The 144,179-nt window shown below is 49.5% G+C and overlaps 1 protein-coding gene and 1 long non-coding RNA gene across 3 annotated transcripts; both read right to left on the reverse strand.

Annotated features, from left to right (window-relative positions):
• On the reverse strand, positions 16,695-108,833 carry COL6A3 (collagen type VI alpha 3 chain). The gene is given in 44 exon segments (XM_021075741.1): positions 16,695-17,379; positions 18,129-18,293; positions 27,842-27,940; positions 29,255-29,518; positions 30,902-31,368; positions 33,802-33,904; positions 35,491-36,189; positions 36,995-37,091; positions 38,664-39,157; positions 39,267-39,278; positions 39,382-39,418; positions 39,502-39,534; positions 40,744-40,806; positions 42,106-42,168; positions 42,608-42,643; positions 42,844-42,894; positions 44,289-44,351; positions 45,178-45,240; positions 46,452-46,516; positions 46,978-47,044; positions 47,660-47,695; positions 49,794-49,847; positions 50,268-50,333; positions 50,911-50,973; positions 51,401-51,454; positions 51,574-51,618; positions 51,710-51,736; positions 52,429-52,500; positions 53,699-53,752; positions 54,705-54,797; positions 56,081-56,226; positions 57,964-58,042; positions 59,098-59,435; positions 60,065-60,664; positions 61,903-62,517; positions 65,377-65,982; positions 68,224-68,832; positions 71,166-71,738; positions 73,306-73,905; positions 75,567-76,151; positions 80,509-81,111; positions 89,210-89,327; positions 108,261-108,467; positions 108,736-108,833. Coding segments are annotated over 44 exon segments (9,318 nt in total). The 5' UTR covers positions 108,829-108,833; the 3' UTR covers positions 16,695-17,338.
• Positions 117,936-140,666, reverse strand: LOC106506428. 2 transcript variants are annotated; one of them, XR_002339295.1, is made up of 4 exons: positions 139,970-140,666; positions 128,471-128,559; positions 121,290-121,498; positions 117,936-119,145 (listed from the first exon to the last, which is right to left on the reverse strand). It is a non-coding gene; the product is annotated as an uncharacterized LOC106506428 (long non-coding RNA). The 2 variants fall into 2 exon arrangements; XR_002339294.1 differs by lacking the exon at positions 139,970-140,666 and adding an exon at positions 133,858-134,053.

Below are 144,179 nucleotides of genomic sequence, written 5' to 3' on the forward strand. Positions count from 1 at the left end.
GGCACCTGCACTGATGGGCTTTGAAGAAAACCACCAAAGGACAGAGGCAGATAGCAGTCCCCAGAGAGGAAGGCCAGTTTTCAAGTAAGGAAAATAGAAGGAAAAAAAAATCACTCTGGGGGTTCCCACTGGGGCTCAGCAGGTTAAGAACCCAACATAGTGTCCATGAGGATGCAGTTTTAAGGACTTGCTCCGTGGGTTAAGGATCTGGTGTTGCCATGAGCTGTGGTGTAGGTCACAGACCTGGCTCGGATCTGGCATTGCTGTGGCTGTGGTGTACGCCGGCGGCTACAGCTCTGATTCGGCCCCTAGCCTGGGAACCTCCACACGCCACAGGTGCGGCTTAAAATGAAAAGAAAAGTTCTATGAATGCTTTAAAAAAAAATCACTCTGAAAACTTTATGGAAGCTACCAGGGGAGTTTTCGGATGAAAGCAGTGATCCAGAAGGCTTGGGTTTGGGGAGAGATTTGGACGGAGAGAAGAGGGGAGGACAAAGCCCGGGTGGGAGGGGGGTGGCTAGGACCGCGCACGGAGCTGGAGGTCAGACAGCCTCACAGCAGCCCGTCCAGAGCTTCTACAGCGGGGCTTCTGGGCTGCTTGCGAAACTTACAAGGAACCCAGTTCAATACTCCTAGCCCTGCATGTTTCAACCAAATAAGGGCCTCTTCCAGACCCTACAAAGAAGAAAAGAAACTGAAACCCTGGGGTGTCAGAATCAAGAAAGAGATGCTAGAAGGGGCACCCACGGCCGCTTCTCTCGGGCCCCAAATTAAGGACCTGCTCCTGGTCCAGGCAGGAGGGAACTGGCTGGGCAGGAGGGGGCTGCGGCTGCAACAGACGCCGCGTGACGCCATGTGCTACTCCTGCTGGGCCCCTATTTGCAGAGGCCTCTCTTCTTCCACCTGCAGGCCACTTAGAGCTGGGGTCTGCCACTTAGTTCTTGGGTCCAAGGAGGACCTGAGATGCTGAGAAACCTGAGGTCTCCCTTCAAGACCCTGGGGTTTCCCTGGCAGCAGAACCTTGGAGAGCTGCCTCTGCATTTCAGTTTCTGGTACCCAAGGTGTTCACGCCATGGCCTGTCTGTCTTCTCTGAGCCAGATATGCCTAAGCCCCCACTGCCCAAGGTGACCATCAAAACCCACTTTGCTCCTAGTGATAAATAGCTGACCCAGGGACCTGGGGATTTTGCTCTTTGCTATGACCCCTTGAGGAAGACATGGCTTCTGACATTTGGGGTTGGGGGTAGGGTCAGGTCACCTTCTGACACTGTGCAGGGAAGGGGGCGTCAGATCACAGGGAAGTTGTCAGAGAAGGGGCCCAGGGCCTGGGCAGGTGCCCAAGCGTTATCTGCCTCACCGTTTTCTCACCAGGAAAGAGAGGTCGCCTTTATAAGCACAGTAGCAGAGATGAAGTTTATAAGGGGAAACGGAAAACAATAGATATGAGCTCAGAAACATGGAAAACCTCACCAATAAAGGGAAAATGGTAAGGACTCTAAAAATGTCCATGAGTTCCCTTGGCAGCTCAGCAGTAATGAACCCGACTAGAATCCATGAGGACATGGGTTCGATCCCTGGCCTCGCTCAGTGGGTTAAGGATCCAGTGCTGCTGTGAGCTCTGGTGTAGGTTGCAGATGTGGCTTGGATCTAGCGATGCTGTGGCTGTGGTGTAGGGCAGCAGCTGCAGCTCCGACTTGACCCTTAGCCTGGGAACCTCCATGTGCCTCTGGTGCAGCCCTTAACAGTAACGAACCCGACAAGTATCCATGAGGATTCGGGTTCAATCCCTGGCCTCGCTCAGTGGGTTAAGGATCTAGTATCGCCATGAGCTGAGGTGTAGGTTGTAGACACAGCCTGGATCCCTTGTTGCTGTGGCTGTGGTGTAGGCCGGCAGCTGAAGTTCCAATTCGGCCCTTGGCCTGGGAAGGCCCATATGCCATAAGTGCAGCCCTAAAAATTAGAAAATAATGTACAATATTTGTGAAAGTCATTCAATAAATGAAGAAATCTTTAAAATGGAATAAATAGGCTGAAAGCAAAATAGACAAAGAGGCCCAGCAGTTAAGACGTCCAGGCATGTTGAATTCAAAATCCAATGTGTCCACCAGCAGCTGTGGGGCTCAGGGTGATCACAAAACCTCTCTGAGCCGCCATCCCCCTGCCTACGAAATGAAGAGCTGTGAACAGGCTCCTTTCCTACCTCCCTGCTACCCTTGACGTGAACCTAACAGTTCATGACAGCAGAGAGTGGGGGGAGACGGCCCAGCTACACCGAAACCCGGGGGTGTCTTCTGCCCGCTGACAGTTTGCGTCCAAGTCCCTCTGCCTTCACCGCATTAAACACACGCTCCTTTGCATGACAAGCAGGGCCCCTGAAGACCACCTCCTCTCTGGCTCTCAGTCCAGCCTCATGGCCACCATCTCAGGAAGGTCCAGCAATGACAAGGGTCACGTCTCCCCAGCACCTGCCTCTCTCCAAAGCCATTGAGTGTTTGCACCTGCTTGGGGACTCATTTCCTTCTCACCTCCACTGGAACAAATGTCATCACCTGTTTCCTCAGCCACTGAGAACAGGGCCAGGATTGCTCATTTTTGCACCCCCACTGCCCTTCAGGGGCCTGGCTGGCAGCGGCCTCTCCATCGGGAGCACGACGTCATCAAACTCTTGCACACTGCCCCGCAAATCCCGTGCGCCTCTCTGTCTCCCCTTGCAGACCAGACCCAGAGAGCCTCCGCCGTTTCTCTCCCCAGCAACCCAGAGTCCAGCTGAGGGAGGCGCACGTACACTCAGCCCCAAGGATCCGGTACCACACCCACCAAGAGCGTGGCTAGACTTTACAGCTCGCGCTTACCAACCCTCTCCACGCCAGCCAGACTCTTCCTAAAGCTGCCTGGACTGTGTAATTACCAGATGCGATGAGACCAGAGGGGCTCAATCCCCAAGGCCCAAGCGGGGAGGAGCTGGTCTGAGCGTTCCTTCCAGAAGCTTCTTCTTCCGGACACTTCGCGCACGATACTGTCTTGAGCATTTGGTTCGTGTTACACGTCAGTGTCCTCTTTCCTGTGACCCCGACGGCCCAGCACCCAGGACACTCATGGCATTGCGTCAGGCACCCTGTTTATCCTTTGGGAAAACACCCTTGCTGCATGAACACAGGGAATCTTCAGACGGCTCCGGCAGCGCTCACAGTCAGACAGGTGCTTACCACTAGACCTGCAGACCTTGTCACCTGTCCTGTCCTCCTGGGCGGGTCCCGCCCAAGGATTCTGGGCTCAAGCTGGGATTTATTTCCAGGCCACAGCTCAGAGTTTTGCGGAGTTGCATACAGCAGGCAGGACAGAGCAACACGGAATTTTAACTCTAAAGCGGACATTGCAACCTGGCGGCCAAGGGCCAGCTTTGTCCAGAGGATGTGGATTGGACAGCAGCATTTTAAACCTTTAAACCTGAATGCCTGTAAAATGGATATCTCCCCCCTCTATGCCTCAAGCCCCAGCAGATCCTCCCTGGCCTTGCCCATCTGTGACACTTCCAGGGAGTTCTCTTCTGGCACAGCAGGTTAAGGATCCAGTGCTGTCACTGCTGCAGCTGGCGTTACTTGCAGTGCCTTGGGTTCGATTCCTGGCCCAGGAACTTCCACATCCTTCAGGCGCAGCCAAAAAGGAAAGAAAGAAGGAAAACAAATGCACATGCCAGGCTCTTGGCATTTGCAAACATGAGGGCCCCCACTACCCCCTCACCACATATTACATGAACTCCAAACAGACACTGGCTGAGACTGGGGGCCGATCTCTGAAGCAGGCACAGGGGCCACCCTGGCTGCTAACGCATTTCCTCCACACTGTCCCATTCTGTCCGCTTTGAAAGTCCATTGTGAGAAGGGCGGGTCCCAGGGCCCAGAGGCTGAGGAAGGCAAAGCCTCAAGGTCAAGGGGATTACAAGAAGGTGTGGCCTGGGAGCCTTGGGCCAGTCAGCTCCTCTCTGGAAACCAAAAAATTAATTCTGGGCGGGGTTTGGGTAACAACTTCTGCCGAACGAGGGAATCACAGAGTCCCAGGGGAACAGGGCAGGCAGATCCTGTATTTTCACAGCAGACGAGAAGGGCCGCTAAGGCAAAGCCCACGGCACCCCGCCCGCTATTTTTAGCCTCTGCTCTGCCACGCTGGCGAGGCTCTGCTGCTGAAGGGCAGGCAGGCAATGGGATCCATGTGTGCCGACTGGAACGCGGAGGCTGAACCGTTTCCAGAAGCCCAGTGTTTCCTTAAAAGGCATGAGAATGTCAAATCAGACGGAGCAGGAGCAGGGACCCCAAGCACGCGGCCAGTCTCCATGCTATGGAGCTCTCCGGGGACAAGTGGCCTGACAAGCAGCCTTTAGGGGAAAACAGGGTTTTATCCTGAAATGCAGGTAGGGACCAGGGTCTGAGCCCATAGACGGGGCAATCTGGTCGTCTGAGGAGAGACTGTCCTTGCGTGTGTGATTCGCCCGTGGCAGTGACTTGAGAGTCACTCCTGTAAATCCCTCAGACGTGTACTTTACAAACCCAAGCTGTTGGGCCATTGGGTTAGAGCTTGATGCTCAACAGGCCCTGTCTCAGCTCAAGCCTTTCCCGGGGCGATCCCGCAGAAGGAAACAGTCTTCTGAATATATCCTAAGACAGAATAAAATGAATGGAACAGAATGGAATGGAACGGAACGAAACGGAACGGAACGGAACAGAACAGAACAGAACAGAACAGAACAGAACAGAACAGAATAGAACAGAACAGAATAGAATAGAATAGAATTAGAGTATATTCTAATTTGGGACTTTATTCTGAAAAGTATAAAACATGCATAAGTTTTTGCTTCTGGAGATGGTTAATTCTCATCTTTGTTGTCCTGAAGTTGTGTCTTATAAGCAGCATCATTTCCCTTGATGATGTGGAAAATTCAACAAACTATTTATTGTATGTCAATAAGGACCAAGCCCTCTAATATCAGAGCCCTCGTTTGCCCACTGAAGTGCAGAAAAACAAACATGGAGAAATTTTTGGAGTATTTTTTCACACATGTTTTCCAAGCATTGCCATGAGTCACATTAGGTCTGGCCCAGGAATGAGTGAAAGCCACCAGAAAAAATCAAGAACTTGGGGAATTCGATATGGGCAGAGTGTCAGGCATGGACCAGGACCACTGATGTCCAGGCCGAGAGATGCAGCAAAGGAGTCGTGTCTCACTGAGGCGGGTAGGTTGACAGTCATAACTTCTCCTGGACCATAGTAGACAGGCAATGTCAGCAAGTCCTACTGGTTCCAAAACTTCATAGCTCTTCAGCTTTAACAGAAACTATGTAGTTTTCTTTCTGCTGTTCTATTGTTTTTCCCCCTTTGGAAAATATCGAGGGTCCATTTAGAATTAAGCTTACACCTCTGGTGAAGTGTACAAGGTTTGCTAAACGGCCCATATCACTATGTTATGGACACGCGCACAAACCCATGCACACACAGCAATGGGTACAGTCAGCCCACGTTCCCCAGACCAGACTGCCACTGACCTTTGAGTCCTGCGCCTGAAGGGATCAGCTCGTCGGTCTAAGAGTCACCTCTGTCTTCTTGCCAACAATTGGCTTAGGAAAGGCCACCCAGGCCAGTTCTACCACTGGAATCCCAGGAGGTCTGCTGGGACATGCGCTCTCTCCCAGGAAAGCCATGGAAGGAGAGGGTCTTCCTTTCCCTTGAAATGTTACCGTGTCCAGATGAGGCCGTCTCTTTGCCAGCCTGGTGGTGGAGCCCACACTGAAGACAGTGGAGAAAAGATGCGAAGAACCTGGGTCCTTGGTGGCATCATTCAACCACCTAATTGGCCAACCCCGCAGCCCAGGCTCTGGATTCCCTGGGGGATGGGGATGAAACCTGTCTTTACCGGCAAAGCCCACGTGAGATGGGATTTCAGTTCCTGGCTGCCGAGGGCATCTAATACACACGTCAACATCCGCACAAATCTCCTCGAAATTTCCCTGCCCTCATTTCAGCAACACAGCTGAACACGCTCTTTTCTTGAAACGGCTTCTTTTCATGCTTTCCAAGACACTGTTCCCTCCTGGTGGTCTTCTAATTTCCCTAGATGATCCGTCTCAGACTCTTCAGCTGGGCCTGGCCCCTCTGGTCAACTTCTCGCCGTCAGTGTGCTGAGGCCTCTATGCTGTCCTCCTTGGCCCTCTTTATCTACACTCGCAGACTGGGTTATCTCATGGCTTAAAATACCATGTGTTCCCCACACTGTCAGATCTATGATCCTAGTCCTAGACACTTCAGCTGCCTTCCTGACATTGCCATGTGAAAATTCAACAGGCATCCCAAATTAAAATGCACATGAGGGAATTCCTTTTGCCTTTTTTTTTTTTTTTTTTTTTGGTTTTTTAGGGCCACACTCACTGGCATATGGAGGTTCCCAGGCTAGGGTCTAATCGGAGCTACAGGTGCCAGCCTACACCACAGCCACAGCAACGCAGGATCTGAGCCCCATCTGCCACCTACACCACAGCTTGAGGCAACACTGGATCCTTAACACACTGAAAGGGGCCAGGGATCGAACCCACCTCCTCATGGATCCTAGTCGGGTTTGTTAACTGCTGAGCCATGAAGACAGCTCTGCACATGAGGGAATTCTTAATGTGACCACCCATTTCTAAAAAGAACCAAGTGATGCACAGAAAAACACCATTTCTCCCTCATTTTTCTTCATCTCAGTAAAGGGCAACTCATCAACCACTCAGCTCCTTTTCCTTACCCGTATGTCTGAGGCATAAGCAAGTCTCCTTAACTCTGTTCCTAAAATAAGTCCAGATCCATCCTCTCTTCTCCACCCTCTCCGTCATCTCCAACCAGGGCTGCACTTCCTAAAACGCCTCACCGCAGCTTGCTCGGGACACACTAGCCACCTTGCTGTTGCTCCAACTTGCCAGACTCAACATGCCAGACGCAGAAAGCCTCTGACCCAGATCTCTACCCGCCTGGGATCCTCTGCCTCAGGTATCCCCTCGGCAGGCTCCCTCTTGCCTTTGGGATTTTATCTTAGAAGTCAACTCCTGAGAAAGGCCCTTTTTAATTACCCCATGCTCATTAGAGCCTCGCCCTGCTGACGCATCCTCATTTATTGTGAGGTCTGCCCATCCCCCAGCCACATAAGGTCCCTACAGGTGGGAAATGTGTATTATTCACCCCAGTATCCCAGGCTCCCCTTTAATTCCTGGCACGTTAGGTGCTCAACAAACCTTTGCTGAATAAGTGATTGAATATTTAATGTCTATTAGTCCAGGCTCTGGGTTGCAAGCAACAGAAAATGTACCCTGGTTAACATAACACAGGAAAGTATTTAATTGGGAGGATGCTGAGTAGCTTAGAGTAATGACGGGAACACTGGGAAACTAGGGTCGGTTCCAAAAAATGGACAGGAACCACAGAACTGAGCAGCCAGAGCCACAGTCAAAATTCACATGCCAGTCAGGTCACAGGCACCGGGCCTCTCTCTGGAGTCCCTGGACACTGGGTGGTCCTTTACAGAAAGAGTTTGCTGTCCCCATCTGCTGGGCATACAACAGGTTCATGGTAACAACTCAGAACACCTGCTCAGGCAATGAATCTCTTCGCTTCTCCCCAGGAGCGGAACCAGGAATGCAGGTTCTATGGCAGCCCCCTCTGGACCTCCCTCCCTCGTAACCTTGGTTTTATGTCTCCACTTCAGCTCCTAGGGGTTTGCTTCCAAATGGGCAGGTGGTCAGTGCCATTTGCACCATACTCCACGGCCATCTCTGCGTTCATCTTCGGCCATGTGGTTGGCTGCAGATGTGCTGACAGCTCCCTGTCTCAAGGACCCATGTCTCCCAGACTCTTGGATTAAGGATTTTCTCTGGCAAAGCAGTGCACAGGTAGGTTAGATGGGCTGGGACCCAACACCCTCAGAGTGGTCCCAACTAACAGGGATGAGAACCAAGAGATAAGCACCCAGCCTCCCTTCTCCATCACATTCTCCCTGGTTCTTGCCCAGGTGCCAGCAGGACACCACCCCGCCATTCACCAGCACCACAACTAAAGCAGTGACCTTCTGGGAATGAACACACCTTTGGTTGACTTTTTTCTTAGGGCTGACGTGGAAGTTCCCAGGCCAGGGATTGACTCCAAGAGCAGCTGCAACCTGCACTTCATCTGAGGCAACATCAGGTACTTAACCCACTGGCTGGGGCTCGAACACTCACCTCCACGGCTACCTGAGCCACAACAGTTGGGTTCTTGTGCCCCATGCCACAGCGGGAACTCCAGCTTTTGTTGACTTTTCTCTGCCTTGCTTCTCCAGTCCCTCATCTGCGTTTTCCACATACCTTCCCAATGAACTACCTGCAATCCAAACTTTGTCAGTATCTCCTTTGAGAAGGACCCAAACCAGGACTGGTTCACCATGACCCAGCAAGTCCTTGAACCAGAACTCTGATCAAACACAATTGCTCTAATGTGAGTGTATAAAAACAGAAGTATTCTTTCTTGACTATATAGAGGCTCCACCACTTTTTTGGTACTGTCTAACCATTTCTGTTTCTAACATCTCCTGGAAAATTCGTGCAAATACCGGAATGTCAGAATTCCTCTTGAATTGAAACATGCTTGGCTAGTTCCCTCTGCATATGCCCCAATCTCTTCCACTGTGTGACCTTTAGCACCAGTGTCCTGAAGGTTTTCGCAGACACCTCTGACTTAGGCAGGAAAGTGGTATCTATTTTCCAGGCTGAGTATGCCTTGGAAGGTGTCGCATTATACACACTGCCAGCCTACACCACAGCCACAGCAACACCAGATCTCAGCCATGTCTGAAACCTACACCACAGCTCACGGCAACACTGGATCCTTAACCTCCTGAGTGAGGCCAGGGATCGAACCTGCGACCTTATGGATGCTAGGCGGGTTCGAGCCACAACAGGAACACCAAGACTGGACTTTTAAATATTCCTTCTTTAGTGTTTCACTCTGGCAATTTTATGCCCTCCACATGGGTCTCAGTGTCAGGAATATCATAGAAAGGGATTTCTGAACTGGTTCCGTGCTGGGCTTCAGGACCTCTGAAGGACAATCCAACGCTGAAGTCGTGACTCCAAACAAACAGGAAGATCCCCTGGGAATCCGATGGTGTGAAGAACAGCTCACACCAGGACCTCAGCCCTGGGAAGATGCGGGAGGCGCACGGAGCATCAAACTCAGACCTGGGCTTAAATTGAAGAAGGGGCAGAGACCCCACTGGGCAGCCCCTGGACCGTGGCCCAGCAACCCAGCACCTCTGCAGCCCCTAACTTCTCTGGAAGCCGCGCCCAGATGGCTGGACTCAGAACCTGGCTCCTGACCGACAGCCAGGTCCAGCTGGAAATCTGACAATGAAGGAAATTTGGCAGTGAAATCTGAACCGTTCCCTAAAAATGAATCACCATGGGGGGAGAAATTTAAGATTGATCTTGAGAGTTCAGGGTAATCAGCTTCCTACAGAAAGTCTGGCTCCCATTCACACTCATCGTGATTTTTTTTAAATTATGTATAAAGTTGTAAAGGAGGGTGGTGGCTGGGGGGAATAGAAAGCTTTATATTCACAAATCTGGCAACGTTGATGAAAGGGCCACAATGTGCTAATAATACAGTCCAAACAGATGTCCCAGTGACCCAGCCACAGAGACCAAGCCCACGCTCAGAACATCCAGCTTCTCTGAGTCCTCCCCTGAGCCAGACCAGCTCCGGATAATGAAAAATAATGGAAAAGTGTCTTTAAAAAAAAAAAAAAGAAAGAAAGAATAGAGACACTTTCTGTCCAGCCAAGAGTTTCAGAAAGTCTTGGAAAGGGTGCTGGGTAGGGTGTGCTCTGTGATGGAAGATGGGGAGCCAGAGCTTAGCTCTGACCTCCAGGGAAACAGCCCCTGGAGAATGCTGGTGAGGGTCCTGCAGGAAGCCGTACATCTTTGGGAGCTCTGGGAGAGCCTCCGGGTCACAATGACATTCTCAGATACAGCCTCTGTCAAGTGGTAGCTGGGTGAAGTGGACCACTCTGACTCTCTCTTTCATCATCTAGAAAGCTGGTTTAGTGACCACTACCAGGTGGCACTGCCTGAGATAATGGGTGTGAAGCACCTACTACTGTGCCTGACACACAGCTGCTGCTGCCTAGAGGTAAGTGGTTTCACTAAGGTTATACCATCTTCTAGAATAGCCCCAAACCCTGGTGCACTACCCCAATGGAAGTTTAGCTCTTGCTCACAAAATTCAAAACAGGTGTTCTTTCCTGGCAAGCCACTTCCATTCTCACAGCCAGGCTGGAAGTTCTCCGAGGCCACCCCAGAAAGGACTGGGTGGATGCTGGGGTCAGGGGCACGCCGCAGTTCAGGCAAGGATGCAGAGTCTGTGACTTGGTCTTACAAAGAATGGACCTCAGAATGAGGTCCACCAGTGTCAGGATCAGAAGTCCTACAGCTCAGGCCACACTTTGCTGGATTCAAAGTCAGGACAGATGATCTAACACAGGGTTTGGTTTTAGTTCCTCTGTGGAAATAAATGTGTGAAAAATGAAAACATAAAATGTACATCCATTTTTGCATATTTTGGATATTAAATGTACCTGGAATCCACACTTCATTCCCCCAGAGCTGTTGCTCTGGTCATGGTCACTGTCACCTCTCACCTGAATTTTTGCCATGGCCTCATCACAGATGTCACCACGCCATCAAGGGTGTATTTGCCTCATGACTGTCGTGACTCATCTGCACACAGCAGCCCATGGATCCTGTTGAGTTCATGGATGCACATGTCGGTCCCTTGATGGAGCTGCTGAACAGTGGCTCTGGGTCACTGAGTAGAAGCCAGTAGGTTTATCTGGGCCGCCACAGGCCCCCAGACCCCTTCTCCTCCCTTGATGCAGCCCAGCCCACAGCTTTCCTCCTGCATCTGATGAACACCGCTTGCTCTATGGGGTGCTGCCTGTCCCCAGCTCTCTCCGGTCTCTCCCCTTGGCTGCCTCCCTCAACAGCATCAGGTGTTTTTCAAAGTCACCTTCTCAAGGAGGCCCAAGGTGGTCGCCCTATGAAACATGGCCATCCCAGCACATGGCTCTGCCTGCCCCTGCTCCACCCTCCCAGCCCCGCAGCCCGGCACCTCCCGCAGAAGCGCGTCCATCTCCTGCTTCTTCATCCCGGTCCTTGCATTCTGTCTGTGAGAATGTAAGCTCCTCGAGACGGGGGTTCCTATGGCTTACTCACTAATTTATCCTGAAAGCCCAGAGGAATGCATACGACGTTCGCAGCTGTCTAGTGAGTTGGTATAACACATCGTCTCCAATGAAAAACCAGAATTACATGGAAATGGGATCATCCTGTGTGACTGAAAATCTAGGGTGGCTGGAGATCCCGTCACGGCTCAGCAGTTAACAACCCAACTAGGATCCATGAGGTTGCAGTTTCGATCCCTGGCCTCGATCGAGCGTTAAGGATCCGGTGTTGCCATGAGCTGTGGGGTAGGTTGCAGATGTGGCTCGGATCTGGCATTGCTGTGGCTGTGGTGTAGGCCGGCAGCTATAGCTCTGATTCATCCCCTAGCCTGGGAACCTCCATATGCCATGGGTGTGGCCCTAAAAAGCCAATATAAAAAGAAGAGAAAAAGAAAAAGAAAGAAAGAAAATCTAGAGTGGTTGAACCCATTCATGACTTGTCCACCCCATTTTTAACCAAGGTTGGGATAAAATGCAACTTCAAGATTAGGGTCTAGGAGCTCTCTTGTGGTGCAGTGGGCTAAGGATCCAGCAGATCCAGCATTGTCACTGCAGTGGCTCAGGTCCCTGGCCAGGAAATGCGTCTTGTGGCCAAATGGGGTTCCCAGCACATCTGAGCCTCCCTGGGTATGGATGTAAGTTGGGCCCCAGGTGATGTGTATGCTTCAAGCTCTCCTCAGGTCCAGGATTTCTCTTCCTTGGAACCACCTCATGCAAATTTCCTAAAGGTAGGATAAGAAACTGAGGAATCAGAAAGGCAGCCATGGTTATTTTTCTCCTTAGCACTTCCCACTTCCTCACGCTTCTTCTTCTTCTTCTTCTTCTTCTTCTTCTTCTTCTTCTTTTTTTTTTTTTTTTGGTCTTTTTGTCTTTTTAGGGTCTGACCCTCGGCATATGGAGGTTCCAGGCTAGGGGTTAAATCAGAGCTGTAGCCTCTGGCCTCCACCAGAGCCACAGCAACGCAGGATCTGAGCCAAATCTGTGACCTACACCACAGCTCATGGCAACACCAGATCCTTAACCCACTGAGCGAGGCCAGGGATAGAACCCAAGTCCTCGTAGATGCTAGTTGGGTTCACCACTGAGCCATGACGGGAATTCCCCACCTCCTTGTGCTTTATAGAGGCATTTGTGTGGGCTGGTTCTCCCAGCAGAACTGCATTTCCCATGCCTAGACCTGCTCTAGTGCATAGTAGATACTCAATAAACGTTTATGGAATGAAAGAATGAATGAATGAATGATGAGGGGTTAAGTACCTCCACGCAACAGAATATAAAACAATTAAAATTAAAAGTATTGCCATTCATTTAAAAAATACCTTCAAGTTTAAAATAACCATATGATAAATGTAATGTATGTTTATATTAGAAAAAAATTTGTGTAGAAACATTGAATTTTAAATCACCACGCCAGAAGTCACCACGTCTTAAGTGTTGTTGTATTTGCTTGTATTATTTTTCCTTTGCAAAAAAGAAAAATGTGTGTGCATGCACTAACGTATATATGAAATATACAGATTGGTATCTTTTTCATCTTTTAATAAATATAGATGAAATATACGTATTTGTATCTTTTTCATCTTTTAATAAATATATGTGAAATATACATATTTGTATCTTTTTCATCTTTTATCCTATACATCAACTGGTTGAGTGGACCATTTCTCAGCATCAGGCATATTTAATAGCTACTTTTTCTTTTGTTGGTGAAACAGGGTATATTTAAGCATCCTTCTTCTTTGTTGGCCATTCTGATAATCTCTAATTCATTTTTGTCATTGCAAATAAGGCCATATCCCTGAACGTACATTTTTTGTGCATCCCTGGTCATTTCCTTAGAATAAATTTCTACGTGTGACTTTACTGGAGAAAAGCTATGGAAACTGTAATTGCTGTTGATTTACACGCCCTGCCGCCAGATGGGATCTTGGGAGTCATGGCCATCGTGAGTGTGGTGAGGGTTACAGGTGTGCATTCATTTGCCAAAACTCATCAAGCAGCACGCAGAAGTGAATGCATTCTATTGTCTGTAAAGTTGACTCTCTGGAACACGATTGGGCGTGAGCCAACCTCACGTGACCAGTGCAGGAAGCAGGATGTCCGGCATTCCTCGAGCTCAAGGGCTTTGGGTTTCCCACTCGAAGCCACACCCCCACCCCAAGTGGACGGGAAAGACCTGAAGACTCTGAGGATGGAGGGGATTCTAAGCAGCTGGGGGAGGGAGGAGGAGGGAAATACGCAATAGCCACTGGGGGAAGGAAACTTTGGGGCTGAGATGCTTGTTAAAGAGTATGTGTATAGGGTCAACTGGCATGTGGCAAACCTCTCCCATCCCTCAAGGAGCCTTGCATCACTAACGTGTGATGGGGCGGACTTACACACAGCTGGGGCGCCTTGGGGCACCAAGGCTTAGTTCTGGGAAAGTGTTCAGCCTGTTACTAGAAGGCTGGGCCCAGACCTCTCTGCTCATCCCTTTCCTACAAGAGGCCGGAGATGGGTGCCTGGTGATGGGTGCCTGGTGAGTCCCACTAACCTAGCCAATAGCCTAGGGTCCCGACCCAGAGCACACTGCCGCTCCACCCCAGTCACTGGTGGAGTTGAAGAGGGCCTGGGAGACATGAAGAGGCCCTTCTCTTGTCGCCCTTGGTGGGGCTGGAGAGGGGGTGGGGAGGAAGGGACTCACTTCCTGTGGTGACAGGAAGGAGGGTTGACCTGACCCCATCCTGAAGACAAGCCCTAAGACCAACACTCCAGGTTAGGGTAATGGTCTGAATCATCTCTTCCCACCACCAACAAGTCAGGGCTGGAGACTAGCTCTCAGTGGACCATGCACCTGGCCCCTGGACTCACAGGACCAATGAGCCCTGTTTGGGTGGGAAGATGGACGTGGCAAGGTGATGCAAGTTCCCTATGGCTTAAATGACCCAAGAAGATGGCCGGACTTGACCGACTGGTGTACACAGCTCCCAGGAGGATGCTCTTCTGGACAAAGACACAGCAGTAAGGGCCTGTGAGGAAGACGACCCCCAATGGGGGGCTGCAAGGGGAAGAAGGGGTTCGCAGAAGCCAGACTGCCGGGCCAGGCCCCTCCAGGGAACCGACCTATGTCCCAAGAGTCAGCATGGGAACCTGCCGCAGGAGGGGGCCCAGGACAGGACAGGTGGGGGAGAGCAGAGGCCAACAGAAAGGCAGCCTCTGGAGCCTGGTGAGGAGCTCCAGACAGAACTGCGCAGGCCTGGGAGGTAAACAGGGCAGGAAGCAGCCCTGGGATTCTCCACTTTCATCCAGCCAGTGCCCTGAGTCCAGTCTGCACGGAGTCCACAGGGGAGAGGCTCTGGACAGTACCCGGGATTTAAATTTTGAAATGAAGGAGACCCAGAGTGAAGATCCAGTAGTGACAATTTCAATAAACAAAGGTGACAGGTAACGGAGGAGTGGTAGGATTCAAGTGAAATCTCTTCACGACAGCTGGTACCTTGCTGTTAGCCATGGATCGACAAAGAGTTGGGAGCAGGTATTAGAAACCCAAAAACTGGGAGTTCCCATTGCGGCTCAGCAGGTTAAGAACTTGACATTGTCTCTGCCAGGATGTGGATTCAATCTCTGTGCTCGCTCATTGGGCGAAGGATCCGGCGTTGCCACAAGCTGCAGCATAGGTCACAGATGTAACTCAGATCTGCGTTGCTGTTGACTGTGGTGTAGGCTGGCAGCTGCAGCTCTGATTTGACCCCTAGCCTGGAAACTTCCATATGCTGAAGGTGAGCCCATTAACAGGAAAAGAAAGAAAGAAAAACATAAAGAGGGAGAGAAAGAGAAAAAGAAAGAAAGGAACTCTAAAACTGTGTTACGAGTCTCATTGGGTCCCCTCATAAAGCTATACTGAAGCCCTAACCTCCAGGACCTCAGGACGTGACCTTATTTGGAAATAGGGTCATTGCAGATATAATCCGTTAAGATGAGGTAACACAGATAGGGTGGGCCCTGAGACAATGTGACAGGTGTCCTTATAAGAAGACGGCCACATGAAGACAGAGACCAAGCTTGGACTCATGCCCACAAGCCAAGGAAGCAGCAGCCGGAAGTGTCCCTCATGGGTTTCAGCGCCCTGCCCACACCTTGAGTTTGGACTTTCGGCTTCCAGAACATGAGAGAATACATTCCCAGGGTTTTAAACCAGCCGGCTGCAGTGGAGTAATGGATCCAGTGTCCCTGTAGTTGCAGCTCAGATTCAATCCCTGGCCTGGAACTTCCATATGCCACAGGTAGAGCCATAAAAAAAAAAAAAAGATGAGGTGAGCGGTCAGCATGACCCAGAGGGCGGAGGTGATCCAGGGGCCCCTGACTCTGAGCTCCTCAAAGCTTGGTAGTTCCCCAAAGCTGCCCTGGTGTGCAACCGGGCTCTCCCCATCACAACACGGCACAGGTGCGTCACTGACAGTTCTCCTCCCACAGTCGAGAGCTCTGTCCACGCCCCGGGTTGGGTCCCGGGAGCTTCAGAAGCACTCGTCAGAGTAGATGTGTTTTGTCACACAAATGCAGTTTCCGTCCTAAGTGGAATTCAGGCACCACCTAAATCTGTATTTACCTACGTCTCGTGTCATTTCTGAAGATAGGAGAAAAGGGGTCTTTAAAAGGAGAATAAACTTGATGCTTCATCTTTGAGACTCCAGAAAGGGAGAAAGGGGATGGGGTGTCCTGGGCCAGTTATATCACTTCCTTCTACCACCATGGTGGCAGCGAAAGGAGCCCCCGGGAAACCACTATTTTAAAGACGTAGGGAAGGAGACCACGTCTCTGGGGTCCAACCAAAAGTTAGAAGACGGCATGAAAGCCAGCCTGGTTCCTTTTTTTTTCTTTAATTGAAGTATAGTTGATTTACAATATCAGGCATTCTCTTTATATTCTTTTCCACGATGGTTCATCACAGGATATCGAATATAGTTCCCTGTGCTCTACAGTAGGACCTCGTTGTTTATCCATCTTATGTGTCCTAGTTTGCATCTGCTGATCCCTAACTCCCACTCCATCCCTCCCTCTCTCCCAGCCTGGTTCTTAGGACCCAGGAAGATTCCAGGGCCCTGAGCAAGGATCATGATGCACCTGGCCACAGAGCGCGGGAGCCCGAGTGGGCTGGATCAACCTCATCTCCCGCTCACTGCCTGATGGAGGTCTCTCGCCCCCTTCTCTGGAAGTCAAAGGTGGTTACCCATGACCATGGGCTGGCACGGGGCCCAATCCCTGGCCTAGGGCTGATCTGCCAATAGGTGCTAGGGAAACAACACAGCCAAGGACTCCAAACCCACAACACTTTCAATATACTTTATTAAAAAGTTTCCTTTGTATAAATTTCCTAAAAATTTTAAAATTAAAATTAAACCCCCCTGCACAAAAAAAAATTAAAAAATGAAACACACGCACAACATTAGAGGAATGCCAAAAATATTCTCTATTATGACTTTCTTTTCATCCTTTAATGAAGGCATTGGTCCCGCAATGGCGCACAAAGATTAAGGGAGTTGGCTTCTGCCTCCCTAGATTGTTCCTTAGAAGCTTTAGAAAAAAGAAAATGAGCTCGCAATCGAATCCAGGAAATTGGTGGTACATGAACACGTGGACTCTTGCTTATTCTCCATACAACAGGCTTTCCATCTAAAATCATGCTTAATGAAAGGCGGGGCAGGAATGAACCAAGCGGAAGGATACAGAGTAGCTGTGAAGTTGGGGGTTATTTTCTAGACCTTACACCTGCCTGAGACAGGCATAAGGTGAAACTCCAGAGGGAATCTGACTTTATGGGGATATTCACAGAAACACCAGCAGTGGGTAACTGTTGCGCAACGTTCAAAGTATACGATGTAACTGCCTAGAGACAGAGAGCGCTGGGTCCACAGACACAGTTAGCACCATATGGATAGTCATGCGGCAGACGTTTCCTCCCAAGTCCGAGTGTAACTCAAAGCATGAAACGGCACAGTGCAAGGCGGTCTACACCGAGGGCTTCTACAGAGACGACTTGCAGTGGCTGCCTCCTTCTTCCTCAAGAGGTATGTGTCACGGGGGCCACGCTTAGGTCCCAATTGCAGCTATGACTTTGGGTTTGACGAGCACTGGGTGTGGATGGAAAGGCGAGGGTGAGGGTGGGAGGAAGAGGAAAGGGAGGGAAAGCCACATTACTGACCCAAAAGGACGCTGTATTTCTCATGTAAATGATCTCATGGTTTCTGGCTTTCATGGCTGGTCTCGTGTTTGGGTTCAGTTCCTTCAAGGACTCCCCTGAAGCTTCTCGGCCTGGGGTTCTGTGCCACTTGAGCCCTTCCTCCTGGCATCACCTGCCTGACCTTCATGCAAAGTACACTCCCATCTGGCATGAGCCCCAGGCTCTCTGTGTGGCTGTTCTGATCTTACTACCAATCTGATCTTATTGCCCAACAGGATGGAGATAACATATGGCCCCGGTGTCAACGTTATAATTTACAAGGGGCAAAATTATTTAAAGAGGAAAGGCATTTATAGGGGCTCTTCCTGATTGTTCATTATATGATTTTCCTAATAATCAGGTCTGCTACAATAGTTCATGAATAACAGAAACTTAGTAATATTTCTGAAGAGTGCGGCGTGGATGGCCATATGTTTCCTCACTGGCACAAATACAAGCCCACGAGCATGTTTTTACGAAACAATAATAACTCAGAAAATTAATTTCCTGTGTTTTACTTGTATACCTCATCATGTGAAAATCCAATTTGTCTTCTTTTCCAAACCTATCATGATTATGGTCATATCTTTCAAATGGGGGAATCTTTGGCCTGGATCTCTTCTTTGCAAAAACCACAGACACAAAAGAAAAGTCACTTACCAGGAGAGCAAACCTTTTCACATTCTTCCTGCGAATCAAATCTGTTTTCATTTCCACCACAACCTCCATACCAGAATCTTGCACAGTTTCCAGTCACCGCGTCATGGTACCATTTTATGATAAATTTCCTGCAAGTTCCTCCATCTTTGGGCAACTTACATACATCTTGAAAAACGAGATGAAAGAAAGAGCATTAATTGGGGTGCGAGGGGCTGAAGGTCTAGCCATAGCACTGTCAGAGGGAGAAAAGAGAAGACGTTTGAAGAGGAAAACTTCTTTCACTGCCCCCCCCCCGCCCCCTGCCTCAGGTTCCTGATGGTGGAATGGACTTAATAATCGCAGCTTTGAGAGCAATCAACGCAATCATATCAATGAAAGGACTTCACAAAGCACACTGGAGAACCCGAAGGTCAGCCATTGTTATTGGACAGTTTAAGACGAAATGAGCTGTGTTTTCCCCTTTCCAACCATGGGGTCAGTTCGTCTCCAATAACTTCAACGCGATGATCCCCCAGAGAAGAAACCGAATTTTAAAAACTTGGCATTTTCTACTCCTTGGCAAAGTAATGATGAAGCTCTGTCACAATGTGGTTCAAAAACAAGACTGTCCACTTCACTACAAGCCAAGTAGATTAAAAGTTAAAGTGGAAGAAGAAAACCCTTTATGAGTGTGGGTGTATGCACACGTGTGTGTGTGTGTGTGTGTGTGTGTGTGTGTGTTTAGCTTCTACCTTCATGACCAGCCAAACGTAACAAGCAAAGAAAAGGGCTAACACAGATGTAAAATTCACAAAGGCAAAAATGTCACATAGCAAAGCGCTTCTGAAGACAGAGAAGCATTCTTTTTCCACTTAAGGAAGTTTATGTTTTAAACGCATGCTCCTGATGTCCCCCAGCTGCACAGTAAAAAGCTCCATTCTCCACAATGCCTGGAAAGAAAAGTTTATAGTTCGCACACAGTAAAACTTCTGTTTACAGAATTTTCTGGGCAAACTCCAGATTGTGCTGGGGAAGACATGCTAACATCAACCGTTATCTGAAAGTCTGAAAAACACAAAACAAAACCCCTGGAGTGGACGACGCTTCGTGTTTACCTGAGTCACTAATACGGGTGAATCACCAGCCCTCCCTGAGATGGGCTGACATCTCTGGGGGCCTGTCCCCCAGCTACAAGGGGGCAGGCGTGGTTAGCATCTTCAGTGCAGGCTGGCACTGGGAGGTGAAAGGAACATCTGGGTCTTCAGGTGGAAACCCAAAGCTCAGGGCAACTGTAAGGACCAGACTCCCAGGCACAGGAGGAGGCTCAGAATTGGTCTGAAACACTGGCTGGAGACACTGGGGAGGCTGTCACCCACTTAGGAGGAAAGTGGTCCCACAGCCTAGACAGCCCGTGGTTACGGACCCGCTCAGAGGCCCAGAAAGCCAGCAGGACTTTGAAGATTCCATGAGGCCAGATAAAAGGACGATAATTTACAAAAACACTTTCTTCCTCAAAGAGGCACCAACACCAGAGGAAAATGCCTGCCTTTAGGCATGAGGGGGCTGAGAAAGGCAAGACCATACCCCCGTGCATGGGTGGGCCCCTGGGAGTGAGGGCTTCATCCCCTCCCTTTCTTCCCTGGGGCATCCTCCATCTTATTTGTTCCAAGGACACTTGGTCCTGCCATCTGTGTTTGGCTCTCTGGGTCCTCTTCCCCCTGCTTTTCTAAAGTAGACAAGACTCTTCCCAGAGCCAGCACCACAGCCTGGAGGCAGCCCTGCAGCAGGACGCTGCTCCCTGACCGGACTGGCTTTTCCAATTTCCCTTGATTCTCACCTTCACGCTCCAAGGCCAAACGCTCTTGTGTTTTACATCCTTTGCTCCAGTGGGAGTCCCTGCCAAGCCCTGTGAGGCTTACTCACGGAATATAAGCTCACAGTTACCATGGACACAGAGGCACTCTGGAGAGTCAGGAGAATATACTAATGTGGGCCTCACAAAAGTGAACGTCAAAACCCTGGGAGTCTCCACCTTCACAGCATCAGAATGGGAGGCCGTATGGTCTTAAGACGATGTATAGAAACAGACTCGAAGACTTTAAAACCAAACCTATGGTGACCGAAGGGGAAACCCTGAGGGTGGGGGATAAATTAGGAAGCTGGGATTAACACATACACACTACTGTATATAAAATAGGCCAGTAACAAGGACATGGGGCATAGCACGGGGGCATGCACTCGACACTCTGTAATTACCCAGATGGCAAAAGAACCTGAAGAGGAACGGATATGTGTATATGTACAACAGATTCGCTCTGCTGTATACCTGAAACTAACACAATACTGCACGTCAACTGTACCCCAATAAAACATTTAGAAAAGAAGAAGACTTCGAGTTTTGAACTCCCATCATTTTGATTTCTAAGACACCTGTGGGCTAGACGCCTCTACGCTGTGACTACATGCACCAAAACAACTGTTTCAAAGTGCAAAAAATTAAAATGTCCAGTATCCAAAGAGGCAGGGTGAGACCTTGAGTTTTTCCCTAGTACAAGTCTTTGGGTATGACAGCTATTCCAGGAGTTTACTCTTGGGGTGACCCTGGGGAACCTGGGGTCCTTGATCCAAGGGGAGAGTCTGGCTGCACTTTTTGTTTGTTTGTTTTTTGTTTTTTTGCCGCACCTGCGACAGTTTCCAGGCTAGGGATAGAATCTGAGCTGCAGCTGCAACCTACCCCTAAGCTGTAGCAGCACTGGAGTCTCAACCTGCTGCGCCACAGTGGGTGCTCCTGGCTACATATTCACTGATTTTCTCCTCCTGAGACTGAGAACCACCCAGAGCCTAAGAGAGTACTGAGGAGAGAAAATCATCAACAAGCTTCCCCAGTTCACTTTTGCCTAGAATAACAATGTAACTTTCATTTTCAGATAAAGACTCTGCAGGGATGCTTGATTCCCATCCCCATCTGGTGAAACTTCCTGGTGAAACAGCCACTGGGCTCCATGAGTGTCCAAATAACAAAGGAAACTGATGTCAGCGTGGTGTCTGGAAAAATCCTCTCTAGGGATCCCATGTTCACAGAAGCCAAAGGAGCCACACTAGGTCATCATAGAACAACGGGGTGGAAGGCACCCAAAGAAACAGCCCATTTTTGTAATAAAGAGTGTGTGTGTGTGTGTGTCTAAGTGTGTGCCTACATGTAATGTTCATGGGAAAAAACAGGAGGCAGTGTATTGGGTCATTAATGGTGTGACTCTGGAAGTCCTGTTTTTCTTAGATTTTTCTATAAGTTCTGAAATCTTCACAATGGATATCTATTATTTTGTTACTGGAAAAAGGTATTTGAACCCCCAAAACATGTTGCATTGGAAACTCCTGCCTTGTTTATCCTTTGAGGTTTCCATAGTGTCTAAAAGCAGCATTTTCCAAGGCATCCACTTGGGCATTTCCCACAGCAGCAAGTTGTCAGTCTCCAAGTGCTTTCTTAAAGCACAACTGGGGGAGCTGAGAGGAGTGGCTAGTGTTTACGCGGCAGCAGTAAATATGGGTAACTATGTTCCTCCTCAGTTTAATGGTTTCAAGACAAAAAGAAGGTTTAGTTGCTCTCAGACCAGACATTGTTGACCTGATAGCAAATGTTTCCAAACCTCAGCAAGTAGGACTGGCCTGAAGGAATAAAACTTGCCCATGTCCACATTTTGAGTACTGATTGGCTCAAAAGCTACCAAGGAAATTTTTGTATTTTTAACTTTATTGTAAATGTAGTTGTGGTTGAATGCGGGACCCTTGGCTCTTTCAGTTCTTGACCAATAATAGCCTTTTATTTCATAAGACTTTATACTTCACAATAAAAAGATGCCAAATACCCCTGGAGGCTGTGGAACCCAAACACAGTAGCTGTGACTTAACTACCTTCTCACGTAGCCATAAACACCAAGTAGAGGAAATATGTGCAGCCACTTAATTTATGTAAACTCAACATGTGGGGTTAAGTTAGTTCTTTAAATTATTACCAACATAAAGTCATATATTTTCCATCACATCACTGTATACCAGCCAATGCTACATACATACTCATGGTGAACACAGCCAAACAAATACTGTATTTCATCGAATCTAAGATACCTTAATTTTATGATACGCTATTGTCCTATATTCCACCAAGGAAGAGAAAATGAAGCCAATAAGCCGTGACATGTCCCCAACTTCCAGTCACATTTCAATGTCAGAAGTACTACAATGGGGGAAAGTGTACATCTTAGAATCGATAAGATAAGCAAAACAATGGTGCACTTATGTCCTTCAGGGCTGTGTCATTGATGAATGAATGCCTGCTCAGACAAAATACGGTCATTTCTACAGATCGCTAATTTCTAGACTAAGTAAAAAAGAATGTTACACATTTTGTTAGTTATTTTGGCTCTCTTCCACACCAAAACATTTCTTCACAAACGGGTAGGCCAATAACTTGGGATGCAGATTTTCAGAGTTAGATTTTATTGTTCAAAACTAAGGAGAGTCTTCGTATTGCTAATCATGTGCATAGAAAATATCTAGCCAAGGCCCCTCTTCAGCCAAAATAGGAAGGAAAGAGATGGGGACAAACCACGGCCAGCATTAACGATTGCACGGCGTCCTCCAGACTGCCAGGGACGTCGTAAATCAACCATACGCCAATAAAATTAAACAACAAACTAGCGGTAACAAAGCATGATGCAAAAATGCCCAGCACAGTCGATGCTTTTGTAATCACTGGAAGATTCATTTAATTGCAGTAATTTTCAGGCAACAAGTGTATCCTAGAGAAGTGTGTGTGATTCTTTTAGATGCCAAGGTATAGCAAAAAGCAGGGTGGGATTTTGGGTGGGGGCGGGGGCGCAGGGCTTCTTTTGTTTTCTTGAGAAAGCTCCACATAGCAACCGTTCAAAATGGAATCATGTGATATTGCAAAGTCTGGAATCCTGAATGGTTAGCAACGATGCTATCAGCCTACTGTCGTAATCCTCGTTCTTCTCAAACCAAGACCTTCCTGCCACACCTCGCACTCTGGGCCAGCCAAGGCCAGGCCTCATCTGGGGGCAAAGAATCCCCTCATTAGGCTGTCCTCCTCATGCGGCCTGCATCAAATTTCTGATAAAGAAGTATATATTACATGAGAATTTCAAAAATGGGTGGTGAACATTAACATAAGCCAATGAAAACTCAGGTGTTAGGACTTCTCACTCTTCTCACCCTTCATAGGATCCCCCGGGCCAGAGACCTTTTCATTGCACAGGGGTTTTGCCTACAAATTTCTGTATAGATTCAAACATCAACCACGTTTCCTAAATCCAAAGTGGTAAACTACGACAAAATTCCATTCCTTAAGACAGAACCAAAGCCCAGTAAATCTTTTATTCATGGAGGAAAAAGGAAAGTATGTAACATGAATACTAAGAAGGAGCACATCTCCCAAACACAATCTGTGTTTCCAATGAGCGCTGCTGCAGAAAATAAACGGAATTAAGCTGCGATCTCACCTGCAGCTAAAAGCCTGTTTTCAAACTGATTTTTGCCTGAATTGTCTAGCAAATACCTCTTTGGAGAAATAATGCATATCGTGGCAATTGGTATTGAGATGTGAAACAGACCTACAACTACTGAGGAAGAATACAGTTACGATGTATATGTATACACATATTTTAGGTTTGCCGAGGAAGTTTTTGGTGGTGTTTTTGTTATAGTTGCGTTACAATGCTGTGCCGATTTCTGCTGTACAGCAAAGTGTGCTACCATGTGTTTAAAGTTACTTATAAACAATGATTCACTGTTATTCCTTTGTCCATCTGCAAATATGTGACCATCATTAAAATGCTTTACCCCCTGGAAAAATTCCCATTTTGAATTTATACATTTTAAAGTAAATATCCAGGAGCTCCCATTGCGGCTCAGTGGGTTAAGAACCTGGCTAGTATCCATGAGGATGTGGGTTCAATCGCTTGCCTTGATCAGTGGGTTAAAGATCTGGCATTGCTGTGTCTGTGGTGTAGGCTGGCAGCTACAGCTCTAATTCAACCCCTAGTCTGGGAATTTCCATATGCCGCAGATGCAGCCCTAATAGGCAAAAATAAAATAAAATAAAATAAATATCCAATTAATTTAATTCAAGAAGAACTTTCCAAACATTGTCTGTGCACGTATGTCCGCACATACATTCATTGAGCAACTGTTTATGAAGTGACTTCTCCAGGCAAAGCACCGTTTAGTTACTCGCAGGCTAGAGATGAATTATGCAGAAAGATATTCTTAAGAAAAACAATTTATATTTTCATACTGACTTGAATCACTAAGTAGGAAATACACACACGAGTATGCGCACACACACACACACACACACACACACACGTGAAAAAGTGAAAGAACATCCAAGCCCTGGATTTGAGGGTTATGCCCTGATCAGAGGGAAGGAGAAAGGTTTTGGATTTATCTGTAACTAGTACACCTTGCCTTGGAAGCCACAGATGCCCCGATCTTGAAATCTCTTGTCTCTCTGTCACATCAAGAGAGAAGACCCAAGAGTTGGAGGTCTGGATTGAAAGTACCTTCCTGCTTCTGAATCTGTGACTCGGTCAGAAAAGACAGGACAGCCCAGCCAGATTCTTGTTTAAAGATTGTGTTGTTTTTATTAACTCAACACTGTTTATATATTCTGATCCCTTCTGGACCACACATAAGAAGACCAAAAACATCCCAAGTCTCACCATGTAATTTACTCCTAATAATTTTATCTCAGTGAAGCACTGGATTTGCTGGAAGTTTTACATTTTCCACACTCCACGAGGGGTGAAATTACCAACAAGCAGCAAACAATATACACAGATTTCAGGGACTCTGAAGTTAGAATATCATCTCTCCTGACCCATATCTTTGGTGAAATCCTAGCGGGTCCATTGTGGCTTCTCTGAGCTCAAGCACTGTGTTGGGAAGCCTAATGGACGTAACTCAGGAAGGGAGCCGGGGTGGGCGAGGGCCTGCAGGGTACTCCAGTATGGGAGATGAAGGTGTATCCATGGCTGCTTGATCATGAGCAAAAATCAAAGGGGTTGGGAAAACTCTAATTCAAAAAGACACATGCACCCCCATGTTCACAGAGCATTATTTACAATAGCCAAAGACAAGCATCCTAATGTCCTTTGACAGAGGAATGGATAAAAAAGATGTGGTACGTATTTACAATGGAGTAAAAAAAGAATGACACAATGCCATTCATGGCAACATGTACCAAGAGACTCATACTCAATAAGTCAGAAAGAAAAAAATATCATATGATATCAATTAGAGGTAGAATCCAAAATACAGAAAAAATGAACCTCTTTATTAAAAAGGAACAGCCTCACAAACATAGAAAACAAACTTATGGTTACCAAAGGAAAGAGGGGGTACGGGAGAGATACATTGGGAGTTTGGGATTAGCAGATACAAACTACTATATACAGAATATATAAACAACAAGATCCTACTGTACAACACAGGAAACTGTATTCAATAGCCTATAACAAGCCATAATGGAAACAAATATGAAAAAGAATATAAATAGGTAATACTGAATCATTTTGCTGTACACCAGAAACTAACACATTATTGTAAATCAACTATGCTTCAATAAGAAAGAAAAAGAAAAAAAAAATCCAAGAGGTTGAGACTTAAGTTTTCTCCATCCCAAACTATCATGCCACAGCCTTACTTTCATTTTTTGTTTGTTTGAGTTAAAAAATTATAACATTAAAAGTTTTTATAGGAGTTCCCGTTGTGGCGCAGTGGAAATGAACCCAACTAGGAACCCTGAGGTTGTGGGTTCAATCCCTGGCCTTGCTCAGTGGGTTAAGGCATTGCCATGAGCTGTGAGGTAGGTCGCAGATGAGGCTCAGATCTGAGGTTGCTGGGGCTGTGGTGTAGGCCGGCAGCTACAGCTCCAATTAGACCCCTAGCCTGGGAACCCCCATAAGCCGAGGGTGTGGCCTTGAAAAGCCAAAAGACAAAAAAAAAAGTTTTTATAAAATCTTTTCATGCAACCCCTAAGAAGTTAAAACTTAACTACCCAACCGACCATGAATTCCTGATTCGTTCCCATAAATTCATATCAGGGGGAGAGCATTTCTTGTTTCTCTGTCAACCTTTCCATTGGAAAGGCCAAAGGAGTCTGAAAAACACACGGCTGTGTCTAACCCTGACCAATTCCTCAACTTGCTTCCAAAAGTCAAGTCTTTGAAAACATTTTGCAGCTCTTTAAGTAGCTAGTTCAGTGACCCTTATTACACATCTGTGTCTGTAATAGTTTCATAATTCCTGCACTGATTTCATCATGTCCTTTCCAATAGCCCGCGACGCCCCGAGTCAGTATGGCTTCTGGCTGGATTAAGGGATGATGAATAGAGAGAGAGAGGATGTAGATGTACGGACGCAGATGGAGCTGTACACACACACATGCTTGGATACAGGGAAAGTCCATCGATGGCATACGACACTATTCTAGTAACAGAGAAAATTCCCTCCAGAAACAACTAAAAGGATCAAGAGGCCTCTATTTCCATGGGGCCCCAAAGAGATGGGTGTGCAGAGTCGGAAACCATATTTTCTCTTAAACGTGGACGATAGGCTTCAGACTCTACCGAAAGGGTGAAATGGAGAAATGAGTATCATTTCAAGACTTGCAATGGAAAAGCTGACATGGGGAATCCTCCCCCACAGCTCAAAAAATAACGTGTCGCCGCTTCAGACAATGCATGGCATGCAGAGAAAGCACAGCTGCTTTTGCAGCTAGCACAGCACGAAGCCACTCGGCCCTCACAAATGCCTTTTACCACAGCCCCTTACAGAAACAAACATTCCGTAATGAGAGATAGGCCTTCCTCCTCCTGACCCTGGCCAGAATGTCAAAAAGTAATGAACTGTCTTCCGATTCCGGGGAAACCTTTTGCTTTGGGGTCTGGACACCAAGAAGATGCCTACACAGCCATGGCACTTTGACTTTGGCTATTAGTACCAACATCTTTTGCTGAACACTCCTAAGCAAAAGCACATTGACTGTTTCCAGAACAGTTTCTCGTGGGTAAACAGTCTGCTGGGCGAGAGGGCACAGGCCTCCCAGAGTCCCCGGGAACGAGAGCAAGTAACAGCTGTCAGTGCCAGAAACACGTCTAACTCATTCCTGACTTAACACAAAATGTGCACGTACTCGGGCTCGACGCACAGAGCGGCGGGTTGGACCAAGCCAGGGTGTGTGTTTAGGGAATTGGGACCAGCAGATTTGTCCCATGTATGTCACGGATTCTAATCTGAGTCGTCTTGGGTCTCTCTAAGCCGTTTTTTATTGGGTTGAATCACTAAATGGATGAAACCCTCCTCTTTGCTGCATCACAGACCACAAATCAACGCGAGTTCCAGGATGAGGCACAGGGGAAATGACTAACAGACACATGAGTCCCTGGCTACAGCCCCAAAGCGGCCCTCATCCAACTGCTTCTAAGAGCCTGGTGACAGGCAAGGTAGGTCGCCATTTCCAACTGGAAACTTGCAGAAAAAGACCATGAGGGGCCACACAGAGCTAGTCTGGAACTTTCTCCATATACCGCAGGCCTGGCCTGAGAACCAGACCCCCAGCCGACGATCTAGAATCAAGACTTTAAGCCTAAGGCCACTGGAAGAATGTTTTCTTCCCTTGTGCTGCCAACGGGCCCAAGGTTTCCACCACTCACCTGCTTCACTCCCGGCCAAGGGCTCCGTGTTCACCATGAGATTGATGGTTGAACTGGAAGCTGACCTCGCTGTTTGTGGAGGTGGAGGCTGAGTTCTCTCTACAAAAGCAAAAGATGGGTGACTCGCCCAGGTGCGTGACTCGGAAAGGAAGGGCTTAGGAGCCCTAAGGACTGAGGCAGGCTTGCCTTTCAGGATCGTACCTTGTATAAGGCTGGGCCATTGAAACAGAGTGACCCCAGAACCCTCGATACACACCACTTGTGTCTGTTGAGACTGCAGGTTCAGTCCATGTCAATAAACAAGCAGGAAATCTTTGAACTTGGGGCAAATCTTCCGATTTTCTGTGGGACTTTTTTGGCTTCCTTCCAAGGAAACAGAGCCTTGGCTTGAAGGGGCTTTGCACTCACCTCTTCAAGAGAACTCCCTTTCCTCAACCATAGTTCCTTTTCTTTTTTCTTTTATTTTTGGCCACACCCATGGCACATGGAAGATCCAGGGCCAGGGAAAGAACCCGAGCTGCAGGTGCACCACAGCTGTAGCAACGCTGAATCCTTGACCCACTGCCACAGTGGGAAACCCTCAAGCACAGTTCCTTGAACTGAATACACCAGCCCAAAGAGGAAGGAAGGTGAACCTTTCCCTTGACGTCTCAGGAGCAGCAGGGGCCAAGAAGAATTGGGGGTGTCCAGAGCTTGGAAAGGGGGGCATGAGTCAGTAAGACAGACTGGAAAAGCAGGCTTCAGTGCACTGGCAGAGGCACCGGGCCAGCACGGCAGAGGGAAGAAGCTGAGCACAGGGGGCCCAGGGGAGGAGGTGCTGTGGCCCCCTCTATGGTGGCTGTGGACACTCTCAGCCCCTGTGATGGGGAGACTCCATGGCTCCTCCATTACTCCCCGAGGAGCCAGAGACTCCGTGGTATTTTCTGTTCAAGGAACACAGAAACCTGCTTCTGAAACAGACATGGATGATGGTCAGGACTCAGCCAGGGGACACGGCCACATTTCTTCCTCAGGCCAAAAGGATCTGGTTCCTCTGTAAAGCGGCCCAGGACCCCAAGGGCAGGGCAACCATTTGCAAGGAATCCCATTTTCCATCTTGTTAATTTATCCATTGGGTGAAACCAGAACACCCAGGATTTTGTTTGAACCTTGTTGCTTTTTCAGAAAGAGGTCAATGAATAAGAATTGTTCAAGGAGCTCCCTGATGTCTCAGCGGGTTAAGGAGGCGGCGTTTTCACTGCTGTGGCTCAGGTCACTGCTGTGGCATGGGTTCGATCCCTGGCCCAGGAACTTCCACATGCCTTGGGTGCAGCCAAAACAAAACAAAAAATAGGAATTGTTCTCTTTATGCCCCCGTCTGACAGCCCAAGCAGAGCGAGGTACCAACTTTCCATAAACCGACCGTGGACTTACTTGTACTGAAGCTGCCGTGGTAGGTGGCTCTGACCTGGGACTTCAGGTAGCAGACCACGGAGACATGGTACGTCTGCCCCGCGAGCAGGCCGCCGATGACGCGGTCGGGGACCGTGAGGTTCTGCTTCAGAACCAGGGACTGATCCTGGGCCGAGGTGACGGTGAGGTCATAGAAGTAAGGGCTGGGGGGCTCGGGCCGCTCCCAGTGGAGCTTGGCACTGTTCTCCGTGATCTCAGACACATGGACCTCCCGGGGGGCCTTCGCTGGATGGCAGATCAGAACAGAGTGGACAGCGTGAGAGAGAAAAAACAACGAAACCCTAAACGACCGCAACACGCGGGCCAGAGACGACATCTGGAATTCATGTGTCAGCAGACAGGTGACCCGAAATTTAGGGAGGCCAGAAACTAACGCCTCGTTCGAACTCCAGAGAAATACTGATGGAGTGACCGACCAGTTTATACAGGGACACGGGACATTCCCAGCAACCAAAAATCTCATTGTTCATCGGCAAGGTCTAGAACTACGTCTTTTTCCTACTGAAAATCTCTCTTATTTAAAGGGATAACTTTGAAAATACACAGACCGGTGCGCTGAGCTGAAATGTTCAAGACAGACTGAGCCCCATCATTTAAAATGTGTTAAATAGACATCACAGAACTTTAGGGCATGATAGGAACTTCTTCTAAGGAATCCCTGCTCTCTCTGTGTTCATAAAATAAAGACAAGTTCCACTTTTTCATGAGAACATAATCCTGCCTTCACTTCTCTGTACAGTTTGTGACTCTATAGGAACTTCTATTCTAGCATCTTCTTGGAGGGAAAAATAAAATCACACACTCTGGGTGCCCTTAAGCCCACCTACCCCCTGTACCAAATGGAGTCTGGAACGTTCTCTTCCCGGGGCCGGTACCAGCACGTAGTTCAGTCAGTGGGGACAGGCTGCCCATCCAGGCTCTGACTTTTCAGTTTGCTCAGCTAAAGGCCAAATGTTGCCCCAGCACAAAGCTCAGGCCACTCTGCTTTGGACACCTGCTTCATGGCGGGGACAGGGTTTGCAATTACAGAGCTCCAACCAGATCTTCGGGAGTCAAATTCTAAGACACTTGGGTCTGGCCCTGGAATGCGGGCATAGAAACACCCGCTTCACCGCCTAGGAGCCCACAGCAGGCTTTTTCTTTTTCTCTCTCGCTTGCTCGGTAGGGTCTAAAACCCTAGTCTACTTCCAACTTATCCCCTCAGCCTAAGACAAGTGCACTTTCGGGAGAGGTGGGTGGTGGCCACCAGCTCACTCCCAGGAGGGAATGAGCCACTCCCACGCTCACCCCTGACACAGGTTCGGGGCTGGGGTGGGGAGGGAGAAAAACAGGTGGCAGAGGTTGGGGATTTATTGCCCCTGCTCTTTGCATGGAACTCACCAACCACGGGGGGTTTGTGGGGAGTGGTGGTGCAGGGAGCATGGCTTTTCCAGCACAGAAAAAAGGCAATGTTTTGGCAATTCCAGGCTCAAAGCAGCACCTTTCAAAACACACCACAGCGATGCCAGATCCCAGACCAAGGGGATCTGCCTCTGGACAGCTTTGCAAATAGGCTCCAGTGGGTGAGCCCTAGATACGGTGAGGGCATCAGTCAGGGGCTTTTCTTACCCACGGGCTTGGGGGTAGCTGGCTTGGCAGGGGCCAGTTTGGCTGCCTGGGGCCTGGGGGCCTCGGGCTTTGCAGCCACGGGTTTGGCAGCAGCTGGGGGTCTGGCAGAGGCTGGCTTTGCTGCTGAGGGCTTCGCGGCCACCTTCGCAGCCTCAGGCCTGGCAGCCACAGGCTTGGCGGCCTCGGGTTTGGCGGCCACAGGCTTGGCGGTCTCAGGCTTGGCGGCCACAGGCTTGGTGGTCTCAGGCTTGGCGGCCTCAGTCTTGGTGACCTCGGGCTTGGTGGCCTCTGTCTTGGTGGCCACCGGTCTCCCAGCCACAGGTTTCGGGGCAGCCAGCTTTGAGGCTGGTAGGTTCACCATAGTTACTGGCTTGGTGGTAGCAGTCACGGGTTCTGTGGTGGTCACCGGCTTTGTCGTGGTCACCGGTTTGGATGCAGGACTTGAAGTAATGTTATTTGGGACATTTCTGTTAAAACATATTAAATATTATTTCAATTTAGATGTTTCTCCTGCTATCTAAAATAGACATCACTCCACGCACTATGTGAAATTTGCTGTCTCACCAAAAGCTTTAATGTATTACGTATATGTACATAATGTAGTACATATGCATATTTATACCATACGTACATATAGTATTACATATATCAAATTCCTTCTTTTTTAGGATCTGTTTTGCAGAAAAGACACGGAACAGCATATAAAACAGAATTATTAAAAATGAAGTTTCTATGGTATTATAAATACTCCTGACATCTTATTCTCAATTTATAAAATAAAAGCAGGGAGAGAATAAAGAAACAACGATAAACATTGTAATAATAATGATATTATTAATAGCAAAAATAAAATATTTGAATAATGTTCAAATTTAAACATGACCAACTGAAATGTATACTCTAAAAACTAAATAAAATCAATTCAAAGCTACCCTCATTATAAGAAAATATCCATTCAGAGAGTTCCTGCTGTGGCTCAGAGGTAAGGAACCTGACTCGTATCCATGAGGATGCAGGTTCGATTCCTGGTCCCACTCAATGGGTTAAGGATCCGGCACTGCTGTGAGCTGTGGTGTAGGTCACAGATGTGGCTCGGATCCCACATTGCTGTGGCTGTGGCACAGGCCGGCAGCTGCAGCTCCGATTGGACCACTAGCCTGGAAACTTCCATATGCTATGGTTGTGGCCCTAAAAAAAGAAAAAAAAGAGAGAGAAAAAAATAAAGAAAATATCCACTCAAAAAAATGCTGTGTTGAGCTAGAAAATTATAAAGTCAGCAGGGCTTATTGTTTTTTTGTTTGTATTAATTTTCGTAATGTGGCTGTTTTTCTCACAATTTCTTGATTGACTGTGAGTCCCTGAAGAGAACCACAACAGAACCAGCAGAAACGGCCACACAGACCCCCATGTGTTCTTGCCCTGAGATGAACATTCACTGTATTATTTCATATTTATGTCACACTATACGTCTTGTGCCGTCTATTTTCAAGTTGATATCATAAAACCTTGAATACTGGGTTGCTTTGTTCATTCTGTTTTCCTAAAGACAAAATGGAGCCAACTGTAAAGCATGTCCAAGAGAAATTACACAGATAACAAAAGGCCGGAAAACAGAACCTATGAACCCAGATCAAGCAGGATGAGCATCACAGCCCCAGAGAAGGGTCACAGCTGGCGTGGGGCTGATTTCCAACTTACGAGGCTGAGATGTGAAGCTTTCTCTCTGTGGACAAAGGCAAGCGCTGAAGGATTGAAGGGGTGTAGAGAGAAGTATACGCAGTAGGCAGAGATCAGCCAGGAGGTCAGCCAGGAGGAGTCATGATTCAAGGATAATTCAAATCTGAATCTCATGCGGATGCCACAGTCAGAACCCCCGCTTCCTCCAAAGCAGGACACTCAGTAGCCTTCTCTTGAGGGGCACACATGGCTGGCACATCGCCTGAGCTCAGTTCCTGCCACCACGTCCCCCTCGCCCAGCCCTCTGTCACACGACCAGGCTGCCCTTCCCTCCACTCATGGGGTTGGCACCAAGGATGGCATTGGACATAAGGCCAATGAGCACGTGCCCAGCGACCAGCATCACCAATGGCACTGCAGCCCCACCCACTCCCAGCCGTCTCCTGGGGCTTCCCTGGAGAACAAGCACGTTGCTTCCTCTGTTACCCCTGTCACCTGCGTTGTTGCAGTATCAATCATTTTAAGACGATTCAGAGTCCCTCTACAGGAAGTCACTGCACACCAGTTAGAGCAGCCTGTTTGGACATATGCCCCAGTCGCACACCTGCTCTGTGCCCTTTACAACAGGACATGGCAGGTACCCCCAAAAGCCTAGCTCCCCACTCCTAAATCCAGCGAGGCTGGCTTTGAACATGCTCTGGCCAACACAACGGGGCACAGGTAACAGGGTGCAGGTCTAGCCTAGACCTCAGGAGGCCTTGCACGCTTCCGCCTTCTCTCAGGGAGCCCTGCCCAGTCTCCTCGTGGGCAAACCCAGGCTTGGCTATGGAGAAGGAGACCACGTGAAACAGAGAGGACCCATCCCCAGGTGGTCCCTGGACCATCGGTCCACAGTGGACAGGCAGCAGACCACAAATCTGTAAGTGGGCCTCACAGAGGCCAGAACTGCCCAGCTGAGCCCAAGCAACCGTGGCTAGCCCACACAATTGCAAATTGAGTAAGTGGTCATTGTTTCCAGCCACTCAGCTGCAGGTAGTTTGTTTCGCAGCCAAAGCTAATGGATACAAGAGAGTCTTCTAAAACGATGCTCCACGTGACATCCTTTGGGAAGTCACATTTTCTGAATTTCAACACCCCTGCCCCATACACTGAGGTGCTGGTTGAGGGACCTCTGCCTCCCCTCGAGCCCTGTAACTTCCGAGACAATTATTATAATCACTTACACTTGTTTGTGACCAAACTTGACAAGATTCTTTGCCGGCTGGTCCCCTTGGAACCAATCACACTGTTTCCGGACATCTGGGGACAGGTAAAAAGCATTCTCACCTAGGGAAAAACAGAAGAAAAAATACATATGTGCAAGTGCATGCGAACCCCATGCAAATTAAAATTAACCTGCTAATGAATTAAATGGATCACACAGTAGGTAGTCCATAAATGTTTCTTGAACTAACTCATTCTTCCAGACAATCTAAGCCCAGTGATTTTTTTTGGGGGGCGGGGGGGCATGCCTGCGGCACATGGAAGTTCCTAGGCCAGGGATCGAACCTGCACCACAACAGCAACCCGGGCCACTGCAGTGAAAACAGCGGATCCTTAACCCACTGCACCCCAAGAGAACTCCCAAAGTCCAGTGAGTTTAAACGTTAAGGATCGGAGTTCCCGTCGTGGCGCAGTGGTTGGCGAATCCGACTAGGAACCATGAGGTGGCGGGTTCAATCCCTGGCCTTGCTCAGTGGGTTGAGGATCCGGCGTTGCCGTGAGCTGTGGTGTAGGTTGCAGACGCAGCTTGGATCCAGCGTTGCTGTGGCTCTGGCGTAGGCCGGTGGCTACAGCTCGGATTGGACCTCTAGCCTGGGAACCTCCACGTGCCGCGGAAGTGGCCCCAGGGGGAAAAAAAAGTTAAGGATCATGATACTTGATCCATAAAAAAACTTAAGCCAATACTACCTGCTATTTGACAATATCTAGGTGTTTAGGTTAAAGATAACATTTATTCAATGTGAGGGGGAAAATGAGATTTGAAGAAAAATCAGATGCAGAGTTTAACAAGTTCCAAGCTCCTGAACATAAATTATAATCCAGTCACTTTGAACATTTTCTCAACGCTGCTTAACAAAACTTCTGTTCTTAGCCTTCTAGAGACAGTGACAGTGGCCGCTGGGTGAACTTGCTGGCCTACCTTTGCTTCACACTTTTCTCCCTAAAACTTTTGGGGGACAGTTCATACCTTTACAGTATATAATCCCCCTTATTTGCTAGATACTCTCCTGGCTGAGTCTGGAGAACACAGGGGTGAATGAAACAGGACCTGCAGTCTCCTGGGACCACAGACCCACACATAAACAACCAAGAAGCCATGTAACAGATGCGCCAAGTATGGCATCCAGATGAGTGACGGGCAAGCCTCGAGCGTGGGTATCACCTGCAGAGATAACTTCTGAAGATGCACGAGGGTTTGTTGCTAAAGCAGGGATGGATCGCATTTGGGGGAGGGAGAGCCACGTGAGCAAAAGCCCAGAGGTCTCCAAGTTCGGGGTTGGTGGCTAAGCCCAAATCAATGCTGTTCCTTCTAGAAGCCTCCCTGACGCCCCATCAAGACCCACGTCGATTTGATATATCAGCAGATTACGTCACGCATGAGAAATGTGCCCTGGACCCCTTGTCCACCTGGACAGTAAACTCGCAGGGACACGGGCATGGCTGGGAGCTGCCAGGTCAGGTTTGGTTGAATAAATGAGCGACAACGGAGGGACTCCCGTCTGTGTCCACACCAACCCTGGTCGGAGCAGTGTGTCCGGGGACACTACAGGGTCAAAGCGCATTTGTTGAAAGAAGAGGCCCCATCCTCACACGCGTGACCGCTCCACGCCCACCCCCCGTCCCTGACGGCACGCGCACGCAGGGCTTACTGCTGACAAAGGATGGTAACAGCCTCCCAAAGCGCATCAGGGGCTCCTCGTTGAGCTCGGAGGACTTGTCCACCAGTTTGAAGAAGACGTCGTTGGGCTCGCTGGCGAAGCTGTACAGCTCCTTGACGTTCACCTTCCGGCCAATGCCCAGGATCACGAAGAAGTAACCCTTGCACTTGGCCTGCAGGATGGCTCTCTGGGCCTCCTCCAGCTGCTCCTTCTGCACCTCGCCCGTCAGCATCAGGACCACGATCTTCAGGTCCCGGGGGTTCGGTGCGCTCTCAAAGACGTTCTCAACGGTGTAGTAGATGGCGCTGCCCAAGGCCCTGGTCCCCTGCAGCTGTGTCATCCGGCTGCTGAGGAAGGCCACCAGCTTCTCCTTGGAGCCGTAGTCAGTCAGGGAGAAGTCCACCTTCACGGGCGGCACGCTGGCGTTGCCCACAGACTCCCAGGGCGCGTGCTGCACAACCGCCACTCTGGCAAAGTGCTGGGAGGCCTTGGGGTCTGGGCTGAGGTCCAGCTGTCGGACCACGTACCCGATGTACTTCCTCATCTCGTTGAACTGGAACGGAGTGGTGGTCTCGGAGCTGTCCACGATGAAAGCCATGTCGATGTCCACGTCGCTGCCCGCGGCTCTCCGGTCCCTGAAGGAAGGCCTCCAGCTGCCCAAGCTGCAGGACGGGTCGATGTTGCAGATGTCTGCAAAGAAGCAGGGGAGCCCGTTTCTTCTGTGACTCCCGCAGCAAGATACGGCACGTCCGTCTGCTGGGTGTCTGGTGTCATCAGAATTGTCACAGAATATCGAAACCTAGGTCTACCTGGATGACAATAGCATACCCCAATCTCAGCTTCCATCACCCAGTGCATGAAACAAGTCAGTCAGCTGAAATCCTTGCTAGTATATTACGGCGCCGGCATCATTAGACGGTGATGCCACTGATAAGTTTTAAGTTGTCAGAAATCAATTGTAAGCATCAGTTCGGCACTTGGTTTCGGGCAAAGGTAACCATCTTAAGATAAATGGCTCCTTTGGGTGCAGTGTTTGATGTTCAAAAAAAAAAATGTGACAACAATAATCAAACATAAACTGAAAAGGAAAGGGAGGGAGAGGACAGGAGAGGGGAGGAGAGAGAAGAGAGAAAGAAAGGAAAAGAAAAATAGGCTTGCTTCTTGGCCACTCCTTAAAGAAATGTGTGTAAAGTCACAAAGCCAGATCCTTAAATTCTGGACTCCAAGGTCAAAAATGTAAGCAGAGCCCGCTTTCTTGGTATTACCTATACAACTAATTATTCCTCTCTCAGAGAGAAGCTCTGCTTGGGAGAATCCACTCTAAGCATGGGAACTACTCATGCAGTATTTGCGGTGGTAAATACAAGGCTTTCCGAAGCTTCATTTAACTCGAGCTCATTATTATATAGATGATTATTCATGCAAATGTGCCTGTCTGGATGGTATGCTTTGAGACTGCAGCTGGACAGACTGTCCCCTCTCGGAAGCACCTTACCCAAGCACACGTGGCAAGTCAGAACGTTCTTCAGGAAGTCTGGGAGGTCTCTCCTAGCAGGCAGGACCAGGGCGTGACCCACCGCTGTGTTATTGATCTGGTTTAAACAAAAAGCAATGCTTAGCAGGCATGTACAATAAGTTATGATTTGAAGACACAGCTGCAGAAGAGAGTCACAGAAGCTAAATAACCCCCTAGAGATCAACACCTTCTCTTTCTTGGGAAGGGAGGTTAGGAAGGAAGGCACTGATCATGATGGGAAAACACAGGTTTTCTTCCAATGCGATGAGCTGGAGTTCAAGTTCCATCCCCGCTTCCGCCAGAAGCAAATTATTTTGCCGGACCTGAAGCAAAAGTATTTAACTTCTCTGGAATTCAGTGTCCTCAGTTGCAAGATAGAGATAATGGTAAATTCCCAGTGAAGCTATTTGGAGGACTGAATTAGACAGTGTAGGCGGCATGCCTGGTAGAGCCTATAACAGGGCACGTAACAGGGACCTCAATGTTATCATTATTTCTAGCAGTAATGGCAACTAGCAAACGTTAGCTCTTCTCTCTCTCACCCGCCTAAGTCTAGGAAGGGATTTCAAGACAAAGCATGTCATGAAATCACTTCCAGAAGATTCAAAAAGTCCTGCCCATCACAGCCCCTGGCACACGATCATTAATCATTCATTTAGTGAAGAATTAAATTGAATGAATGAATGAATAATTGACATTCTGAACTTGCTGAAACTATGCCATTACATGGGTTGAGGGTCACTCGGCCCTCACAAGGGATGACATATGTAAATGAGGCCCTTACAGGAGCCTACGACTAGCAGCACAAACCAGAGGCCAAGGCCCAGTACTCTGTGCTCCAGCTGGCCTGCAGTTTGGTAGAAGAAACCCTGACAGATGGTGCAGGGACCCAACTGTCTCCTGCTGACCTGGCAGTGTTATAACCTGGAATATCCGGCTTGGAAGGGAAGGTGTTAGAGGCCCTCTCACGCACCGCCCCCCCAACTGCCCACCTGTTACAGGTGAGAAATCTAAGACACAGAGAGGGGAAGTGACATGGCCATGGCACTTTCAGTGACTGAAAGCTAGAAGGTCACTGGACTAGACCTAGAGCCACAACCCCTCACTCCTGGTCCTGTTCCTGCTGTTTCCCTCCCTGCCTCTCATCCCCCATCTGGGACAGCATGCCCGGAATTGGCCTTGAGTCAATTAATTGATCCATTAGTTGATCATTCTATACATTATGATAACAAGTGCACACCTCACGTAAGCAGAGAACAAGCTGCTCCACAGCCTGACGCTAAGGCTTCCTCGTCCTTTGCTTACATGATTTGTTTGTTTGTATAGCAGCCTGGCTGGGAAAGGCCTGAACAGGGATTCGGCTGGGGTGCTGGGGTTGCTGACGTTTAGATAACCCCCTGGGAGACTGTCAGCCCCCAAGGTCAGCCTGGGAGCCTCTCCTCCAAGATGCAAAGTGGGGACCAGGCGGGAATAAGTCAGGGGCATGTGGATGTCCATCCTGCGCCAGCACCATCAGGCTGTTCTGGAAATCTCACAGGTGAGCCCAGCCTCATGGAGAAGTTTGGAGACGCTCCACGGCACGGACCCACCAGGGGGAGAGGGTTGCAGGGGGTGCCGTCTGAGAGCCCGAGATGCCCAGAACACAGACCTGCAAGGCATTGATCAGCACCCGGTCCTCCTGGCTCGTGAGGAACAAGGGCGTGATGCCGGCATCCGAGAGCTTGAGCACGGCCTCCCGGAGCTGCGGGGACGCCCTCGTGGGTTTGTTGCTGAAGAAGACGGCCACCTTCCTCATCAGAAACCCGTTCCGCACGCGCTTAAATGTGTTTCTGGCCACGAAGGACATGGCGGTTTCCAGACTCTGCTGCTTGGACGTCAGAACCACCTGGAGGTTCTTGATCTTGTCCAGGAGGACGGACTTCTTCCTGGAGTCGGCGAAGCGGATCTCCGTGATGACCTCGTTGTTGTAGGTGACCACAGCCACGCGGGCGCCCCGCGGGCAGTTGCTCTCGGCGATGGTCAGCTCATCCACAATCCTCAGGACCACGTCCCGCATCAGGCTGAAGGTGTCCTGGGTGACCCCCTCGGAGGTGTCCAGGGCAAAGGCCAGCTCCGTCGGGAAGACCGGACACTCCAGGGGCCCTGTGGGGCGGGGCGGGGGGGGGAGGTGGGGTGGCACAGACACGCTACTTACTGGAAAAGGCATCTTCCACCTTCCTCAGGAGGGGACCCGACCCCCGCGACGACTTACCGTAGCAGCAAGCTGGAAAAGAACAAAGAGGAGCGTGAGGGCCAGGTCGGCCATGACAGCCTGCCACGCCGAAGAGGAAAAACGCAGCACAGATGTCAGGAAACCGTGTACTTACGACATTTGTCTTTGATGCTCTGGACCAGGGCGCATTGCTGCAAAGGAAAGGAGGGGAGGTGACATAGAGCCGACAGGAGGCTTACGGGGCAGGGGCTCATGCGTCACACAGGAAACTTACATCTACGGAGTCGCCTCGGCTGCCTTTGTAACCCTGCAAAACAAGGATAGGACAAGAGGCTGAGACCCTGCCGATGTGGGCATGGAGTTTCCTGCCAAGAAACAGCCCAGGGCCTGGGGACGCACGACGGAAGAAGCCAGCTGGGCCTCAGCTGGCCTTGATCATTCACAGGCTCTCCCTATAAATTTGGCTTCACTGCTCAAAGCAAAAGAGTGAAGACTTTGATGACAGAAGTGTGTCCCCTGCCAGGTAAACAGCTCCACGCCCTGGAAACCTTCACACAGGATGCTCAGCACAAATCCACGTAAATCCCACCTTTGAGCTTGAGGAAAGCCCTTCCCCTGCTGGGCTCCCACAGCCTGCTGCAGGAAGAACACCCAGGAGTCACTGAGCTACCCTGTGGGCTCCAGGTCTATGCATCCTGGCCAGATTCCACTCCAGGGATAGACCCACAGCTGCCCTGGGCATCTCATCCCAAGGAGTGGCCGCCGGAGGGGCAAGCCAGCATCTTTCCCTCCACTGCTCCGCCCATCTCCCACAGACACTGGATGAACCCTCCCCGTTAAAGGCCCCCTCATTTTAACAGCTGGCTCTGCCTTCTGTTCCACCAGCCCAACCCCATAACCTTTCCTTCCGGGGGCGACTTTCCATTTCCTGAGTTATCTTGTCCATTCTTCTTTGAACCCCCTCGAGGTCCATGTAGGGAGATAATACAGGGAGACATGCAAGCGAGGGACAAAGACAGTCGTAACGAAGATCACGAGGGGCTGGGGAGGGGCACCCCCTGAGCTCCAGATGGCAGGGCCCCTGGTGGGGTTCAAACTATGACGCGGCAGCTCCCTTGGGGACATTACAGAACAGAGGGAGTTTCCCCCAGAGCGAGGTCTATACCATTCTCCTTCCAGAAGATGCAATCAAGAGGCGTTAAAATGTGTTCCCTTTCGTTTGTCCTCAAACAAACCTACACCAGGACACTGGCGAGACAAAGTACAATCCACCCTAGATGACAAAGTTCCATGTGAAACTTGTCTTGCAAGTGTCTTGGCACCCTAAAAACACAAAAGCTCTTTCTCCCTTGCAGTATCAGAGGGAAGTGGTTTAAAAAAAAAAAAGAAAACAAGCATAAAAACAAAAATGCAGACACTTCTTCAGTGAAGAAAGGAGAGAGCGGGACGTTTTGAGGACCAGACGTAAGGCACCCAGCCCCCTGGGGAGCTTGGCTGGAAGTGAGGAGGTACTTACAGATGGCCCTGGGTAACCGGGGTCGCCCTTCTGGCCAGCTATCCCCGGAGGTCCTGAATTTCCCTGCAAGGAAAGAACAAACATGGCCCAATTGTGGCAGAAGATGGAAAATTCTCAACTCCCGCTGCTGGAAGGGGTGGTGGAGGTGAGAGCACTCAACACCCCCTTCAGAGGACAAATCTCTCACTTCAGAGAACATCAGTGTCTCCACCGTCCAGCTACAGGGACAAGTGGCCCTAACAAAACTGATGAACTGACACGCATCCCCCAGACTCTGTTCTCTGGCAGCTTAAACTGAGACACACGCCTGCCTAGAACTTTTAATAAGACTGCTACAGGAGTTCCCATCATGGCTCGGCAGAAACGCGTCCGACTGGTATGCATGAGGATGCGGGTTCGATCCCTGGCCTCGCTCAGTGGGTCGGGGATCCAGCGTTGCCATGAACTGTGGTGTAAGTCACAGACAAGGTCGGATCCCACATTGCTGTGACTGTGGTGTAGGCCGGCAGCTGCAGCTCCAGTTGGACCCCTAGCCTGGGAACCTCCATATGCTGTGGGTGCGGCCCTAGAAAGAAAAAAAAAAAAGATATATAAGAAATCAGTAACTGACTAGGAGTTCACTCTTCCATGTCAATAGCCAGCCCAATGTTGAGCATTAAATGATGCAGTTGCATTGTCTCACTGAGCAAATGAACGGGGTAACTACGGTGATTTTCACGGCAGCCTAAGCTAACAGCGACTGTTAACTGCCTTTACCCACTTCTTTCCCACACGCTGCGCATCCAAGACTCAGTGCAATCTTAAGAGGATGAGTCAATGTCCAATAAGGAGAATACTCCAGAACAAAACGTAGCTTAAGAAAGAGGAGTCATTTCGTGGTAGGAGGGAGGCAGGGTCTCGGCACAGGGTCTCAGCCCAACCCGCCTCTGAGCCTGGAGCCTTGGCAGGCACTTCATGTATCTCATGAAATCCTATCTCCACACCATCTGGAGGGCTGACCCAACGTGTCTGCACCGACGTCCTGCCGTCATCCCTTCTGTGGCTCGGTCCCCCTGGCGCCACGCTGGGAGTGGACGGGAGTAGACCATGGGCTCTAATACGTCCTCGGGATGTGTTAGAAGAGGGGCCCCTCCAGCTTCCTTGTAAGGGGAGAACAGCAGAGGAGGGCGGCACAGACACAACTGCAGGGGAGGGGGTCCTGAAGACATAAAGTTGGGGCTCAGGACCCCTGTACTCCCACCTCCACCCCCTCCGTCCAGGCTGCAGGGTAATCATCAAAGAAGCAAAGGAATCTCCAGTGTTCAGTCCCGCTGCCAGGAAGGTTCTGCTCTCCACATGCAGTCGAGGTACAGGCAAACTTACCCTTCGGCCTCTGACACCTTTGGGCCCCGGGCCTCCGTCCGTCCCCGGCTCACCAGGGTTGCCCTGGGAAAAGAGCCAGGAAGCAGTGCGTTAGGCTCTGGAGGCTCTGGACCACACTTCCCGGGGCAGCCAAATGGCTAACTTGGATTGACTTTTCCACGGAGTGACCAGAGCCACGGTGGCACTTGCAGATCGGTCTAAGCTTATTGAACCGATGTGGATGAGGTTCAATATGCTACAGGTGGTAGCATCTCAGGGTTTATCAAGTGTTTTACAGCACTGCCATTTCCTGCAATGCTCACAAGCACCATGACAAGGACACGCTGCCATCTCCATCTGACTGGTGAGGAGTGTCTTGGAGAGGGTGGGCCTTTGCCAGGGTCACTCGGTTAGTAAGTGTCTGACCCCAGACTAGAACCAAGACACGGCGACCTTCAGTCCATGGTCACATCAGACGCATCCTAAAACAAGGACGATGTTTTATCACTGGGGAAATATTTACCTTTGGACCTGGGTATCCAGGAAATCCTCTTTCTCCCTATAAAAGACAAACCAGAGAGTCAATATTTGGTCCCAACTTAAATCCTCTCACATAAATTATTCTCAAGAAGAAAAAAATATTCCAGTAGTGTCACCCACAGGAAAAAAAAAATCTGCTCTATTACAGTTAAATTTTGAGAGCCCGTTCTTTAAAAACACAACACGTCGGAGGTTCAAGAATCCTCCACAGACACGTACTTTTTTGCCTCTGCGTCCTTCACTGCCGACTCCATCTCGCCCGTCATCGCCCTGTGAGGGGAAAGACAGCATTAACAGGTGCCCATGGCAGGCACACCACAGGCTTCTCTGTCTAACGCCCTGAGCAGTGGGCCCTTGAGTCCCTGAAATGTTCCCAAATCTAGGTACAGATCAAAGACCGGTTCCTCCTCCTGCCCCATCCCAGGACCTCGTGTGTAGGTGGGGGAGCTTGTAAAGAACGGCTAAGATCTGTCGGTGAAGATGCTGTCTGGATGCAGAATCCAAGACTCGTGGTACCAGGGAGCCTCAGAGGTGAGAGGACTCTTGAAGGTCACCTTGAGAGACGCATCTCTGAGTCTCTGACGCTCCTTCCGAGCAACGCGGCACTCAGTCTCTCGCCCTCAAGTCTCCCGGTTCAGCCCTTGCTTCCTCCCGCTCTGTCCACTCCCTACATCACCCCCTTCCCAAACCCTGGACATCTACCCCAGAGCTCCCCCCGCGGGCTTTCAGAACCAGGCACTGTTGGTGATTTCAAACGAATCAGAGCCATGTCTGTGAAACACACGAACATCTCTAAGACAGGCACAGAACATGCTCCTTAGTTAATGCACAGTTTTAAACAGCTGAAGAGCTGTATGCCCCAAGCTCATGGAAACAGAAGCAGGAAGAGATGCCCTTCAAGGGTTTGAGTCGATTTTAAAGTCTGATTTTTGTTCCCCTCTGTTTCTGAGACTGAGTAATAGCAGTGGCTTTTTAAACTTCAGGCAGCTGTAGAGAAATTACAAACCCATGAAAAGTATTGTCAAGCTTTGCGATGCCAACCATCAGAACTACCTGATCCAGGTAGTGTTAGTTATGGCTCACTTTAGAAAAATTCCCAATGTACCATAGATTTATTTTTTCTGGATAGAAATGTCTATTACAACATTGCTGTTAGTAAGTGGTTAGGGTATTTAATTAACTCTTTAAAATGAACTCTCGAAGTAAGAATGTCTCTCACTGGGGTGTCGGATTCAGAATAAACTGTTTTGATCTGGATTGAGATCTCATCACGGCCAGTTCTGTTTTAAACCAAGGACTCGTGTCTTTGCCAAAAAGCTCCACCTATTCGTGCTCGCAAAGCGTTTGCAAGACCCAAAATGAAGGTGGTCCAAAGGTCAGCACACCACTGCATTCACTTAAAAAATGTATACACAAGAAAAAAAAGCCTTTACTCACCCCCGCTCCAGTGAAATAAAACTTACTTTGAAACTTATCTGGTGAAGATAAGCAGCGGTTTTCACTATTTTGCATCATATCCCCACTAACGTAAGAAGCAACTATCCAGCTATCGCTCTGTGGAACCAATCCAAGGTGCCATGACCATGACCGAGGCCAGCCCAGCCCAAGGCCCTTCCCCCTGCCTCCTGAGCATCTCCAAAGGGCCGGCGCAGCCTGGATCTTACCGTCTCCCCACGAGGGCCCCGGCTCCCGAGTCCTCCTTTAGGTCCTGGCTCTCCGGGATCACCCTGGAGGTGAGAGAGAAACAGGGCAAAGACACCTGTGGGTCTGGGGTGATTTAAACTCTGATTCTAAGCCCTGCCCTTGTCCCGGGTCATGCCACTGGTAGGGCTGCCACCAGCTGCTGACTTCCCCTTTCAGATGAATGATTTTTGAAACTGCAGTGGTCATGGGTGCAGTCCTGGAAGAGAATCCAGGAAGGCTTGTGTTTGTTCTCTTCATCATCGTGGCACGCGGAGGTCAGAGAGATGGGAAAGGGGGAGGCGTGCGGTCAGCCGGGAAACCCAGCGGCCCCGCGAGGGGCAGCGGAAGGCTGGAATCACATGGACACGTGAGAAAACACTGCCTCTCAGACTGGTTATGATGCACAGTAGTTGCTCTCAAGGCTTATAGAAAGCAGGGTCTCAGGCAGCTCAAGAACGAGCTGCTGTCATCCGAAGCAGCCAGGTGCTGGGGCTCTTGAGTGGGCTGCATGCAGCCAGAATCAGCATGCAGCTTCTGCACGCACTGCCAACATCTGGAGAATTTTCAGTGCGATATGGAAGCTGCCCCGGGCCACTGATGTGCTCTAAGAACCCTGAGGATGCTGAACCTTTGTCAGAAGCCCAGACTTAAAAATATGGGGCGATCCTGCAGCAGTTGGCAGTTCTGAGTATGAGAACACACGCCAACCCACTGCGCAGAGCCTGGCTGTTAACAGGGGAGGCAGGGAGGGAAAGGGGAAGAGAAGGGCTGTGCAAACCAGCAGGACAGACTGACAAACAAGGACGTGGTGACACGGGGTCTGGCGGGGCCCTGGCCTCAGGAGACAAGTGCTACCCTCATCCAGACAACCTTTCTCCCCAGGGGCCCGGTTCTGCCACGTTCTCCAGGCGCACCTGCGGTCCCGCCGCTTCCCTGGAGCAGGAGACAGGACAGTCTTGGTGAAACAGTCGCCCTCCAAGACAGGGGGTCCAAACCCCACCTCCTGCAGCCCCCGCCCTGCCCCGCACCGAGGTCAGAGTCCACAGAGGCCAGGTGCTGGAGACCCCGGAGCAACTGTGCACAGGGACAGCTTGTGCACACCTTAAACGTGAGTGTGACCAGCTCTCACAGCTGCACACACATCTCAGGAATTAACACACTCCTCCTACATTAGCAACTAAGGCACGGACGCCAGATTTATGTGGCTTTGCCGGCTCCTTCTTCCACACCGAGCACCTGCCTTCACAGGCGTGGAAACCTATACACGTACTCACTGAGTGAATAAACCAACAAAGGAACAAAGCTCTCAAAGTGCAGCGTGTGCCCCCGGAGCCCAAAAGTGCCCCTGACGGAGGCAGCCCATGCAGATAGCAGCGGCTCTTGTGCTGTGAACTATTCAAAGAGCTGCATTTTACCCCTGCACCACTGTAAATTCTTGGCTCATCAGAGTTGAAATACATGTTTAAAGTAACACAAAAGTTTTAAAAATTGGTATTTGTCAGATTTCAAACTTGGGAAGCACTTTTCCAAGCAAATGGTGGCTCTCACCAAGTTCCCGCTTCCACCGTAAACGATTTTTATGCACTTGTGTAGCCTCAGGTCAGTTCCCTGGCTCCCTCAATGACACGGCAGACACAGGGCACCAGAGCACGGAGCGCCATGGCCCTGGTCCCAGCTCAACGGCACCCCGTGTTTCTGGCCATCGTCGCTAACAACCAAGACGGGGGCTGATGGGTGCACAGACAGCAAGTCTAAGGAAGCTCCAGGTCACACCTGAGGATGGGGAACTCCTACTCAAGACACCAAGGCACAGGGGCAATTTCCAGGAACCAGATATGAAACGGTGCAGCATAATCTGAGAATCTGGCGGGGTCCTCTGATTTCCTGCAGATCCACCCTAAGACTCGTGAGACGATGCTCGTCCTTCCTTTGCTCACCACCCAGCTGGCCTGTGTATGGACAGAGCAGCCCTAGGACTCCGTCCCCAGAGCACAAGAAAACAGGTCTTCAACTTCCTCGGGGGGACGAGCCAGCTACAGTGCGAACTGAGGCTGGACCCAGGCCTGTCCCACCATCCATGAAACATGAAACTCTCAGCCCACGGGCACCATGTGCTAGAGAGCGGGGAGGGGAAAGAAACGCACTCACCCGAGTCCAGGAATGCCTTGCTCACCAATCAGGCCTGGAGGACCAGTGGGACCAGGTGGCCCTGGAAAAGTAAAACGCCAACGTAAGCGCCGTGTTGAGGTGATGCACCACCAGCCCCATGCTATCCACACAGGGGGATGCTGCTCCATCATGGAAAGGAATGAAGCACCAACACAGATAGCACGTGGGTTAACCTCCAAAACATGATGCCAGGTGAAAGAAGCCAGACAGAAAAGGCCACCTGGTAAAGGATTCCATGTACATCAGAGCTCCAGGGTACAGCTGCACAAAGACAGAAGGAAGTGAATGGCTGACAGGGGACAGGACTGCTCAATCGGCACAGGGGCTCCTTTGGGGACGATGAAAATGTTTTGAAAGTAGATGGAGATGACAGTTGTGCTGCACTGGGAATGCACCAGAAGCCACTTTGAAAGATTCGTTTTGTCAAGCGGACCACCACTTCGTTTTTTAAGAGGCCAGGCCGTCTGGGAAAACATCACCAGGCAACCACAGCAGGGCTACTGACCTGTGCACCTCTGGTCCCCTGCTCTCCCACGGAGCCCTGCTGGCCGGGACCGCCCTTGTTGCCCTTAGAAACAAGAGAAGACGCAGGGAGGGTCAGACACGGGCTCCACAAGCACATCTGGACGAGGGTGCAGGGAAGCAATCCCGGCTGTGCCAGGCTTCAGACGCGACGGCCCCCTAAGTGCAGGGCGAGACACTTCACACGGGGAGGTAGCTGTCCCTTGGTACTCTGAGCATCGCGTCGCACCCCTGCCTCCCTTCCCCTCAAGAGCACGTCATGAAATGAAGCCATTTGGGACCCAACCCAATCTTGCGCAGGTGAGAACACGGAGCCACCAAGACGTTGCTGACGACCAGGTAAGCAGGCACATCACAGGTGAGAAGTGCCCAGGATGCTGGCTCCTCCGTCTTTTTCCTTCGCGCCCCCACCCCACCCCCATGTCCCCACTATCACTGTCACTTTCATTTTGATAATCATTTTCACTATCAGTATGATTTTCACAGATCTTTGGAGGAGAGGCTAAAATTTAAGGAGACGGTGGGAAAGGTGGTGGCTGCTGTTTGAGCCACAAGCCTTGCTGGCAAAGGGGAGGGTAATTTTTAACTCGTGGCAGGCTGGAGGACCACCTCCTGGGAGCATGCGGCGAGGGACACGATGAGGGCAGAGGTAGAGGCTTACCTTCAGTCCTGCTGGTCCCCTTCGGCCAAAGCCGCCCTGAGGAAGAAGTTACACAAACAGTGAGAGGAGGCAGGGAGGCCAGGGGAGGCCGGGCTCTGTGGGCCTCAACCCGCACCTTCAGGACACCCACTGGTGCGGACGCTGTGCCTCCTCGGCCCTGAGGAAACGCTCCTGAGGAGGCACCTCCCTCCTGCCCTCACCTCGGGCCAGTTTTGCTTCCACGCTGCCCTTGGGAAACATCCAAATGGAAGGCCTGAGAAGGACTTCCGACCTGCCAACCACAATAAGGGCTCCTGGAGCTCAGCCCCAGCCCTCTCCAAGTAAGGAATGTGAATCAGTCTTGCCGGCTGGCCTCTTTTTCTCCCGTTTCCCCAACCAGAGGGAGAAGTAGTGAATTACGCTAATTATGATGGAAGCACATCCCAAATGCTCCACACCCTTCTGGCCAAATATAACACCCTCTCGGTTAAGCAGAGAGTCCAAAGCATGCAGGCATGAACCGGAAAGCCCGCTGTACTTGGTTTGGGCTCATGACTTGGCAACATCTTCCCAATGCTCCACGAGTGACCCTTAGTTCAAATAAATGCAGGCTCGCTGCATAAGCAATCCATTGAAGCCACTTCTCTTCAGGGAAAGGTTTGGGGTGGGAATCTATGAACATCCTGCATGTATCTTTGCAAGCTTAGGGCTGGGATCCCGGAGCCTGCAGCAAACCAGCCTGGACAGGCTTGGGCCGCCTGCTACGTCAGCCCGAGAACCTTCTCGGCTGCCACGGACCAGCCCAGGGGTCCGCTGGGGTGACCCTTCTGCCATGACTGACTGCAGTGGCTGCTCCTTTAGTGGAAGACCTTGGCCTCCTTGCAAGGGTGACAGGTGGACAAGAGGGGAGGGCCATGGCCCACACCTGACTGCACGGAATTCAAACCCTCGTTCCCACCCTGTGCACAGAACTACAACGAATTGTATTTTAAGTCTTTTCATGAAAACGGTTTTTGGATCTGCTCACAAACTGAGTTGTACTGCCCATTATAACTTATTATTTCCTCATTTTCTGGCCACTGTACACCTCAGCAGCATTAATCAAGACTGGTACTCCAAGAGTTCCCTGGTGGCCCAGCAGGTTAAGGATCCTGCACTGTCACTGCTGTGGCTCAGGTCACTACTGTAGCCGAGGATTCAATCCCTGCCCCGGGAAATTCTGCATACCATGTGTGTAGCCAAAAAAAATAGTACTCAAAACTTTAAAAGTAGCATTGTTAAAATTTCAGCTTGCTCCTGAATTTTAAAAGCAAGGCTTTGCCCATCGCAGATTCTCCACTTACAGGGAAGCATCAGGCCCTCCTCAGCCCAGGCCCTCTGCTCACCCAGCTGCTGATCTATAACCACGTGGCTGCCACAGGGAAAAAGGCCCAGGGGGCCCCGTTCTCGCCCTGTTCCCAGTTGGATGCTGAGCCGACACCTGTCTCAGGCACCCACCAGCACCCTGAGCTGGTCCTGAGGATTTATAAACTCCAGACCGCCTTCCCCCAGCTAGGAGGTCTGAGCTCTGCACATCCCCGGGGCCCTGGAAGCATTCAAATGGCTTCACAGAGATGGTTCATCTCCTTTGGGTTTTAGCACTTCTTCAACAAGATTCAAAGGGGAGGCATGCAGTCAGGGACCTGCAGCGGGCATTTCTGAGATGTCTTGAAAAAGCAAACTAGAAAACTGCCTCTGGTTTCGCTGCTTGAGTTACAGCCGCACAAGAAAAACAAACAATTATAAAATAAAACAAACCTACAGCTCATCAGCCTCCCGCCCCCTGCTCCCTCACCCCCTCTGTACTTGTGTTTCTGTTCGGATTTTTTAAACAGTCAGTGGGATCAAATGTGGCCAAATATTCGAAAGCAGCAAAGATATGACTTTAAAAGTGTCTCTTCAGCCTGTTTTGGGGGCTACAGGGAACCAGAATGCGGGGACCCCAGAGTCAATGATAAGGAAGTTTTCTATAAGCAGCAGGCTGTGAGGGATGAGGGTTTCTGAAATCTCCTTAAATCCCCTGAAGGAGAAGGTGCTGAGTGATTCTGCCCCAGGAGTGTCCAGCAGAGTCGGGTCAATGTCACTGCAGCGCCCCCAAGCCCCGAGAGGCACTCACGCTTTTTCCGGGCTCTCCAGGACTTCCAGACACCCCGTCTCTCCCAGGGAGACCCTGGCATGGGAAAGAAACCTGATGTCAGGTTCTCGTCTGCCGAGAACTGCTGACTCAAATGCGGCACAGAACCCTGGGGAGACGGATGGGTACACACAGGGATGGTCACACCCTTTGCCGAGGCCTAGACGCAGGTGCACGCTGACCCCCACCTGGCTCCGGCTTGACAAGCACTTTCCGGACCTTCTAAGGGGCTCCAACTGCTGAGAGGAAGCCCCTCTCGGTACAGGTTGTTTCTGATCCCCTTGGAGCCCCCTTCGCGGGCACACACCGTGGCTTCCTAGGCCTCCCTGCCCCCACCCCAACCTGGTGCAACCACAGCCTTAAGGGCCACGCCCACGGCCTGCGGGGCTGGCAGTGAACCAGCGTGAGTTGTGTTTCTGGGGCCCCGGGCACAGGGGGTGCGCGGAGGTCCTGTACCATGGGCCCGAGGTCTCCAGATTCTCCTTTGGGTCCTCTCTGCTGGCTGTCCCGTCCTGTGTCACCCTGAAAAGAGAAGAGGTCAGGGCATAAGCCACACGCACGGGAAGCCACTGCCGCCCGTGGACGTGGCCAGGAAAATGCGAGTATGGTCTGAGTGCCAGGCCCTTCAGCCACAGCCCATCCAGGTAACGCCTACCCCACCCTGGCAGAGCCGGCGGGGGTCCGTCGTCACTCTCAGCCCAGCCCCCGGGCCATGGCTCTTTCTCCTCCAGGGAGGACAGCGGCCAGGCTCATTCCTGCCTCGTCCTGGCCTGGACAAGAGGCTGGCCCCGAGAGGATCAAGCCCTGAAACAAGAAAAGCTGTAAACGCTTCTCTTTTCCTAAAGCAAACCTAAAAGTGCCCGGAGGCCACATGTGGGGGAAACTTTTGAGGGTCCGTTCAACAGCGCTATTTATCTCTGCCGCTAGAGAGCAAAGCCGCCTCCAGCCACCCCCAAACTTGAGAAAAAGGACAAACCACCTATGTTACCAACACGTACTTTACCAGCGTATTTTAAAGCAATTTCAAAAGTAGGGTCCTTCCTTTCACCGCCCCCTTCCCCAGGCTCAGGTCTCACGGGCGACGGAAAGTTCCCCTTACCGGGTCACCTCTGATGCCCACGTCCCCTCTTTCTCCTTTGTCTCCTTTGGGTCCTTTGTCACCCTAAAGAAGAAACACAAGCAGAGACAGAGGATTAGCTAGCATTTCAGATTGTTATCGCACCCCTGAAACTGCATTCCTCAAACCATGACTCCTAAAGACTGCAGCGTTTGTCAGGAAGGTAAAATCATCCCCATGTGTTTCGGGGTAACCCACATGGATTTACTGGGGGCCCACTCTGCGTTGGGCGCTGGGGATTTATTTCAACAAAACACAGCAGTCCCTGCCCAACAAGAGATACGTTCCAAACCAGAAAATATAACGTCAATGTGTCACAGCTGTCTGGGGACATAGAAGAAGCCACAGGTACCCCCCAGAGGAAGTCAGGGAAGGCTGCCTGGAAGAAGCAATTTTTCCACATGCAAGTAAAAGAATCCTGAAGTGAAATGTTCCTGGTTTTCCATAACACGGACACTGGAAACAGCCTCACCCTTCTTCCTGGACTCCCTTTATCTCCAGAAGTTCCCGGCAATCCTTTGTCTCCCTGCCAATGACAATGATAAAACGTCACGTCCAGCACAATCTCTACCATAGACGGAAGCGTTTAGGCACTGGAATCTTCAGGGCAAAAAGCAGTCTGCACTCAGCGTGGGAAGCACTTACATCTTCACCGTCAAGACCATCCAGTCCGATTTCTCCTAATTCACCCTGTGAGGGACAGAGACGCACAGGTGAGTGTTGAAAGCCCTTCTGCCAAATACTGGGAACGTTTTCAACATAAAAAAACAAGCTTAAGTACCTTCTCTCCTGGGAATCCACGAGAGCCCTAGAAGGGAAGGGAAGGGGGAAACATTAGCCCTTTCTTGGAGACTGAATAGAACAGACAAGAATAGGCTAAGGGCTGACCCCTCACCAGCTCCAGCTTGAGAGCCAGTGTCTAAAAATTCAGGGTTAGAGATTCATCTGTTTGGCTAGCTCTCTCTCCATCACTCGGGGATCATAAAGCTAACTTGCCTGGACCTGAGCCCTTGGGTTGCTCTTGGCTCCCTGGGTAAGTGGCAGGGGCTCCAAGGCCCCTTTATAACATTGCAGTGTGGTGGCCTCCCTTTAATACCTGCTCTGAAACTTCAGCAAGTGGAAAAGTTCATGAGCCCTTGACTCCAAGCATTTCACACACAGAACCTTCCAGCATGCACAGTTTCTCCCTCCCCGCCGCCACCTCCCTCCCTCCTCCTGGGGTCCAGCGGCAGAAGCCGCCAGGTGCCGGCCTTCTCTCTGCCCTGGCCCTTGTCCCCTCCATCCTCATCAATGTGCCCTGCCCCCCTCACGTTGCCATAGGCAACAATCTCTCCAATTTAGGCTCCCTTCCCAGCGCAGCCTCTGCTCCTGAAGCCACCAGACTCCGGGCTGCTTTCCCAGGAGAGGCTGCTTAGAGCAGAGAAGCCCGAGTGGCATGTCTCACTGGGGCTGGGTGCTGTGGTCCCCTCCCCACATGTGGGGTCACCCCATACACTGTACCTTTATGCCCCTCTGCCCGGGGCAGCCCTGGAAACCTTGAGTGCCGTTCATGCCGGGCGGACCGCGCTCGCCCTATCAGGAGAAACAAAAGCAATGAGCAAGTTGGAGCTTCTCGTGGGTCTCCAGGGAGTAGACATCTCTGGGAAAGGAGTGCCCTAGAAATCAGTGTGTGGGCTGGCACGCTGCTGTACCAGGCGGGGCCTCCAGCATCCCTGACCCCTCAGGCCGACCTCTGCGCAGGACCTTGAACCTGCAGTTCCTCCTGGAGGGAGTGGGGTCTGGGAAGGGGGCTGAGGATGAGCGGAAGGAACTCTGGGTGCTGGGTCTGGGTGAGCCGGGCCCCGTGGAGAAGCCTCAGGCTGGCTGCTCCTCTGCATGGTCCCTGGATCTGAGCTCTCCAAAGGTCCCTTGTTACTAGTCTCCCATGGTCCCTGGTTCCCAGCTCTCCATGGGTCCCTGGTTTCTAGTCTCCATGGGTCCCTGGTAATTAGGTCTCCCATGGTCCCTGGTTCCCAGTTCTTCATGGTCCCTGGTTCTGAGCCCTCCATGGGTCCCTGCTTCCTAGTCTCCATGGGTCCCTGCTTCCCATCTCTCCATAGGTCCCTGGTCATAGCTCTCCCATGGTTCCCTGGTTCCTAGTTCTCCCATTGGGTCTGGGTCCAGCCCTGACACCCAGCACCTCTGGATGGGACCTTGGTGGTGTCAGTATTCCCCTGGGGGCCCTTCATCCCCATCCCAGGGCTGGACCTTGCTCTCATGCCTCAAACCTCTCAAACCTCTTCTGTGCCAGGTTCCGCCTCCCAAAGGCCCTGCTGCAGGCTCTACCGGCCCCAACCAGACATCTCGGCTACTGGGAACCAGATCAGCAACTCATCTGGGAGACTCCCCTCAAAGGTGGTGATCTCTGCAATCCTGACCGGGTGCCCCTGGCCCTGCTCCAGCTTATTCCCATCGCTGCCTGGCCCCCTCAGCTGGACAGACCCTGGGCTTGTTTGCCATACCCAGTGGTCCTCTGCCTCCGAAGCCATTCAGTCCCTCCCCCGAGATGGAATGAGACAACACGTGACGCCACACGCCCTCATGCCCGGCTCAGAGGGTCATCCTCGTTTCCGCAGGGTCAAAATCCGAGTCGGGTTGTTGAGAAAATGAGAGATGCGTTTTTCCCCCAGTGGAAAAGGCACTGGAGCCTGAGCGGATTAGGAACCCCACAGTTCAGTCCCACCACGTGAGGGGCAAGGAGGGGCTATTTAAGGAAACATCTGGTACTCACCGGTCCTCCCTCGTCACCGGGGTAACCTCGGTAGCCATCTTCTCCAGGAATTCCCTAAAACCAAGCAGTTCCTCGGTTAAGACCTGTGGATTTCTTGGTTCTATACGTAAGCATCCCGAGCCCCCTTCATTTGGCAGAGAGGTGCTTGGGGCTTTAGAAGTCCCTTGAAGGGAACAGTTGTTTGTTGTTGTTGTTTGTGTTTTCAGGGCCGCACCCACGGCATATGGAAATTCCCAGGCTAGGGACTGAATCAGAGCTACAGCTGCCAGCCTACCCCACAGCCACAGCCACACAGAATCCAAGCCACATCTGCAACCTACCCCACAGCTCACAGCAACGCCAGATCCCCAACCCACTGAGCAAAGCTGGGGCTCAAACCCACATCCTCATGGACACCAGTCGGATTCATTTCTGCTGAGCCACGGTGGGAACTTCCTCCCACTCAGTATTTCCCTAGGGATCTTTAAGGCTCTTGATCCACCAGGAAATCCTGTACGTTTCCCACAACTTAGAAGCAAATGGGAGGAATCCCTGCCGACCACAGACTGCCGTCAATGAGGCCCGCGGATCTTTCTTTTTTTTTTTTTTTTTTTTTTATGGTCGCACCCTCAGTGTATGGAAGTTCCTGGGCCAGGGACTGAATCTGAGCTGAAGCTACAACCTATGCCACAGCCACAGCAACGTCGGATGCTTAATCCATTGTGCCAGGCCAGGAATCCAACCCCCACCTCAGGAGGATACTTAACCCACTGCACCGCAGTGGGAACTCTGATGCCCATGGTCTTCACATGATTTTATGAGATGAAGAACAGACTCGCCCACCCAGTGGGAGGGGAGGAGAGGAAGGAGCAGACACTGAGGCAGAATCTGCATCTCAGGGCTGTCCCACAGCACCGGCCAATTCCTTCCCATCTCCACCGCGTGACGGCAGAGACATTCCCCAGCCAAAGTAACGGCGACTCTGAAGTCCCATCTCAGGCGTAAGAAGAAGGCTAAACCACCATACCTTTGGTCCGATGCTGCCAATGGGCCCTCGGTCACCCCTCTGCCCGGAGCATTTGCAGGGGACCCCACAGCAGGCTTTCTCAGCAATGTTGTCCTACCAAAGAGTAAAAAAAAAAAAAGAGATCAAATCTCAATAAATGCCTAGAAAAACATAAACAGGCCATAAAGGTCAAAATCTGAGGAATGTGGAATTCACGGCAGGAGATGAAGCCACCCCACGACAGCCCTCCCGCAAAGGCATAGCCATCGGGGGCAGGGGGTGACAGATGGACACGGAAGACAGTCCATCTTGCTCACAACGTCACCTCAGTCTGCGCCCTATTTCTAGAGGTTTCTCACATAGATAGTCAAGCTTCAAATGTTAGGTGTGACTTATATATGTTTAAGCTCCAAAAAGCAAAACCTAAGAAACCAAGCACAGAAGGCCAAGATGGAAGGGGGTCTCAGAAGGGGGACCTTACTCAGAACCCCAGTCAGAGTCACGCCACAGGGTGCCAGCCTGGAGGCAGCCTCGGGAACAGCCGTGGGGCGGGGGTCCCTGCCTCTCAGCCACAAGTGCCCCACCTGCGGTCATCAGTGCCTCTCACACCCATCAGAAACCCAAACGTCCACTCCCATCACAAGCCCGGACCTTATCCAGGAAAGCACACACTCAAGACACATTTCCACCTGCTAAACACATGGTGATCAAGAGCATCTCTTGCAGTGAATTTCCTAGAGTTTCCACTCTCTCCCATGTCCCAGCTTTGTCAGTGACCTCAACTTCCTTCCACTTAATTACAAAACGCCTGATTCCAGCCCTGAGAAGAAGGGAGGGAAGGAACAGGCAGAGTCCATCCATCACGTAGCCCTCTGCTGCCTCCACCAAAGGATGTCTGAGTTGAACCCTCAGCCCCACGGCTCCGAGAGCCCCAGCCCCGCCCCCACACCCGGGCGCCAACCCCACCAGCTGAGAGGCTGAACTCTGAGGAAGAAGAGAAGGCAGGAGAGGCCCTCTTCTACCCAGAAATGCTCTTCTTTTCCTGCATGTTCTCCTTTTCCTTGCTCCCTGTCTGCGGAAGGGAGGGTCAATGTCAAGGTCATGGCTTCTCAGCAATCTCACAAATGAAAAGAGGTCTCATTACAGGTAGCGGAGGCAACTCTCCAGTGACAGCCTCCGGTCCCTAGAGACGCATGTCCCAGATCCGGGCTTTCCAGCTCTCAGCTCCGTTTCTGGGACTCACACTTTTTATGGCAGCAGAGTAGGTCCCAAGTGAGTTAAATTCCCCACCCAGGGGCCCCGCCTCCATTTGCAGGGTGATAACTGACTTCATTATCTTGAGATGCCTGAACCTGTGGGGTCTAAACCGGGTGGTGTATAGTCACACAAAAACTCACAAGTTGCTCTGCTAGTTCGTAATCCAGGTCCAGCAAGTTCAGCCTCAGGGGCCGGTTGTACGTGAACCCTCGCCCAAACTCCAGCTGCATCAGCTGCTCCAAGTTGGGTACACGTTCCAGGCCCACGAGGATCAGAGCTTGGACACCTGGAGGAACAGGCACACTTAAGACAGCTCCCCTAGGCAATCAACAGCACACCTTTTTTCCTCCTGACGCTTGTTTTATTTTTTAAAGAAAACTTAAGCATAAAAGTTGGCCTTTAAATCTAAAATACGACACAAGTGAAAAAAAAAACCATTTAAATGACATAAATGAACTCGTCTATGAAACAGACTCACAGACATAGAGAATAAACTCATGATGGCCACGGGGGATGCAATGGGAAATGGGATGGACTGGGGGTCTGAGATGAGCGGAGGCAAATTATTCTACATAGAATGGATAAGCACCAGAGTCCTGCTGTGGAGCACAGGGAACTATATGCAATATCCTGTGATAAACCACAGTGGAAAAGGATAGGAAAAAGAATATATATATACACATATATATGAATCATCTTTCTGTACAGCAGGCATTTACACAACATGGTAAATAAGCTATACTTCAATAAAATTAAATTAAAAATTTGGCCTTTAACTGAAACATGTTTCATCACTGTAGTTAGCCAATACTTGAACATTGAGCCACTGTTTCAGATATGTCAATAAGTGACACATGTAACTACTGGAAGTGATAGTATGAATTTTATTTATACATAAATTCTCAAACTCTTGTCCTATGTAACACAGGGATGCTGTGGGTGGAATTGAAATCTCACATCTCCAAATTCAAATAGGAGCAGTCCCACCTCCATGGCTCTGGAAAAGCAAGCTAATACATAGAATATTCTTGTGATAAATTATGCTTCCCTAAATTTCTACTTACACTTTTGATAGAGCTACCAATTTCCAAAGCAAATGAACAGTAAAATAGTACATCTTGTTTGTTTGTTTTTAATGGCCACACCACAGCATACAGACGTTCCCAAGCCAGATATTGAATCTGAGCACAGCTGTGACCTACGCAATAGTTGCAAGCCACACCAGACCCTTTAACCCACCACATCTGGCCAAGGATCGAACCCTCATCTGCGCAGTGACCAGAGCCACTGCAGTTGGGTTCTTTTTTTTTTTTTTTTTTTTTTTTTTTGTCTTTTTGCCATTTCTTGGGCCGCTCCCGCGGCACATGGAGGCCCCCAGGCTAGGGGTCCAATCGGAGCTGCAGCCACCAGCCCATACCAGAGCCACAGCAACGCAGGATCCAAGCTGCATCTGCAACCCACACCACAGCTCATGGCAACGCCAGATCCCCAACCCACTAAGCAAGGCCAAGTATCGAACCCGAAACCCCATGGCTCCCAGTTGGTTCGCCAACCACTGAGCTATGACAGGAACTCCTGCAGTTGGATTCTTAACCCATGGCACCACATCAGGAACCCCAAGTGTATCTTTTCTTAATGCTGCAGTATTTTTGAGCTGTGATACAAAAATACAGTGAGATTTTTTTGCTAGAAACTTAATTCTGAGTTTATACGATGCAGCCAAATAAATCAAAACTTCATGTTCTTCTGCAAAAGACTCATGCTTTCTGGATGTTCTACCGCATGAGTGAGCCTGAGACCTCAAGTGATCTGTGCCAGGACCTGGTCATAGCGCCGTCTGTGTAAGTAAGGTTTCCTAACTGGCCCATCCTCAGGCAGGCAACCATGTCAAGATGCCATCCTACCAGAGGACAGAAGCCAGCCCCCAGAGGGTCACTTGGCAGAGTCGTTTCTCCCCAACCCAGCACTGTGCCTGCCTCACCCAGGTCTGCTTCTCCCGCTTAGAAAGCCCCCGAGAACCCACCTTCCTGTCGGAGGGCCTCAGACGCTCTTTGTAAGTCTGCCAGGTCTCCGTCCGCCCCGTCAGTAAAATGAATGACCACCTGAAGAAGAAGAGGCGTCAGCGCCCGGCCAGAATGAAGGAGACACATCACACACCCTTGCGAGGAAGACCAGCCCGTTCAATCCCTTCACCTTCCAGCAGAGGAAACAGGGTCAAGGCTGAGAAACAGTCACTCTGTGTTCACAGTCCTTGACACTGTGCAACAAACGAGGAATAAAATAAACGGGTTACTGCAGTGCGTGATGTGTTAAAAACACAAGCAACCATGGAAATAAAAACTTCATCCCATTCTTATTTATGGATGTAGTTAGAAATCGTGTGTGCACGTGCATGCTGTGTGTGTGGTGTGTGTGTGTGTTACCGTCTGACTTGCATTCCTCCAAAATTCCTCTGTTTCAGTCCGACCCTGAGCACCTCACAGTGTGACTGTGTTTGGCTTTTAAAGAGGTACTTCAGTTAGAGGTCATTAGCGGGGCCCCATCAATGAGACGCATGGTCCTCTAAGAGGAGGTGATGGGACACAGACACGGCAGAGGGAAAACCACATGCAGACGGAAGGAGAAGACGCCATCTCTGAGCTGGGCTGAGAGGCCTCAACAAAACCGCCCTGAGCTGCCCACGCTCTGATCTCACACTCTCCAGGACTCAGAACACACGTCTGTGGTTTAAACCACCCAGCCTGCGGTCCTTGGTTATGGCAGCCGTGGTGAACAGATTGTGTGTGTGTGTGTGTGTGTGTGTGTGTGTACAAATACAGAGGAAGAGAGAGGGGGAAAAATATCAAGAGAGAGCGAACAGAATGTATTTAATGGGCAGGACTATAATTAAATGTGAATTAACCACAAATGCAACTCCTTCGAGCTTACTTACTGATTTCCGAGATTTTTTTTTTTTAGAGCTTTGGGGAAGATGAAGGATATACTCCATTCCACGCCCTCATGATCCGTTGGTAATAAAGGGCTCCTACGCACAGGCACTACCAACCCCATCGCTCGTGAAGCGCGTCTACAGAAGGGCGCTTGGGGCAGGGAGTTCCCCGGCTCCACGATCAGCCTCCCGAGCCCAGGAAGCCGAGGCGAGGGCAGCGGCGCTCACCTTCACGCTGCCGGGCGAGCCCTGCCGGAACTTGTTCTGGTAGAGCTTCAGCGTGTCGGCGGTGAGGACGTAGGGGTGCTGGGTGCGCATGCCCAGGATCTTCTCGAACATCTCCGGCTGGTACTCGGCAAAGTCAAAGGCCTCCACGGGGCCCGCGGGCGTGGTGGCCACCACGGACACCCGCACCGTGGGCATCTGGGTGCCGCTGCAGCTGATTCTTTGCATCTGGCTGATTCTGTTCAGGATGGTGTCCACTTTGGACTCGAAGCCCTTCTGAGCCACGAATATGTTCTGATCCCTGGATCCGTCAAAGCCCAGAATCACTTCCAGGTTACAGGCTGCAAAAGGAAGGGCGGGTGATGAGCTCGGAGCTCAGCTGCCAAGATGCATTCACCCTACAGGCGCGGCCTGGGCGGTGGACCAGGACTCGCGCTCAAGGCGAGATGAGATCTCCCCATGTGTGAGCTGCAGCAGCAAGTAGATGAGCCTTTCTCAACGGGAAAATTCATGATGACTCTTAGGAGTCCAAGGTGATGGCCGTTTTAATATGTTTGCCTTGATGGTGTTAAGTGACTTTGGGGTGGTATACAGTCAGTGTTTAAATGCATCTTAAGTCTGCTTTAGATGAAACATACTTGAGGACTCAAATACTATGATATCAAATAATTGATCTAATAAATCTACAAACAGAAACAGGGGTCAATAACTCCGAATGTTTTAGGGGATTAAAGCATGGGGGTGGGGGATAAATGCCTGAGAGCAAGAAAATACAGATGTTCACTCTCATCCTGGAATTGCATCTGGACGCAGTGGTGGGTGAAAACCAGGACCCAACCACATGGACGTAAGTAAATGCCTGAACCACGCGGTGACAGGAGCCCGAGGCCCGCACTGGGGAGCCCAGGGACCAGGCAACTTGTCCACGTCTACTGGGCAGGATGGAAAATATGCATCTAGAGGGCATTACCTTTGGAAATATCAGTCACGCCCGGACACAAGGTTTCGTGCATCGCATCGTGCAGAGTTTCCAAAACCTGCTCGCTCAGTTCCGACAGCTCCTGGACGTTCCCCACCCGGAAGGCCGTGGCGCTGTTGGAAGCTATCTTCCCCACCTCCTCCGAGTCAATGTTTCTCACGCCCACCGCAAACACCTTGACGCCCCTCTGGGTGAGCGCCAGGCTCGCCTCCTGCGCGTCCTCCACCGACTTTCCTCCCGTGATCACGAAGGCAATCTGCGGGACCCTCTGCTCCAGGCGGCTGCCCGCTTCCGGTACGAACTGGTTCAGCCGCAAGTGCTCCAAGCCCACCTTGGTGTTGGCGTGCCTGCCCCCCTTGTAGACCACCTTGTTGATGGCGTCGATAATCTGCTGCTTGGTGGAAAAGTCCTTCAGGAAGAATTCGTCCGTGGGGTCGGAGTTGTACTGGACCAGCCCCACCTGGATGGAGTCGCCCCCTTCGTAAACCGTGTCCACAATTTCAGACACGAACCGCAGCACTTCCTGGAAACTGTCTCTCCGGAAATTGATGGACCCGTCCAACAGGAACACAATGTCGGCTTTCTTTTTCTCTAAAAAGGATTGTGGTGAAAAAAAAAAAAAGAAGAAGAAGTTTGGTTTCCACATCCAGAACACAAACATGAGAAATAAAATGCTTGAAAGGAGGCATTCTTGCTAACTCGTTCAAAAGGAAGACCTTGGCTCTCTTCCAGGCCTCTATAGTTCCCAAATTCACAATCCTCAGAACATCATGCCAAAAACAGGAATGTAAATGATAAATCATCTAAACAAACAGGAAAGGAAATGTAAGAACTCAGCAGAACCGAGTCCAAGTTGTCCCATGCAAAATGGTACTATGCCCTGGATTCAGCAGTCCATGACAGCAGGTGTTTGAGGACATGCCACCGACCGCTGTCCTCTGGTTCAACAAAAAAATGATGGTGTCCACTGGGAGTCGGGGGTGGGGGGCATGTGCTGGGAGCAGGCCAAGGGAAGCCGAGAGAAAAAGACTGGAACATGGGAAGCAGACTCCATGCACCTCGGGAGGGCTGAAGGCCAGCCTGCAGAGAGCTTTGTTGGAACCTGTGAAAATCAATGGCATTTGGAGCGAATTTCCCAATTCTAACCAAGGGATCAAGACTAGCAGAGAGAAGGGGAATTGGAGCAGTGAGATATTCCACAACCTGTACAGCAGGACGTGAAAGAGCTCAATGGAGGCGGATGCCCCATGGAAAACCAGCCCTAACCCTTTGCTCCAGGTGTCTGAGTGGCCATCACCCGGGGGAGGAGCTGAGAAAGACATGGGTTGGAGGAACATTGAGTTTGCTCTTGGCAGCCCCAAAGGTCAGAGCTGGGTGGTCAAAGCTCTATGTGGACGGATCTAATTCCCCCTTGGAGGTGCTTCCTGACTACACCAGTCCGAGGGAGGGAGAGTTAGCTGAACCCTGGGGGCACCCCACCTCTGGACGCAGGCTGACTTCCAATCGTGTTTCGGGGAGCACAGATCGAACAACCTCAATGCTGCCATTTTGTCCTGAGAGCCAAGGAGTCTGTGGTTGACCATCCATGCACTTTTATAGAACCGTTGAATGGGGCTACAATCTGCCTCATGGAAGTCATGGAGGAATCAACGAGAGTGTGATTTCTAAGTTGTGTTTCCCAATTTCAACCAAATTACTTTTCCCATATGTCATTATTGCTAGTGGTATCTGCAGTCACAACCCCGAGAAAAAATTATCAAGCTGAACGCTAATTGCTTTTTTTCAATTAAAACAAATGGTATCATGCTCTGTGGTGCCAGAGCTCATACCTGGCCGTGAGGGGGGGAGAATGTCCACTCCTGGGGGTGCAGGGGTGACCCCGGAAGGTCCAAAGGAGTTCATGACCCTCTCTTCTATGTTGGGGAGCTCTCTGAACTCCCGCACGGTGAAGACCAGCCTGGGGTCATTGGTGATGGTCTGCAGCTCGGTTCTGTCGATGTTTCGGTCTCCGACCCCCAATCTCACAATCCCCGAGGACCCCATCACCTGGGAATACCTGGACACATCGTCCTGGGATTTTCCACCCAGAAACAGAACCAGGTGTTGGGGGACCCCGTCCTCGATGCGGCTCCCAGCAGACTTGACGAAGAAATTCCTAGCCACGAATTCCAGGGCTTTGCCGGTGTTCAGCGGGGACCCCCCTTTGAACCTCAGGCGACGTATGGCGTCAAGCACGCTGGCCTGGGACCTATAGGTCTTCAGGTAGAATTCGGGGAAGACGTCATTGCTGAACTGCACGACTCCAACTCTCACTTTATTGGGGCCGATGTTGAGTCTACGCACAATCCGGATCACAAAGTCCCGGATGTGCGCGATGCCGTCGGGCTTCACGCCGTCAGAGCTGTCGATCAGGAAGACGATGTCTGCGGCGTCACTCTCCACAGCTGCGGGCGGAAGGGGCAAAAGAGCAACTCAGTGCAAGACTGGCGCACGCCTGGTTTCTTTCTTTCCTTCTTCTTTCTCTCTTTCGCCTATTTAGGGCCTCACCCAAGGCATATAGAGGTTCCCCGGATAGGGGTTGAATTGGAGCTGCAGCCACTGGCCTACACCACAGCCAATCCGAGCCTCATCTGCAAACTACACCACAGCTCAGGGCAACCCTGGATCCTTAGCCCACTGAGTGAGGCCAGGGACGGAACCTGCATCCTCATGGAAGCTAGTCCGATCCGTTTCCGCTGAGCCACAATGGGGACTCCCCCAGTTTCTTTCTGATGGTTGTGTTATGTTGTGCCATGATATTAATTAATGTGGAAAGTATACACCAATGGGCATGTCTTTAACACTTGGGCTTTTTCAATCAATCATCACCAGTTGGGCCTTTTTGTACCAAGACAATTTCTGCCTCTTGAAATAGTTCCCCAAGACTTTCCCTTTGTGAGTTTAGTTTTGGCTTTGTGGTCTGGGTTACAACTAATTTCAAAAGTGTAAGCAGTACTTAGAAATGAACCCTGGATTAGCGTGATCAGTGAAGCACGGACTGTTACTACCAGGAGGGACTGAGATCACCCAGCCCGGCATCTTCGTTGTGCAAGGAAAGAAAGACAGCTTGGGACAAAGGTCCTCTCCTCGTCCAAGGCCACTACCAAGCTGGTGGCCGCCGGGAAACCCCCAGCCTCCTCCCAAGATGCCAGGACATCGCCCTGGGTGTCCGACTCACAGTCCTTTCCCCCACGTTTCCCTAGCATTTATACAGAGTTTTATTTTCACTGTTATTCCCCTCTTTTCTTTGCAGGAATCCATTTCTAACTACAAAATTCATCAAGAGTCCTGGGAACGATAACCGTGGCTTCCTGTTAATTAGAATTCTAGGGACTTCTTGGGTGCTCCTTATTGAAACAGCTCATGTGTGGCTGCTCAACAGATGCACCCCTTTGCCTCATAAATCCCTGGCTACAAAAGCTGAGCAAGTCATGGGACTAAAGCACTTACGCTGAGAAAGAGAAAAGCTGGCCCAGCTGATGCAGCCAGGCCTTGGGCTCTCCAGCAGAACACAAAAGATGGACCAGAACACCCACATCAGAGAGAACCACGCTGTAATCACACCTGAACACTGACGAAAAGAAGGCAAACAAAATCAACACCCCCTACCCTGGATCATGGGAGCGACCACTGCTTCCTTACCAATCACAGCTTTAGGGGTGCGATGCCCTAAGACACTCAATCACAGAACCTCGCCCACTTCCTGACAACCTCCGACCCGGGCAAAGTCCATTTCCTCAAGCCTGCCACAGGGTCACCTGTGATGAGTTCAAATCCTACCACCAGCCGTTCCCGACCCCTCTCACTCAGATGCCCTGAGGTTCATGGTCTTGTGTCTCCATCCGCCCTGCGTGCTGCAGACCGACAGGTTCATTCACAGGCCTCCCTTTCTTTTCTTTCTTTTTTTCCAATTTAACGTCATTTTTATTCGGTAGTAGGGTGAGGTTGATTTACAGTGCTGGGTTAGTCTCAGGTGTCCAGCAGTGTCATTCAGCTACACATGTACATACATAGCTCCTCTTTGTCAGATTCTGTCCCATATCCGTTATTACTCCGTTAATACTGAGTACAGTTCCCTGTGCCACACAGCGGGGCCTTGTTGATACTCTGTTTTAGAGTACACATACCCATAGTGTGTACGTTAATCCCAAACTCCGCATTTATTCCTCCCCCCTCACCTTTCCCCTTTGATAACCATAGTTTGTTTTCGATTTCAGTGAGTCTGTTTCTGCTTTGCAATTAAGTTCTTTTGTATCATTTTCTTAGATTCCACATATTAGTGATCTCATATGATATTTGTCTTTCTCTGACTTACTTCACTTAGTGTAATAATCTCTAGGTCTATCCATGTAATTGCAAATGGTACTATTTCTTTTTCTTTCTTTTTCTTTTTGCTTTTTAGGGCCACACCCACAGCATATGGAAGTTCCCAGGCTAGGAGTGGGAATGGAGCTGCAGCTGCTGGCCTACTCCACAGCCACAGCAATGTAGGATCCAAGCCACAGCTGTGACCTATACCACAGCTCATGGCAATGCCAGATCCTTAACCCACTGAGCAAGGCCAGGGATCGAACCCGCAACCTCATAGTTCCTAGTGGGATTCGTTTCTGCTGCACCACAGCGGGAACTCTGGTATTATTTCTTTTTGTTGTTGCTGTTCTTTTTACGTCTACCTCTGTGGCATCTAGAAGTTCCTGGACTAGGGGTCGAATTGGAACTGTAGCTGCCAGGCTACACCACAGCCACAGCAACGCCAGATCCAAGCTGCACCTTTGGCCAACACCACAACTTGCAGCAATGCCAGATCCTTGCCCCACCGAGTACAGCCAGCGATTGAACCCACATCCTCATGGACACTATGTCAGGTCCTTAACCCACTGAGCTGCAATGGGAACTCTGCAAGTGGTATAATTTCATTCTTTTCTATGACCGAGTTAATACACTATTCCATTGTATATATATGGACCACATCTTCTATGGAGGTTCCTTAAAATACTAAAAATAGAACTACCATGTGACCCAGCAACCCCTCTCCTGAGCATATATCCAGAGAAAACCATAATTTAGGAAAATACGTGCACCCTATATTCATGCACAGCACTATTTACAACAGCCAAGACATGGGAGCAGCCTACATGTCCATGGGCAGAGGACTGGATAAAGCAGATGGGGTACATTTAGTTTCATTTTGCTGTTGAGTACCAGAGCCTTCGGATCTATTGTTTTTTGTATTTTTGAGAACAACAGGCAACATCCCATCTCACCTGGAGGCGGATAGCTGGTGCTGGCCAGCAGCTGCTGTATCTGCTCTGCGGTCAGGGTGGTGATGGGTGTCAGCAGTTTCTGCTCCAGGCTGGGCAGCTCCCGGAAGGTGCTCACCGAGAACACGTACTCGGGGCTCAGGGAGATTTTAACCAGCTCCTCCGGGTCCGCGTTCCTGGCGATCGTCAGCGGCGCCACCCCGAACTGCTTGAGCTCTGCCGCCGAGTCGTCTACCTCGTCGTCCGACTTCCCCGAAGAAATGAGGATCAGGAACTGGGGGACGCCCTCTTCAATCCGGCTCCCCAGCGGCCTCTTGAAGATGTTCTTGGACACGTACTCCAGGGCGCCCCCGATGTTGATCCGCCTCCCGCCTTTGGGCCGCAGCCGCCTCACCGCGTTCTGCACCTCGTCCTTGCTGGAGTGGGCGTTCAGCAGGAACTCCACCCGGGGGTCCTCGCTGAACTGGATGACCGCCACCCGGCTCGTGTCGAAGCCCACATCCAGGGAGTCCACCAGCCTCTCGATGAGGGTGCGGATGTACTGGAACTCAGGGCCAGCCGTCTGGGACCCATCGATGAGAAAGACCACATCCCGCTTGCCGCTGACACCTGTGAATCAGACGTGCTCGTGAGCCTCACTGTCACTGGCCCCCAGTTCTTCACATTGAAGAACCGCCTCCGGATCTGTCACAGAATCAGCACCTGACACGTGACTGGGACGAGTGGAATTAAAACATCAGTCCCAGGAGAGGGTCCTGGGGGGTCAGGGATTCCAGGTCAGAGAGAAGAGGAACCAGCAAAGGGTAAGGGGGAGTAACCGTGGGAACAAGAAACTGGACACTTCCAGTGGAGCCAGGAGAGGGAACAGCGGGTTAGGGTGGGTTCCGGGAGGATGTAGACGGTAAAGACCATGCTTTTAAAAGAGATGGAGATGCCCCGGGAGGGGGGAGCTAGGCTTCACAGGGGCGTTTTCAAGAGAGAAGAAAAGGTACTGTGTTTGTTCCAGCAGAGGAATCATCTGGTACACTGGGTGATGTGGGAGAGAGAAGAGTTTCAGCCGACACCCTTGAGTAGGGAGGAAGAGAGAAAAGCAGTCAGTTCATCCCAGTACCAGGAGGGAAATGAGAGATGGGCCCTGATCCTGGGACAGACGGGGCCAGGCTTCCGGAAGTTCTTTTCCAATTTACTTAAATTTTCTCAGGGAAACAGGAACCAAGGTCATCAGCTAAAGGGGGAGGCGGGGTGGCGGAGGGAAAGACTGGGAGTCAGGGATTAGCAGGTGCAAACTTGTATAGATAGAATGGACAAACACAAGGTCCTACTGTACTGCACAGGGAACTCTCCTCGGTATCCCATGATAAACCATCATGGAAAAGAATATGAAAAATAGTATATCTATGTGTGTATCACTGAGTCCCTTTGCTGCACAGCGGAAGTTAAACACACTGTAAATACACTTCAGTAAAATTTAAAATCAAAAGATCACTGGCTCAGGGTACGCAGAGGAAGGAGAGATGTGGAAGAAGCAGGCTAAAGAGAAGGCAGAAAACAGCCCTTCTGAGGAGCAGGACAGTCGACGCACAGGGAGTCACGCTGTTGTAGAAACATGGGCTTGTGTATAAAATAAAGACGCTGCAGACACACGAGGACAGCGTTTCCAAATACTGGGAGGGCCAGGCCTTCGGCACGCATCATAAAAATGATGCCTGCAGCCAAGCAAGTTTTGGAACTGCTGTGTCCCCTGATTGTAGTGGGAATACAGAAACACGTCAATTAGCCCACAACAAAACCAAAATGAAAAAACAAAACAAAACAAAAGCCCTGCCCTTCCTTTGCCCCACTGTGTTCTCAATTTATTGATCGTGAGCCCTTTGGAACATTCCAGGGAAGGCTCACGGGGGTGCCACATGCACTCTGCCTGGACACCAGGGAGGGGAAGCTGAACCCACCCCAATGCACAATGCCAGTGCCCTTCCTTCCCTGACTCATGTCAAGGGCCTGTGTCTGCATCTGACTTTCCTCTCACCTGCTTTTACGCTTCCCTCCCCAGCCCCTGCCTCCTCCATCTTCCCTGTTTTCTCCTCCCCATGTCTTGATGCAGAGGCAGATGTTCTGCAGAAGGTGGATCACCTGGGAAAGAAGATGCCTGTGCCTGTGCCTGTTCTCCACTGTCGCCCTTCCCACCCAAGTACCCAGGCAGGGCAGGCCCTCGGTGGGCATTTTCGGAGGAGTGGAAATATCTGGCCTCCCTTCCTTCTGAGCAACAAAAGTTCTCCTGTTTCTTAGACCATCATATCAGGCCTAGGAAAGGAGAACAGGAAGAAGGAAATAGAATAAGTCAAGGTCATGAGAGGCAGACAGCCATCCTGCCAGCTAAGAAGCTTCTCTGCATCCAGCAAATTCAAAAGCAGTCTTCGCACGTTGGCTCTGGAAATATCGATAGTTCAAAGGCTATGCCTGTGGTCAAACTCCCTCTCTGATCACAGGAGGCTGCCTGCTGGACCAGCCAGGGGTGGCCTGGAACTGGCATTGAACTGGACTTGTCAGTTAGATGGCCCCTCTCTTCCATTATCTACGCAGAAGCCTTTATGCAGAGCAACGGGTCCAAACCACAAGCCAAGCATACACCCCTCTCTGAGACTTTCATTTGGCCCAAAACATGAATCTTAGCATCTCCCCAAGCCATTTCTGGCCACCACCAAAGCCACGTGGTTCCTAATTCTTCATGTAACTCCGGTTTACACCCCATATGGCTAAGGAAACAAAACTGGGAACGCTTTGTAACCCACATTCCAAACAAGGAGCCCCAGATCACTCAAGGAACAAAGAGCCAGAGAATCCGCTCCTTACCTGGGCTTGTCAGAGGGACCACAGATGCCTGCAGCCGGCGCAGCTCCTCGCGGTCGAGCCGGGTCACTCTCTCAGAGATGACCTGCTGGACAGTCCCTAGCTGCCGGAAGGTGGGAATGGCCACGGCGAAGTCTGGGATGAAGGAGATGGTTTGCATCTCGGTGATGTCGGCATTCCCAATGCCAATGCCAATGGGCACGGCCCCTCCCCTCTTCAGGACCACCGAGGGGCCCCTCACGTCATCCCCAGACCTGTCGGCCGTGAGGACGATCAGGAGCTGGGGGATGCCCTCTGCTATCCGGCTTCCAGCAGACTCAGTCAGGATGTCCCTCAGGACAAAATCCAGGGCGGCCCCGGTGTTGGGGATCGGCCCCCCCAGAAGGGTCAGCTGGCGTACGGCATTGACAACGCTCTGCTGGTCCATGTACGAATTCAGGTAGAACTCAGGCCTGGTCCTGTCGCTGTACTGCACCACGGCCACCCGCACCCGGTCCGGGCCCACGTCCAGGCTCTCCACCACTCTCTGGACAAACTCTTTCAACAGAGGGAAGCCACTCCTGACGCCCTCGGAACCGTCAATCAGAAACACCACGTCCTTTTCACCTGAAACTAGAAGGAAGACAGCATCTGTGACTCACACGGGGCCGAAGAGGGACAATTCCACACCAATTGTGGTGGCTCAGTAACAGCCCCAAAGACACCCAGCTCATCATCTCTGGAATTTATGTGGAAGAGGATTTGCAGGTGTGATTAAAGGAAGGACTAGGGGCTGGGAAGATCATCCTGAATTTCCTGGTGCATCTGGTAATGTCAATCACGGCTCCCTATAAAAGGGAGACAAGAGGACTGGAATCAGAGGGAGAAGCTGTAAGGACGGAACAGAGGCCAGAGAGCAGGACAGATGCTGGAGGACGGGGCCACAAGCCAAGGAAACTGGGAAAGACCAGGAGTTGGGTTATCTGCTAGGACGTGCAGAAGGAAGGCAAGCCTGTCGATGCCCTGATTTTAGCCCAGAAAAACCGATTTGGGGTCTGATTTCTGACCTCTAAAACATAAGATATCCATTTCTTATCCCTCTCTGTCTTTATTTATTTATTTATTTATTTATTTATTTATTTTTGTCTTTTTAGGGCCACATCCGAGGCATATGGAGGTTCCCAGGCTAGGGGTGGAATCAGAGCTGTAGCCGCCAGCCTACACCACAGCCGAAGCAACACAGGATCTGAGTCGTGTCCGGGACCTACACCAGAGCTCACGGCAATGCCAGATCCTTAACCCACTGAGCGAGGCAGGAGATCAAACCTATGTCCTCATGGATGCTAATCAGATTCGTTTTCTGCCAAGCCACAATGGGAACTCCTCCATTTCATTTTAAACCATTTCATTTGTCGTCATTTGTTGAGGCAGCAATAGGAAATTTATGCCCCGATACACAGAGGTAGTCCTTTTATCTTAGGACATCTCAGCATTTGAAGTATTGCTAACTTTCGAAGTTGTACTCGAAAAGACACATTGGCAGCGGGGGAAAAATATAGGCTAGTGGAGTCTGCGTGACCATCCTTATTCTATTTTTTATTTCTGTCTTTTTGTCTTTTTAGGGCCTCACCCGTGGCATATGGAGGTTCACAGGCTAGGGGCTGAATCAGAGCTACAGCTGCCGGCCTACACCACAGCTCACAGCAATGCCGGATCCTTAACCCACTGAGCAAGGCCAGGGATCGAACCTGCAACCTCATGGTTCTTAGTCAGATTGGTTTCCACTGCGCCACAATAGGCACTCCCACCATCCTTGTTTTAAACACAGAAGGTTTTAAATGGTTTTCTGCAGGCCACAGGGCATCAGTGGGAGGGATGTAATGCAGACACATCCAGTTCACAACCCCAAACCAACAGCCAGTGAGCCCGACAGTCAATGGAGAAACTCCATGTTTTAATCAAAGGGATTATATGTGAAATTAATTACTCTTTTACACTGCATTTTTATCACCAAATGGAAAGTGGTTAGACCCGAAGTCGTGGTAATGAAGATTAGCACCTGAAAATTTTCATGCGTTGTTTATAATGGCAATGTGCCTGCCTCAATTTATGCTTTGTGTTTTTAACGAATGTAGCAAATGAAATATAACACATCGAGACCCATTTAAAATAAGATATTGGGGAAATATGAAGAGGAAGAGCATTGTATCTCTCAGGTAACCATGTTATATGGTTTTGATTAGGTGTATAGTAAAAATAGTTGTTTTTCTTTAAAAAAGGATTTTTCACCACTGATATGTCTAAATCTTTATAATGTACCTTTTTTTCTTTTTAAACAAATTGCATTAGAGTTGATTTACAATGTTCTGTCTATTTCTGCTGTACAGCAAAGTGGCCCAGTCATACATATGTATACACTCTTTTTCCCATATTGTCTTCTGTAATAAGTGATGAGACATAGCTCCCTGTGCTGTGCAGCAGGACCCCATTGCTTATCCATTCTAAATGCAATAGTTTGCATCTACTAACCCCAAATCCCCGTCCATCCCCTTGGCAACCACAAGTCTGTTCTCCATGTCTGTGAGTCTTTTTCTGTTCTGAAGATAGATTCATCTGTGCTGTATTTTAGATTCCACATATACATTGTATCATATGGTACTTGTCTTTCTCTTTCTGACTTACTTCCCTTAGTAGGAGACTCTCCAGTGGCATATAATGTATCTTACTATGAAACATTCTAATGTCCTTAAAAATAATCACCACAATTCTCCTGTTTCACCCTAGAGAAAAGATAGAGAGTCAACCTGGGGAAAGAAAAATCATATTCCATTGTTCCTAAAGAAACCACTTGTCTTTCTTGGAAACCAAGGAGGGATTCTGTCTCAGGACCTGGACCCAGCGGCCTATCCTCAACGCATGCATTCAAGAACTGGGCTACAGAAGCAACCAGAAGTTCTGTGCCTTACCTGGTGTAGGTGCCCCATTTTGCACTGATTTTAAGAGGTTCACGATGTGTGGCTGAAGGTCGCCGATCTTGGGAAGTGACTCTGCAGCCAGAATAAAGGCGGGGGATGGCACGATCAGCTCCAACTCCCCAGGGTCGGCGTTCTTGGCCTGGAGGATGAAAGGCACCACCCCGCTCTGTTTCAGGTTGAGGGCTGGCCGGTCCACACTGTCTGACGACCTTCCCGCCACCAGCAGCACCAGGATCTGAAGCACGCCGTCCTCGATGCGGCTTCCATTGGACTTCACAAAGATGTACCTCTGCGCAAAGTCCAGGGCGTAGCCCAGGTTGAGGGCTTTGCCTGTCTTGAGCTTCATCCTCTTCACAAGATTCAGGATCTCGGGCTTAGTCTGATGCTCAGCAAAACTGGACTCAATCCTAACATTGTCGCTGTACTGAGCCACTGCAATCCGGGTACCATCGGGCTTCACGTCCAGCTCATCAATGACCTTGTAGAGAAAGTCTCGGACAGCGGAGAACTGGCCCAGGAGATTGCCTGAGCCATCAAAGAGGAACAGAATGTCCCGCTTGCTCTCTACAACGAAAGTGGGTTAGGACACAGTGAGGGGAGGGAACACAGCAGGCACCAGACTGACCTCAGCCCAGCGCCACCAGCTTTTGGTAACAGGAGTTCGTAAAATTCATCTGATGATCACAATACCAGCGAGGGAGGAGGAAACCCGCACTGCTGTCACTCAAATGCCCCCTTTCAAAGCAGTGTGTCTTTGCACGGGACCAGAGCAACCAGACTGGCCTGCCCAACCAAGCATCAAACATCTGCAACAAAGCCAGCCAAAAAAAGCCCAGAGGGCTCTGTTCCTGCATCTGGTCGCAATCATGCTAGACAAACAGTGTTTTCAATTTGTTAAAAAACAGAACTATTGCAAATATGGACCTATTGTCCTTTTGCTTAAAAACTGATCTCTCTAGTGACAAAGGCTGACATGGATTATCCACCCAAGTCTAACTAAGCTGACATGTGGGTATGTGTCACAGATGCTTTAATTGGATTCTCTGTACGTTAAATTTGAGGTTATAGATTAGAACCAAAAATAGCATCCATTATCACTCTGGGGGCCAGGTTTTCTGTCCGTGATTTCCAACTTGCTGTGATCAGACGACAGAAAACTGGAGAAGAGCCCATAGGGGGCTACGACATGTTACCTGAACACTATTTTCAGTTCAAACAGTTCTTAGAACTGTTTTGATTAGCTTTCGATTGGGTGAGTCTTGCTACCCATCTGTGTGAGGTCAGCAAGCTGGCAGATCTAATGGGCCCACAGCTCACAGCCTTGCTCATTTATAATCACCGTCATCCTCACCCAGATTTCCTTTGGAAACCATTTTACCGTGACCTAAAGATACAGCCTTTGTTGGTTTGAGACAAGCAGCTTTCTGGATACAGCAGATTTGGAACATAAAAAACTCTTATCAAGAAAATCACCTCCAGGAGTTCCCACTGTGGCTTAGTGGGTTAAGAACTTGACATAGTCTCTGTGAGGATGCGGATTCAATCCCTGGCCTCCCTCAGTGGGTTGAGGATCTGGCATTGCTGCAAGCTGCGGCATAGGTCACAGATTCAGCTTGGATCTGGGGCGGCTACAGCTGTGGTACAGGCCGGCAGCTGCAGCTCCGATTCAAGCCCTAGCCTGGGAATTTCCATATGTTGAAGGTGTGGCTGTAGAAAGACAAAAGAAAGAAAGCCATTTGCATGTTTAGTGATCCCAGGGCAGACTCATGTCTGAAAGGGAATCCATCTTGCTCCCTCTCTCTTTCTCCCATTTCCATCTGGATTGGCACTCCAGAATCTTCACAAGCAGGAAGGCAAAAATGTAAACAAGTGAAACTCCTGAAGCGAGGGTGGAGTACCATGAGAAGAACAGAAGATGGATTTTCTAGACTTTCTTTCACTCACGAAGACCCTTCAGACAGAGAGTCTAAGCTTGCGGCACTGCGTCCCAAGCCCCCATTCAAAATACTTCAACCAAAGGGAGCCCATCGTCTTTCTCCCACTGTCATCCCGCTCTGGAGTTGAGATGGGGCCACCTGCTCACCAGAGAGGTGTGGGGGAGAGGGGGCCCCAAGCAGGGGGAGAGCTTTACCTGGCTGGGCGAGTGGCACTTCCTCCACTCCGCCACTAACATATGTGGTTAGGGGCTGAATCAGCTGCTGAGGCAGAGCGGGCAGGGAGCTGAAATCGTCCATGAGATACACCAGGCTCGGGTTAAAAGCAATCTGCTCAAGCTCTGCTTTATTGGCCTGGCTAGCTCCCACACAAAAAGTCAGGATGCCCGAGCGTGCCAGGGCGTTGGCCGCTTGCAAATAGGAGTCCTCGGACGGCCCGGCCGTGAGCAGGAGCAGAAGCTGCGGCACTTGTTCCTGGATCCTGCTGCCGCCAGCTTCGGTGAAGTGGTTGGCGTGGACATAGCTTAGGGCCGCACCCGTGTTCAGGCCCGAGCCCCCCTTCAGCTGCAGCTGCCTCACGTGAGCCAGCAGGTCTGACTTGGTCTGGTATGTGTTTAGGGAGAACTCCGTGACCGGAGTATCACTAAATTGCACTAAACCGACACGGATATTGTCACCTCCAACATCAAGGCTGTTAACTAAGTTCATTACAAAGTCCCGCACGTAAGGGAAACGGGTCCTTCCAACGTTGACAGATCCATCCAAAAGAAAGATGATATCCCTCTTGTTTGCGTGAACTGCAGTGGAGCACAGGAGACAAAGTGAGACGTACACAGCCCCGGAGGGTCTTATCATGTGTGCCTACAGCCCGGGCACACATGCCAACATGGAGAACACAGAGAAAATCAGGGGGCAAAGCACATCCATCTTGCAAAATATGGCCAAAGGCTGCATATTTTCCTCCCTTGGGGGCCGGTGTGTGTGAGGCATATTCGTAGCCGAGTTTATGAAACCTAGGTGGCTCACAGAGAAGTACAGTGCCAAAGCTAGAAGGCTTGCAACCGACACAAATGATCAGAATCCTCGACACAGAGCATCTCTCCCTGGAAATGCATTTTACAAGGGTGCTGTGCCCTTCTGCATTGTGACCAGGGTCACAGCCGGGTCTACATGGGCCAGACTGGGTTCGGAGATGCCCTCTACGCATTGACAGAGAGATTCCACTTACAGATAGATGAGAAATTAACTGAGAACATGAGTTTCCTGAGGCTAAGAAATAGCACCCAAGTCAGGCTGTTCTCATCCTGAAACATTCCTAGGGCGGCCCATTTGTCATTCCCTACGAAGACTCTTCTATCAGGGGGCATGGCATTGCCAGGCAGTGACCCGCACAGTGCCCATGGGGACGCATGCTGAGTGAGCTCACATGATCCTGGAAACACCTTAAAATGCAAAGAGACCCTTTGGTCTGCTTGGTTGAGGTCAGACTCAGGAAGGAGCAAAAGCATCATTCTCAGATCAGAGGGTTTTCTCCAACACATGCCTCTAAACAAACCCACATTCTTTCCCAGCTCTGATGTTTCACTGAAATTTAAACCCAACGGCTAATTTTATCAACTTGAAGTTGGTTATGCAAGTGTGGATTGGAAGTTTTAGGGAAATCAGTGAGAGAGAGAGGCTTTGAGGAGATCAGAGAACCTGAGGAGAAGGCATGCATCCATGCACCACAGGTCATGCATCGAACATTCTGCCAGTGGTCAAGTGCGTGAGGCAGAAAAGCTTGTGTCTGTGATATTCATCTTCGTTAAGGACGGTGAATGGCCCTCATTCAGTCGTAAGCTCAGAGCCATCATGTTTTTTAAAATAACTGTTCACCGAGAACCATAACCAATGAAGGGCTTGGACCACCACGGGGTCTTTTTATCTGCACACACTCCTCCCGTAACTACACTTTCCCGTGGAAGGAAACCCCTTAGCGAGAGAGGAGAGGGTTAATGTCCTATGCTGGTCAGGTCTGGGCCATTTAGAAGCGGACTGTCTGCTCAGGAAAGGAAGGCTTTCTGGAGGCCAGGAAGGATGCTAGGCTACGTCCCGGGGATGGGAAGGGGAGGCTGAACAGGAGTCCCCCGTAGAGACAGAACACTGGGAGCCCATGAGGGATCGGAACTGCCAAGGAGCCTTCTGGGCCACAAGCTTCAAAGACAGGCAGCCCCAGGTCCTGAAGGTAGCCACACTGTCCTTAGCTGACGGCATTTTAAGACATCTGGCTGTATCACGTGACATCTCAAGTCATACATTTCCCACCTTGGGGTAAAAAGAAACCCAGATAAATCTTGTTTGTTGCTACTGTTTCCAGCATTTAAGAGATCTCTTAGCAGAACACAAAAACTGAGATTTTAGCCTCAAAGGCTCTGCCTGGAGGCCACCCTGTTAGGAGTTGGTCCCCTCCCCACCTTACCTTCAGTGGTTCCAGAGAGGGTCCTAAGAGGCGCCAGCAGGCTGGACAGCACGCCCTGCAGAGGACTGGCTCGGAACTCGGTGGGAATGAACACGAGGGAGGGGTCAAAGGCGATCTCTTCCAGCTCAGCCTGGTCGGCCGCCTTGTTCCCAACGGCAAAGGCCATGATGCTGCTTCTCTTCAGCTCTTGGGCCGGCTGGCTCACGTCATCTAGGGACTTACCGCCTGTGATCAGCACCAGCAGCCTAGGGACCCCCTCGGCCGCCCGGTAGCCGGCCTCACTGGTGAACATGTTGTTCCGAACGAACTCCAGGGCGGAGCCCGTGTACAGGGCAGCGCCGTCCAGGGGCTTCATTCTCCGCACGGCAGCCATGACCTCCCTCTTGTTGGGGTGAGTGTTGAAATAAAACTCTGGCCTCACTGTGTCTGCATACTGAGCCACGGCCACCTGGATGAGGTCCTGTCCGATATCCAGCCTCTGGATGACCTTGGCAATGAAGTCACGGATTGCTTGGAAGTTGGCCGGCCCCAGGGCAGACGAGCCATCCACCAGGAAAACTATGTCTCTCTTGTTGACTTCGATGACTGTAGGTAGCAACGTGAGAAGGTCAGGAGGGTGGCCTCACCAATGGCATGATGCTCACTACGCCTTGCCTCACAGTTAACGCCACCTGACGGGCGCTCCCACTCGCCTGGCCAATGTCACGTCTACGGGAGCCCCGGGGAAACGCGTCACAACACACACCTGTGGGCCCCCCGACCCCCGTCCACTCTTAGCACTTTTTACGAAAGAGGGGCACAAGGCAATGTCGTTTGCTTAGCCTATAGCTCGACACCGGTGTAGTACACTGTCACTGGAAACGTCAGAAAGCTCTTTTCTGCCCTCCATCTCGAGCTTGGGTTTTTGAGGCCAGAATGAAGCCATAGCTCAAGCAATTAAACAAGGAACCGCGTCTGCTCGGAGGGGCTTGTGTTTCACCATCTCTATTGCATTAACACCTGTCACTGAGCAAAACCAAAAAGAAGATAAATACTCCAATTCCCTTGAGGTCTACTGTCCACACCTTGAATTGTTTCAGGCAAGGCTGAAAGAAGACCAATGCACTGGCCTCGTAAACTTAGAAAGAGGAAATCACTCACAACAGCAAGTGGCACAGAAGCATTTTCTTCAAGAGACCTGTGTGGCGAAGGCCCCAAGTTACCGCTAAGGTTACGCTAATCCGGGGACAAATTGCAAGGCATAAACGCTCGCTAAGAGCTCTGTCTCCAAGGGACCATGAGCTCATGTCCACCTGCTGGATCAACAAGCAGGCGGCCCTCCTGAGTCGGGACCCACGGCTCGCGTCAGACCACAGCACAGACCCAGACGCCTGGGAAGGCTTCCAAGACCCTCGGGGCATAAATGGTTCCGGGGAGGTAGGACAGTTTCTAGAGTGAGTATCTGCGCAGGAGGAGGTGTCAGTGCCGCATGTGTCTGAGGATGGTGGGTAACCCTGTCTCACTTGACGTCTAACTGTATTGGCAGCTAGGGTCCAAACTCTCCTCTTCAGGAGAAAACGCATTAACGCACCATAGATACAAACCATCCAAGGACCGTTGCTTTGGCCTCAAGTTGTGGTGCAAAGAGTGAACTCCACAGAGGCCTGCGGACACACGGGTTCTCCCATGAGGCCCTGAGAGCAAGACCCTGCCTTCACCCTCCCCTCCCCTCCACGTGTACGTGAAAGACACGTACCCAGACCACACGTGTGATTTGTGGACACACACAGGGACAGTGAGCACGCCCGGATACCCTCACACACCCACGCCCCTTCTGTACCAGAGACGATGGTGTTGAGACCATACGTGCAGAGGCTCCCGCGTTCATCGTGGTGCAAAGAGCACAGGGATACAGGAGGAGAAAGGCAGGTCCGCTTTCGTGCCTGGTCCCCAGGCTCGCCCTCCCCTCCCCCTCTCGTAAGAGACTGCCTCTTCCTGCTGAGATGCCACCCCCCCCAGCCTCTCCCCTCTCTTCTGGGCTCTGCTGGGCCTGGGTGGGAAGCCCCCTGCTGGGGTGAGCCCGAGGCTTCCGCCCTCACCTCCCTGTCGACCATCATCCGCGGACCCCCCATCCCCTGCAGCCCTCTCCAGCCTGGGCCGGGTGACGGGGACTTCCTCGCCCTCCGACGGTCCCCAGCTAGCCCTCCTCCATCGTCCAGCCCCATGGCCTTTCCTCCGCGCTGTCCTCCTCTGCAGCCCACTCTCGGGTGACTCCCCTCAGTAACTCAGGGACTCTGACCACCTGTCCCTCCAGCATCTGCCTCTAGGGCTGTACCTGGCCTTCCTGTCTCCAGGGGCTGCCCCACACCCCTCAGCCTGGCCTCCTCCCCCCAGCTCACGTGCATCCCACCCCGTCAGCCACATGGAGACCTGGTCTCTGTACCCTCACTCTGGCCGCCCCTTCCCACCCTCACTCCCCTGGCCTGCAGCCCAGCTCCCCGGCCTCACCCTCAGCCCCCTGGACCCTAATCCACGTCAGGAGCCCCGGAGGAGGCTCCATCCTGCCCCTTTCTGCTCCTCACATGGCCCAGGCAGCTGCCATTCCTGAGAAGGCCATCCCGCCAGGTGCCCCGCAACCTGCCTGGGGGCTTCGCCTTCCCGTCACCCTCTGCTCTCTGCTCTAACCTCTCACCACCACGCCTCGTGTGAGCGTCCCTGAGAAAACAGAAGCCACCAGAGGACCTCAGCCCCTCTGTGTACACCACACACCCCCAGGGAGGCTGACCCATCAGGGCCACTGATGGGCCCTGGGGACACAGCCGGGGTGGGGGGTGGTCTTCAAGCTACTCAGCTTCTCCGAAGCTGGGGCCCAGGCGACCCCTCCCCCTCCAGACACTGCCCTCCCCCCGGCTCCTGACACTTCACGCTCCTGTGTCCTCATGTCCCTGTTCTCCTCAGGCTCCTTTCTGGGCCACTCTTTCCTACCCAGCGGTGCCAGTACACCCCTGCACAGTCCCCAGGGCCTGTCTCTCTGCCCACACTCCCACCCACCCCCTTACCCCTGCCCATCTCCCCAAACCTGGCGAGCTCACACGAAACCAGTGATGCTCGCCCCCAAACCGGTGGCACCTCCAAGCTTCCAGGCGCCAGGGTGCTCCAGCCCCACCTCTTCCTGCCAGTTCTGGGCGGCACCAGACTCTCCGGTCTTGGATCCTGGAGGCTTGTGCCCTCGGCTTTACACCAGCTGCTGTCCCGCGGCTTCTCAGACCCGCCTCCCCAGTCACTGTACCTTCAGCTCCCATCCCCCCAACTTCTTTCCATGACAGGCCCCTCTGGTGTCCTCAACGGTTACGCTCTGGGAGTAGTTTTTCAGTGGTTGGTTGTTTTTATGCTCTCTCTCCCTATTATGCTGTCACGAGCCAGCGGCCACATCAGTCTAGCCGACAAGCCCAGGGTCTCAGGTGCCTGGCGTGCTGTCTAGCCAGGAATAGTTGGGGACTCTATTTACAAAGGATCACAAAGATTACAGATGGTGTGTAACTGGGGAGTGAGCGCTCTCGTGCACTAGGAAACGCTGAAATGAGGCCTGTGCTGCCAGAGATAAAAAGGCGCTTGACACTTTTCCTGGGACAGAAATATCTTTTCACCCCTTGTCATAAATTCAAAACCCTGGAGCCCAGAGAGGGTGCGCGGCCTGGCCAGGATCACACAGCTGGTTAACATAAGACCCAGGACCTAAGGCTCCTGACTGCAGCCGTGGTGCTTCCTCAGTGTTTACACAACCTGGGGAAGTTGTCCATGTGTTTCCAAATGCACGCAAGCCCAGGGAAAGCGTCACAGATCACATTTCAATCAGAGGGGCGTCTGGGACTATCCAGAGAATTTGCCAGGTGTAAATTTTGCACGAGTTCTTACCCCACCCAGCACTGGGCCTGATACCATCAGTCATAATATCTCTGACAGAAAATTTACGACATCACCAGCGATGAACGTAGTAAACTGGATGTGCCAGGTGTTCACCTGCCACAGCATCAAGCACCACTGGGATCGTAGGTATATTTTGAACAATTCTTCTCACCTCCCACATTTGTTCACTGTATTTTGTTTTGTGACTTGGTTCATCGTAGCACAGTGGAAATGAAACCAACTAGGAACCATGAGGCGGTGGGTTTGATCCCTGGCCTTGCTTAGTGGGTCAAGGATCCAGCGTTTCCATGAGCTGTGGTTTAGGTCACAGACGCGGCTTGGATCTGGTGTTGCTGTGGCTGTGGTATAGGCCAGTGACTACCCTCCAATTGGACCCCTAGCCTGGGAACCTCCATATGCTGTGAGTACAGCCCTAAAAAAAAAGACAAAAAGACAAAAACAAAAAAACAAAAAAAAAAAACAAAAAAAACAAAAAAACTACTCCTCAATTCAATAAGCACAGGGGGCGAAAAAGGTTTTTATAACTAGTCCACAAGTGAGAGCCTGGTTACGTCTTACCTCCAGCAGCGCCACTCCTGAGACCAGTACAGCAATGACTTTGGGAGGCAGCTCCCCCTGACCCTGAGCCTCCACCCACATGCTGACCTTCCGAGGCCCATGCCGTTACCCTAATTTTCTCAGAACTGTAGTGAGCCCCTGAGATCCATTTTTAGGATGACTGCCGCCTAAGTCGGTCATTTGATGATGTTGGTGACCTCAGAGTAGCAGGCTAGTCGAGTCCGCCTTAGAAGCACACTTCCGTGACAGCTGACGCTCTAACGAGAATGCTCCACACACTCACAGCTCTCAGCTCTCCTGGAACGCTGCAGCGTCACAGACGCCATGCCCACGGGCTAGCTCACCTCGGAAGGACTGGACTGTGGGTACTTACAGGTTCTCCTGAGGCGAGTCACGCTGCAAGGTGCCCACCTGCCTCCTACAGAACCACCCCCAGAACACCCCACTACCACCCAGAGGGTGAGAAAAGCATACGTACCTTGAGTGACAATGGTTGGCGGTTGCAAGACAATGTGCCTGTGGGCTATGCCCACAATGTAGGGCAGTAATTGATCCTGGAGGTCCCCAAAGCTACGGAATTCCGGGACAGTGAACACAAAGTTGTCATTGGTGGCTATGTGCTGCAGCTCTGCCTTGGAGGCGGCCTGGGCTCCCAGGCCAAACGAGAACACGCTCGCCTGCTTCAGGGCTAAGACCGCGTCTCGGATCTTATCGCTAGAAGGCGCGGCGCTGATGAGGACCAGCACCTGGGGAACCCCTTCCTCCACTCGGCTGCCCCCTGCCCTGGTGAAGTGGTGGTCCACCACGAAGTCAAGGGCAAGGCCGACATTGGCCAGCTCCCCACCAAGGAACCCCAGGGCTTTCACGGCATCCAGAACCTGAGCCTTGGTGGCGAAGCTGTTCAGGGAGAACATGGTTCTGGGCTCATCACTATACTGGACCACCCCCACTCGGATCTGCTGAGCTCCAACTGAGAGTCTCTCAAGGAGATTTACAAGGAAGTCGAGAATGACTGCGAAATGGACACTTCCGGTCTCGTTTGATCCATCAATAAGGAAAATTATGTCAGCAGATTCTTGTGCTTTAAAAGAAAGAAATGCAAAAAATGTGAAAGCGTTAGAACAGGTGACCACATGCATCCTTCAGTGTTCTGACATGTTTCTTTAGAAACTAATAAGAAACACGAACTATGGACAAACAAAACACGTGGTGACGAAGGAACGTGAAATTCTCTTTCAGTTCTGCATTCTGCATGGACAAGAGGCAACTTCTTAACAGAAACTGTGGGGTCCCAGAGGGACATTTAATATCCGGTTTTCTTCCGGACCATCTTTGGAGTTAAATTTTAATACAACATGTTCACTTTTCTGGGAGAAATCTTGCGCATATTCTGGAAACTTCTACCAAATTTGGGGGGAACGGTAGTGGCAAGGAAGTGTGCCTCGCCCTACCTACAGGAGAAAATAAAGGAATATATTATCAATGGTCCAAAGATGATTTCTAACTTGGGGACATTTCTCTTGTAATCCTCAAGGGATTGTGAGAATTTGCTTTGTCCAAATCCACAGCACGAAGCAGAACCTCAGATTTCGGGTTTGGTGACTCGGCCTCTTGGTACGGAAAACACACGATTCCTTGAGCAATGGTTGTTTCTGCATTTTTCTTTAAAACCCCAAATGGCTGAGCCCTGACACCTGTGGGGGCAAGTAAAGGAGAACTGAAGCGACACTGAGAGCCTTGATCTAAAAGCACCCTGATATGTTTGGAGTTGATTTTCTGGTCTCCGTTGACATCGGGTTGTGGGACTCTCGCGTGCAGGTCTGGGGCTGGGCTGTATGTTTTGCTTGTCGATTTGTGCTATTGCCTCTGTATCCAATCCCACAATGCAGAACAATGTTAAGCAGAGTGATATGAAACCAGCCATGACATAATTATCCAACCTTATTCTTATGACAGCCTGGACCGCGTGCCTGGCAGGACCATGAGGAGCCCGTAGGCCCTGAATCAGAATGAGCTCTGAGGGTTGTATAGATGGAATAAAAACGGCTGACCAAAGACCTCTTGTCTCCCAAAAATGGCAAACATGAAACTTCCATTCCGTTACAGAGAATGGGAGTTTCATAGAAGCTCTGAGCGAGGAATAGCGACCCATAAACTACCAACCTGGGCGGAATATTTCAAAGGCTCAGCTGAATCGTTTAAATCGGGCTGATTTAAACAATAGGAAAAGCGAAATTTTTCTAGAAAAAAAAATTTTTAAATAACTTAAGTGTGTGTTAGGAACAGGAAGAGAGATTTTATGAGAGCCTATGTGGTATTCATAGTCTGGATTTTAGGAAGCTGTATTTGGAGTCTAGTTATAATATTACATGGCAGATTGTTCATTCTGATATTTTGAATGACAGCGGATGTCTTAAATGGAAAATTAAAGTATCCTTGGACCCACAAAATTGCTTTTATTTCCATGATGGAAATGGGATACAAATCTTGTCTCACGAAATTGAAGAAGTTTGCTAGAGTGAAATGATCTTTTACCTAAGCCCTCTCCTTGGGTAAGCCAAGCCAGGGATGGCTGGAATTGGAATTCCTAGAATCAGGACTGCTCACGCTCTGTCCCCTTACACACAAGAAATCCCTGACAACAATTTTTTTTTTCTTTTTTCATTTTAGGGAGGGTATATGGAAGTTCCCAGGCTGAGTCAAATCGGAGCTGCAGCTGAGACCTACGCCACAGCCACAGCAACACCAGATCCTAAACCCACTGTAAGAGGCCAGGGTTTGAACCCAGATCCTCATGGACACCATGTCAGGTTCTTAACCTGCTGAGCCACAACGGGGACTCCCCTGACAACACTTCTGCAGGGGAATTCCTTGCATAGGAAAGCTACTCATGTGGAAATATCTTATAAGCTCTTATAAGAGAGTAACAGCCTGTGCTAAGAATTCTAAGAGTTTGCTACTCTTCAGCCAAAATGCAAGATTCCTGAAGGATCTCTGGGAGGGTGTGGTGCCAGCAGTGTGAATTACACAGCAGGCCATAGACATAGCTCACATCAACACGGGAGCTCCAGGCTCTGAAAACCACACCACGAAATCCTTCAACGCTCCCCAGGCCTAAACCAAGGACCCTGAGGGACCAGGGAGTATCTGCCACTTACTCAGCTGACCAAGATGTTGCAAAGAAAAACTAACTCTGAGCCTGGGGTCAATAAAAGGAAAATGACCCCTAAGTCACAGGATGGCGCCTTCCTCATGAATTTTATGACCTACTTTTTGGATTGCAATTCATGACAGACTAAATAAGATACACAAACACCCTGGATCACTTCCCTTTGAAGACGCTGGACAGCCACGGGTCATAGAAAAGTGTTGGATAATTTGTCATCACTGCAAAAACAACGTGGTCCTTTTAGACACACAGCGATGGGGACACACAAGCACATGCTGTGTTATCCAGGGGAGCCGCAGCCTCAGGCAGACACAAGAGCCACGGTGGTTCTTGTGTGCAGCAAGGCACGCCAGTGACCAACGTTAACTCTGAGAGGAGTCAGCTCCAGCTAACACTAAAAACGTGCAGTTGTCCGGTTTCCTGCTCTGATGGCTCACGGATCACACCCTCTGTGGCATTTTCTGGGAGCAGTGTCGCCACGACCATGGAAAAAAAATCTGAGGGTCCTTCCACGTCGTGGGCGGCACCACTTTCCTGAGCACAGTGGTGTGGGCACGACGCCTTCCTCAGCCCACGGGAGGCTTCCTTTTTTTTTCAAGGAAAAGTTCAAAACGAGTGAATTCGCATTGCCTATGCCCACATAAAATTGCAGGTGGATTTCCCGAGTTTGGGAAATATTTGTATTTTGAGAAGAAAAGGAAGACCATCCTCACAGAGTAAGGGTCACGTTTAGCTTTCGCTTTAGTAAAGCTGTGGCATCTTCTATCCATTTGTAAAAAGGGACTTTAAGAAACACAACTTTCAGATATTACTTGACTTGAATTCACTTAGAACAGTGGCAACTGTTAACATACATATATTTATTTATATATGGAACATTTATATATAATTTATATATGTATGTATATAAAATGGTCCCTACCTAGTGAACAGGAAATAGAAAGTCCTGACTTACTAGCAATATCTGTAGTGCCTTTCTGACGATCTGTTTCCAAAACTAATAATACAAGCAGAGAATTATTATGATTTTATGTCTTTTGCTGTGGCGCATGCAATGGAATATTGAAGAGTGAAGTTAATTAGGAAAAGACCACAGAAATGGATTAATAGTCCACCCTGGTGCTGCTAGTGGCTTGGACACTAGAAGACAGAGATGCTTTCTTGGTGTAAAAACAAAGGTTTTATCATCTGCGTGGAAACATACTGTGTTGAGAGGTTCATTTAGCGTCTCATGATAATCTAATGGTTTATCCACTCATGTTGAGGTTAGACGTAAAGGCTCATTCATCCACTTTTTTTCGGAACGTCCAAATGTCAACAAAGACGTTCTATTTTTCTCCCCATCCCCGTCATGGTTTTTGACGTGGATCCATTATTGTCCCTATACTCAGAAATGCAGCGATTCGTGGGTTATTGATGCTGAGAATAGTGTGGCAAACAGAGAAGATCACGCGGAGGCCATCTCGTAATCTCCTTGGAACCCACGGTGCTTGGTTGGGGTGCTTTCGAAGGTCCCCCTCCTTTTCCTGAAATCACTAGTAGAGGAGAGGTGTGTCACTTGACGTAGGGATCACTCTTCAGGTTTAATAAATATTCCAGACTGTCCTGCACGTCTCTCTCATACAGATTTTGGCTCTCCCACCCCTACCAGAGCTGAAATCACAGGGAACCATTCATTGTGAAGCCCTTCTCTTAACCACACTCGGCACGCCCAGGACAGCTGGTGCCTTTTTCCTGACACCGAGGCGTATCGCTCCACACCCCTTATTTTCTGAACCTCTCTTATGAAAAACTAACTGACATCTAATACGATGTACCTACTATTCCACCCACTATTCTGATCACAATCCAGAAAGTTCTGCCTTTCTCTGGACTCCTCCTGCCCTTCTGTCCTTCTCTCCATCCCTCCCAGGAGGCTTCTGAGATGGGCTGACTTCTCCCCCTATCCCTAACCCTCAAATCTTTCTTCTTTCTTCTCCATCCACCATCGTGAATTCACAAGAGACTGACTTTCCACCCGTCCCCTCCTCTCCTGCCCCTGTCTCTGAAACCCTCTCAGCAATAACCACCTGCAAAAGCTTAGGAGAAACGTGGGGCATTGACCTTGCTGCCTGTGATGGCTCCTCTGCGTGAGCCAACCTAAGCCAGGCTGCCCGTTCACGCTCTCTCCACTCAGAGAATTAGCCACCTCCTTGCTGCCACTAAGGGTGCTGAAGGGATCCACCATGTGTAGCCTGAGTCCACACCACACACCACGTGGTCACCCCCCAGAGACTTTAACGTCTACCTGATCACTGTCCTGAGCATCAGCCTCTCAGGCTCCAGCTGCCTCATGCCTGTGGTCCTGTCTATTACCCCCTAATCACAGGAAGGTCACACTGTGAGCATCACTTGAGATTCCTCCATCCCCACCACCTGTCTCCAAAGCCTCCCTCTGCACACAGTGTCCCTCATTTACACACTCAGCTGCCCCTGCGTCTCTCCCGCCTCGTCCTGGCCACTCCTCTGGCTTTCCAGAAGTCTTCCAGCCCCTTCCAGCCCTCTTCAGCTTCCCCGCCCAGCCAGGACCTCAGGGCGGGTTACCGCAGGAATTTGCTGGCTGCCATCTTAGCAGTGGCACATTTCCGTCCCACGAAGTTCTTCTTGCCTCTCCATCATTCTCTCTTTGCAAGCTCCGACCCTGGTAACTTTTTTCAAGAGTGATCGCTGCAGAGCGCCAGGGAGGCATGCCAAGTGGGAAGACCCCAGGCTCATGGTCTCTACCCACAGCCAAACGTTACTGCAAAGCCAGTGCCTTCCTGAATCTTTTGGGACTCCTTCATCGCAGCCCTGCAGCAGCTATTCAAAAATAACTCCAGTTCCTTGCAGCTCCCAAATTCTCTGTTCTCAACTATCAAAATAGATTCATTTTGTGACGAAAGGAGGTCCCTCCACCCTGCCTGTCACTAAGGAGGAAGCCTACCCCTGGGCATTGGTCAGGAGTGCTGTGGTACAATACATTTGAAATTTCATCTTTCGAATCCCTTGCCTCTCGGTCTTTGGGAACTTGGTACTAGAAAGGGAGCAAATGGGTTTGACTGGTTCCATAATCGGTCCATCAACTAGTTCCGCACATGTCAGTGTGCAATGAAACAGCCATGTACAGTCCCCAAGCATAGATACGTCCGGAGTGGCACTGATCAGAAGCATCCCTGGGCGCAGCCCTGGTGACAGCACGGAGGGAAAGAAAGCAGGTGCAAAGCCAACATGTGAGGACTTCGCGACCCCCCCTCCCCCAGGACTCACTGTCTTCCAAATAGATTTGGGATGGATCATCCCTAAGGATTCTTCCAATTATAATCCCATCAGTCCTCTGAAATCAATTCCGGGAGTCACAGAGAGGAGCTCTGGGTGTGGTTCCACTGGACCCTCCTTCCCCCTCAGTTCAAGCTCTTTCAGACACGGAGCTTTCTTGAAAGGACACACCCTCCATCCCCGTAACAAACAGAGGGATTTTTGTCCGATGCCCCCCACACCCCCGCAGCCACGCTGAGGCTTTCTTGTCCAAGGAAGGTAGAAGCAGCTCTTATGGGATCGTAGTACCAGGATGTGTTTTTAGAGTCAGAATATTAATGGTCTCAAAAGCAAAGAACCCCTCCTGAAGGCAGGTGAATGCTCTACTTTCGAAGCAGACGGCAGAGAATGTTCAAACCTTTGTTTTTAAACCTGGGAATAGCCATCTCTTCCCTACGCCACCCACCATCTCTCAGCCATCATGTTGCTTTCAGGCCAGCGTTTGCCAAGCTTATCTCCAAAGAACAGCAAGGCAGGCAGCAGCTGGGCGATGTTGCCGTTACCTGTGATGTCTTTAAGGGTCTCTGTGCCTCCAGCCCCTTCTGGAGTCATGGATGAATGCACACAGGACACTAAGTTTCCTACTAGGTCATGGAGGGAGGTAAAATTCTCTAGGTTGAAAACATGCATATTGAGCGGTTCACTTGCTATTTCTTTTAAGGCTCCTTCATCTGCATCCTCAACGCCAACCGCAAACACGTTAACATCAGCAGACTTAAGTTCCGCTGAGGGCAAAACAAGGCCATCCTTCGAGGGTCTGTCAGTTAACACTACGATAACCTGAGGGACTCCGTCCCGGGCCCGGCTTCCGGCAGCCTCAGTGAGGTGGTTTTGCATTACGTATTCTAATCCTTTTCCGGTCTGATTGCTTCCCCCAAAATAAGACAAGTTGGACACATGGGAGAGGACGTCTTGTTTAGAACGGTACGTGTTTAACAGGAACTCGGTATGTGGGTTGCCGTTGAACTGGACCAGAGCAAAACGGAAATCGTTTTCTCCCACAGCTAAAGATTTTATCACATCATAAAGAAACTCCCGAACAAGTTGGAAATGCTCCTTTCCAATGCTCCAAGAGGAATCCACTAGAAATATTATATCGGCAGCGGCACCTTTTTTGACATCTTTAAAAAAAGACATTGGTTTAGATGTTTCTCCTGTTCCAGAAATGACTTCCCATCAGTGCAAAGCCTTCCTCAATTCATTCCGTTTCCACTCTGCTGTCACTAAATAATGCACAGCCCACGTGTGAAACAGGCAGGAGGGCTGACTTACCTGGACCCCAGGACGCACCAGCTGCTGGTGCCCAGTCATTGGCCCAAGTTCCGTACCTAATGACCACCATACACGAACCAGGAGCAGGCTCCAGAAAGGGGAGGAAGTGTTCCCTGGGCTGTCCTTTAACTCAGACTCTGGCAGTTTGGACCCTGAGACCCACCTGATCAGTCCAGAAGGCTACCCCACCCCAGATAACCAAGCGTCATCTTATAAACTCATTCTTCAGCTTTGGGTTTGAAACTGAGCCTTGACGAGAAGGAATACTCAAGGTGACTACTGTTTCGTCTAAACTAACCTCCAATGCTCTGGGTAATTTTCAAGGAAAAATGTAATAAATACATCTTCTCTATACGAAGAAGATTTGTATAAATATAGAGGTGGGTCAAGTCTCATTTTTTCAGACTTGTTAGCATGAAGAAAGGTGCCCTAACCTTGTCACTACAGGTTTTTCAGAGCCAGACAAGCCTCCTTAGATGTTGAACAAGATTTATCCCTTTCCAATATAAATCTTCTCCTTCCAAAGCAGGAGCAGGAGGCTCAGGGTACCTGGCTGCTGGTGGCTGGGGCGTGCCCTTCCATAGGAGGCCTGGCTGGCTGAGCCCAGCAGGCCCTCAGACTCTACTTACCTGGGGTTAATCTGATGCCCCAGCCAACGCTCCCCTTGCGTTGAGGCGGCAGTCACCTCCCGCCATCTAAGAACTGCCAGGTCTGGGAGAATCCCCATAAGAAGCCCAGCTCTCCAAGCAAAGGAGAGGGAGGCAAACCAACGCATCCAAGCTCATAACACATGAAGCAGTTCTCATTTTTCTAAAACTCTGCAAGTAAATTCTTAATAGGGTTAACTAGGATCTATTTTTAAGCAGTTTGGGGGAACTGATTTTTTTTTTTTAAGATTTGATGTTTCTAGATGAAAAAATGTCTTTCTTTGTCCCGAGTTAGAGAGAAAGGGTGTTATTGGGGGTGGGGGTGTTGGTTTTTTTTTTCAGGAAAAATAATTTTTGCTCCCAAGCATCGTCTTCTCCTAGTCTTATGTGCTCAGACACCAACCAGTACCCGAAACGGTGAAAAGCTCTTCAGACAGTAAAATATTTTCAAGACAAACTTTCTGCTCACACCCGAATGTAAGAACAAATCACTTGCAAACCACTGCTAAGATAGCAAACCCAAGTTTTAGCAAAAAAAAAAAAAAAAAAAAAAAAAAAAAAAGAAGAAGAAGAAGCTGTCTCTCCCTGGATCAAGAGTAGCTAGAAAGATGTGTAAAATAAACAAACATCCTGCCATCAATGGCTAGGCTATCTCTTCAAAGCCCCTCTAAGCTCTACCGCAAGCTCGTGATATCTAAGATCTAAAATCATAAAACACTGTTTCTTTAATAAAATAAAGAGAAGTTTCTGGCTCTTACCTGCTTGTTGCTGGGCACGAGTAAAGGAAAAGCCTGAGAAAAAGAGGCAAAAGATGGCCACTAATGGCAAATGCCGATGTTTCCTCATTTTGATTTTGTCTAAGCACCAAGTAAGAACCTGCAATAGAAAACAGGGCAGAGGCGGATGATCAGTTTTGACTCTCAGATTCCTGACAAGTCAATCAAGGATTTACCCCTTTTATGAAAGCTAATCTTGACTAAACATATATGTGAGAGTCTTTGAATCTGGTGCTGGTACGACTTTGGCCATAGATAAAAACTGCAATTCCACCTTCTTCCCTCTCAAATGGAGGCAAGCAACAATAGCACACCACTAAACACATGGCAGAATGAGAAAGTGTCAAGAGGAAAGGCGCTCGGAGCCACAAAGGCGGTGCCCAGCTTAACTCTGATGATTGCATCTGAAGGAATCTCACAGGAAAGCTTCAGTTCGTGGAGAGAACGGGCTGGGTCCAGATCACAGCGTGCGCAGACACAACCACAGCAGCTGGGACCGCTTCGTGTCTTGCTTTATTCTCTATTAATATTTAGCGCTTTTCCTCCAAGAATAACTTGCCGAGGGCCCAACTCCAATCTCAGAATGGAGCACGCCCAGGGATATTGAATTAGCAAGGCGGAACCCAGTCCTGCGGGCTGGCTGCCTTGCAGTGAGGTCTCCCGTGCAAGTAGAGGTGCAAATGTGACTTCCAGCCAGCCCAGCTCACTAGATGGGCTCAGCAGCCTGTGTCAGATCCCTTGGCCCTACAAACACACCTTCTCCCCACCCCGAACCTGAAAGCATCTACACCTGCACCAAACTTTCCACATCAGTCTCTTCACCCTCCAATCCCTTATCCAATGAGACCAGCTAGGGCATCTAGGCTCTTCCTTATGACCCTCCAAAGAACCAGCCTGAGACATCTCCATCCAGGCTTGGGTCCTTTTGCAGGACATCGGTCTTGGATCAGTCTCTTCTCTTCCCCCTGATCCAAGGCTCTGGTTTCCCTTGACTCTTTTCCAGGTTATGAATGTATGACCAGTGCAGTCTCCCAGGAACCCAGGCTTGGTTTAATGATTGGTCCTTGCTGTCTTGAAATTCTGCATAACTTTTGGACAAGGACTCTTCATTTTCATTTTGCATAGAGTCCACAGATACCGGGGCCGGTCCTGGCTGCAGCTGTGCCTGCGTATCAATGATTCTGCTACTGTAACCCAGACCTGTCAGGGGTTTTCTGGTCAGAAGTTGGGTAACAGCATTAGAGAGATGGGATGCTGGCAACACAAGCAGGTTTGACTGTTATCACACCACTATTTTTGATGTCATGTAATCAAAAGTTACTCAGCACCTACTATGCTCCAAGCACTGCTTTTTCAGAATTTATCTTTTATCTTCACATTATCCTTCTAGATAGATTCTCATACCCATGTTTATGAAGAAGAAATTGGAGCTCAGAGAATAATTGGTCCATGTGATACAGCTGTTAAGGGACACCTTGATGCTGAAATGACACACATCCCTCCAAAGGTTAGTAAGAAGAGAGGATAAGAAGGACAGTATTTTCTTATAATCCATGACAACTTGTCAACTAAGTTCAATAGCCTGGATCTGGAGTTTTGGGAATCAAATAAGGAGTCAGTAATACTGAAGAAAACCAAGGCACTTGGAGTCAGATAAACCTGGGTCATGCATCTCCCACATCGTGCCTTGGGCAGGTCCTTTTATCGCTCCAAAACCCCTGTTTCCTTATCTATAATGTATGAACAATAATACCTCTCTTGCCAGGTTTTGTGAGGATTGTGTAGCAGGCTGTTTTCTAAGTGCCCAAACCAGAATGGAGAGTAAGCGAATTCTAACTACCCTTTTCTTCCAAGGTTGGTTTTGCCAGCATTTCCTAAAGTGAATTCCAGGGAATGCTCATTCCATGCAACCTTCCAGGAGGAAGAGGAGTTTGGGAAGCACTGAATAGCAAGCCCCTTCTGGAACAGTTACAAAATACCATAACAGCTCTGAGGAGTAAAGAAACCTGATGTGCTTTATTCAATCCAGAATTCACCAAACATGTTTAGGGGAACATGTTTAGACATCTTTCTTCAAAAGTAGTTACTTACAACAAATAAATCAAGTTGCATATTTTAGAAACAGGGGCTGTGTATTCCTATGTCTGATTTTGCTAAGTCCTTTATGCTCTAAAGTAGTTGCTAAAGGGCACTCCACCTGCCAGGTCTCTACTCAACTCAACTCAGTGGATATCCATAACCTTGGACCCCATTAAATGCAAGTGGGGATCCCGTTCCCTTGACGAAGGAGGTCCCCACCTCCCAGTGACCACGTGAAGGGATGGAATGTGGAGATGACCCAAGTCTCTCCAAAGAGGCTCTGGCAGGACCCAGAATCAACCCCATCAACGACATGAACTTTTAGGTGCTAATCAAAATGACTGGTTATTTTTTTATTGCACTTAATTTCAAGACGTCCTATTTGATATTGAAAATTATGTAGTATAGACTACAGTCAAGTGTGAAATCTTCTTTGGTTTAAGAAACCAAAATATATTTAATCTGGAGAAATTGGGTTACCGTCATACCTTCTATTTCATTGTTAGGATTTGAAGATGGAGAAGGAGGCTTTGTGAACAGGCAATGAAAACGTAGTCATCATCTGTATGATAAAAACCAAAACGCTCTCTCTCTCTCTGGTTTTCAGGTATAGGTCAAATTGTCACAGGAGATTTTTTTTTTCATGTTATAATCCTAAAAGTCCAATGCTTCTAAATTGCTTTTCAACCCCTTGCCTTGGGAATGATTTGACCCTTCCCTGAGAGAGGGAAGGGAACCGAGAGCAGAGCAGGAATGGGAAGTGGTTTGTAAAATAGCATCACTGTCATGAAGTTGAGAAAATGGACAGAACCTCATGAAACCTGGAAGAAGTGAGGACAGGAATATACCAACAAACTGGATAACCAAGAAGACATGGATAAATTTTTAGAAACATATGACCTACCAAGATTGAATCATGAAAAAGTAATGATCAACCTATAACTAGTTAGGAATCAAAAGCTTCCCAACAAAGCAAACTTCAGGACCAGATGGCTTCATTGGAGAATCTTAACAAAGATTTAAGGAAAAATGAACAGCAATTTTTCTCAAACGCTTCCAAAAACTGAAGCAAAGGGAACACTTTCAAACTTGTTTTATATGGCTAGCTTTACCCTAATATCAAAATCCAACAAAAATACTGCAAGGGAACTTCAGACCAATATTCCTGATGAATACTGATGCAAAATTCTTAATAAAATGCTAACCAACTGGATTCATTACACATTAAAAGGCTTATACATGACCAAGTGGGATTTTATTCCTAGAATGCAAGGATGGTTCAACAAATGAAAATCAATCAGTGTAATATGCCACATTAACAGAATGTAGGACTGGAAAAAACCCATCTCAGTGGTCATATCAATTGATGCAGAAAAGCATTTTATAGAACATAACTTTCTCTGATGGAAAAAAAAAAGGTAACAAACTAGGAATAAAAGGACACTCTTTTAACATATGAAAAGCTCACAGCTAACATCATACTGAATGGTGAAAAAGGGAAGGTTTCCCTTCTAAGATCAGGAACAGGGCAAGGATGCCTCTCTCATCATGTCTATTTAACACAGCATTGGAATTCCTAACCAGAGAAATTAGGCAATGACAATAAATGGCATCCAAGTTAGAAAGGAAAAAGTTAAATTGTCTCTATTTGGAGATGACATAATCTTATACTTAGAAAACACTAAAGATTTCACGCAAAAAAAAAAAACTCTTAGAACTTATAAACACATTCTGCCAAGTTGCAGGTTACAAAAATCAACACACAAAAATCAGTTGCATTTCTATACACTAACAGTGAACAATCCAAAAAGGAAATTAAGAAAACAATCTCATTTCACATAGCATTGAAAACAAAATATTTAGGAATAAATTTAACCAAGGAAGTGAAAAACCTGTGTACTAAAAATTATGAAACATTGCTGAAAGAATGACGCAGAAAAATGGAAGGACATCCTGTGTCCATGGATCAAAAAATTTAATATTGGTTAAATGGCAGTGTAATCCAGAGTAATCCACAGATTCAATGCAATCTTTATGAAAGTTACAGTAGCATTTTTTTGGAAGAAACAGAAAAAAAATCCTAAAATTCATATGGAATTTCAAAGGACCTGGAAGAGCTGTAGCAACCTTGAAAAAGGAAAAATAAAGCTGGAGACCTCACATTTCCTGATTTCAAGTCATGTTGCAAGGCTACAGTAATCCAAATACTAAGCATACTGGGATAAAGACAGACATATCAAGATCCCAGAAATAAACCCTCAAGTATATGGTCAAATCATCTTCTATAAGGGTGCCAAGGTCATATATGGGGGACAGAATAATATTTTTGTCAACAAATGGTGTTTGATAAACTGTATATCTTCATGCAAAATAAATAAATAAATAAAGCTGGATCCTTAACTTACACCACTTACAAAAAACTAACTCAAAATGGATGAAAGATATCAATGTAAGACCTGAAACAATAAAACTTTTAGAAGAAAATATAGGAGGAAATGAGCATATCACTGGATTTGGTAATGATTTCTTCAATCTGACACCAAAAGCACAGACAATAAAAGTAAATGGTTTCATATAAAACCTAACTTTTACACAACAAAGGAAAGAATAAACAGTGAAGAGGCAACCTACAGAATGAAAAAATATTTACAAACCATGTACCTGATAAGAGGTTTATATCAGCATACAGGAAAAACTCCTACTGCTTATCAAGAGCAACAACAAAATCTGATTTAAAAATAGGTAAAGGGCGTTCCCGTCGTGGCACAGTGGTTAACGAATCTGACTAGGAACCATGAGGTTGCGGGTTCGATCCCTGCCCTTGCTCAGTGGGTTAACGATCCGGCGTTGCCGTGAGCTGTGGTGTAGGTTGCAGACGCAGCTCGGATCCTGCGTTGCTGTGGCTCTGGCGTAGGCTGGTGGCTACAGCTCCGATTGGACCCTTAGCCTGGGAACCTCCATATGCCGCGGGAGTGGCCCAAGAAATAGCAAAAAGACAAAAAAAAAAAAATTAGGTAAAGGACTTAAATAGACATTTCTCCAAAGATATACAAAAGGCCAATGAGCATACGAAAAAACACAGCATAGGAGAAATATACATCAAAACTACAATAAGATATTACCTCACACCCAGTAAGATGGCCACTATATAAAAAAAGTAGATGATAAGTATTAATGAGGATGTAGAAATATTGGAATCCCTATGCACTGTTGGTGTGAATTTAAAATGCTGCAGCCACTATAGAAAACTATGGAGATTCCTCAAAAAAAAAAATAAATAAAAGCAGAATTACCATATAACCTAGCAGTCCTACTTCTGGGTATGGATCTAAAATAATTGAAAATAATATTTTGAAGAGATGTACACACACCCAAGTTTAATGTAGCATTATTCATAATAGCCAAGATAAATACCTATTAATGGATGAGTGGATAAAGAAAATATAGCATATACGTACAGTGGAATACTACTCAGCCTTAAACAAAAGAAGAATGTCCTGTAATATGGTACAACATGGATAAAACTTGAAGACATCATAGTAAGTCACAAAAAGACACACACTGCAAGATTCCACTTACATCAGGTATCTGAAAGTCAAACTATTAGAAATAAAAAATAAAATGGTGGTTGCCAGAGGTAGGGGGTTTGGGCGGGGGGTGGGGTGCAACAAGGAGTTGCTCGATGAGCACAGAGTTTAAGTTTTGCAAGACGAAAATGTTTCAGAGATTGGTTACCCAACAAGGCATATAGAGCTAACACTCCTGCACTGTTCACTTAAAAATGATTAAGATTGTAAATTTTATGTCAGGTGTGTTTTACTACAATGAAAAAGAAAAGACAACAGATGTCACCAGTGGTTTTTAAAAGTATGGGTAACTCTTCCCGTCGTGGCTCAGTGGTTAACGAATCCGACTAGGACCCATGAGGTGGCGGGTTCGATCCCTGGCCTTGCTCAGTGGGTTAAGGATCTGGCGTTGCCGTGAGCTGTGGTGTAGGTTACAGACGCAGCTCAGATCTCGCATTGCTGTGGCTCTGGCGTAGGCTGGTGGCTACAGCTCTGATTCGACCCCTAGCCTGGGAACCTCCATATGCTGCGGGAGCGGCCCAAGAAATGGCAAAAACAAAAAAACAAAAAAAAAAGTGTGGGTAACTCTGAACACCTGACATGTAACCATCGATTTTACAGGAATGGTATAAAAGTGGCAGCTCTTGTCTGAGATGGGATAGTCTTTAAGAGATAAAACAGGAAAAATAAAATAAAGCTAAATATGTGTGAGTGTCCCTATAATTAAATAGCACAACATTTGTCCTTGCCTCTAAATGATATTTGGAAAGGAAGAAGAAAAGAAGTATTTGGCAGCAAAATGTTAAGGTTTGGAGAAGAAGACTTGAGCCTCATAAAAGTGAAAAAGAATCTGATATAAACATTGAGACCTGGTACAAAAGTTATTTTTGCCCCAACTAGTGTCATCTCAGCTATGAAATCATCTTCCCCCAAGTCCTAGGCTTTTGCACCTGTTCGACCTTCCTAGTTTGACCTTCATCTTTCCAGAGGCGCCCCCTGGGCCTGGTGATTGTGTTCACTGTTGTTCATTGTATGATGCAGGAATTCTGTTGACAACCACGTTGCTAATAGAGCCAGGATGGTCTAAGGCTCTCAGTGTTGCCATCCAGAGCAACACAAGTCACGACAGCGGAGGAAAGCCTGTCTGGCTAATTAGAAACGTGGACTTGGCAGGGGACCTGTGTCTAGATGGGCCACTTGGCAAGATGGCACAGAGGGCCAAGGAGAGCAGAGAGGAAGCCCCTTATCAAGGCTGCCACTGGAGGACATGGGTGAGCCAGACGCAATAGAAAGCCTGAAGCTCCATCTATTGGTTTTTCCTGCCAGAGTTCAGGCCCGGAGGGAGGAGCTGGGTTCCAGACCTTGTGGCCCAGCTGTGAGGAGCAGCAAGACGTAGAATGGGCCCAGGCCAGCCTGCCAAAAATTGGTAGGATAGAAAAAGATAAAACTGCAAACAAGAGAATGTATCACAAGACCCATTGTTGCTTTGGATTTCCCAGCAAAGTCAACCAGAAGTATCACCTGTGATGAGAGTTCCTCACCATTTACTCTGTGGGTCAGATCCTAAGAGTCTGGAGATACAAGCCCAGCAGCTAAAAGAGAACCACCTATCGACACAACGTCCTCTTGGAAATGCGTCAACCGTGAGAAGGAAATGTTCTGATGACGACCAGAAGGCCAGTCATCAAGAGAACAGACTTCTTTCTAAGGGAGTGACAGTGAGTAGTGATAATGATGACATCTAAAACACGGCCCAATCTTCTCGGCTTGAACAGCAATGGAAACCAAAAAAAAAAAAAAAAAAAAAAAAAAAAAAAAAAAAACCAAAAAGACAACCTTTTGGGAGAAAATAGTTTCAAATGATGCAAGTGACAAGGGCTTAATCTCTAAAATATGCAAACAACTTATACAACTCAATGGCAAAAAAAAACCAACAACCCAACTGAAAAATGGGCAAATAACTTGAATGGACATTTCTCCAAAGAAGATATATGGATGGCCAACAGGCACACGAAAAAATGCTCAACATCACTAACTGTTAGAGAAATGCAAATCAAAACTACTGTGAGGTACCACCTCACACCTGTCAGAATAACCATCATTAACAAGTCAACAAATAACAAATGCTAGAGAGGGTGTGGAGAAAAGGGAGCCCTCCTACACTGCTGGTAGAAATATAAATTGGTACAAACACTATGGAAAACAGTATGGCAGTACCTCAGAAAAGTAAATCCAGAACTACCACATGATCCAGCAATCCCACTCCTGGACATATATACAGACAAACTTTCATTGAAAAAAGATACATGCACCCCTATGTTTACTGCAACACTATTCACAAAAGCCAAGACATGGAAACAACCTATATGTCCATCAAGAGATGAATGGATTAATAAGATGTGGTATATATACTCAGTGGAATACTACTCAGCCATAAAGAACAAAATAATGCCACTTGCAGCAACATGGATGGAACCAGAGATTCTCATACTAAGTGAAGTAAGTCAGAAAGAGAAAGCCAAATTCCACGTGATATCACATATCTAAATCTAATAGGCAGCACAAATGAACCTATCTACAGAAAGGGAAAAAACTCATGGACTTGGAGAACAGACTTGTGGTTGCCGAGGGGGAGGGGGACAGAGTGGAATGGCCTTGGAGTTTGGGGTGGGTAGATAGAAACTGTTGCATTTGGAACGGATGAGCAAGGAGATCCTGCTCTACCCCACTGGGAACTATATCTAATCACTTGTGGTGGAGCAGGTTGGAGGATAATGTGAGAGAAAGAATGCACATATATATGTATGACTGGGTCACTTTGCTGCACAACAGAAATTGACAGAACACTGTAAATCAACTATAATAGAAAAAATAAATATCTTAAAAAAAAGAATAGTCAACGTGGGCTAGACATGAATCTATACCACATAGAAGGGGAGTCGCCAGGTCATGGTCAGAACTCAGGACCATCGCCAACTGCAATGGAGAAACTCATGCTTGGCGGGTTGGTCTGTTTTCTTCACTGCAGATGGCTTCCTTAGCCATTGCCCCAGCACTGCCCTCATTGCTCTCTAGAATTTCCTCAAGCCCGTGCTCTGCCCTGGGGGTCTTCCAAACCTTTCCATTCAGCCATACTTTTCTTCCCCACACTGTGCCAGACCTATTCCTGAGTCTGCCTTTTGGAAAAAAATAAAAAAGCAAATGCAAAAATTCAATGTCAGTGACTTTCTAGTGTACTCTCCATTAATTGAGGAGGATAGGCACTTAATTTTTTTTCAGCTGCACCCATAGCATGTGGAAGTTCCTGGGCCAGGACTCAAACTCATGCCACAGCAGTGACCCAAGCTGCTGCAGTGGACAATGCCATATCTTTAACCTGATGTGCCAACACGGGAACTCCAAGGAGAGACACTTTAGAACAATGTGTAGTTTATAGAAGGTAGTATAAATGCTATTCTTGATCCTTTCCATTAAAAATTGAACATTGAGTTTTTTAAATCAGTGACAAGTATCCTATTAGAAAACTACTTTATGGGGAAATTGTCCAGATTTTAAATTTTTACTGGATTCTATCCAGAAGGATCATCTGTCCTTTCCATGACCATTTATAATGCTCTAGTTGGTCAAGAACATTTTAAAATGCGGCATCACAGATTTCAAAGGAACTGTCAACCTCCCACAAACGTGTGCAACATTGTATCTGTGTATGTGGGGGTCTCTGGGGTAGGATCCACATTCGCATGTGATTCTAACTGCACCTGTTCTAATCCCCCACTACAGTTCAAGCACGGCTGCTCAAGGAGAAGATTTGATGCAACTCCTTCAGGAGGTCCAGTCCAATTGTTCGATCCATGCACAAGATGCAGGATTTAAGCAGTATTTTTGTTTAGGAATGAGGGCAAAAGAATAGTATAGGGTCTCACTGCCAAGCATCAGACCATGTAATCCATGTGAGGAAAAAAAAAAAAAAGCAATACATGAGATGAGAGCAGTTCAACCACCGCTGAGTGTGGTTTGGGAAGAGCTTCAAGACATCTCAATAGACAACCTTGACAAGTGAAGTATCCATTGAATTATCCATTGAGTAGTTTTTGCTGTTTGTTTGCTTGTTGTTTGCTTGGTTTGTTTTTTCTTTTCTTTTTTTTTTTAACCATCCCTATATCTTATACAGGATCCACTTCTTGGAATCCACAAATTCTCTCATATCTTACACTTTGGGTAGAGTCTCTATTGACAAATTCCAAAATAACTGTCTAGCCTTTGATAAGATCTCCATAAAATCTAAATTATGGCAGAATGAAGTCGTAAAGTCCTTCTGAGCCATTACTTACTTCAACTATTCTCTAAGGAAAATGAATTTGAAGTTGGTTGAAAACTATATGTAAAGATTTTTATTTCCAAGACCTTAATCCTTGAAAGAGTAGACCCCTAAATGAAGCACTTCCCCTTGGAACACAAAGTCAAGGAAAAAAATATACAGTGCCCTGGACTTGTCTTTTCTCAAATCTATCCAGATATTGAGGAGAGGGAATGAGGGGGGAGGGGGGGGAGGGGAGGGCAGAGGGGAAAAGCTCATCCAACTCTGAAAGCAAAGGACGGAAGAGGATATTCGCGGGCTGATGAGTGATCCAGGCTTTGCTGATGACTAATGAACTCGCATGTTCAGTTGAGCTGAATTCCCAGGTGGGAAAAATGATTTCAGCCCCACACACTTTTCCTGCCATAGTGCTCAGGAGCCAGTCATGTGGCTCAAGCATTCCTAGCCCAGCTGTTGGATATCTGTTCATGTTTTTGTTTGCAATTAAATCTATTCCATTGTTTAGCATGTCGTGGCATTCCAGATTTTTAAACTGAGGTTCCTGGCAGCAAATCCTGAAGAATTTTTTTTTCATTTAGATTATTAAAAGATGTCATATTATCATCTCCCCAGAGGATCAGCCAGCTTGTCCATTTTCATACGGGGCAAGAAGGCAGCCTCCCCTACCTCACTGCCCTCCTTAGCTCTCCCTCCCACCCCCAAGAAAGAGAGAAAAGAGAGCACGAGAAATATTAGCGGGGCCCCTGTCTCATCGGTGAGATTTCATGCCCTCCTTCCAACAGCCCGGGGGCTGCGTCTTGCCCCATTCTATAGCTGGGAAACTGAAGCCAGGTGAGCCAAGGTTTTTTGCCCACCACCACACAAATAGAACCCAGACTCCTATGTTTACAAAGCCCAGAGGAAGAACCCCAGGAAACCCTAAGAGGCTGTGCTGGATTTGGCCTTCATGTCGAGGAAACTCTGCATGTCTTTTAGAGAAAAAATAGACTTCTTTGGTGGTGACCAACCACAGATTCTGCATCAACAGAATCTATATGTCTTCTGCTCTTCTTTCAGATAGGGAGGAAAAAAAATCAGAATTGGCTGTTTGAGACCCTTGGGTGGGTAGAGTGTTGTGTTGCTTTGTGTCATACCATCTCCTGAAGGCAACAGACTCCATCACAGAATGTCATTAAATTCTCTCTTTCTACATAGCATTAGAAATTCTTTTTTTTTCCAGGCTTCATTCTAAAAAGGATTTGAGGTACCTTTTTCCTTTTCGTAACTATCCAAGAGGTGAAACTTAAAAAGACACCTCTTATTATGAAGATTGCTCTGCAGGGCACTTCAGCTTGCTAGCCGTTTCCATCAGAGTCCAAAGACGTTCCCAAGCTATTTTGCAATTCCGTGAAATTCGTTTTCATTAAGTCTACTCAAAGGGTTTTTTCATTTTCCATGTCTGGAAATCTTTTTTAAGAAAGAGACACACACATGCACACAAGGAAATCATTTTCAAACAAAGGCTTAAATACATCCAGAGCTCCCATTTTGAAGGCATTTATTTGGTCTTCTCCAAGCACAGCTTTTTAGAATCAGGCTGGTCCTCTTATCAAGTTCTAGAACTTCTGCTAACTCCTTACGGTCCCATTTTACATGGGAGCTGCAGAAATAGTGGAAAACCGCAGTGAGACAGCCATGCTGGGAAATGGGAATCACATTTCAGAAAACCCCAGGGGGTCTTCCAGCTGCCCTAACTCCATTTTTTCTTGCCCTTCTTCCCTTTCTTGCCTGAGTCCTGGGAAAATGTCTCCATTCTCGTCCCCGGAGAGGAAGCTAAGAGAGGACTCATTAGGTCCTCGGTTAGGAAAGGAAGAGAGTGGACTTTAACAATTTGAAAGAGTTTGGGGGGAATCCTCATAAGCAAACAATTGGGAACAACTCTAAGAAAGCCCCTCCAAAGAAATGCTTCTGAAGCTGGTTATTTTACATCTTGAGTCTCCCCTTTCCATGCTGTGAAATGGTGCTAGAGGAGAAGCTATCAGCCATCATGCATATCCATGAACAATCTCTACTTGACCCCAGCCTCTCAAAGTGTGTCCTGTGGTAGCAAGACTATAACCCTTGTGATCCTGTGTTGACTTGGCCTCACTGCCACCTGCTGGTGTCCTTGTTAGACACTGAGTGGTAGACTCAAGGTGGCTCTTTCTGGTACTGTCCAGTAAAACAACGTCTGGCCAAGTCTTGGCTATTGTGAATACTGCTGCTACAAACACTGGGAAGCAAGTACCTCTTCAAATTAGAGTTTTCATCTTTTCCAGATATGTGCCCAGACCTGGGATTGCTGGGTCATATAGTGACTCTATCTTTAGTGGGTTTTTTTAATATACATTCTTTTTTCTCACTTTATCCTCCATCATGTTCCATCACAAGTGATTAGCTATATAGTTCCCTGGCCTATATCTTTAGTTTTTTAAGGAAACTCCATACTGTTCTCCATAGTGGCTGCACCAATTTACATTCCCACAAACAGTTCGGGGGGTTCCCTTTTCTCTGCACCCTCTCCAGCATTTGTTATTTGTAGACTTTGAGTGTCCATCGACAGATGAATGAATAAAGAAGTTGTGGTACATATACACAATGGAGTATTACTCAGTCATAAAAAAGAATGATATAACACCATTTGCAGCATTAGGGATGAGCCTAGAGATGGTCACACTAAGTCAAACAAAGACAAATATTATATGACATCACTTATACATGGAATATAAAAAGTGATACAAATGAACTATTTACAGTAAAAACACAGAAAAAAAAGTCATGGTTACCAAAGGGGAAAGGAGGGGAAATCAGAAGTTTGGGATTAGCATATACACACTACCATACATAAAACAGACAACCAACTAGGACCCACTGTACAGCACAGGAAACTATGCTCAGCATCTTATAATAACCTATAATGGAAAAGAATATGAGAAAGGATATGTACAATTGAATCGCTTTGCGCTACAGCTGAAACTAACACTACATTGTAAATCAACTATACTTCCATTTTTTTCAGTGTATATTTTGTAAAAAAAAAAAAAGCCTTTTCAGTGTCCCATGCATAGGATAGAATATTACAGAAAGGCAGGGTTCGGACCTGGCAAGCAGACCCCTCCCCAAATGAGGTCACGTGAGGATGTGACTGGGGTTATAGTCTTCTCCCCACAAGAGCAAGTTGAAAAAACCTCCAGATTAAGTGCCTAGATATTTGCAAATTTATTTAAGGACATATTTCCAGAGTCCTAGATAATAAACATGAAGAAGAAAGTTCCATATCTGCTGTGGTTGGAGAAGCTAGACGCCACAGGCAAATGTAAAAAGCATTTTACCCTCTTCAATAGAAGGCAGCCAGGCAAAGCATTTCCCCGTTTTTCCTGCTAATTATAAACATTAGGCAGAGATTACTTCAGATTTAACATTAAGGAAGAGAGTGCCTTAGAAAATGCTTCAGAAGGAATCACACAAACGCCCATTCCGTTCCTGTCCATCGACAGAGCGCTGTGCGCTCCCGGGCAGGCGTTATCCTCCCCTCCTGCTGGCCATGGACTTGGAGCTCCCGGCCTCCCCAAAATCATGGTGTTCCATTGTAGAACTATTCAAACAAAGTGGCTAAAATGCCTTCCCATCATAAGGAACAATTCAACATCTTTGTTTTCTCTTCTGATTCACAATCAAGTCTTGTACAGAAAATTATTTAAAATAGAAAGTTTTTTTTAAAAATTAAGTTGAAGCACCTGCTAAATATCACCCACACTGGATTGAGGGTGATAGCCTAGAAAAACTCAGGTCCGTTCCTATCTCTGTCAGGGATGCTCAGCTCATCCCTCCCAGCATCACATATCTTATGCCTGACATTAGGCTGACTGTCGGGTGCACTCCCCAGCAGCGGGTCTCTGATTGCTTTCTTCCATCTGCTGCCCTAGGCTCAGACCGCTGATGGGCTTCCTGTAGCCCCTGCAAGAAACAGCGAGCCCCCCGGGGCACAGGGTAGGCTGTGGGCTCAGCCAAGCTGGCTCTCGTGCTGGGTGCTGGCACAGAGCTGCTGAATCAACTGATGAAGATTCCAGAAGAGAAAAACCAGTTTCCTGGAATGGCTTCTCCTGAGACCTGAGTCATCTCCAGCTGCTGTTCAGATTTTAATGTCGAAATGCAACGGACCCAGGAGTGCTCCCTTCAAGTGGCCAATTCTCAGGGCTCTGCGTCCATGAAAACCAAATCTGGTACCATCCAGGAGGATGTGACAGAAACAGTTCCCACTGCACCTTCCTCTAGCCAGTTCTCCTTTGCAAAAAATTCACAGTCTGCCTTTGGGAGAGGGTTTGGCAGAACTTCTCTTATTTGTCCTATTTTTCTGCTTTCCTTTTTCTTTCCAGATTTTTTTAAAATCAATTAACTCTCTGCTAAATAAAATATGCTATGCTGTAAAAGACAGGTCTGTGAAAAAGTGCCTTTCTTTACCTGAAACTCCAAATTAACGATAAAAGACATGAACCCCCTTGATCTTCCTGGCCCCAAACATCCACCTGTAAGGACACGGTACATGCACGAGCACCCAGGAAATGCTGGGTTGGCTTTACTTCCAGTGCTGGGACCGCCGCCCAGAAATTCACCTCTCTGCTTGCATCTCCTCATCTCAAGCGTCAGGGGTGTGCGGTGCAAAGCCACCAAGGTAGTAATTTGCGGGTATTTCAAGTAGCTAAACAGAAATCATATATTTGCCAGCCAGAGGGCAGGGCCTAACTCTTCGTCACTTTTGTCCCCTCTCTCCACCCCAAAGTTCCATGCCATGGAGCACAACGGGGCTTCTTGAGCCTCAAGGACTATGAGACACACAGACCAAGCAGAGGGTTGGTTTCTTTGCTCTGAGCTGGAATTCTGTAACTCGGGGTCCTAATAGCGGATATCTGAGGTCAATAATCATAAGTCTGGGTCAGCAATATATTTCTTAGTAGCAAATACTTAAAAATGGGACATTCAAAATTATACCTGGTGGGAACTTTTTTTTTTAATATGCTCAAACAAGTTGCCCCTTGGGAGAAAATAGCAAAGGGCAGGTAATGAAAAGTTTGGGAGTCCCTGGATCAGTTCATCTTCACATCCCTCCGGTTCTAAAATTCAAAAATCCTGCACAGATTCAGCACAGCCGGAATAGGTAGGCTTGCTCTGGGTCTGACACACTTTCGTGTCAATTTTTTTTCTCTCTCTCAGTAGATATCAGCCAAATGTTTCCTTTCAAAGTTCTCATTTGCTTAACACCCTTGTCAGAAAGGTATTTTAGAGTGAAGAGTGATTCGTATTAAGTTCACCTCAATACCTTCATATGGAGGTATTGAGGTGAACCCAGGAAAAAAATAAAATTCTAAACTTACATCTGCTTCAGGTATCACAGTCAGACGTTTTTGAAATATGTACTGCAACAGTCTCTAGGTGGGTCCCCAAAGTGACCCACGAGCTCTGCTGACACGTTTATCAACAGATCCTTGAGGCCCCAGAAATCCCATCCCCCTACTTCCACCCCCAGCCGGAGCACCACCACCACCCACGCCCCAACCTGGCAGAGATTTGTCTGGCGCTCAGAGAGAGGCATCGCCCTCTAGAGGAGAGAGCGCCAAACTGCACTTTCAAGAAAGGACCGAGATGCTGACTCAAATTTCATCTCCTTCCCAAAGCACAGGGACGGAGCAGAAGGCACTAAAATTATGTTTTTAAAAATTAATCTAATGAACTTCTAAAAGAACCACTCTTTGTAAATCAGGGGTCTGGGGTGTAGAGGGGACAAGCGGCGTCTTTTCTTGAAAGGGTGGTTTTGCTGCCCAGATTTTTACTTTGGAGAGAGAACCCACATCGGGAAATACGGCTTGAAGAGAACTTTTCCTTATCCGGCTCAGGGCGCTCAGAAGAGGCAGGAACTTTCGAAAGCTTCCGTGTTTGAAAACCTGAGCCTTTTTAAGTTTTCGTTTCCTTAGCAAGAACTACTCATAGGATTTTTTTTTTTTTTTTAATGCCAGGTCACTCCTCAAATCGTCAGCTATTTATGCAGCAGTGGTGTGGTTTTTACAGCCTGCTCTCCACAGCTGAAACACCATGAGGAGTTTGCCCCTGTCGGTGGCCGTGGAAAGACTGCCCTGGATACAAAGTCCCCTTTTAGGTGGGACCGCACCCTGGATTCTCCTCCAAGAGATAACACAGCCTCAGGTTCTTCCAAAAAGAACAGTCACGAAAGCTAATTTTCAAATAAAACTCTTGGCTAATGTTATTAGCATGCCTGTAAGACAGTCGCAGGCAGCAGAATTCATGACCTGCCAGTGGATTTTAAATCCCATATGCGGAATTTCACATAAAAGTGAGTGAGGACCAAGGCTACCAGTAAAGACGGCGCTTTAACCAGTGGTCTAAACGCTCTGAGCAAGGGCACAGGTAAACCTCCAGGAAAAAACGCTTCTCCGTTTCAAAAGGGAAGGGGCGCTGCTCTCAAGCTGTCTTTACACAGCAGCATCCTGGCTTCCTAAGCCAAAACTAAGGTCGGCCCAAGAGCCTCATTTGAGCTGTGACCCCATCAGCAAATATCAGCTGAATAGAGGGGCTTCTTCCTACTTAATCATCAGGGATGTGTTAGGTTCTAAGCTACAGAATCGCAGAAGGCGCTTAGGATGAGAGGATGACAGGCAGTGAATCCTAATCGCTTTGAAAATAAAGGGAGCCTCCGAAATAAAATCAATTCCTCTTCAGAAGGATGCTCATCTCACGTCAAAAACACCCTTGAAGACCCCACGTTTGGACATTCACTCTATATCCTACCACTTAAGGACCACGAGCACGGTGGGGTGGGTCACACACACTCCCAAAGTGTTGGAAGAGCCCAGGGCCAAGGGCTAGTGTTCTGGAGGCTTCCGCAGCCAGCTCCCAGGAAGGTGGGGTGGCCACACCCTCCGCCCTGCTGTGGGATTCTTTCCCAAGTCCTCCTCGCCACCCAGTATCTTCTTAAAGGTTTTCTCGCTACCGTGAGTGGGGAAAGGAAAAAACCAACCTCTTGGTAATGGAAAACCCTTGCCTCAACAAAGGAGATGTCAAGACCTCATAACCTTTCCTATATCCTGAGTTCCTACAAAAGCCTTCACTTCCCCACCCCGCTGCCTTCATCCTCAGCAATAAGCCTGCACAAGAACAAAGCAAGCCAGTGCCGCCTCTCTGAGCCCCCATCCCCAGAGGTGCCCAGAACGAGGGAACCTGCTCAGCTTCTCTGGTCACAGAGCCTTTGTCCATCCCTGGGGACCAGCTCTCTTAGCCGGCACTTCTCTCCCTGCTACTCAGCAGAGCCCCACGGAGCACAGCCCAACCTCCCATCACTTTTGATAAAATGTGACAGGAGGACGTTATCTTCTGGGTGGACAAATCAAATAGCACCTTCCAAGTCTAGATGCAGATTAGTTCAGGATCCTCCGTGGCCGGGCCACCTGCTGTCCCAGCCGCCTGCTGATGCTGCGGCCTCGGCAAGGAATTGAGCATCTCAGAGCCCCTGAGCCTTCATCTTTGAGACCAGGGAACCACACCTCAGTGGCTTCCAGCCAAGAGCCTCTTCCTTTCTCTTTAGGGCAGCCAAGAACCCAGAAGGTCCCGGAACGTCCAGCAGCCACCTGGTCTGCAATATCACTTTGGGGAAGGACACAAACTACCTGATGTTACAGCCACCTCAGTGCAGTCTTCTGAAGTATTAAGAATGGGTCCCCCGGGGAAGCTGGGGGATCCCAGTTGCAGACTACCTAACCATGTGAGTTCTTGCCGATCTAAGACCCTACGGTTCTGGCCCCCAAACCGGAAGAGGAAATAGTGTGGGAGCAACTGGATGTTCATGTGCCGAAAAAAAAAAAAAAAAAAGATTTTGATCTAAACCTCACAACTTATGCAAAGATTAACTCCAAATTGGTCATAGGCCTAAATATAAAATAGAAGATGTTTACAGTAAAGCCTAGGAGAGGGAGCTCCCGTTGTGGCTCAGCAGTAACAAACCTGACGAATGTCCATTAACTGTGTGCAGAGCGAGAAGCTGGCTGGCGCGGGCCAAGTCCCCTGTGCCCCTAATGCTTAGAGCAGTTTGTTTGTGGGGTCCTGACCGGCCTTCCCCTCCACTCCTTGAGCTGGCCGTGAAATGCCCATGTCTGTTTACACCCACAGTCCTCCTCTGAGCCCTGCCAGGAACCCCACCCTTGCGCCGGACCTCATCAGTTTTCTACCACGGTCGCCCCTGAATCAGGTCCCCAAAGCAGGCTGGCCACGGCCAGGGAACACTTTCCATACTGGGTGAGAGGACCAGAGAGCCCCACCCTCCCACCAGGGAGCAGGCCCCGGGCTCCGGGCTTGGCACCCGCACCACATCTGGGCAACCCCAGCCGGCCCGTGGCTCCAGGAGCCCTGCCTTATCCTCTGGGCGCACGGCCCAAAATCGAATTCTTTCTCCTCCTCTGACCCCTGCAGCTTCTTTAATTAACCCCAGAGGGCAGAGACTCCAGCAGCAACTCCAGATTCCTGAAAAGATGAAGCCCCGGTGGCAATGGCTGAGTAACTCTCGACCTGGCCCTGTGCCTGGACACCCAAGTTACCCCAATCCCCTGGAGGCCGCAGAGGCTGCACCAGCCACGGCGCGTGCGGGGCCCCGCCGGCCACACCGACCTGGGAGAACTCGGAGTCTCCCCAAGCTGCCTCTGGAATCCTTGCAGACACTTCTGCGAACAAAGCAGATTCCAGCTGAGCCTCAGAAGAAGGAGACAACGTCAAATAAATCCTGAGCCGAGAAACAGCACAGTCAGGAGAGCAGAGGCTGATGGAGCGTGTGGGCAACTGAGCTATGCCCGCGGGCAGCCTCCTGCTCCACCCAGCTCGGGGCACCAACGGAGAAAGGAAAATCCACTGAATCTTCCAGCGACCAGAAGCTTGTCCCCAAAACCGACTCTACAGGAGGGAACAAGGGAGCCACGGAGACGTGCTCGCGGGGATGCAGGCATCGCCCTTGGGCCCAGAGACCCAAAACGGGGACCGGAGAAGGGGCACTCACCCTGAGCAAACCTGGAGAAGCGAGCGTCCCGGGCTCCGCGCTGCAGTTATGTGCACATCTGACGCATGCTTTCCCCACTCGCTGTGTCTCCTTGTCCTTCTGCAGGAGAGGGGACCCCCGGTGGAGGCGGAAAACTCCCCCGTGGTCCTTGCAGGAGGCTGGCGCGCGGGAGAACTGAGCGGCCTTTGGTGGAGACTGAGCTGCACACTGGACCGGATCCAGTCGGGGATACAGTCAGGGCGCCCTCCAGCTCCTCCCCTCCCTCCTCCGACCCCTCCTCTCCCCCTCCCCACGGCGGGCCTGCCCCACACTGTAAATGAAAACCAGACTCTTGTTCTGTTGCTTCTGGCCCCACTGCTGGCTGATGTCACCTCGGAAGGCTGTCTTTGCCCTCGGAGCCCAGAGCTGGACGCCTGCAAACTTGAAAAAAAAAAAAAAAAAAAAAAAAAAAAGAACCACCCCTTCTACTCATCACCTTTTGGGCTGGGCTCTGGGCCGCACAGAGAACAAATTTTGAAATTCTGTTCCTGGGTCTCCATGGTTTTCCTGCAGTGTTTTCCAACTCCATCTGAAAGGGAAACAGGAAATGCAGTCTCCCCTCCACCCTCACCACACCCTCCCACTTCTTCTTGAAGTTTCTGAATTGAGACTTCTCCTAATAACCTCCCCCTTCGGATATAAAAACCGGCCATTAAAATCGCCTTGGCCTTCTGCTAACCAAAGCGCCGTTTGCCAATGAAAAGGCAAAGGGAAACACTACATCTTTTTTTTTTTTTTTTTTGGTAATTCTGTATATAATGATTCTGATTGTGAGGCTAAGGGTCCCAGTCTAGGACCCATACGAGGGGAACAAGGATGGTTGTCATGCTCAGATTTGCAGGAAAGTCCTTGAGGAGGCACTTGTGCTTCTGCAAGGCGTTGCACACGTCACCGCACCTGGGTGCACACTACCTCTTCCCTGAAGATCTGCATCGCCTTTTTAAAAGATACGTGTCGTTTTTTCTCAGGTGGGGTTATGGTCCCATGTTACAGATGAGAAGAACCTGGTTCGTAGCAGAGCTTAGATCAGAGCCCTGGCCGTGGACACCCCCAAACTGCTCCACTGTTCACCGGTCGCAGGGCCCCTCTAAAAAGTTGGTTCCTGTGAAATGTCAGGAGACACCTGAAGGATGCTTTCGGCTTGGAGACCCTTCCAAAGCCAGGTCGGGAGGGTAAAGGTGTCATTAACTCCTTTCCTTCCAGGGATGCTTGCCTTCACGTTTAAGGAGGACGGAAGACGGCACAGGAGAGACGGTGCTCGCTCCCCTCCTGAGCCCCAGGGCCCCCCTACTCACCCCGAGAGGATGTGCCCCCTCCCTGCTCCCCGGGGGTTCAGCTAGAGGAATGTCAGGATGTCAGGTTGGGGACAGAGATCTGGACTGCGGCGCTTCCTGGCCCGTCGCCAGTTGGGGAGAAACCACATCGCCAGAGTCACGTGTGGGACACCGGCGTTCCCACGAGGGGAGCCCGTCCCCCACCAGATCCTCAGCCCCCAGGGCAGGCGCGAGGACTTGGGCTGGCAGAGCAGGGACATGTCCACCACCTCATGGGCTGGCCTCTCAAGCTCAGCCCTGGGAAGAACCTTTTCTCCGAGGCACGTCGCCTGCTGCAAACAAGGCAACGTTCGGTTACCACTTTCTGTCCCAAGCAGCTCGGCTCGGAGAAGCTAACAAAGCAAGTGTGGCCTATGTGTTCCTATTCAGTGGTTCCTTTTTTTTTTCAAACAAAAAACAGCTATTTCTTTTCAAAATAGCTAGGAATATACATTCCTTGGTATTAGAAATAACTATTATTTAAATGTCAAAGCTGAAGCATCACTTAGAACAAGACTTAAAGAAAGAAATCCCCCCCCCCATCAGGGACAGTGGTCTGTAATTCTTCACTGTAACTAGTCACTGACCACCCAGACCCTCGCCCACAGTGTCTGTGGCCTCAGAAAGTTCTGGAAGCTGGCAGCAGTTGGTGGAAAACCTCCCACATCCTCCCTCGTGCTCGCCCTCGAGAGCATTGTGGCTCCTAGGGTTTTCTCACTTAATCACTGGGGTTTGGGCCTCTCAGTGGAATGAACGGAGGAAGCCATCTCGGAGGTCAGCACTGACCTCAACACGAGGGTCCTGGGTCCAGATATGGCCACCAGGGGACCTCAGAAGTCACAGACTCTCTCCATCCAGAGTCCCCTTAAATGCTGCCCTGAACCAGCCCAAGCACCTCTTCCCCTTTCCTTCCACGCAAGTTAGAAAGTTACAAACCCCTTTTTCCAGGCTCCACTGTAGTTGGGGCTCTGGGCGGGTGGAGGATGCGCGGCTGTGATCCAGGGAGAGGAGGGTTGGGGGAGGACTGAGGGGTGGGAGGGGCTCAGCGATTTTCTGCGACTTTGGTCTTTTTTTTTTGTCTTTTTTGTCTTTTTGTCTGTTGTTGTTGTTGTTGTTGTTGTTGCTGTTGTTGCTATTTCTTGGGCCGCTCCCGCGGCATATGGAGGTTCCCAGGCTAGGGGTCAATCGGAGCTGTAGCCACCGGCCTACGCCAGAGCCACAGCAACACGGGATCCGAGCGCGTCTGCAACCACACCACAGCTCACGCAACGCCGGATCGTGAACCCACGGAGCAAGGGAAGGGACCGAACCCGCAACCTCATGGTTCCTAGTCGGATTCGCTAACCACGGCGCCACGACGGGAACTCCTGGTCTTTTTTTTTTTTTTTTCTGCTTTTTAGGGCTGCATCTACAGCATATGGAGGTTCCCAGGCTAGGGGTAGAATCAGAGCTGCAGCTGCCAGCCTCCACCACAGCTCACAGCAGCACCAGATCCCCGACTCAGGCATCGAACCTGAAACCTCATGGTTAACTAGTTGGATTCATTTCCATTGTGCCACAACAGGAATTCCCTGTCTGGTCTTTTCCCTGATGGCAAATACAGCGTGGAGGTGCTAGAGGAGCCCCCCAACCTTTTCCAAAGCTGGGACAGCCACTGCGTCCTTTTTGGAGGTTTGCCCTGGCTGCTGGAAGCTGCCTCTTCTGGAGATGTGTGTGTGATAGGCTGAATTCTAAGGGGGACCCCAGCTTCTGGGGGCAATGCTGGGGGGGGGCATGGAAGGGAAGTGGTGAAGGCAGTGTAGGCAGCCAGACCCCACAGTACAGCCTCTGGGGGGGTCGCTGAGCACTGCCCCTCCCCCATCTCCATCTAACCCCTGGATTGTGGCTACTAAACACTGCAGGGCGACCCTTGCTTTCCCACCTTCCAGAATGGGCCGGACGATGCCCTGGCATTATTCTTGGAGGCCCTGCCTTGAGCTCCCTCCTCTGGCCTGCCCTGATAATTCCCGGTATTGAATCCCTTTCTGCTCACAAGCGCCAGAGCGGTTTCTGCTTCTCACCGGGAAGCCCCGACTGGTACAGTCACATTCCATCAGCCCTCAAGTTTCCTGCAGCTGTAACAGCCTGTGCGTATACATTTTATACGACAGAAAGACACAGAAACAGCACTGTGCCCAAATGGGCTGCAGATGTCATTTGGTATTTAACTCCTCGCTAGCTCAGTGGCACATAGATTTTCTGTACCCGGCTGCCTGTCTGCTTTGAGCCTCTTCCCTTGGCCTCCACGGGGGTCTTCTTGAATGTCTGTCTTGGCGCTGCCTCTGATAAGGTGGGTCTGCCCTTTGCCCTCTTCATCACCCCCGCAAACATTCGCAGTCTAACGATAAGCGCCCCGTCTCAGCTCCACACCGTATGATGTGGACGCAGACACTTAAATGGAATTTGAGCTCATTTTTAGAAGAAACGTGAAACGATTTCCCCTCAAATGCCATCGCTTCTATTTTTATTTTTTAACTTCGTATTTATTTGTGGCTGCACCCACAGCATGGCGGAAGCTCTGGAGTCAAGGATGGAATCAGAGCCACAGCCGTGACAGCCTCCAAGCCACCAGGGACCTCTTCAACTCCTCTTTTTAATTCAACACGGTAAGTCACGCTGACAGAGACGAGGGTGTGCAGAACACAACTCACATGGCCCTGAAACTCTAAGTGGCCTCTCCGTTGAGAAGGAGCCCTGGGGAGCTCATGAGCCTCTTAGGACAGGTCCCCAGCAGCAAGGGATGGCCTCATTCACGGCCAGCTCACAGGAGGGAGCCTCTGGAAGAACACATGAGCCACTCCCTTTTCCCCCAGATCAGTTCCCTGCTCCTGCCCTGTCCCCTCATCACTGTAACAACCAGCATCCCATAATACTCAATGGCAGCCCCGAGGCAGGAGGGAGGTGGGCCCCTGGGCTGAGAACAGCTGGGACTTGTTTGGCCAAGTACTTTGGGCCTTGCTTCTCTCTGACGCTTCAAGGGGAAAGTGAATGGCTGGAGGCAGCTCTGCTGGAGTAAAATGATAAGATGACCACATGGGTCACTCCGGGGTCAAGGAGCCCTCCCCAGTGACCCACGCGCAGAAAGATCTCTCGGGTTGAAGAGGGCGGGGACCCAGGTCACAGGAAGTCCTGATCCCTCCCGGCACCCTTTGCCTGGAGTCCATCTTTACCGAAAGATGCGCATGATATCAGAAGGGCCCTGGGCCCTCAGCTGTGAGAAATAAAGCAAGGTGATTGGCTGAAGGAGAACAAAGACCCGCAGGAGCCGTGCGATGGAAGTGATTTAAATCACTTCCCTGTTCCTCTTTTGAGTGTGTGTTACTGCTCTGCTTCTGACTTGAATAAATAAACTGCTTCTCTGCGGGCTCTCCCACACGTGGTACTGTGTCTCCAAGAATAAACTTGTACCTGCTTTTACAGCCTGTGCCTCCTTGAAACATCCTTGCTTTCAACAGGGGCAAGCATCAGGGCCCTTCTGCTTCTGGCCTCTAGCTGGTCTAGTGGCCAGCAGTCCTGGTTTTCACCCAGGCTGCCCAGGTGCCGTTCCTGAGCGAGAATTAAGACCTAGCTTCAAGTCATCGCGCACGCCGTGTCCTCAAGATCACACCAACACAGGTGGCGGGAGCCAGAAGCCTGCCCCTCTGACCTCCGTCTCCAGTTCAGAGGTATGTGCCTCCGGGTCTGACCCTGGGCTCAGGATCCCTTGAGGACTCAAGAGGTGCCTTGCTGCCCTCCACACGCAAGAGGTCTGTTCTGGATCCCAGCCAGCAGACCCCCGCTCCCCAGCCCCCTGGGTATGGCTCAGATCAAAAGGTTCCGCCTGAGAGGCCTCCAGAGGTTTTGCACATAACAAGCAGATGTGGCGATGCGAGTACAGCCTTGGGAGCAAAGAAGAATCTCAATTCTGCACAACTGTGTCCCAATCTTAAAAGGTCGAAATCATCCTAAAATAAAAGGAAAACACACCGCCCCCCGTCCCCGCCCTCCCACAATAACTTGCACAGAGGCGTTAACCAAAGGGGCGGATTGTCCCAACTTCCTTGGATGAGAGGCAGGAGGGGTTGGTCCGAAGGTCAGACACACAGCCCATCCATTCAGCCTGGAGGGTCCTTTCGCTGGACAAGGACGTGCCGTGGTCCTGGCTCTGTGCAGACATCCTGTGCATTAAATCCCACGCTTGCTCACGCTTAGGAGACCCTGGGCAGGGAAGAAAAGGGAAGCAACAGGCACATCTGCCTTTGGGATAAAAATCAAAGTCCTAGAAGGGCCTGAGCCTGGGGAGGGGACCCTCAAGGGTTTCTGCCCAATGCTCTGAACGCCTGCCCCCACAGCTGTGCCCAGAGGCATGCTTGTCGTGAGGCGGGAGTGTGGACCCCTTGCAGAGGAGGGAGGGGAGCTTCCAAAGTCCCTTGAAGGAATTCCAAGGAGGCAGTGCTGCTATTTCCAGAGAAGAAGACTGGTGAGCCCACCAGTGGGCAGGGTGTGAGGTTTCCACTGATCCCGTGGCCGGAGGGCAGCTGGGATCTGCATTCCATGCCCATGCTGGTTTGAAGCCTCTGTGGGGAGCACCGTGGAAAGGGAGCCCCCAGGTGGGACAGAGGCCCAAGTCCTTCTCAGCCACCAAGGAAACGCACGTCTCGGGCAGGGCGGCTCCTCTTCCTCACCTGCACAACGAGTGTAGCTGGTCATCAGGGTGTCCAGGACGGTCTGGCGCTGGTCCCCGGGCCACTGGGGCTGTGTCAGCCACACGTGCCTCTGCCTGACTGCTAGTCTCTACCTCTTTCCTGCCCCAGGCTGCAAACTCCGACTCTCCACCGCCACGTGCAGCCCCACCCGACCCCAGTCTCAGGGACAGGATAGAAAGTATCACTGCTCCCTCGCCCAGCTCCCCCCGCACTTGGCACATGATGTTGAGGCAACCCTCTGGGTTACTCTTCAGTAACACTGGTGCAGCAACTTTTGAGTCTGAAGCTAAATGACATCTCACTTCCAATCACTAAAGCACAGAAGGCTGCGAAGGAAAATACATGCCGGCAATGGAGTATGTCACTTGTTGGCTATGTCACTTGTTGGCTATGTCACTTGTTGGCTATGTCACTTGTCTGCTATGTCATGTGCCTAGACTGACAGTTCCCTTATCTCCCTTCCTACTTTCATCATAGGCGTCACTAGGGAGCCAGCATCTTCCTGCAGAACCTGCCAGCACCACCTCCACTGGTTGATGGAGGGGTGGGCACACATGACACAAGGGGTCCAAGCAGCCCTTCTCTGGGGTTTCCAGCTTGTGCCTAGAACTGGCCTATCTGGGGATCCCAGGAGCTGCCACATTTGCTGCCATGGGAGGAAGGAAGGCAGAGAGAAGGGAGAGGAGAGGGGAGGGGAGGGGAGGGGAGAAAATCTTCCATCCTTTTCCTGATTCCAGACGTCCCGAAACCAAGCCTGCCCCAGAGTGTGGTCTCCATCTCAACTCACCCTGTGATTACGGGAGCCGAAACTTACTCATTTCTTTTACACTAATTCAAGTTAGGATCTCAAGACTGCCAACCAGAGGAGTCCAGCCTGATGCGCTGATAAAAAACTGTTCACGGAGCAACTCGCCAACATCAGCCCTAGGCCAGGAGATGTGGCAAATCATTGCAGTAATTAGGACAGCAATCCATGATTACATCTGCCGTAGTAAAAATGTACCCATCTTGATTTTTCCTTCATTTTTCTTTTTTTTTTTAATTGAAGTAGAGTTAATTTGCAATGTTGTACTAATTTCACGTTTGCAGCTACGGGATTCAGATACATAATTGAATATATATATATTCTCTTTCAGATTCTTTTCCATTAATTCTTGATTTTTCTTAAAACCATTTTTCTAATCAGACTGGAAGGCGTTGTCACAGAGTGTCACAGGGACGCTAAAGCCTGCAAAGGAAACTAGACATTCAGCGGATTCATGAAAGCATCCACCCAGCAAAACCTTGAAGTGCCTGCGAAACACTACTTCATAATTATACATATTCTTACAAAGAAATGCCTAACAGGAGGGATTTCATATTTACCTTGGATGAGTAACTTTGGGATAACCTGTTAGTCCCTCTGTTTGGAGGAATAGGAAGACTGCATTGAGTAAAATTAATCAGCCAACATTGAGCTGGCTCTAGGAAAATTTGTGTAAAAGTGCCCAGTAAAAATTATAGCATTCTTCCTAGAATTTTGTGAGCTATAAACCATGCTCAGCCGATTCATCTTAAGGATAGCCAACCCAACGGTGAGAGCGGCCAAGAAACTTTTGCAGTTGATTGGAATTCAGAAATTCTAGCCAGAAGATGGTTGGTTTTGCCATTATCAGACTACACCAAAGATCCAATTTTGAGTCATTTTTTTTTTAAAACTTTGAAATACAAATTTCCATGTGTAAAGAACGGGAGGATAGGTCTTTCTTTAACAATCTGAGCCGTAGGCATGAAGTCAAACGTCTCCTTGGTGGAGCCTCTTCCTTCCTTCATTTATTCAGCAGACTTGTACTGAGGGGCCGCTGTGTGGAAAAGCTCCGTGCTGGGAGGGGGAGGTGGGCGGGGATGAACCAGCCAGAGGCTTCCCTCCAAGATCTTATGGTCCAGGCGTCCTGGACTAAAGGGAGCACGGAGCAAGTCCTTGGGGAGCCAGAAGAGGGCGCCCTCGCCTCCATCAGGGAGAATGCGGGGATACCTGAAGCCTTGGACTCCGGCTGTGGGATTTGAGATCTGGACTTTCATGTGCAGAGGTCGGTCTTTCAGGAACAGGAGGTTCCAGTTATTTTTCAAGAATGAACCGAAGCTAAAAGCACAGGGATTAGTTGAGAGACTGAGGAGGACACGGGCTCCAGGTCCCTGCCCCATGGGACTATGGCTTCCTGGCCCCGATGGGAGGTTCATCCAGGAGCAGTGCACTCCAGGTGCTGGGACTCGGGACACGGAAGGGGCGGGGGTGAGACTGACTCACACGGAAGCGGGGGTGGTGAAGTCAAGTCTCCGCACTGAAGGGGACGTGTCCCCTCCCAGCCCCCTGCCCCCTCAGCAAGCAGCAGTTGGCACATCCTCTCTGGAATATTTTCCTAGAACAGCTCTAATAAAGTGCCACAAACAGGAGGCTTGAAACGACAGAGATTTCTTCTGTCTCAGTTCTGGAGGCTGGAAGTGCAAAATCCAGGTGACAGCAGGGCCCCCTGCCCCCAAAGCCCCCAGGAGAGGACCCTCCCTTTCTTCTTCCTGCTCCTGGCACCCCTGGTCCAACCTCCATCTGTCTCTGCCACCCCATGGCTTCTCCCTGCATGCTTCTGTCTTCTTATAAGGACACCAGTCACATTGGACTGGTGTCCCCCTACTCCTGGGTGACCGCGCATGACTACTTACATCTGCAACAACCCTATTTCCAAATAAGTTCACGTTCTGAGGCACCAGGAGTTAGGGTTATGACCAAGCCTTTTTGGGAAGCACGATGCAACCCATAACACTCTCCCAGCAGAGACCTGGAAAGTCCCTCCCTAAACAAACTCGCAGGAGCAAGAGAAAAAGCTGAGAGGATGCTGATATACAGGGTGTCCTGCAGAGAGACCACCCCAGCTTCTTCGCCTCCCCCCCGTGGAACCCATTACTCAACAAGCCCTACCCATGAACACAAAGACCCAACTAGATTTTCATGTTCCGTATTAGAAGATGAACAAGCCGTCAAGTCCTCCAGGAAACCCCGTAAATAAGAAAGTGAAACTTAAACAACAGGCAAAGCAATTGATTGATTAAGGAACTTAGAGGAACAGGGTTTCCCCTGAGGCAGCACAGAAATCTTTTCTACAGAGTAAAGATGAATATTCATAGAAATCCACAAAAAGATGTTGTAGCCATAAAAAAAACGGTGAAAGAATGCTTTTTTCAATTTAATTTAATTTTTATTTTATATCAGAATATATTTAATTCATAGTGTTGTGTTAGTTTCCGGTGTATAGCAAATCAATTCACATGTATATATATATATATATATATATATATATTCTTTTCCAGGTTCTTTTCCTATATAGGTTATTACAGAATACTGAGTGGAGTTCCCTGTGCTATATACAGCAGGTCCTTGTTGATTGTTTTCTATATAGAAGGCCACTTTTTAAATGATAGCATTTATTGAATAAGAAAGTTTTTAGGAGTTCCCTGGTGGCACAGGCAGTAAGGATCTGGCATTGCCACTGCTCTGGCTTAGGTCACTGTTGTGGCATGGGAGTCCTAGCCTGGGAATTGCTGCATGAAGCAGGTGTGGCAAAAAGAAAAAGAAAGAAACAAAGAAAAAGAAAAATAAGAAAGCTTTTAGTAGTTAAAAATACTATAGCTAATTGCACTTATATGTACATTCTAAAAAAGTAGAACTCACAGAAACAGAGAGTAGAACAGTAGTTTCCAGAGACTGGGTGTTGGGAGAAATGGGAAGATGTTGGTACAAATTCAACGATGAGTTGAAGCCATTCTGAGGAGCTGATGTACAGCGTGGTGATGCGGGTGAAACTGTACTGGACGCTTGGAATTTGCTGAGAGAGACTATCTAAGCGTCCTCAGCACACACACAGGAAAGGGCAGCTGTATGAGGTGATGGATGTGTTCATCAGCTTGATTCTCATAATATGAAAAGGTACCAGAGCAAAACTCAAAACTTCATATTAGTTTTTGGACAATTAACTAGAGGAAATCCCTCCTCAAGCACAACAAAAGTCAAAGAGAGAGACACTAAAACAAGAAAGACAAGAAAATTACAGGCCCATCCAGAAGGTCCAGAATCTGTGAAAGAACAGAAAACAATAGGGGAAATTATCAAATAAATAATATGAAAAAATCCCAGAATAGGAGGTTTTTAGACAATGAATGAAAGAATGAATGAAGACAGAGACTTGCCAGGGTGTGTCCTGCAACAGGTCACAGAACACTGACAAGGAGAAGATCTTAAAAACTAAGAAAAAGCCAAAATGAAAAAAAAAAGATTGAAGGTTCTCACACAGGATTAGGAATCAGAAAACTCATCTGACATCTTCAAAAGTAACACAGGAAACCAGGAGGCAATGGAGCGATGCCTTCAAAAGTCTGGAAAAAATAAACATGTCCATCCCAGAAAGCCACACCCACCCAACTATTAATCAAAAGGAAGGGCAGAGTCAAGACATTAGGCAGGATTTCATAAGATTATTCTCCAGTACCTTTTCTCAGGCGTCTACTAAAGGATGTGCTCCAGCAAAACGAGAAAGAAAACCAGGAAGAGGCAAACTATGGCTCCGGGAGCGGGATCTAACAGAAGAGGCAGGAAAAGGGCAGTTTCCAGGTCGGCGATGTCAACAACAGCTCGCACACCCAGCCTGGAAATCAGGGGCAGGATCAGAACAGAAGTGGAGGGACGGGTCCAACGGAAGGCTCCCAGGAACCTCTGCAGCAGGTAGATTCGTGCTATGCCACATGACTATCAAAAGGAGTTTGGGGAGGACATCGGCACACCTGCAGAGACAGAAGACAAAGAAAACATCACCACTCACTCTTAAAGATGGAGTCTCCATCATGGCTCAGTGGTTAACGCACCCGACTAGTATCCGTGAGGATGCAGGTTGGATCCCTGGCCTCGCTCAGTGAGCTAAGGATCCGGCGTTGCTGTGGCTGTGGTGTAAGCTGGTGGCTGAACCTCAGATTGGACCCCTAGCCTGGGAACCTCCATATACCATGGATGCAGCCATAAAAAGGCAAAAAATATAAACACTGAAGAATTTTTGAAGCAAATGACATGAGTCAATTTTCACTAGGGAGGGGGGATATTGGACACAAGAAAGCTGAGCACTCGTGTCCACGGAAGGAGGTCATGGAATGCTGTGGCTGAAAAACCTGAGAACAACAGTACATGTGATTCACATGGATGGAGGTAGATATCAGAGGGAAAAAAGTTAAAACAATTACAGGACAGGAAAGGACAGAGCATTGCTAGGTTTCCTTTATCCAAAAAAAAAAAAAAAATCCCTTTTTTAAAAAAGAAAGAAAAACAAAATCAGGGAAAAAAATCGAACACGTCTGGATTTAATATTTAGTTTCCAAAATTTCGGAAAATGCTTAAAGGGTAGAAAATGCTGAGAGAGTCCCTAACAATGGCATCAAGTTTATACGTCCCAAAGTACGACTGTTTGATTTGAGGAAATAGGTTTTTCAGCTTAAAGCTAAAAATTTCGAGGCATAAATTTACATACACAGGTTCATCATGAAAAGAAAGCAAACAAGTGCTGGCACTCTTTCCCAAACTCCGGATCTCAAAACCCTTCCAAATGGCCTTAGCAGGGAATCATGGGCAATAACCTGCACATAACTGAAGGGTGTTTCGCTGTGTCCTGATGTCTCAGCTTCAGAGATTTGGCTCATAGGAAGCTGAAGCAAGAATTTTCACTTAAAACAACTTCTTCCTTGTCTATTCTACAATGCTGTCTCTGTCATAATTAAAACAGATTTTGTTTTTGGAGTTCCCGTCTCGCAGCAGAAACGAATCCGTCTAGGAACCATGAGGTTGCACGTTCGATCCCTGGCCTTGCTCAGTGGGTTAAGGATCCTGAATTGCCGTGGCTGTGGCGTAAGCTGGTGGCTGTAGCTCCGATTCGACCCCTTAGCCTGGGAACTTCCATATGTCACAGGTGTGGCCCTAAAAAGCAAAAAAAAAAAAAAAAAAAAAAAAACCTCACCAGATTGAGTTTGTGAAATTTTGTGAAACAGAGCCCAGCCTCATTACAGTCCTCCTCCTTGGTGGTCACGGCGTGGCGTGGGTCACTGCACGTGGAGCAGTGCTGTTGACGAGTCATGTCTGCCATTTACATGGTCTGAGATGTTTTCGCTGTGCCAGGCCATGTGGCCTTCAAAAGTGTTTTTATCATTCTTCTAAGACAAAGGGCTTGTTTAGGAAAGGGTTCCAACCCCTTCTAAACATTGCTATAAATATCTGGTTTTCATTAATTCTAAATGAACTGCCATTTCTGTGTTCCAAGGAATTTTCCCTGCCTAGAAAAGAAAGTCAAAGATAATTTTGAGAGCTGCTTCCGAATGTACCTTGTTTTGTCAATGAAATTCACTGCAGCTTCTGTCTTTCAAAATATTTGAGACAACACACATAAAACAGATCTCTCACCTAGATCTGTGTTGTGTCATTCTTTAACGCTTCCCACAAACAGGGAGCAGCAGGCACTGCCTTAAATGCAGGGATTCCAGAAGCTCCCATCGTGGCTCTGCGGAATCGAATCCGACTAGTATCCATGAGGATGTGGGTTCCTCGCTCAGTGGGTCGGGGATCCAGCATTGCTGTGGCTATATGGCATAGGCTGGCAGCTGCAGCTACAATGGGACCCCTAGCCTGGGGACTTCCATATGTCATGGGTGTGGCCCTAAAAAGCAAAAAATAAAAATAAAAAATAAAAAGTAAATAAATGTAGGGTTTCTATCTAATGATCATCCCTGTCCCCAGGAGAAGTTTCTCTGAAATTCCCAGCATTCTCCGCTTTTCCCTTGTCTACCAGAAAGAGAGGAAAACATGCTGAGAGTGGGGTATGATTGCCCCCTAGTAATCAGTCTCTTCCCCAGCAGAAGAGTATACCTCCCTCCAAGTGCCGTCGATGTACCTTCGTGCAGACTGTGGTTCTCTCATTCACTGTCCCTGGCCTGGGCCCGCGGACGGAGTGAAGATACAACCTCAAAGAAATGCCTTGCAGACTTCCGCAGCCCTTGAACTCTTTCTCCATCTGCTCCAAAACCAGTGTGTCCAAAACAGGAGCCGCTTCTCCAGGCCGGATGACACAGGGTGTAGAACTGTTAGAGCAACCCGTAGCCCCTTTTATGCAAAGAGACGCCCCCAAAATAAACATTTAATAGTGAAGGCCCTGAGATTTGGGAGTTGTTTGTTATCACACCACACAGCCAACACACAGACGAGGAAGCAGTATGACTGCAGCAGTTGTGTACTGCACAGAGGATGCAGGATGGTCCATGCCTTCCCTCTGCCCATATACGGCCAGTTTTGCATCTCTGAGGCATCATCCTGCACCCAGCTCTCTGCGTCTCTGCTGGGGACCCCTCTCTGAAAGACGGGGCCCGAGATCAGGAAGTCTCCTCGGCCGTAGGATCCGAGCACTCTGTGGGGTGTTCCCCAGCCTCCAGTGATAAGGACCAGCATCGAGGCAACCCCGCGCCAAGGGCCTCACATGCTCGCCTCGTCCAACCTCACCCCAACCCATAACATGCCACTGTCATAATTTGTATCGGGAGATGAGAAAACTGAGGCTGGGAGCAGTTAAGACATTCACCCAAGTTCACACTTCTTATAAACGGTGAGGCGCACGGTTGAATCCTGCCCATCCTTCCAAGGGGGTTTGAGATGCAGAAAACCTCAGCTAGACCCAGAGTTTAGTCCAAAGGGCGTTTGGGGATTGGACAAGCTCAGAGGGAGGGTCCCCTGGCCCCTCGCTTGGCTTTCTCTCTCCATTCATAACATTCCCTCAAAACACCTTACTTCTCCCTCCTCTTAAAACAGCCCCATGTCTGCCGAGATTAATTCTGTAATGGATCTGGAAGAAAACCAAGCTTCCTCAATTCCTGGCGGGCAAACAAACGCATTGCCAACCAAAACCACTTCTCCTCACAGTTTAATGGGATGTTGTCAGTCAGAACAGGGGACACGTGCTAACACTTCACTGGCTCTTCAGGCTAAACTGTTCAAACCACCGGCGCAACAGAAAAAGGAAAACCTCGCTTCACACCAACCCAGAGAATTGGGGGATTTTGAAAGTCTCCTGAAAGAGCATCTAATATAAATTCTTTGTTCCGCAGGTGAGGGGACCGAGGCAGGAAAAGACTCCACAAGCCATGGGAAGATCCAGCTGTAGAGCCAGCACGGGGCCTCAGCCTCCTGGCTCCCCAGCCCTGCAAGTCCCAGGACCCCTCCCGACCCCCTTCTCGCTTTCCTGCCGCTTTCCCTGTGGGCTGCTGCATGCTCTCCACCTTAACCACAAGCTTCCTAAAAAGAACACTGAGCTCTTCTCTGTTTTGCCTGTGTTCAGCCTCCAAATGTAGACAGACCTTCACTCTTTAAATCTTTGCTGGAGAGTTTTCTTTCCCAGAACAACTCAACCTGGGCTCCCTCCTCATGTCACCACAGCGCCTAAGCGGCTCTGAGTCACACCCTCGCAACCCTCTTGGGGAAAGACTTGAGTTTTTCTTGCTCTTCCTTGCTAACTTTCTAGCCCTGGGTTCATACCCAAGCTTAAGACATTTGAAGGGTTTGGGTTTTTGTTTTGTTTTTGTTTTTGTTTGTCTTTTTGCCATTTCTTGGGCCACTCCCACGGCATGTAGAGGTTGCCAGGCTAGGGGTTGAATCAGAGCTGTAGCCGCCAGCCTACACCACAGCCACAGCAACGCGGGATCCAAGCTGCATCTGCAACCCACACCACAGATCACGGCAACGCCGGATCCTCAACCCACTGAGCAAGGCCAGGGATCGAACCCACAACCCCATGGCCCCCAGTCAGATTCATTAACCACTGAGCCACGACAGGAACTCCCAAGACACTTGAAGTTTTGATAGAGTTTTCAAGGAAACTGTTTGGGGATAATCCAAGTTTGATGCAAAATTAAAGATGGAACAAGGATAGGGTTGGAGTTAACATCCTTTTCTTCCATTAGCCTCCAAACAAGCGTGAGTTAGTCCCAAATTTGGCAAGAACTTTGGCAATGGCTGCAGAACAACCCCACTGGACCCACATCCCAGGAAGGAAGGGTCCACCAAGGCCAGCATGGGCCCACGGCCCCTCTGGGGTCCTGACTCAGACTGCTCTGCTCTGTCACCTCTAGCCTTGCTCCCCAATTCCTCTGTCCCCATGGCACCTGCTTTCTTAAGGCCCTTTCAGCGCCGGCCTGAGATTATCCTTGGGCTTAAGAAGGTCTGGATATCAAAACCTTGTATATTTATGGACAGAAAGAAAGAAAGCACGAAGGGAGGGAGGGAGGAAGGACATTAGAGAAGAAATAAATGAAAGTGAAACAAAATCTTTCATTTTTTTATTCTTAATAGCTATAACAGATAACTGCCCAAAGCAGTAATAACAACACATGATGTGGTTGCAGCACATGGATGCGAAATAGATGACAGCAGTGTTAGAAGCGACGGGTAGGAGGAACTGGGGATATTCTGATTCTGGTCTAAGATATCGGCACTGTCTGGGAAACGGTGCTATTTAAAAGTGGACTCAGCTTATTTGTAAATGTTTACTGGGAACTCGAGAACAACCCATAAGTTTTTTAAGAAGTATAATTGATATCCTGGGGGAAGACAGTAAATTAAATGATATAAAATTCACAATTAAAACCAGAGAAGGCACAAAGGGGTGGGGGGGAGAAATAGAGGACAAGTGCAATAAACAGAAAATTGTTACAAACATGGTAGCTATTGATCCAGCTAATTATTAATTATTAGTAATTATTATTGATTATTAATCAATAATCACTTCAAGTGGGAACGGTCTTAATGTTCCAAGTAAAGACAGAGATTGTCAGCGTGTATTTTTTATAAAAAGATCTACTTTCTCTATGAGAACCCAACTTACATGTAGAGACTCAGATAAATTGGCCTAATAGGACAGAGAAAGATACACCATGCTAAGAAAGTTGGAGTATCCGTATTAATTTCAGGCAAAGTAGACTTTAGAACAAGCGAAATGATCAGGAATAAAGAGGGACGTAACATAAAGAGAAAGGAAGAGATGACAGTCCTGAAGATGTATGTACCCAACAGCAGCGCATCAAACACACGAGGTAAAAACTGACGGGACGGCAGGAAGAAATAGACAAACCCTCTACGAGAGCTGGAAACTTCAGTCCTCCTCTTTCAGTCATTAATAAATCAATCAAATAGGTAAAGATATAGGTAGCCTGAATATCAATAAGCTGGATTGAATTGACATTTACAACATGCTCCATCAAACAGCAGCAGAATAAACATTTTTTCCCAAACTCACACGGAATATTCACAGAGACAGACCACACTTTGGCCCATACAACATCCTTAGTAAATTTTTTTTTGTCTTTTTTTCTAGGGCTGCACCCGTGGCGTATGGAGGTTCCCAGGCTAGGGGTCAAATCAGAGCTGTAGCCGCCGGCCTACGCCACAGCTCACAGCAACACCAAATCCTTAACCCACTGTGCGAGGTCAGGAATCAAACCTGAAATCTCATGGTTCCTAATCGGATTCATTAAACACTGAGCCACGAGGGGAACTCTGGCCCTTAGCAAATTTAAAAGACTAGAAATCATACAAAGTATATGATTAAACTATAAATCAGTAGCAGAAAAAGAGCTAGAAAATCTCCAAATATTTAGTGATTATATACCCTTCTAAATAACGCATAGGTCAAAGAAGAATCAAGAGGAGCTAAAAACATTGTAAACTCAATGAAAATGAAAGTATAATTTATAAAAAGTTGTGTAATGCAGTGAAAAGCAGTGCTTAAAGGAAGATTTGTGGTTGCAAATGCATACATTAGAAAAGGAGATATAAATCTAATAATCTAGAGAATTCTCTTGTGATGCAGCAAATTAAGAATCTGGCATTGTCACTGCAGCAGCTTGGGTTGCTACCGTGGCACAGGTTTGATCCCTGACCTGGGGACTTCCCTTCCACTTATTATAGGCACAGCCAAAAAAAAAAAAAAAAAAAAAAAAAAAAAAAAAAAAAGAATAAATACTTAGAAATAATTTTTTTAAAGGAATTCAAAACTTATGCTCTGAAAACTACAAAACATTATCAAAAGACACTAAGGAGGAATTAAATAAATGGAAAGACATCCCATGTTCATGGATTGGAAGGCTCAGTCCTACTGAGGTGCAACCCGGCTCCAAACCAATCTAGTGCCATCCCTATCAGAATCTCAGCTGACCTCTTTGTAGAAATTGACAAGCTGATTCTAAAATGCAAGGAATTTTCAAGGGAATAGCCAAAACAATCTTGAGAAGACAGTACAAAGCTGGAGAACTTACTCTTTCTGACTTTAAAACTACAAAGTAACAGTCCTCAAGATGGTGTGGGACTTGCATAAGGATAGATACATAGATAGTTGGGACAGAATAAGGTCCAGAAATAAACTGTTACAGTTATGTTCGGTTCGATTCAATTATCAACAAAGACGCCAAAACAATTCCAAGGGAAAAGACAGTATTTTCAGTTATTGGTTTTAGGACAACTGGATATCCACATCCAAAAGAATTTTCTTTTTCTTTTTACGGCCGCACCTATGGCATGTGGAAGTTCCCAGTCTAGGGGTCAAATAGGAGCTGCAATTGCCGGCCTACACCACAGCCACAGCAACATCAGATCCAAGCTGCATTGTGACCTACACCACAGCTCATGGCAATGCCACATCCTTAATCCACTCATAGAGGCCAGGGATCAAAGCCACATCCTCATGGACACTATGCTGGGTTCTTAACCCACTGAGTCACAGTGGGAACTCCCACATCCAAAAGAATTAAATCTGATATCTATCTCACATTGTACACAAAAACTAACTCCAAATGAATCTAAGAGCTAAAGTAATAAAACCTAGAAAAAAACTAGGGGTAAATCTTCCCAACTTTGGATTAAGTGGTTCCTTTATGAGCAAAAGACCAAGCAACAAAAGCAAAATCAGATAAACTGGGTTTCATCAAATTTTTAAATTACTGTGCTTCAAAAGACATGCTCAAGAAAGTGAAGAGACATCCCATAGAATGGGAGAAAACATTTGCAAATGATGTATCTGATAAGGAGTTTGTCTCTAGAATATATAATGAGGTCTTACAATTCAGTAATAAAAAGACAAGCCAATATTTTAAAGTTGTAAAGTATCTGAACAGGCATTTCTCTAAAGAAGACATACAAAGATATACAAATGGCCAGTAAGTGTATAAAAAGGTCCCCAACATCACAGCCCTCAGGGAAACGCAAGTCAAACTACAATGAGGTACAATTTCACATCCACTAGGTAGCTTAGACGATAAATATTGGCGACAATATGGAGAAAGTAGAATGCTCTGCTGATGAGAATGTAAAAATCACCAATTTGGTGAACACTTGGGAAAACAGCCTGACAATCCCTCAAAAGATGAAACACAGAGCCAGCGTATGAGCCAGCAATTCCACTTTTAGGGACTAACCAGAGAAATAAAAACATGCATCCACCCAGAAACTTGCACAAAATGTTCATAGTAGCATCATTCATAATGCCCAAGAGGTGGAAAGAACCCGATTAACTACCAACTGATGAGTGGATAACGTGGCGTATCAATACCTGGAACATCCCTCAACGTTAAAAAGGAGTGATGCTCTGAGACGTGTGGCAGACAGCATGTGTTAGCCTTGAAAACATTCTACTACATAAAGGAAAACCAATCCGGAGTTCTCACCATGGCTCAGGGGCAAACGAATTTAACTAGCATCCATGAGGAATGCAGGTTCGATCCCTGGCCTCGCTCAGTGGGCTAAGGGTCCAGCAGGGCCATAAGCTGTGGTGTAGGTCACAGACACAGCTCAGATCTGGCTTTGATGTGGCTGTGGTGTAGGCCAGGAGCCACAGCTCCAATTCACCCCCTAGCCTGGGAACCCCCATATGCCATGGGTGTAGCCCTAAAAAAAAGAAAAAAGAAGAAAGAAAACCAATTTCAAAATACCACATGCTGTGTGATCCCATGTATGTGCAATGTCCAAAGAGGCAAATCTATAGAAACAAGCATTTTAGTGGTTGCTTAGAGCTGGAGGGAGGTGGGGGAGGAGAATAGAATAGAATAGAATAGAATAGAATAGAATAGAATAGAATAGAATAGAATAGAATAGAATAGAGTAGAGTAGAGTAGAGTAGAGTAGAGTAGAGTAGAGTAGAGTAGAGTAGAGTAGAGTAGAGTAGAGTAGAGTAGAGCAGAGCAGAGCAGAGCAGAGCAGAAGGCAGTATAAACCAAGCAATCAGTAAGTGAAGGGCAGAGCAGAGGGTGGTGGCACCACCTCTGGCATGCAGGAGAGGGCTTGGGGTGTAGACCCATCCTCCACAGACTGGCCATGGGACCTCGAGCCAGTTACTCCACCCGAGCTTCAGTTTTCTGTCTGGTGCAATGAGAATAAGTCTCCCATCTTTCTGTTTGCACAGGATTGTCGTGGGGGTTGGTTGATAGGAGTCAGTGCAAAGTTCCCAAGGCCACAGGATATTCTCGCAGACATGACAGGTGAAGGGCCTTGCCATGCCGTAGCCCCATGTACTGTCCTCTCTGCCTCTGACAGTCGCTTCCTCTGTGCACCTGAGCGCCCCCTCCGACCCCCAGGGCTGCCAGTGGGTCTGCTCAATTCCCCACATTGTCACTTCTGTGCCCCAGACCTCTCCCCTCTCTGCACCCAGCATCCTGCTGATCGACAGCACTAGCAGGAGTGTGGGGCACCCTCTGGGGTTGGGGAGGGCAGCTAGAGATGGGAGCCCACAGGGAAGAAGGTGGATTCCCTGGCCCTGCGGAGGCTGTCACAGGACCAGAGACGATGAGCAGGTGGGTGGGGACAGCGGAAGATGACAGGGCAGTGAGTAAGGCTGGAAGTAAGCACAGGAGAGCCAGCTCACCTCCTGCCCACCCACCACAGCCACAGACCGGGAGGGGCCGCGCTGGGTCGGGGGCGATGAGGCATCAGGAACGGAGCGGACAGACTGCCAGGCACTGTCCACAGCAACTGGCACGGGCACACCCGTCTCAGCTGCCACCCCAGCCCTCCCTCCGGAGGCAGAATGAATGGGATACTCACTGAGGAAGCCGTTAGCAAGGGCGGCCTCTGATTCATGGTTTATAGGCAACGGTGAAGCCCTTTTTCCACTGGCTGCTGCAGCCTGGATGCTGTAAACAGTAACAGTGACCGTGCCCGTGAGTCCCCACCTCGCCCTCTCCTCATCTCACCCTCCAGCCCTGAGCGAGACTCGCCCTCACCCACCCAGCAGCGTGCGTCCTAAGGAAACACACAAGGAACACTTGCAAAGGCACACAAGACGAACGATGCTGTATCTGCCGGCCGAGTCCTGCCAGAGGGGTGGGTGGGCTGCAGTCCTGCCCAGAGAGACGGAGAAGGGACAGAAATGGAGTCCGTGGTCTCCCCAGCAGCAGCCTGGCCAGACGCCGGTGGCAACCAGGCTAGGAGCATCCTTGCTTCATTCATTCATTCCCTCTTAGCAACTAGCTGTCCCGGGGAGCCTGCCCGCGCCTGGACCTGCCAGGCCCAGAGAGGCAAAACCCGGGCAGGGTGGTTCTCAGCACAGAGGAAGGGTCGGCACAGACTCAGGACACCCTTTTGTGGCCTCCTGCCTCCCTTCGGGGAAGGAGCCCCTCCAGGCAGCAGCAGGCAGTGACGTGGCGAGCAGACCCATCTCTGGCTGCCGCAGTCTCGATGCTGAGCCCAGGACAAACCCCAAATGCACCCGTTCCCGGGCCAGGCTTGGACCTGCTGGGACAGGTCACCCTTCTGTGTAGAGCTTAGGGACAAGGCTCTCGCAGCCACACTTTGGGGTCTCGGCCCAGCCCCCAAGATCCCTTTGTCAGGTGGGGGAGCCCATCCCCCCATGGCAGCAGATGTGGCCGAGAAGCGCTCTCTCTGAGCTGCAGGACTGTCCTAGACTGATGCCCCCCAGTTCCTGAGGAAAGCCTCAAAGCCAAAGACCCACAGGCAGGGGTGCAAAGGGGTGCAGGGAAGATTTGACACATGCTCCAGAGCCACTGCGAGAGGCGGCGTGGCTGCATGTCACAGAACCCACGTGATGGCTTCCCTTCCCCCACGCCACCCTCCCTCCCTCACCCACGTCCCCCCCCCCCACCCCCTTCCATCACTTGCAGGAGAATCCATCTCAGGCTCTGCTAAACCAGGTGTGAGCCAGGCTGCCTGCGCCGAGTCCTAGCTGCACCGAGCCACCTGCGGCTGGTCTTCCCATCTGTCTCCTCCTCTGTGAAGGAGCTGTAGGGACCACTTGCCCACACGGGCGTCCTGCAGACCGTGTGTGTGTGTTAACACTCGTGGCGAGGGGGAACACTCCCTGGCCAGTAGAAAGCCCTCGAGGTCACCTAGGCAGCCTGGGCCACGTGGCTGACGCCCCAGGCCCATCCGTTCATCCTCCTCCATCACAGCCGAACCAGCCAGTACTGATTTTTCACGTCTGGCATATTCGTTGGAGGATGTCTATCCAGCATCTGAGGTTGAAAGTTCATTTCCAGGGAGGAAAATTGAGGAACTGATGAAGCTTACCCCCCAAAAAATAAGTATAAATATGCATGGCCTTTGCAGGCAGCTTTGAGCAGAGCAGTGATTATAAACCTGCCTGTACATCAGAATCAACACATTAAAAAGCTGGCTCCCCTCCACCACCACCACACCCCTAATTCTGTCGTTTCTGGCACCTGCATCCTTGACAAGCACCCAGGGTGGTGGGGTCATAGCTTTCCTGGAGAAGATGCCTGAACTGGGCCTTGAAGGGTGTGTAGGAGTTTTCCAAATGGGGAGGCAGGGGGGAGAAGATCATTCTAAGTAGAGGAGACAGTGAGTGGGGAGGGGCCCTGGGCTGTGTGGTGGGCGCAAGGGACCACAAAGCGTTCCTGTGTGCGGCGGGAATGTGAGGGAGGTGGCAGGTCTGGGTATGAGCTGGACCAGGAGAAAGGGGCTCCCAGTGCCCAGGGCAGGGCACACAGAGGCTCTCACAACCCTGGGGATGCTCTTAGCCTGCCGGTTATCTGTCCTCAGGCCTTCTGCCCCACTTCCCCAGGAGATAATCGAAGGACCCCTCCAGGGGGACCAGCCCTCAAGAGTTGCCTCTATCAGGCCACTAGAACCTATCAATGACTCTGAAGACCTCGAGTGTCTTCTAGAAGCTTCCCTCCCCACCCTCCCTCATCCCATCAGGACCCCGGAGGGCTGTCTCTGCTGGGTGAGACCGAGCTGGACAAAGCCGGGGCTGTTTCACTCCCAAGACTCAGGTCCCAAGGCGGGTATGTCTGCTGGCCGACTGCAGGGGGGACCTGCTGCCCTGCCCCCCCACATGCAGAACTTCAGGACCTGGATCCTTCTCCAGCCACCACAGCTGCTGAGGTCACTCACAGAAGGGATGCTTGAGGAAGGATGCACGCAGGTGCATCTGAACTGTGCCTCATCAACCCTTAGGTACTTACCGCGCGGTTACTGTCTGCCAGTGGAGGCTGGGAGCCAAGGACGCCACGCAGCAAACAGACACGGCCCCAGCCCTGGCAGAACTTAAAATATAATAAAACCCAGGAAAGACCAAAAGGAGATGAGCCTGTAATTTGGATTATTTTAGTCCCACATCTCCTTTTGTTGTTGTTGTTGTTGTTTTTAGGGCCATACCTGCGGCATATGGAAGTCCCCAGGGCAGGGGTCAAATCAGAGCTGCAGCTAGATTTGCAACAACTCCAGATCAGACCCACGTCTGCGACCTACACCACAGCTCAAGGCAACACCAGATCCTTAATCCACTGAGCGAGGCCAGGGACTGAACCCACATCCTCATGGACACTGGTTGGGTTCGTTACCGCTGAGCCGCAGCGGGAACTCCCCGTACATCTCCTTTTTAAATTAACAAAGTCTAAAATGATTGGAATTGATCTGCGGAGCAGAACACAGTGGGAAGATAATGGTGTTATTGAAATAAAAATACCCAGCAGCCTGAGGGGAGGGGGGCAGGAAAGAGGGAGGAGAAGGAGGACAGAGCTGTCCTCACGCAGGAAGAGCCATTCTGCACCCTCAGACGGGGGCTGCCCCTTGCCCTTGGCCGCAGGGGAGCCGATGCTCCAGCAGAAGGAAGAACTGTCAAACCTCAAAAGGCACCTGCGTCAGCCCTTCTGCTGATTTAAGATTTCCGCCTCATCACAGCGTCCGCAGGAGAGAGCTTTCCTCCGGAAAAGCTCACAGCTCTTCCTTAACGGAATTTCCATCCTCCGCACAACCCTATCAGGAAGGGGACATTTTTTCATACGTCGTTCTGCCAAAATGCTCCAGAGAGAGGTATGGAGCCAAAACGGAAGGAGGTTGATGGTGAAACCCTACGGTACCTGTTAGTCCAGGAACTCTGCCGTGAGTTAGGGCAGAGTGCGGTGGCATGTGCAGGTGTTTAAAAATCATTTCCACATCCCAACCCGATCAAGGAGAGCCACAGTTTTGAGATAAGCTGCTCCTCGTGCGATTCTTCAAGCCTTCATTCTGAGACCAGAGGATCTCAGAGGCGCCCTCTGACAGCTGATACGAGCCCACCTTACCCCAGATCCGAGACGCAGGAAGCCGCCTTCCTGGGCTCCACCAGCCTGGCCCCGCCAAGAGCCCTCTTCACCCCGCTTGCAGCCTCTTCCAGCCTCCGCTATAAAAGGCATCACTAGGAGCATTGCTACAGATCACACTCAAGAACTTTGTCTCAGAGCCCATGAGGTGAGTTCCTTCTGCAACTAGTTTTCCAAAAAAAGGTTTGCCTCTCTCAGTCTTTTTCTTGCAACTGATTTTCCAGCAGATCTTTCCTTTTCTCTTATGTTAAAAACCTTTAACAAAAGGGTGTGTGTTGCACAGTGAGGATATCCACTGCTTTAGGAAAAAAGTCAGGACATAAATAATTATTACACCATTATATTGTACTATATTACTATTCACTATGTAATTGATAAATATATATCTAATACTATATAATGACATTTGAATATGTTGTACTATACTAATCCATTTATCATTTAATTAAGTTTAGTGTACAGTTACTCAGACTTCAGCTCTACCATCTTTACTGGGATGGTTCCTCTTGGACGTGCTGGTATCCACAGCTTTCTGCAACCCTGAAGGATTTCAGGCCAAGGCCCAGCTCTGGGGGCTGACCATGTCCTGCCTTCCCCATAGGTTCCATCTGGCATACGAGAGGGGGCAGGTTGCAGAGGTCAGCCCGTGCTCTCCTCACCCCTAAGGAGTCCACACCTGAGCCCAGGCTCCCAGGCCGGCTCCAGTTATACCTGCAAGGTAGATGAATGGATAGATAGACGGATAGATAGATAGATAGACAGACAGACAGACAGATAGATAATAGGTAGATAGATGAGAGACTGATAGACAATTGATAGATAGAAAGTAATAGCTAGATGATTGACAGATAATAGAGAGATGAGAGATAGATAATCGGTAGATACATAGGTGATAGATTGATAGATGATTGATAGATGATAGAAAGATAATAGAGAGATGATAGATAATAGGTGATAGACACACACATACGCAGACATGGACACACGTGCAGGTGCGTGTGTGTATGCGTGTGCGTAGGGATGTGAATATCCTTAAGCCCCCCAGAGACAAGTTTGGGGTTCCCGAGACTGGCCGTCTCTCTCCGGCTACAACGCCCTCCCACACCTGTTTCTACTGTGCCCTGTGGTTAAGATGAGGCAGAACCAGGGCACCAGAGGAGTCCACCCCGCTGCCCTGCAGGGGTGCCAGCCCCACAGGCAGAACCGAGGCTTCGGGAAAGGCTGGAGGTCTCACTCTGTGAGGTCTGAATTCTTAAATGTCGGAGCAAATTTTCTTGGAAACAGAAGACGTTCTGCAGGCCTCCAGTCGTGACCTCTGTCACAGAAGGGGGACAGCTGGGGTCTCAGTTTTGTCTTCAGCCCTGAGGGTAGAGCCCCTGTCTCGGCTCCTCCCCAGTGTGGGGGCAGGGGGGCAATGGTCTTCCAGTGTCCCCAAGCTCGACATTTCTGAGCCCCCCACCCCCCAAAAGAGATTCTAACAAATTTTCTAGCCACCTCTCAGTGTAATTTGTTTGAGCCTCAACTAAGGTATAAATGCGTCCATTCAAACAGGGCCTGACCCGTGAAATTTCAACCAACGACCAGATTTCCAACTGCTTTCCATTGACCCATATATTAAAATAGTAGAAGCTGTTGGTCTCAGGAGGTTTCTGGACAAGCTTGGATCCAGCGGGAATGACGCTCCAGTTGTGGAATTTCACTAAGCAACAGGCCCCAAACAGAAAATGTCAGCACTTCTGAGGAATAACGCAGTGTTTCTGGTCCACGCTCCCCCCTCCTTTTCTTTATCCTGTTTCTGCTCTTTTATTTCCACCACCCCTTATAAGTGTTCATGTGTATTTTTGGTACTCTAATTTAAGGAGTACTTACCTCCCTAAAGCAGCAACTTCTGTCTCCCCGTGTTGCCTAAAATTACCGTGGTGGCCCCTTCTCTGGAGTAAAGCCTCTGCTCTGCCAAAATGCTCCCCTTGGAAGGGAGACGAATCCATGCTTCTCGCCAGGGTCCGGGTGCTCAAGGAGTAACCCATGGGGACATCAAGGCATGGCTCAAAGGCCAGACAACCGGTCAACCCTAGAGGAGCAAGGCCAAAGTCAAAGTCCAGCCAAGGGTCTACGAGCCTGGAGAAGGCTTCAGACACCAGTGTCACCCAAAGGGAGCCATAGATATACGTTCAGGAGAAGCTGGTTTGCCACTGTATCTGCTCCGTGCCACACAGAAGGCAAGCATCTGCTAAGCGCATAGAAGTTGAGACACTCCTCCTTCACACGGTTTCTTAGGCCGCCATTTGGGTCCCAGAGCAGAGAGGCCCCCTGGAGATCCAAAAATTTGCTTTGTCTCTCATCTTCCTCCATAAGACTCTGCAGAGAATGTTCTCCACAGGGACTTAGGCTGGAAAGGGGGACATGCTGGAAGTTTAAGGACTGTGGTGGTTGAATGGGGCCCCCCTGCCCCCAAAAGCTATGTCCATGCCCTAACCCCCCGGAACCTGAGAATGTGACCTTATTTGGAAGAAGGTCTTTGCAGATGTAACTAAGGATTTTGAGATGAGAATGTCCTGGATTCCCTGCGTGGGCCATAAATGCTATGAGCAATGCCCTTATAAGAGACTGAAGAGAGAAATGCAGAGACAAGGAGGAGAAAATGGAGGTGGAGACTCAGTGATGTGGCCGCAAGCAAAGGGACACCTGGAGCCATCAGAAGCTGTAAGAGGCGAGGAAGTGTCCTCTACTGGAGACTCCTGCAGCAGCACAGCCCTGCTGACACCTGGACTTCAGTCTCTAGCCTCTAGAACTGCAAGAAAATTAAGTTTCTGGGGGTTTGGGGGTTTGTTTGTTTGTTTCTCTTTTTTTAGGGCTGGACCCATGGCATATGGAGGTTTCCAGGCTAGGGGTCGAATCAGAGCTGTAGCTGCTGGTCTACACCACAGCCACAGCAACACCAGATCTGAACCACGTCTGCGACCTATACCACAGCTCACAGCAATGTCAGATCCTAAACCTACTAAGCAAGGCCAGGGATCAATCCTGTGCCTCATGAATGTTGGTCAGAGTAGTTTCTGCTGAGCCATAACAGGAACTCCCAGTTTCTGTTGTTTTAAGCCACCAAGTTTGTGATGATTTTTTACAGCAGCCACAGGAAACCAACAGAGGGAGCTTCCCTTAGAAGGGGTCTCGTAAGCCCCCTTGTCCAGAGAGGATGTGAGCTCATCTGAGAGTTGGGAAGGTCAGCTGCAGAGACTAATGTCAGGTCTCCAACCAACACACCACTGGCCTCCAGGCCACCCATACAGGGACTTTCCACCAGCCCCCCAGAAGCCCCATGTTTAACTATGTTTTTGACTCAACCAAGACCCAGGAAAATCCACACGCGTGGGAAAAAAAGGAAACAATAAATAGAACGGAATATTTGAATCCTTCAAGAAATAAGATGAAATAATGTATCCTTAAAACAACAATATTATTTTTAATTATTTTAAAAAGAATAATAAAGAGCACTTGATAGTTACAAATATGGAGATGAGAACCAAAAAAGGGGTGATAGAAAACAAAGTTGAGAAATCGCCAAGAAAGCAGAACAAAAATCAAAGGAATTTTTAGTGAAGGAACGAAGACAAAACTACTAAAGAACCCATCCCTGCTGGCACACTGGGTTAAGGATCTGCATTGTCATTGCATCAGCTTGGATCACTGCTGTGCTGCTGGTTCTATTTCTGGTCCAGGAACTTCCACATGCTGTGGGCACGTCCAAAACAAACAAGCAAACTAACAAAAGAGAATCTATCCAAAGTCTCAAAATGGAGAAGGGAAATGGTGAAAGAAATAACACAAGAAAACATCCCCGACCTGAAGGACTTGAGGCAGCAAATTGTGGGGCCACTAACCCTTGGGGTGACTCTTGAACCCCATTTTGCGAGGGATGATGTGCTCATCTCTCTGTACCCCTTTTCTTCACCTCCTAACAACCCCACTCTGTGTGAGAAACCATCACTCTTATCATTTAAACAATTGGTAACATTTACCTTTGATGATGTTTCTACCTTGAGTATATTATCCCAAAATTGAATCTAAAAGTTAAACTCTCTCTCATACACACACGCGCAGACAGACAGACCCACACACATGGTGTAATGTTTTTCACTAAACCACTGAGCAATGCACTAGGATGTTGTTTCTTCTTCTAGAAGGCCAACCATCCTCTTGAAAAGAAACTGTTTCTGGAAGTGAATCCTTTGCACACTCCACAAGTAGCTCTACCATCTCTTTGAGACCCTCCAGAATATCTATCATTCCCTCCCCTACCATCGCCCCTTCCCCAGAGACCTCTTCTGGGGCCTTCCCCTCCAGCCTGGGCTGGGGCAACTCCACCTGATCCTTGGAGAGGTCAGTGTTCCCTGGTGACTGAAAGAACCATTCCCTGGAACCACCTCTGCCTCTACCTTTAGTGTCTCCTTCTTGGGGTTTGGCCTCCAGTAACTTCCCAGAGAAAGGTGCACGGGATAAGCTTCCTGAGTCCTTGGATGTGTGAAAACACCTTCCCTGTACCTTCATCCTTCAGCCATCATTGAACTGGGTGCAAAAGACTGGGATAAGCTCATCTCCCTCAGCACTATGAAGACTTTGCCCCACTACCCTCCAGCATCTGAGCCTCTCCCAGCCTGGGATCTATTTCCATGCATGCCTCCTTTTCTCTCCTTCTTTTCTCTTTGAGAATGTCTTCCCTCCATTTCCCCCCTTCCTATGTGCTGGCTTCTTGAGGTGGGGAGGACAAACTGAGAAGAAACTGAGAAATGAGAGGCAAGATGCCAGGTGGGAGGCCGACAGTACCACCAGTGCTGCTGGTGGAGGCCAACTTGAAAGGCGTGACTCCCCCCAAAAACCAAATGCGATGACAGCCACAGGGCCACCAGGTCACAGTGACGTGGGACCACAGGGGACCTCCCCATGTTGGGGCAGGGTGAAAATTGTGCCTTCAGGCAGTGCCCCCCAAAGGGAGAAAGATGGGCTAGCTGACCTGTGACCCTCCCAAATGTACCAGTCCTGAGAGTCACTGCAGCGGGAGAGGAGAGGGCAAAGGGAAGCAGGATGCCACAGGGCGGGTCCATCAGGGGCAGAAGGTGCTGCCCCCATAGCGCCTCTCAAACTACTGGTCAGACCATAGAGTTACAAGATGGACCCTCTGTGGGTTTTCTCCCATAATCTCTATTTATTTGTCTTTTGCACTATTTTCCAGACTTTTTCTAGTTCTAATGCTTCTATCAAATGTTTTCCTATGTATTTAATCTCATAGCATTTCCTTGCTGTGACTGCTCTAGTCTCATAGTCCTGTGTTCCCGTTTCATGGATGCATAATCTTTGTTAAATTTCATTGAAAATGTTTATGAATCTGGGTTGGAGTTTTTGTCTTCTTTCTTTTTACTTTCTTTTTTGTTCTTACTGTTTTTTTCTTTTTTTTTTTCTTTTCTTACATCAGTTGGATCATCTGCAAAACAGACACGAAGTCGGAGGTAGGAGGTAATGAGACTTGATGGTAAAGCCGGTGACAGTGAAAGCAAAGGGAGCGGGGGCGTTTCCAGTGGGCCTGCAGATGCCACTTGCCCCTCTGAGAGGCTGGGGCTTCTCCACCTCTTTCAGCGGGTTATGTCAGACCCACCCACATGGCCAGAGATGCCCCTGGGGGAGGCACTGGTCCGAATGTGGTGGATGCTCTCGACACCTGCTCACGCTCACTCGTGCCCTCTGGCTCCACTCAGGCCCCATCCAGCTGTACCAGCTCCATGTGAAACTGGACCCCTCTCACAGGGACAGTCTCCAGAGCCACCGCCTTTGTAATTGTTGGCATCCGGGCCACCGCCTTGTGCCAGAACCCATCCCCTGCCCACATACCACTTGGGACAGGGCTCCCCTTGCCATTTAGGTTGTGAAAAATCTAGCCCCAATTCCTGGATCCTCTGCAAAGCAGAAGCAAAGACAGACATGGGAGAGATTTACTAGGCATCACACCTGTGAAAAACGAGAGGGAGATTGGACAGGAAGGGGCAGGAGAGCCTTCCTTGGGTGACACAGGTCTGGCTCCTGGGGAAGGAGAGGAGGGAGGGAGGAGGACTGGGAAGGAGAAGCCCAAGGCCACCACACAGCCCATCAGGGAATGCGGATGCTGAGATCGGCCTTAGAGGGTGTCCCACACAGGCAGACACGGTGAGCTGTGTACCGCTGCTGTTTACCCATCAGCCGGGGTTGCCAGGGAAGCCCAGAGCCTCGGTTTGAAGGCGGGGCAGGGCCTGAAGGCTCCCTGCCAGAGCTGTCAGCGAGCGGCCGTCTTTCTGGGAGGGGAGCAGAGAGGCACACCTCCGAGGCTGCCACGTCCATCCCTGAGCATTTTTGTCTGAGCATTTTCCGTTCGTCTTTTCCCTCACCTTGCCAGCTTTCCTGAAATTACAGGCTGCGTGTCCATCTCTTGGCTATGTCCTCAGCTTGGGGAAGGGGCTGGAAGCTGAGTTCGCAGAGTGATCAAGCCAGGGCAAACCATCCCTCAGGACCTTATGAACAGGGTCCAGGAGAGGGGTTGGTGAGGGTCACCTTCCCAGGGTTTGCCAGGGGAGCCCAGCAGAGGCCATGAAACTTCAGGCCTCCCCAAAGAACTCATTAAATTTCTTTAGAGTAGAACCCGTGGTCGATGGCTTGGTTGGTTGAGTTGCAGGGGTGGTGAGCTGGCCTGGGGGTGGGGTGGGGGGGCAATGTTAAATGCCAGGCATTATGAGGAGAAGGAATCAGGGGTGCACTCCCCTTTAACCCCATTTCAGAGCCACAGTCCCCTCCAGGCAGGCATCTGGAGTCCCCGGCATCTCCAGCCTCGTGGGCTGACACCCGCCCCTCCACTCTGTCTCCCAGCAGCATCCACAGGAGGCTCCTCCACCACACAGCACTTCCCCCCACCCCCAAAACGTGCTGAAATCACTCATCCTCTGAAGGCCCCCCTCCCTTTCTCTTGATCCTTGTGCGTCTATAACGTTCAGCCGCCATCCCTTTACTGTCATTCAATGGGGATGCGGGCTGGAGGCGACACGAAGGCACGTCCCCCCTGAGCTAGCATGGCTATCAAAGGTCATCACAGGTCTTGTGCTGGAAGCAGACAAGCCACACTGTCTATGGTCCTCCCCCTGCAATGGGGAAACTTACAACCCCCTCTCTCCTCTTGCTGCTTCCTACCTCCTCCTTCTTGACCCTGAGCTCTTGTCTTCTGACTCTAGAACAGGACTGGGAGCCTCATGCACCCCATTCCATGCATAGTCCCCTCCAAAGACATGCTCCAGCTGCCACGGCATTCCTGGAAGCAGGGGCAATGGTCGCCGCTGTGTCACTCGGAGCTGCTCAGGAGAGAAGTCATAACACCCACGAAAATCCCTGCAGCAGAGGCTCAGCCTGGCCCCTCTGCAGCTCCATCCTAGGCTCTCCTGGCTACAGTCTCTTCCTGCAGGGGTCCTCTGCGCGCACACACACACACACACACACACACACACACACACACACACCCCTCGACCAGGGCTTACCTCCGGCTGCATCACCGCCCTCCATGGCTCACCAGCCGGCCATCCACTAACAAAGCCTCGACACCAAAGCCAGCATCCTCCCACATGTGAAAGGCAGCTTGGCTGGGGCACCTCGGGGACACCAGACATGGCAGAACCACTCTGACCTCTACAGGTCTCCAGCTGGAGGTTGTCTAGTGAGGTCAACCGTGGAGAAGACAACGTCCAGGGGAGCCCTCGATGCCTGCCAAGGCAGAGCTTGGGAGAACCGACCAAAGGGCCAGGGACACCCACACTTGGCAGGGTCCCCATCCCACCCGTCCTTCCGGCCCGCGGTCGGTCAGGACAGAGGTGAGAATCACACGCACGGCGTTCACCGCATGGACCTCTTATGCCAGCACTGGAGGTGGTTTCCTTCTGGCACTTTCCAAGGCCCCGAATTAGCATTTACTTACATGCATAATCACGCAGCAGATCATTCATATTCCATCACAGGAAACGAGACCCAACAGATCCATAATGAAGCCGTTGCTCACGGAAGTGGCTCATAAAGCCCTTCCTGGCTTATTTCTGGACCATGGGTTTCCTCACCCTCCCCGCAGCCTCTTCTCGTTTCACACATCAGCCCCTGCTGTGGGGGCTCCCCTTCTTCCCAGAGAAAAGTCTGTGCTGTTGCGTGGGTGTGGCCTGGGCCCCGGGGGAGAGGACTTCTCAGCCCTGGGAGGCAGAGCCCCCTGCCTTGGGCCCAGCAGCTCCGGGAGGGATGCTTCCGTTTGGGGTTTGACGTCCTCACCAGCGGCTGCAGAGTGCAACCCCCGGGGTCGAGTCACCGGGCAGCAGTAAGGACAGCTGTGGATGCTCCCGCAGGGATGCCCTCCCAGGACTTGCCACGGCAGCAGGAAGGACAGAGCAGTGACAAGGACAGGCGTAAAGAACCTGTGACTTGGTGGGCCTGGGAGGCCCCGGATCGACCGTGTGGGGTTCGCCCTGGGTCACCCGCAGGCTGCTGGCAGCGCCCTGTGCACCCAGCCTCAGGCCGATTCTGACCCAGTCAGCACCCCCACGTGGCTCTGGACCACGGCCACCCCCGCCCTGGCCCGCAAGGTGGGGGGCGGGGCTGGGGCTCACAGGGCTCAGGCGCAGGGTGACCCACAGCGGGGAAGGGGTCAGGGGCAGGGTGGGCAGATCCTGGCCGGGCCCTCTGGCTCCGGCCCCCACCGGGGCCTCCGCGCGCAGTGCGCTCGGCGGATGGCCCGACCGCCTTGTGGATCGCGTTCCTCGCGGAGGAAACAGGCTGCATTTTTTCCACATGTTGACCAACACCCAGTTGTGATTTTCCAGCTGAGATTTCCACACGTGCTCCTTCGGGCTTGGTTGGGACAGTGTTGCAACGGCAGCTGAAATGGAGCAAAGGTATTCAGGAGATGGGCTGCGAGCCTGGTGACCCCACAGAGAGAGCAAACTGGGCATCGGAGGGAGGCGGGGACCCTGTTCTCTGCTGGGAGAGAGAGGGCAGGAGGGAGAAAGAGACAGAGGAAGGAGGGATGATGGGGGGGCAGGAGGGAGGGAGGGAAAGAATTTACGTACTTCTGTTAGGGCCGCAGTTTTGACAACCAGATGCAACATGCAAGTGGCACTGGATGGCCTTGAAAATAGAGGGGGGTCAGATCCTTTCTCGCCCAGGGTCGTTTTTAATGTTCCTGTCAAAACACACTTTTTAAACATATCTTATTCTCACAGGCTCTGTCGGTTCAGTTCTTTCAAGAAGCTGAGGCCAGGAAGAGATGAGATGTGCAGGAGACACTGGGGGACCCCACACAGGAAAATGAGGGGAGGGGCCAGTGGGAGGCGGGGCCAGCCTGCAGGCCTGGACCCTAGGCTGGCACTTGTGAAAGGAGAAGAGAAAGAGCCCTCAGCTCCAGCGCAGTTCCAAGAAAGTTTCAACCGGGCCGGCAGGAAGCCCAAGAGCCAGCGTCCCCATTGGAGGGGTCCCACAGCTGCAGGAATGGGGCTGGGTCAGGGCTCCATGTGCTCAGCCACTGCCAGGGAGCAGCCCACCGCGTAACCTTCGTGAGTGAGACACACACACACACACACACACACACGCAAAACACGCACACACACAGGACCGAACACAAGTCCGTGGCACAGTGAGGCCAAACAACACCAGAACAGAAGAGCTGGTAGCAGAGAAGGTGAATGGCAGGGCCATGCCCAAACTCCTCTAGGGATTTCAGCGCAGCCTTTTTAAAGGTCAGGTGCAGGAGGGGTGAGGTTGGTTGGGGCACCTTCTCGATGTCAGAATCCTTTGTTCTTGCAGCTGCCCATGTGGGGGAGGTCAACGCCTCCAACAAGACAAACGTTATTCTCTGTTCTGCAAATTTCTCTCTCTAGTGAATGGAAAAGTGTTACACTCTTAAAGAACAGGGCCAGTCTATATATTGCAGGCTCTAGACAATATTCTTTTGCAAAAGGTGGGAGCCCGTGTGCCTAGCACAGGCAATGGAGCACAAAGGTTAAGTAAGAGAGACAGCTCTAACCACAAAGGTTAAGTAAGAGAGGCAGCTCTAACCGGGAGAGATATTATGTTCTTGCCTGTTACAGGAAGGAGGCCCCCACCCTAATGGCCAGCACATCACCTCGGAGCACTTGTCACTATTAGAAAGCAGTTGGTTTTTTTGTTTGTTTGTTTGTTTGTTTGTTTTTGTCTTTTGCCTTTTCTGGGGCCATTCCCACGGCACATGGAGATTTCCAGGCTAGGGGCCTAATCGGAGCCATAGCCACCGGCCTACGCCAGAGCCACAGCAACGCGGCGTGTCTGCAACCTACACCACAGCTCACGGCAATGCCGGACCCAACCCACTGAGCAAGGCCAGGGACCGAACCCGCAATCTCATGGTTCCTAGTCGGATTCGTTAACCACTGCGCCACGACAGGAACTCCTGTTCGTTTTTTGTTTTTTTTGTTGTTGTTTTTTTTTTTTTTGTCTTTTGTCTTTTTAGGGCCACACCCTCGGCATATGGCGGTTCCCAGGCTAGGAGTCCAATGGGAGCTGCAGCTGTCCACCAACACCACAGCCACAGCAACGCCAGATCTGAGCAATGTCTGCGACCTACACCACAGCTCATGGCATCCCTGGATCTTTAATCCACTGAGTGAGGCCAGGGATCGAACCCACATCCTCATGGATGCTAGTTAGGTTCCTTAACCACTGAGCCACAACTGCGGAAATTCCTAGTAAGTATCTTCTTGATGCAGTTTGCTTCTTTGTCCATCAGCTTTCTCTTCCTGGGGAACATCAGCTCCCCGAGATCAGGGACTTCATCTGTCCTCTCAACCTCTGGCCCCTCACACACGGCCAGACACTCAGTAGGTATGCAAATGTTTGTGGGAAAAGAAGGCATGGAGGGAGGGCTTGGCTGGATAAATTCTTGTGCTGAAACGATGCAGAAACATGGAAGATGAACTCACCCAATGAGAACAATAAGTACTCAGATTTTTTTTTCTTGCTTGATATCACAAAAAAAAATCACTTGTTTGTTCAAAAACTAAAATTGCCTTCTGCACTTGTGCTCAGCCTTCATCTTCCATAATGCTGGGCTCGCTCCCAGCTTTATCCCTCTCAGCAGAGGGTTGCGATATGCAAAAAACTACATGTGGTTTTGTTTTTATGTCCCCATTCGACTTTCCAAATAAAAACATTCCTTAGTCAGAGAGGAGGAAAGAGATTTTATATCAAGCCGTGCAGGTTGGTTTTTGGCTAATGATAAAGAATTCATATGGTTGAAAGCTTCGTTTCAATGCATATGAATTGCCTCGGTTAACCAGAGTAGTCCGCCTCAACATAAAACCATTTTACCTTGCAATGTTTTATAAACAGAGCCTCTCACACCCAAGTATAGACGTTTGGGAAAAAATAATTAGAAAAACCTGAAATCAATGGGATCAGAAACAGTCCCTGGGATTGCTTAACTTTCAGACTGTTAATTACGGGTTTTGCAAATGGGTCTTATTTTTTCAACTAAGCAAAAAAATCGGAATAGGTTTGTTACTAGCACTGGAGTTCCTGTTATGGCTCAGCGGGTTACAAAGCAGCCTGGTATCCATGAGGCTGCGTGTTCGATCCCTGACCTCAGTCAGTGGGTTAAGGATCCGGCATTGCTGTGAGCTGTGGTGTAGGTCGCAGATGCAGCCTGGATCTGCTGTCGCTGTGGCTGTGGTGTAGGCCGGCAGTTGTGGCTCCAATTCAACCCCTAGCCTGGGAAGCTCCATATACTGCAGGTGCAGCCCTAAAAAGCAAAAAAAACCCTTACCTTATCCAAGTTCTCAGACATGTTCAGGCCCCTTGAGTATATCGGTTATTCCAGGGAGGACACAGAGTCCTTGAAATGCAAGCGACCTGGGGGACATCCAGATTCCTGAGCAGAGAGACATGACACGTGTAAGCGAATGACCTGGATTCCTTGGCTGGCCGGGAGGCAGGGTGGACCTGGCCTGATTCACCTGGTGACTGGCCTTCTCTAGACATCCCTGCCCGTCCTCTCTTTGCTCTGCTCCCCGGGGGCTCTGTGAACACGGTCCCCCACTCCCCCCGCCCCCCATATTTTCCGGAGACTCGGCCCCAGGGCCCTCAGCGCTGCTTGTTCCCTGCCTTTTCCACCAGGA

Source organism: Sus scrofa, chromosome 15, assembly GCF_000003025.6.
Source record: "Sus scrofa isolate TJ Tabasco breed Duroc chromosome 15, Sscrofa11.1, whole genome shotgun sequence".
Taxonomy (NCBI): Eukaryota; Metazoa; Chordata; class Mammalia; order Artiodactyla; family Suidae; genus Sus; species Sus scrofa.